This window comes from Python bivittatus, unplaced genomic scaffold (assembly GCF_059951505.1).
Source record: "Python bivittatus isolate LINGU-HERP-01145 unplaced genomic scaffold, Pbiv_v1 ctg000810_np1212, whole genome shotgun sequence".
Classification (NCBI taxonomy): domain Eukaryota; kingdom Metazoa; phylum Chordata; class Lepidosauria; order Squamata; family Pythonidae; genus Python; species Python bivittatus.
In genome coordinates this window covers 4,216,846-4,357,500 of record NW_028277111.1, presented here as the reverse complement: position 1 = coordinate 4,357,500, position 140,655 = coordinate 4,216,846, and the positions used below count along the sequence as shown (strand labels likewise).

The following is a 140,655-nucleotide window of genomic DNA, read 5'->3' as shown; positions in this document are numbered from 1 at the left end:
GTGCATCTCTTCCTCAAGAAGCCACTGCCAGACCCAGCAGTGCTGGATAATTTTTTTATAGGTCTCCAACCTTCCCTCCCCTTTCTGGGAAAGGCTGTAGAGAAGGTGGTCAGGCAGCAGGGCCCTGGAGGAAGCAAATTATCTGGATACCTTTCAATTGGGTTTCAGGCCTGGGGATAGTATACAGACAGGACTGATTGTGCTTGGAGATGACCTCTGGCAAGATCAAAACGAGGATGTTACAATTCTCTTGATTCAACTTTGTAGCAGCTTTTGATGCAAATCAATGGTGGTAGCCTTCAGGATTGATTGGAGGCAAAGAATGGAGGGCACTTCCTATTTCCTTGTAAGATGAGTATGTGTGGAGATTAATGCAATGGGTTCAGTAATTTGCATGTCTCCCTTCATTGCTAGAGATATATAAATGAATCCCAAGTTCTAGGTCACCCAAAATTATTCTGCATTTGTTGACATAACTATTAGCACTTTACCGTCTTCTTCTCCTGTAGCTTTATACAGTTGAATGAATGTTTCATCTATTTGACAGCTACTCTGTTGCTTCTCATTCCCCACTTTCTAGCGAATCAGTTCCTGAGTTTATTCTCTCTTCAAATCCTCTGTCAATCAATAATAATACTTATTTAGAGGTTTGTTATAGTCTTTCCACCTTTATCTCTATCTCCACGATTACTCTTGAATAGTCTTATCTTATGGTAGATATTCCTTTTTTCCCCCGCTGATCTTCTTAAATACCTCTTCTTTTCTTTTGCTTGTTATTTTCCACCATTAGTTGACATTCTTGATTCTCCTTGTCTTTCTTTGTCTGCATTCAATCCTTTTTGCCCAGGGGTTTTATCCTTCATCTTTCCTTGGCTGTCCTGATAGCTTGTTGTGAAAGCCACTTGGATCATCTCAGTGTTGGATTCTTTTTCCACTAATTTTCTTAGTTTACTTCTCTTCCCATAATTCCTTAGATTATACTTTAATATTGTTGCCTGAACATATACAACCATATGGTTCAGTGTTAAATTACCAATTGAATAAAGAGAAAACTCAACTGTTCACATGGGATTTGGCAGTTGATGAAAAGCAGTGTGTGCATCAAACCACAGGCTTTAATATTACTGCTAAGAAGATTACATATTTAGGAATTTACTTGACAATAAAAATGAGAAATAAGAATTAAAAAGCACTTAAAAGTATGGCAAATCTTGTGAAAACAACCATATTTAAATTGTACAAAATATATATAATTAAAAATCACAAATACACTTTCTCCTTTACAAGAAATCCCACTTATAGTTATAAATGTTTAACTTCCAGTTTTATGCTGTAAAATATAACTAAATGGCATATGATTGAATAGATTTGGAGTAAAATAGGGTTAGGGAAAGGATTAAAGAAAGATTGTTTTATAATCTGTTTTTGCCAGTCCAATATCTCATTCCATTTAAAAAAATTCATTAAATAATTTCCCCCAATTTTGAAAAATATCGAGAAGGAAATGGCTCTTCTTCCTAAGTCCTTAAGTCTCCTTTCTTGTGTTGGAGTGCCCTCCTGTGGTTCTGAATACGATAACTTGAGAAAAGAAGTCTGAATAAACCCAGAAAAAGAAGTCCTTCAACATAGATGATTGTACAGGTAGTCCTTGGTTAACTGCTGTAATTGGGAGAGGCAACTCCGTCGCTAAGCAACATGGCCGTAAAGTGGAAAATCACATGACCACACCAATTTACGACAGTTTCGGTTGCGGTCATTAAGTAAATGACAGGTGGGAGGTTTCCCCAGTGACTTTGCTTGTTAGAAGCTGGCTATGAAGGTCACATATGGCGATCACGTGACAGCAGGACACTAGAACCATTGTAAATGTGCACCAGTTGCCAAGCGCCCAAATCATGATCACGTGACTGAGGGGATGCTGCAATGGCCACAATTCTGAGGACCAGTCATAAGTCTCATTCAGCACCATCGTAACTTTGAACGGTCGTGGAACGAATGATAGTTAACTGAGGACTACCAGTAGTTCAAATCAGGTAATACTAAATTCAACAGAATAAGTTCAAAGAAAGCAGTAGTGAAAACATTTGCAAACTGGCAGAATCCCCCATTTTTTATAGTATATAAGAAGCAAAGGCTGTTTTTTTCTAATCTAAATGTTTCAGTTGGATTACCCAGAATTTAAAAATTAAAAAAATTCCCCCTACAACTAAACATAGTCTCAACTCAGAAAATATTTTGTATTAAGTAAATAAATTCATACCTGCACATCTCTGTTACATACAGGTCCATATGTAAGAGAGATATGCAGTTTGTTTTAAAGCTTGCATTAAGGATAGATTTCTTCCCTTTCCCTTTCCAAAAAAGATGACCACCTTTCCTCCCAGAAAGTATGAAAGACCTGCAGGGTTGCCACAATCTATTTTAATCTCACCCCACCCCTGTAAAGTAGGCTAGGCTGAGACAGACTAAAACTCCCAGGATGGATGCACTCTGTCCATCATGAGCCCACCAGAGGTCATCCAAAAGTATGACGAATGCTGTTTCAGTCCCCTGCCCCAGCCTGACTGGAAGGGGCCCAGATAATATATTCTCTCCTGAGTGAACATTAACTCAGCACCAGCCTTTCTTCCACCCAGCCCTATTGCACATGAAAAAGGGCTCGACAAACGTCTCTACCAGGTGAAAGAGGAAGGCCTGGTTTGAAGATGGGTCATACCTTTCCTTTCCTGAGGCTAGGAGGAAAGGAGGGACAGAGGATCCAAGCTGGATCAGCCCCTGAGCATCTCTCTCGAGCTTCTGTTTGACTTTCACCTGAATCACCAGCGAATGAATTAATGTTTAGCTTCAAGCTGCTCAGTTGGGTTTTTTATTTAAGGTGTGTGGGGGGGTTAATACTGTTCTTTTGTCTTCTCACCCTTGCTCTGGTTGTGGTGTTTCTGTGGAGCCAACAGGTCTTGCAAATTTTCTAGGAAATCTTTCTCATCGTATCTCACAGCAGAGGTCTCCATGTCCCAGTAATCGTTATCCCGCGATTGGTTAATCCACAGCGCTAAAGGCTGCATTCTTTTTGTTTTGCTGTCATAGCGTTGCATAGGCTGTCTGTCCAAGTAGCTCACCTCAGAGAATTGGGGCAGCCCCTCAACGACCACAACACTGCGGAAGTGCAGCAGGGAATGTGAAGGGGAGGCACTGCCTGCAAGGGAGGGAAGAAGGACAGGGTTAGAGGGTTGTCAGCCGAGAGACCCCAAAAGGCAGCTGTAAACATGTTTGACCACTTAAATATCCCTGGTGTCTTCCACCTTTCCTCCAAGTACTTAGGAGAATTCTTCCCATCCAGGTTTGCAATTTATTCTCCATACAATCTGGTCAAGGAAAGTCCACTCTTGGCCTAATGTTACCCAGGGGAGCTTCAGTGCTGGCCTCTGGGTCTCCCAGTTGAAATCTTTCTGTCTTATGTACTGACTATTCCAGCTAGTACATAAGACAGAAAGAAGGCCCTGGGTTCTTAGGGCAGCCAAAAATTTGGTGGGAGGGCAAGCCTGGCCTGCGGGAAACAAAAGACACACCACGGGGGGCCTGTCTAGTTCCTCAGCTGCAGTTCTATAGATGCCTGTGGGTAGAGGAGGAAAAAATAAAGTCAGAGGAAAGGCAAATGCAGACAGCAATATCCATTCAAGTGTTTCTTATAAGAAATAATTACAGCTCCTAGAATGTTAATCATGCCTAACCACATGAACCACATATCGGTAGAATAATGGCAGAGTATCATTCAAAGCGAGTATGTGTAGCTCAGGGTTGAACTGTGGAGTCCTTGGGGTTCTCTGAGCTTAGTTGTTTTCTTGCAAATGTTTCATTACCCGGCTAGCACTGAATGTATTACCTAGCTGGGTAATGAAACATTTGCAAGAAAACAACCAAGCTCAGAGAACCCCAAGGACTCCGGAGTATCATTCATAATGCCAAGATTACTATTGTTGTTTGTTGTTGTTGTTATTAATTAAATTTGTATACTGCCTGATCCCAACAACTCTGGCCAGTTATATATAGGGATAATGTGGACAACAGTAACTATTACAACTTTTATTATGTACAGTAATGAAGTTGTGTTAATGGTACTGCAGAGATCATGGGGCCCGAAAATGAAAGGGACTTGTGAGGCCACTGAGCCCAATTCCCTGCTTAGTGCAGGAATCCAATTTAAGCATCCCTGACAGAGTGCTGTCCAGAATTGGACACGGTATTTAAGATTTAGTTTCTCCCTCCCAATCACCTGCAGTGTTCCTCCTGAACCTGTCCCAACTTGTCTAACTCTTTCTTGAAGTACGCTGCCAGAAATGGACATGGTATGTGAAGTGGGATCGGGCTAATTCAGAACAGAGGGGAGCAATGCCTTCCTGTAATTTGGAAACTCTTAATACAGCCCAAAACAGAACTTGCTTTTTTTCACAGCTACATCACACAGCTGCCTCATATAACTACTATTCCAAGATCTTTTTCGCAAATACAATTACTAAGCTAGGTATCCTACATCTTACATCTATGCATTTGGTTTCTGTTTCCTAAATTCTGTTAAATTCCATCCTGTTACTTTCATCTTATTTTTCCAGCCCAGTGTTCCTCAATCTGAGCAACTTTCAAATGTGTGGATTTCAACTACCACAATTCTCAGCAATGGCCATGTGGTAGGGAATTCTGGGAGTTCAAATATATGTATCTAAACTTGCCAAGGCTGAGAAATTGCTCTACCCTGTCCAGATTGCTTTGAATTTTATTTCTGCTTCCAAGGTATTAGGCAACACACCCACTTTTGTGTCATTCTCAGCTCTTATCCGTCTTCCCTCCACTCTTCATCCATGTCGTTAATAAACATACCAAAGAGCCAAGCTAAGAGCAGAAGGCCAGGATCGAATCTTGTGGAATTCTATTCAAGTTCATTGTAGTCTTAGTGGCTGCAAAGAGCCATAGACGACTTCTGCTCTAAGCAGCACAGAGGCTACACTAAATATGATTGAGCAACAGGTACCCCAAATCTGTAAGAAAACCCCCCTCAATTTGCATGTGTCTGAAAAGTCTGCAACTTTTGGCTCGCTTTAGTTCCTTTCCAGGAACCAACATTTGGGCAGTTCCTTTCTGTGGAACTGAAAGTCAGGCCCCACCCTTTCCAAGTAAAACCCAATGATCCTTTAGTCAATCTCTTCTTGGCAACAGAATATGCTTATAAAAAGAATGAAACTACTTTCCTTTCATGCCGCAGAGCAAACAAAAGAAGAAACAGAATTTACAACTCCAGCAGAACTGGGAATCTGCTTTAGTAAAAAGCAGAAGAACCCTTGCTTTCACCTGAAGGTAATGCTAACTGAAGCCCTAGTGACAGTTTTCATGCCCTCAGTACCTGCAGGATGGACTACTGCAATACTGTCTCCATGGGACTGTCACTGAAGGGTACCCAGACGCTGCAATTGATACAAAACGCAGCAGCCTCTCTCATAACACCACAGTTATGTGATCGCTGTGTTGGCTTCTGACAGGCTTCCCAGTACCATTCAAAGTCCTGCTTATCCCTGTAAAGCCCAACATGGCTTCGCAGCTGGGTACCTCCAGGTCCACCTGCTTCAAGCAGAACTGATACATCCAGTGCCTGTGACCTGAATTGGGATGTTGAGGGTCTCCCCATATAAGGTTTGGGAAAGGAGAAAGGAGACGTTATCTCTTTGGAGTAACCTTTCCCCTCCCACCCCAAGACCAGAACAGTGCTCTCCCTGATGATTTTTCAGGAAAGCAGAAAAAATAAAACTCTTCCACAGAACTTTAAATTTATATCTGAATTATAATTTGTAATAAGGTTGAGTTCTGATACTTTGTACCTAAGGCAGGACTAGAACTCAGTCTCCTGGTTTCTAACCTGATGCCTTAATTATTACACCAGCCTTGTTGTCTCATAAACTCTGGGGGGTTCTAGCCTGGCATCCAATTTTCCCCAACACACCAGGATGGAGATAATAAAGTATTTATTCTGAGCAGAGTAAGGTGCCCGGGAATAATTTCCAGAGCAGGCACCCCTATTTGTCAAGCAACACAACTTTTATACATTCTTGAAACAAAGAACTACATGATCATTGGCAGACAGTAATTATTCACACCCTTGGGTGGGCAAAACACTCCCAAAAGGTGGGCACCACAGCCCGAAGATGGGCGCTTGTTGTTGCTAAGGGAAATATAAACTAGGCGGCTTCTTATTTCTCTGGGCACGGGTGAGCACAGCCGCTTCCTCCTGGGAGAAGGTTTCACTGTACTGGCTCTTCTCAGCTCTAAATGATAAGAAATGCTATATCCAAAGAGAAAGGAATTTGGACCGGTTTACACCTTAATTATCTGCTCTGTTCCCAGCAGCTAGCGAAGGCCCTGAAGGTCAGTTCTGGGCTGTACATAATGCTTCTGCTGCCTTCTTCAAATGAACCCTAAAATCACCATTCCATCAGACTGGCTCTCCGTTTCATCCTATAGTATGATTTTAATTGATTTTATGGCTATGTGGTAAAGCATTGGTCTACCCAGTTATACCATACAGTATTTACTTTTTTATGTTTATGGCCTGCCTTTTCCCATGGAGCACAAGGTGGCCAACATGGCATTCCTTCCTCCATTTTTTCCCCACAACAACAACTCTGTGAGGTAGTTGGGTTGAGACTGGTCCAAAGTCGCCTAGGGAGCTTCCAGAGCCAAGGAAGGACTTGCACCCGAGTCTCTCCAGTCGTAGTCCAAGACCTTAAGCACTACACAACACTGTTCTCCTACCCAGTTTATTTTATTATGACAAATATATCATATTTTTCCTTTATGAACTTGACCTCAGCTCATTAACTACTGATTGGGGATCAGATTCAGCCCGAACCCATGCAGTCTCCTTTGGGGTTAAATTAATTCTAGGAACAAGCAAAAAGCGCACCTCTGTAGCCATTCTGTCTCTGTGGTTATTTTGGTGGCCACATGGGGGGAGGAGTTAATAGAGGAAGCAGCAGATGGGGTGAGAAAGCCCCCATGTATTAGATAAGCTACCGTACATTGGGGGTGGTGGTTTAAAAAACAGGAACTGGGGGCACAATAATCTCCCAGCTTCCTTTATGGCCACTTGACCATGACCACTGTGCAAACTGGGCCACTGGGTAACTTTGGCCCGTCATTTTCTTCCAGCTCAAACAACCTCGCAGGACTATTTTAGTTTGGATAATGGTGGAGGAGGGCGGGCTCTGGAGCCTCCCTGACACTTAGAAGGAAAGGGGACAGATAGAAAATCCAATACTGTCCATAAGTAAAAAGGTCTTAGGGGTTTAAGTGCAGCTACATAGCGTTCTTATTTGTCTGTTCATCATCTTCCTTTCATTCTGCCTTTCCTCCAGAGCTGAAGGCAGATTCCCTGGTTCTAGTCCGGCGCCTGACTCCCTATCCCAGCCATTTTCTTCTCCATTGGCCGTATGTCTGTTCTTGGGAGTGCTGTAAAAAGGACACTTTTCATAGTAACATCTCCATCAACTAGCGTTCAGCCCCTAAAGGCTTTGCCCATGACATTTTCTTGGCAATAGCACAGAAGCTTCTCCAATGCTCTGAGGCTTTCCAGACTACGATGCAGCCCCACAATCCCAGGGTAATCAAGCAGTAGCCAGGTCTGATCCTGCGTAGCATCTGAGTTGAGACAGGGCCAGCCAAGCATTGCCATTTTTCAGAGCTGCCATTGGATTACCTAGGTGCTTTCCCAGATGCTAGCTTCCTACTTATTGATTCATTTCTTTTTTAATCTGTTCAATCGGGTCTGGTTCTCGGAGACTGCCTGGACAAGTCCCTGAAGTTTTCTTGGCAAGGTTTTTCAGAAGTGGTTTGCCACTGCCTCCTTCCTAGGGCTGAGAGAAAGTGACTGGCCCAAGGTCACCCAGCTGGCATTGTGCCTAGGTGGGACTGGAACATTATTCTTTTTTATTTTATTTTATTTATTTTATTTATTTAAATTTAATAAATTTATATTAATAAATAATAAATATAATAAATAACAATTAATAAATTTAATTTAAATTTTATTATTAATAAAATAATTATTATTCATTATTCATTAGCAGAAGACTAAAAAGAGTAGAATAAAATCAAACAGGGCAGGAACTTGGACAGATAGCAGGGAAATTTCTGCCAATGTATTAATACCTGAAGTGTCTGAGAAGGGAGCCAATGTCACACTCAACTTATTTCTTCAACTCCAGAAGGGCAGAATTGCCAAGTTTGCCCCTTGCCACAGTCCCCTGATAAAGAATCATCTCCTTAAACAGGAAACCCAACTGATCACTCTGTCAAAAACACAGAAGTGGGTCAAGGAGTCCCATTAATAATCTCTTGGCCAACCCCAATCTTACCCTCAAACTCATGGGGCTAGAAGGGCCTGAGGGGACCCCAAGCGTCCAACTGTTCACCTCCCAAATCCATAGTCAGATTTTTGTTTTCAATACAACGGCCAATGTTGGATTAATACCTCTCATTTTGTGCAACCAGAAAATTCCATTCTCTTTTCCAATGGTATAATCTTGGTTACAGTTTAATGTCAACAACTGCCAAATCAAAATGCAGTCAAATGGCTTTTTCCTTTTCTATTCCCTCTTCCTGCCTTATACCAAGTCCAGCTCAGCAGAGACTTTGCAGAGCTCTGATACGTGACTGGAGGTGGGGTGGGGGAACACGACAACTTTGGTTTGGGCACTGAAATATATTCTAGTTGAAAATTTCAATGGTGAGGAAATGATGTTCCCCTGGACTGGTGGGGTAGAGAGGGAGATGCCTCTCTCTCTCTCATATATGATCATTCTCCAGTGATTATGGACATCCTATAGTTGTAGATGGTAGCAGTGGGGGGGGGGCAGGGGGAGCAACATCCCTTTATTCCAGTTCATAGGAGCTTTTGGTAGAGTTATGAGATTTCTGATGCTTCCTCTACTCTTCCCCAACCCCCCAAGTCTCTGCCTGTGCCAGGATGGAAAACAACTTCTCTCTTGGGAGGACTAAGCATTGCTCAGCTTCTATTTCTTTCTCCCTCATCTAAGTAGGGTGGAAGGAGGGAGAACCTACAGGGCCTTGGAAATGAGCCCTGCCCCCATCTTGGCAGATTCATATCCAATGTCATCCTGTCCAGCCCTTTCTCCTCTGCTTCCCAACTCTGCATTAAATACAATGGAATTTTTGCTAATATAAATAAAAGGAAAAAAACACAGAATGCCAATTATCTCGAGTCTCCTACTTCTTGGCAAAAAATAACAACATGAATTTGAACAAGCTCCAATTCAGAGTTGCTGTAATGGAGCAGGAATTGCTTGAGCTTTGTACATCTCCTTCATGGAAAATGACTCACTGAAGAGAAGTGAGAAATCATGTACGCTGTGCTATGCCAAAAAAAAAAAAAGGAGCAGAATGTGAAAGAATATTAACTTCAGCAATTTGGGGGAAGATAAGCGTTTGCAAGGAGGCACCCTGTCAGTCCAGAGGACCAGAAATGTCCACTCTGAAGGGAAGGCATGGGGATGATCAATGGAGGAGGGTCAGAGGTGGGATCGAAATAGGGAACTTCCCAGAGTTCTCCCATTGCAGGAAAGGGCAACCGGTTGCCCCCAAGTCTCCTTTTTATGGCCTCCAGAGCTCCTTCTCATCAAAAGGCTGACAGTTTCCTTTACAGTGCTGTGAGATGAGCCAGGAACCAGAACTATATTGTAAACCCTAAATAGGCATACACATTAAAGGGAAGAAAGCAAATCAATGTTCCAAAACTTCCTAAACAACGCAGCTCCTCCAGCAGGTGTGACCCTGTCTCTCTCGCTGGGTAAACTTCATCCCCCTCCCTCACTCCCCTTAAGGGTGGCCATGACGTCCCAAAAGTTGCCCACCCTTGTTCTTCTGCTGGGAAAAAAACCCCACCGCTACTGTGTAGGTTCTGCGTCCTCTGAGTAGGAGAAGGAGAAAGAGAAAGAGGAAAAGAGTCTCCGAGGGGGCACCATTGCCGGGAGCCTTCCTGACATTTGGAGAAGAAGCCCGCGCGATTGCGCCACAGGAGCCCGGCGGGCGCTGCGAAGCTTGCAGGAGAGAAGGGGGGAAGAGGGCCCCGCCCGCGAGCGCTCCCCAAACTGGCCAGGCCGGGGGTCCCGCGCTCCGCTCGCCAGCGCGTACTCACCAGAAGCGCCCCCCAGCAGGACAGCAGCTGCCGCCCCCACCAGCCAGAGGCGCCACCGAAGCCGCCCCATCGCGCTCGGCTGCCCGAGGCGGCTTTCCTCACGCTCCGCGCTTCCGGGCTGACGAGCCGTGGAGAAGCGCGGGGCTCCCTCCGCCGCAAGTGGGACGGCCGGGCGAGGAAGAAGGAATCGCTGGGCCAATAGAGAAGAAGCTTCTCGGAGTCATCGGTCGCTGGGCGTATTTCTCCTGGACGGCCGGGCGATGAACTCGGAAGGCGGGGAGAAAGTTTCCTTAGTCGGCGACAAAGCGGTTCTGGAGATGCCTCAGAGAAAGCGGGGTCGAAGTCCAGTAGGCGGGAGCCCGGCAGGGCGACCTTAGGTAAAGATGGCGCGTCGTAGCCATCTTCATCTCCTGTCGAGAAAGCCCCGCGAAGGGCGTGAGGGGTTTCTTTCCACGTTTACGGAGAGGGGATTCCCCTCCGCGGGGGCTGAAAGATCCTGGTTCGAATCTCTGCCACAAACCTCTGCAGTGGTTTCCCCGCCCCCGCCCGAGATGCGATCGGCTCCCACCCTGCTGCTGTCCCGAAGGGCCTTCAAAGAGCTGGCCGTTCTCCCAGGCCTTTGGGGAGGAGGACTGTCGCCCCTTTCTCCTTTCCCGTTCCCCTTTGGATTTATTTTTCTTTGCCATCACTGTCTTGTGCTGTTTTTGTCTTTTTTCCCCCCTATTGCTCTTTTTTTAAAATGTTTTAACAATTGTAAACCACCCAGAGCCACTGGGAGTCAGGTGGCATATAAATTTAATTTTTATTATTATTATTATTATTATTATTATTATTATTATTATTATTATTATTATTAAAATCCAACAGGTCCCCTCAGGAGAGCCGCTCCCTCCCAGCCTCAGGGCATCTGTCTAAAAGAGGCACTGGGATAATCATGCCAGCCTGCCTCTCAGGACTGTTGCACCTGAGCTCTGGAGAAGGCTTTCTTCCAGCACAATTCTGACACTTTGTCAGAGGGTAGAAAATGAAAGGCAGAAAAGCCCCCCCCAAGCAGTAGGGAAGGACTTTAGCTATACATGGGAAAAGAAAAGAAAGGAAGGCTCGTGTTCATTTTTAGAAGAGCCATAAGGAGCGCAGTGGGCATCTGAAGACCTGCGCAGAACAAAAGAAAGCCAGGAGACTTGGAGAATCTCAAAGATGAACACATTATGGTTTTTGTAGGTGGCCATTGTTGAGCAGAGTGCAGCAATACTCCTGTTGTGCAGAGTGCAGCCATACTTCCAGGAAAGTTGCCCACGAAAAATACACATCAGCATAAGAGATTTACAAAATGCAATGTCCATATCTTGTTCCCCAAAGAAATCCAGCCAGAAAATATATACTAACTGGTGTTTATTGATAAAAATGCAAAACTCCATAAAATACAAGTTTCATACAAAATATAGGAAAAAACACGTCTTCTCATGTATTTTAGCATCCAAGACTTACCTGCTACACAAGCTTAACAAAGTCTCTAGCCAAAAACTCTCAGAGAAGAGGTACAGTACTTGGTTATTAGTTACAACTACATAACCCATAAAAACTGACTACATGGTGGCTAAAACTCTACTGAGAGGCTGGGCATATAATCCTCCCATTATATTGCCAATATCTACCCCCCCACTGAGTATCTAGCATACACACGCCAATAGGTGGCAGTAAATAGCAGTATACGTGCAAACTAAAAAACTAAGTCACACGATTTACTTAGCCATAACAATATTGTTTTGCAGATAACGAGATGAATCCTTCCCATGAGAAAATCCTAACAGCCATCAGTGACCTTCTTTCCCCAAGCCACATCCAAATTGTCCTTATTTAAGAAATAGTGTTGTTAAAGAACGTGGTGCCCCTCGCCCAAGCCTGCTTTGCTGCTCCTCTCTCCCCGGCCCTGCTTCCTCCTCTGCCTTGACATGTAGACTGTACGCCTGCAGGAAGGGGCCATCGGGCTCCCTTTCCACCCATGCCAGCTTTCTGGCTGAACAGTGATGCCAGTGAAACTCCTCTCCCCCCCCCCCAGGGCTGTTGAAAGGCCCACAAGGCTCTTGGGGTGCAGCAACTTAATGGGGGGATCACTCAGTCAGGGTGTCCCTCCCTGTCCCCGTGGAGCAAGAATCAAGGCCTCAGATATTTCCACATTACAAGGAAGTGGCCCTTCCCACAACGACTAAATCTCTGAGCTGCTTCCTGCGAAACCGCAGCTTTCGCAGCTTGAAACAGAGGACAGTTTGTGCCTTAACCATGATTGTACCAGAGAGCTAAACAGCACAAAGAGAAAAATATGTACACAGCACAATTTTGTTGTGTTGTTGGGTTGCACCATTAGCATTCTAGCCATACCTCTGAGGAGCTGACTGCGATACCCATGGCTCTTCCCAGCTCCCATTTTATCCTCACAACAATCCTGTGTGGTAGGAGCAGGATTATCCAGTGAGGTTTGTGGATGGGAAATTGAACCTCCAGTCCCCACAAGCTCTCTGGTCTAAGCCTCCAGGTTCTACCTACGCCCTCCTGCTTGGTGCTACCTTTTTGCCAGGACAAGGAATGGCATTCCCCACCTTCATTTCAGAAAGAGAGGGGAGGAGGATCCTCAGGCATCTGGAACTAAACCACAAAGACAAAGCCCAAGAAACCCCGGATGGCAATTTCAGCTTCCAAGCTCATCCCTGCTTCCTCAGCCCCGGGACAGTTGCCTGTGAAGGAAACAGGTCTCTCTGCTTTGCCACTGAGCTGTGACTTGGGCACCTGAAGAGGACATTGCCTAGAGCCATGGTTTCATTTTGTCTTGTGTGAAACCACCCAGCTGTGGTTTACTCGGAAAACCATGCTTGCTTTGTCCTGCTCCTATCCTTCTGTTTTACTGATTTTTCTGATTCTTTTGTGAAGAATCAATTAAATGGAAAGTGATCATGCTGCAAGCATCAGCCTTAAAACGCATTGTCTTTATTTTTGAGATTTGTTTTTTCTGAGTCCCGCATGTCCTCAGAGGCATCCTCAGGGCTGACCCACCTGACCAGGTTGCCCCAGCCTGAGCACAGACCATCATCCATTTCTCAAGGGGAGGGACGCGCAGCATCACGCTCTGTCCACCCCCAGCCCCCCAGGAAGGCAATTCTCCCCATCTTTTTCTGCTATGTTATCTAACGCAATTCATTGTGGGAACTTGATCAGTTTCACAGTCCCCATCAAAAGTGATTTTATAATAGAAAGGAAGATTATTTGCTGCTTAAGGAAATATATGATAAATAGGCTTAAATTATGGAAAGCTTTGTGTGAATATGGAACTGAAAATTAGTTGCTGAAAGGGAATGGTCATACCATGCACAGGGAAGCGGACAAGATACACTGGACACCTTTCAAGGGAGGAGAGGTGGTCGCAGTGGGGCTCCTTTTGACTCACGACTGCTGACTGCAAATTGAGCAGAACCATCCCACCAAATGGACTTTTGGGTCCTGTGCACTGATGTGGCTGAATGACGAGTCACTCTGATGATGGTTCAAAGGACTATGCCCTCCATCCCTTCCCTTGATCTGCCACTCCTGTCGTACTTCCAAATGGGCTAGGACGACCTGACTCCAGTCTTGTGTCCTCCAGGGAAGAGCAGTGGGGAGCAGAGTGGGAGTGCGGGACCCACAATTGTGCGGGCGCTTTCACCTGTAAACCCTTCGCCCATTGGAGAAAGCTGCAATCAGCTCTGATGGAGCAGATCAAGTTCTCAAGAGGGAGTGTATGGGAATGGCGGGGGGGGGGGGAGTCTCAGGCTACCTGTTTTGTAAGTAAATCAACTAGACTGCAGACAATGGAATCCCAAGAAGGACGTGAAAAGGTAGTACAACTGAAAACTGAAGACACCATCACAGGAGCAGTTGGACTGCCCCTGTTGCCTTTAAAACTCAGGCACCCCGAGTGGTGTGGAGCTGAAGACCTATTCCCTGAATTTGGGAGAGAAAACCATCTTACCTGTGCAAAGGTAGCTTCTTAGCCTGCCCAAAAATATGAACCACCCAGTCATTCAGGCAAAGCGAAAGGCGTTTATGAAGGGGGGTTGAGTCTTTTTATAGGGTACAGAAACAAATGATACATACATTCGGTATATGTGATATATCAGAAAGCAAGTAATCAAACAATAAAAGACACTGATTACACGTGAGAATTGAACAATAGAAAACACTGATTCCAGATAACATTCTGCAAGTGGCAAATGTATGGGTTATGTCATTCCCTTTCCCAGCCAGGTTTGTATCTTGAAAACTTGCAAGTGTATTCAAGGACTTTCAGAATACACTCTCTATTGTCTGGAGGTTGAGTCATGGCAACATCGCATAAGACAACATCCAAGTGCAACCAGGAGCACTAAGGCATTGATAAAGCCAAGTAATAAATGTTTCTTGGAAATGTTCCCTGTCCCTAGCTAGGGAGGCAACAATTCTAGCTAACTGTTGTGTTATGTAGTTAAGCCTTCATGAAACATGCAGGCAGCTTCGATTAATGTACATACAGTATAGACCCCCTATGCTCTACTAATAGCTGGTTTAAGGCCAGCCTATATTGCAATACTATGTCTTTCAGAGAAAGGGTCTCATTCTGAAGCATCTTATAAAGGCTTCAAAAGTTAGAGACAGATTTACAACAAATGCAGTCAGATTAGGAATGTCTTTATAGTTTATAGTTTTTACTCTGTGTAGAGCAATCGCCCCCTGTGTTCTGTAGTTACGTCTAAACGGCTATTTAATTTCTGGGGGTGAGACTGGATGAATCCCCCCTGGCCATAGCCAAGAAATAGTACAAATTCCTTGCCAAGACTTCGGTAGAGTTTTAAAACCACGAACGCCGTAAACCCTTCACAATCCATCAGGTAATCCGGTGCCTTCAGGGATATATGTCAAGGCCCAGGCGACATTCTTTAAAGGGTAAATGCCTTTATGTTTGGCTATTTGCCCTTTGCAGGTTTGCATTTTAATATCCCAAGCTGCTTCATAATTAGCTGGATTAAGTATGGCAGAAACATCACTTGCATATTTGGACAATTCATGTCCTTTGAAAATAGATTGGGGCTTTGGAGGGTTCCTGCATTATAGTGAAATCGAATGCAATCTGATTTACCCACCAATCAGTACTTAGAGCACAGGAAAAAGAGGATATCCCTTACCTCCATGAAGTCTATGAGGAGGAAATCCAACAGGTTTGTTTTACAGGCTAGCATTTTTGATCGCATGAAGCTTAAACTGAACAAGAATACAGCTCTCCCAGCCTGTCTCACCCCCCCACCCCCCATTTGTTGCAGTATATACATACAAAAGAAGCAAAGGTCCAACAGAAGTCATGGCTGCTTAAAAGTAATAAGTCCACAAAGATTTTTAAAAAGTTCATCAAGCAAGTTCCAATCTCTGCCTGTGAGGAATCCAGGAACCTTCCTTTTCCACAAGGACAGTACCTTTGGGTAGTCAACAAAATCTGGAATGGATCCTCCCAGGTTGGATCAAGAGTCTTGCGATGGAACTTTTAAGTAGCACAAATTCTCCTGCCTGAAATGGAGGGATCCATGCTGTTAGTGTAAGGATAGAAACTGTGGCAGTTAATTCTTCCCCCGCAACCATGGATGCACTGAGATGGCAGGGAAGACCCCTTTGGGAGTGTTTGGCCTAGAAGAAGCTCCTGGAAGTTCCCACATAGGCTCCAGGAGCAAGCCAGCCTACAATAGCCTGGGTACCACAACGTCCTTTCACACGTAGCTACTGAGCCAGAAGATGAAGAAGAACGCGTGGGGGAATCGGAACCATCCAGAGGGAACCATTCCAAGGAACATCATAGAGACGTTGCAAGTAGCAGTCCCAGCATCTGAAAGAAACTTCTCATAAGCAATAGCAGAGGGAACTTGAAACATAGGTGCAAAGACAGAAGGTTGTTGAGCAGCCTATTTAGCAAACAGATCAGCAAAGTGATTGTCTTGAGTAATAAAAGAAGTGCATCCAAAGGTGAAAAAAGCAGGCCTGGGTGTGCGATCTGGCAGACTGAGGTGACGAATCCTCTCAGCTTCCAAAGGGCACCTGTAGCATCACAAGCACCAAAAGCAGACTTAGAGTCAGTGAAGATGTTAACCATCTTCTGTCAGTTCTGTCTCTGGCAATATAACAAGCTTGAATTAAGGCAGTAAGTTCAGCTGCTTGGGCCCCCAAGGAAGGTGGCAAGGGTTGCACCCAGCAGATTAAAAAAAAAAAATTGCAGCCCCTGTTAAATGGACTCCGTCAACCCCAAAGGAAGACCCATCCGAAAAGAGTCCAAGGTCAGGATTTTGTAGGGGCACATCAGTAAAATCTGAACAAGGTTTCTCTACCAGGTTTGTGGTCTGCTGCAAGCAGTCATGTTGGTAACTTCCTTCACCTGTGATCTCAGGAAGCAGAGTTGCAAGATTCAAAGTTGTACACCGCTTCAAAGTCATATTTGGAGTACCTAGAAGCTCTGCTTCAGAAGTGGCTAAACGCAGATGTGTAAAGGCTTGAGTTCAGCAACCTCATGAGGAACAAAAGACAGTTAATAGAAAACCCATAACCAGGTCTTTTGCTAGTTGAACAGGAAGGAGGATGGCAGCCGAAGCTCTCGGGCATCCTTCTGCACCACGAGCAACAGGGCCCAGCTGTGCAGAACAGTCGTCGGAGCCACAAAAAGTTTAGTCAGCTTGCCAAACGCGGGTATTCAAGACTTACAGAAACCGAGAGTTCCAAGTAAGCTCTCACCTGGCGCTGGACAGAAGGCAGTGGCAATCGAGGAACAGCATCCACTCAGGCTGGGAAAAGTTCTCGGGTGCCCAGATATATTATGTGAGGTTTTCTAGCCCAGAATCTGTAAGTTCAAATGAGACTCTAGACCGAGGTTTTTCCAAAGAAGGTTCAGCTTTTATTGTTGGCCAAGAGAAAAGCAGGGTGGACCACTCTCTGTCCAACTGGCAGCAAGGAGACGTAGAACAGCCACACCTTAAAGTAGTTTACAACAGCTTTTATAGTATTTTAAAATAACAGAACTTAATGCCATTGCAATTACAATAAGTTTTTATAGCCAATCAAAGAAACTTAAACAGAATACATTATTCTCTGCCCTTGTTTGTTTATATTAATTCCAGAATATATTATTCCCCTCCCCTGTTTGCTTATATTAATTCAAATGAGTTCCCTCCCATGAAAGCCCCTAACTCTTATTCCTTATAAGTCCCTGTAGACCCCTGTTCTGGGTCCTTCTTCCCTTTTTCAGGCTAAGGTCTAGCCGTGGGAGGTACTTCCTTATTTTCGGAGCTAGCATGGTTCGCTCTATGAGCTGGGAGGAGGAAAGGGGAAAACTGCAGACGGTTCCCCTTTTCAGGACCTTTGATATGAGCAAGCAAGACATTTGGCTTTTAGCTTAACCACATTCCCCCCATTTCCTCTTATAGCCTATTACCTTCAGCCTAACCTTTACATGCTCGGCATCTTGTAACTTTCCTGAGTTCCCTATTTGCAAAAGAAGCCTTTCTTAATAGCATCTAGACTGACCCTTAGCCACACAGTCACTAGGTCAGCAAAAGCTTGAGGTACAGAAGCAAAAAAGCAACAGGTTGTTTACGTTCCCTACATAATGCAGCCCAGGTAAGGGACTTTAGGCCAACAAAACTGTAGCCTGGCTGGTGAAGCTTTGTGACCCTGTTCTGCAAAACTAAAGAGCCAAGTCTCTGGGTCTGTGTCGTAAGCTTCAGCAGGTTTTAAAAAGGTCAGATCAGAAGAGGACCAACCCCAGAGTGATTCAGGAACATCTGCAGGCTGAGGAGTTCATCAGAAAGGCTCTACAGGCAATGTAAACAGAGAGGCTAACAGGTAAGGAAAAGCTTAGGTCACCTAGAGTACAGTGGACGGTGGCTCTCCCTTGATAAACTTGTCAGGTAAAAGAAAAGCATGCTTTAAGAAACAACGTACCAATGGTCAATGCACAGATTCCCTCAACATCAAATCCTTTCCCCTCCTTCCAAATATCCTTCCCAATCCCTGCAGTTCAAAAGCAGCTTTCCTGGGTGCACAGCCAGCAAGAAACAAGCAGCTCTGCGTTCAGCAAACATTTGTAATCTTTTCCTTCAATTTGTAATGTAACATAAGGCTCACCACTATCCGAAGGTTCAATAGGCAAAGTTGCAGCTTCATTAGCTGTTTCCTTCCCTTCCCATATACTCATGTGGTACCGTACAGTGCTAACAAGAGGCTGTTGCATTGGAGGAGCTGGTGGTGGAGAAGTGAAATTCCAGTTGGCAGCTGCTGCGTTGGGCCGTAATTAGAGGGAAATGTCCCTGGGGATAAGTTCCGGTAGTCTTTTTTTTTTTTTAATGTGGCCTGCAAAGAACTATAGCCACGGGAAACAAAATCATAGTTTCTAAACGAGGATAATTTGACAGAAATCCATTTTTCAGTCTCAAAAATGCAAGGATAAGGCAATCTCAGTCTGACATGGTTTGCACTCTGCACATGTAGAGACACTCAGTGAAATCTTAGTGCAAACTCAAAGGATTGTATTTGATGCGCATGAAAGTATTGCAAAAATCCTGGGGGAAAAAGGGGGGGTAGCTCCCAGCGGTTTTCTGTGGAAGTGTTGCACTGTCCTCCTCCTCCTCCTCCTCCTGACCTTCAATCAACGTAAGAAGCCAGGCGAGAGGCAGGCTGAAGGAGGGGGGCTGGAGCCGTTTGAAGCTAGGGCAAAATGGGAGGAATTCACACACACTCCAAACAATGGAGAATAAAGGGCAACAGAAACCTCTTACTTCTAATGTGCTCTCCAATAGACACGCATCACCAAATAGACACAAAACTGACAGCCACCAGAATGAATGATGGACGGAGGCTGGCCAGAGTCTGCATTCACCACAAAGAGACCCAGTTTTTAAAAGTTTGCCTTCACAACTCAGAACAGATTTTCCACCTTACACACACACACAGATCCACGCAGACAAATGCCCACAGACAGAAAACGCTGACACCTTAACATTGGCAATGCAACAACAGAGCAAAACCTCCCTAGTCCATCACAGCCCCAGGAATTCTTCCTCCTGACTTCTCAGCTGGACGAAAGAGAGACCATCCTGGTGTCCAGGTAGGAAGGTTCAAGTGGAATTCAAGCAAACCATTCAACAGGGAGACAAGTACACAAAAACAAACATATTGTTCTATTACTTACATATTCTTAAATAAAACAAAGGCTGATTATTCTGATTGTAATGGTGTGGTTGTAGTATCTGCTGGGCACCAAATCTTCTATTCGCTTTGATGGTTTCAAATTACAGCCTTGCAATAATCGCCCTAATCTTTCCAATTGGCTTATTACTCTACCTTGACCAATATTTATAAGAAGAAAAAATGCAAACATTAGGGGTAAATTAATGCACAAAAGTCACTGAATGTATGTATCATTTGTTTCTGTACCTTATCAAAGACTTGACACACACACACACCCCTTTAATAAATGCTTTTTGCTTTCCCTGAATTACTGGGTGGTTCGTATTTTTGGGTAGGCGAAGAAGCCACCTTTGCAAAGGTAAGATGGTTTTCTCTCCCAAATTCAGGGAATAGGTCTTCAGCTCCAGGCAGTGACAACATAACCTCCCATTCCTTTGAGTTGCCTTTGACGCTTATAGGAAACAAAAGTTGACATTGGCATAAGATCACTTTTCAGAATGAACTTTTCCTCCCTTTTTCTTTAATTTCATCAATCTGAGATGGTGCTAATCTGTTGCTCTCTGCTGTCAGAGAATAGGTGGAAGTTGTTCTCTTAGACCTTGCTGTTGTTAGAAAGTAGTTATTAAAAAAAGCAAAACTAATGCCCTTTTAGAAAGAAAGTTGGCGCTTTGCCATTACACAGAAGCAAGAAAGTCACTAACATAGATAAGAAAGGATCACAAGGACAGTATTATGCTTATAGTGCTACCTGGAATTTTAGACTTCATTATTAGCATTTTAAAGGTGATATTAGCATTTTTAGCATGGCAGTCTATGCCTTTTTTTCTAACTTTAGGAAATCAGGGGGTTTTTTTCCTTTCAGCCAAAGGCCATTTCCTTTGAAGTGAAAAAACCCCCAAAACCCTAGCCTTTTCAGAAATGAAACAATAGGAGTGTATTCTGAAGTCCTTGAATACACTTGCAAGTGTTAAGAAAGAAACAAATCTGAGTGAGAAAGGAAGGGCTGTAACCCATAAATTTGCCACTTGTGGAATGTTATCTAGGATCAATGTCTTCTATTGTTTGATGATTGGCTTCATGACACATCTATCACAAATATCAAATGTATGTAATTCTATATGCAAGGGAGTAGCTGCCTGAGTGGCTCCTTTGCCCAAATATCCTGTCACTTGTTTGAAGATGATAAACCCTTTCAGCCTGGATTTTTGCCTTGTAAAATGGCCAAATCCTGCAGCAATTCAAATGCCAATGCCTCCAATATTTTAAACTTGAGACCAGTCTCTTCCCTTCCTTGCTCTTTTTCCTCTTTCCCCAGATATTTATTTATTTATTTATTTATTTATTTATTTATTTATTTATTTATTTATTTATTGAATTTGTATGCCGCCCATCTCCCCCAATGCGTGACTCTGGGCAGCTCACACTTAAAACCAAAGACCCAAGAACCACTAAAAATGATACCATATAAATAGTTAAAATTAATGACTCAATTAAAATCAGACTATAAAAATTTTATTTTATAAAAATTCCTGACGTTCCCAGAGAGGACCCTTTTGACTGATCCCAGCCCCCACCCCTCAGGTTTTTCTGGCACTGTTGAAAATTAATGGCACATTTTCCAGCCAGTTTAAAACAAGGAGCCCCTAGAAAGGTAGTGCAATCAGTGGTGTACCTAGCATATTTGATGCCAGGAACAAATCATTTTTTTAACATCCCCCTTCTTCGTTGCTGAGAGCCAGTTTGGTGTGGTGGTTCAGGCTTGAAGCTGGAAACCATATCGGGAGTCCTAGTCCTGCCTTAGCCACAAAGCCAGCTGGGTGATCTTGGGCCAGTCATTTCTCTCTCAGCCCAGGGAAGAAGGATCTGCCAAGCCACTTCTAAAAAAATGCTGCCAGGAAAACGGCAGGGGGCAGTCGCCGAGAGCCAAAAAAAGCACACCTTTTTTTCCTCGGGCGCTGCTGTGCCACCCTGACCACCGAACAGCTGATCAGCAGGCAGGCAGCTGGGACCCAACTCCACATCCACCGCTAGCCTCCTATTAGTCTTCTAGTCTTCTCATGGGACTCAGTACAAGCCCTGAAATAGTGATACTGTAATACAGTTTGAATGGTCAAAAGAATTGCTATATACTTTTGGAAGGATAAATTTACACCTGATTTGCCACATAGAATGATTACATGTCCTTTGTCAACTTCTCTCTCTCTCTCTTTTTCAACAAAGGGTAAGGAAGAGCCTTTTTAACAGTTAGCTCAGAATTTTTTAGTTTTTACATTTATAGTGGCCAGCTAGGCAGCAGCACCTAGCTCATCTTCGCTGATCTTGAAAAGCTAGGCAGGGTGTAACCTGGTGAGTGCTTGGATAGGAGACCACCAGGAAATCCCAGGCTCATCCTGGAAAGTAAAATCCCAGAAGGCAGCAGTGGCAAATCATTTTGATATGGTTCCAAGAAAATTATCTGGACATGTCCACAACATTACTAGAGTTGAGCATAATTTGAGATTTAATTGTATTCTTTGGACTTTTTTGGTTTCTTCTCCCTTTAATTTTATTTCACGTTGTTAACACAACTTTGGGTAGGAGGTTTGTCCCACCCATTTTCCATCATTAAGTCTGCCTACAGTACTTGTAGTCGTTGGTTCCCCCCAGATGTTAAGTGTGGCCCTCAGCTGCCCAAAGACTGCCCATCCCTGGGGGCACTTGCAGCAGTTAGTTCTCCAAGACGCCAGAAAACACACAGAGCTGCTTCTGTTTCCATCTTGCTCTCTCTGGTTGCTCTCTCTTTACAAACTAATCATTCTCCCCAGATCCAGCAGTTCCTCCACCCGCTGGACTAGGCCCTTGCCCTTTGGGAGCTATTGTGCCCGTGACCCATGTTGCACTGCATTTTGAGACAGCTTGGTCTATCCATGGGCTGATGTATTTTCTAAAACATCCCAAAGGGTAGCCACGTTTTGCACAATTGCTAGTGCCATTAGGAGGAGAACTGTTTAGACTTTTGATTAGAATCTCAACATTATCTTGCACAGTTAGTCCTCACTTAAAAGCCACAACTTAACGCACAAACCTTCAGGGATACCGGGGCCGCCCTCCTTCCCTCCCCCCGGCCTCTGAAGGAGCGCGAGAAGGCGATCCCCCAACTCCCTCACCCAAATATCAGTCACATCTCGCTTTGTGCCTCTGACCTAATTCTTCCCTTCCCGGGACACGGGTGTGGTGCGAAGGCACAGTTCAAACGACCCGCTGGGTGGCCTGGCCAGTTACTCAGACCTCCCGTCTGCATTCGTCCAACCTGCTCAGTTTGAGATTCTTGACCCCGGCTTGGGGGCTTTTCCTTTCTAGGGCTTAGAGTGCCGTGAGAATCACCCCACTTGGATGGTTGATGGCTCGATGTATTGCGCCAAGGCAGGACATGGGCTGGTTCGGTACCCAGCTGAAGCGTGCGGTGGAAATAAGGAAAGAGTCACTGCCTTCATTTTTTTTTCTTTATTCGGTTTGTAAAAAAATTAAAACCTATTAAAAAAATACAGATATGTAGTTCAACATTCTTCAAATATTGCCAAGTGGTGTGACTTAAATTTACAGAGTAAGAACTATGCAGTATGCATAACAAATATGAAATGAAAAAGAACTCTTTATCATTTCTTTAAAAAAATATTTTAAAAAATAAATTTATTTATATATTTAATCGGCAACTCAAATAGTCTGCCCAAATATTCAAAATCATTACCCCAGTGAAGAAATGACGTACAAGATAGATACATAAAAATATCTTATCCCGTTGCCCAGCCAGAGAGAACACCCCCCATCCAGACATTATCCTGCAAAGAGAATAAAGCTACTATGTCAAGTCCTCAAGGCAGATTGTAAAGGTGAGGCTCTGTGGCTTTTCAAAAAAATTAAGACTATGTGGCCCAATCTCATCCCTGGGGCGATGCCATTCCAGAGGTGGAGGCCAGCAACTGAGAAGGTCCGACTTGCTGGGCCTTGCAGATGCTAGTCAGTCGGGGAAGGGCCTCGGGAAAACCTTCTCTCCTGATCTGAGTGGAGGGACAATCATCCCTGAAAACAGGCAGCCCCAAAGATACCCAAAAGGCCACTGAACTGCACCTGGAAAGAAACCGGCAGCCATTCCCATTCTCACAGCGGCGATGCTTCGCGGCTGACCCACACACAGCCCAAGCACCGCGTTCTGACTCGCCGAAGCTTCCACGTCGTTTTCAAGGGCAGCTCCACGTGCATCCCACGAGGATGGCCAAGGCACGAGCGATGGTGAGCAGGGCCTCCCCCTCGGGGGAAGGTCTTCTTCTCTGTAGTATCCAATAGATGCTGAGTAATGCTTTATGTTGCATTAACCAGATTTTAAACTAAAAACAAACCACGTCCACAGCTTGTAAAAAAAAAAGGAGCACCAATTTACAAGAATATGCTTGTTATTTCAAAGGTTAGTTAAGTAAAATGGATTTCCTCTACTTCTTCCAATAAAGTTAATGGCAATAACTTCAGGACCAAAGACTCCAGGCAGCCAAGGCCTGAGCTGAATACACTTTCACACGTTTGGGCAGTCTGTCAATTTTAAGCTCAAACTGCTTGAGCTAACTTCATATGGCCAATATGTTGCTCTCCTCAGTACCTTTCTGCTCAACCTTCCATTCCTATCATGGACATCCTGGAGGAAGAAGAAGTGAGGTTCTTCAGAGAGGGTTGGGGAGTTTGGTTCTCTCTTCTGAAGCTGGATCCCCTTCTAGGTCAAGGCCTTCTGGAACATCATTGGAGTGGGTACCGTATGGACCTTGGTAAACTGCAGCCGTAACAGGCCTTGCAGACAGAAGAAACCTGGGTAAAAAGCAAGGTTTCAGAGTGCTTTAGTTTACAAAGCTCCTCCAATAAGCATCTCAGGAAAGTGAGGAAAAGCAGCTTTCCCCCAGAAATCTTTAACCAGCAATCTCAAGCTTCCATCTCACAAGTACAGATTCAACAACATTAACTTTCTAAGGTCCAGAAAACCAAATTCACTTGTTTCATAAAAACACCCAATAATTCAGCCCTTCAAATCTTTGCTCAATATATAAATCCCAAAGTCCAAATCAGTTCTTTTTTTAAGTAAGCGTTGAAAATATGAAAGGCACCAAGAAGATACACTTATCTGTTGCCAAAAAAAGCCTCTCTTCATCCAAAAGAGTAATAGACCATTTTAGATGTGTTTTGGAAATGGGGAGGTCAGCTTCAGGGTCCTACATTTCCGCTACGGCACAGCCTCAAACAGGATGGAAAAGCCCCGTCTCCCAGCCGCTCACCACAAGTCAGTCACAAAGACTTCTGCTTCAGGTTCTCCGCACAAGAAACGGCTGTCCAGAGAGCATCTGGGTTGATTTCAGGGATTCTCCTTCACATCCGGAGAATTCTTCAGACTACAGGGATCCTGCTCTACCCCTGCAACCATGGCGTCAGTTCCCAGGCAAAGGAATCGGTTAAGCAGCCATTAGTCCCCCACCGGCAGTACTGGGGGAGTTTGGTTTTCTGGCCTGAAGCTGGATCCTCTTCTAGGTCTTCTGATCAGAAGTTCTAGATGGCCCACTGGTTGTCCATATCAAATGGCAACCAGGGCTGTCTCCTCGCACTGAATGAGCGGGGCTGGGGAATCCAACCAGAAAGCGCTTCCCATCTCTTCTGGACCATAAGAGGTTGTAAGGGAGAGAATGTAAACGGGATTAATTTAAGAGCTCCACTAACATCTGAGGCTGTCCCGCTGGTTTTCTTCACCAGCATTGTTTTCAGAGGTGAGACTCCTCTTGCAGGAGAGAGTCCTTGGTGTTATTCTGGCCTGAATCGGTGGACTCTGGGTTACTCTTATGCAAACTCTCTGAAGGGGAGAAAGGACAGGTGATCAGTGATGAGAAGAGAAAGAGGTCTGATATTTGGATAGTTTTCTTGCTGACAGTACAGAGGTGGTTTGCTGTTGCCACCTTCCAGGATGTTTTTTCAACTTCCCAGTCTAGCCTACAACTGGTGATTTCCTGATGGTCCAGATACTAACCACAACTGACCCTGTTTGGCTTTTCTGGAGACCAGCCAAAATCAGCTAGGTGTTGACACCTAGTTAGGAATACCTCACTGAACGGCAGTGGAAGAAAGAGATAAAAGGTGAAAATAAAGATCAGTGGGGACATTTAAAAACACAGAACTAAATTATCAACCTGCCAATGTGAAAAGGGGCTCTTATTTCAACTTTCCAGGATCCGTAAGACCATAAGAACATCCAACTGCTCAAGGAAGCCCACTAGCCTCCCAGCATCTGGCTATAAAGTGTCTCTTTAGGGGGGACATTTCAGGCAGTAACTATCAGAGAAGACCCCATCCTTGTCACTACTTGGCTATCCTTGGAGCTAAATATATTGGAGGAGACAACAGATGTTAAAACCAGAGAGAACATAAAGCATCCATTCATTGTGCTTGACTTTGGGGCTTTCATAGACTCATCCAGATTCTTTCCTTGGGAAGACAACATGGGTGGCTTTTCATCACCTTCTCCCAGAATGGAGGGGGATTAGCATCTCACTGTTGACTACACCCCTGGATTTCCTGGTAGTCTCCCATCCCAGGATGAAGCAATTCTGCTCAGCTTCTAAGCCAGACTCAGTCACCAACCTACCCTCTCTGCCTAGGTGATGCCCAGAGGCCACTGCAGCTGGTGCCACGAGACGGTCAGAGAAGAAAGAGCCTCGAGGGGAAAGGTCCAGTCGGACTCTTTCTTAAAGAATGGATTCCTCCAGCCCTCCTTCCTTGGGAGGCAAATGGATAAACTCTCCTTTGGTCATTGGGACTTTCTGAGGAATGTGTTTTTTTCACACCTACCACACTCTTAGTCAGCATCTTAACTGATTTTCCATCATGACTCCAAGAACCCTTTTCTGGTTGATTACAGACAACTCGGGGTAAAGTGGGGGTGTGGTGCCCCAAAATGGCATCCCTTTACAATTACTTCAGTGGAACTGCATTTACCAAGTGTTTACACTTCACCCAATGTTAAGGGGTCCTCCTGAGGCTCTTAACAGTCACAAAAGTTTTTACCACCCAGCACAGTTTAGTGTGGAGCTTTTTAAACAAAGTTCTGTGGAATCCTGAAGCTCCGTGAGAGACTAATGGCAAAAAAAAAAAAAAAAAAATCACTCAAACTCAGCCAAATTTCCATCATTAAAGCTTTCCTTTTTATTCGGGTTCTGCTTAAGATGCAGAACAGGACTCCTGAAAGCAGGAGGCATTTGCCAAGAAGGGCAACGTCCATGTTACTGTCCCAGCCGGATGACAGCGCTTAGTTGATCTTGGCTGATCCCAAAAAGCCAGGCAAGATCAGGCTGGCTAATTCAGGGATGGGACACCAACAAACAGGCTCTAGGTTAAACCAGGAAGTTAGAAATAGATTGCCATATGAAATAATGAAAAATCACTTCCATATTTTTGCTTCCACCAATGGCCTTTCAGGAGCCAGAAGCAGCCTGCATATGGCGCCCCTCCCCTCATACCTCCCTAAGTGCCCTGCACTAAGGGGCTCCATTCTGGCCACAGAATCCACCGGCTTTTCCTCAGGAGCCCGCAAGGTCCATGTGACCTCAGGGTGGGCACCAGAGCCAAATGCCCCCTCATTCTTCCCCCTGTTTCTGCGATTGGTCAAAAGGAGCCTGCTCCCACCTGCGTCCCTGCAGAGGAATCTCTGTGCCAGCCGCCAGGAGCTGGGCTAAACTCTGGGGAATGGTACTGAAGAAGAAGGGGATAGAGAAGGCCAGCCCACAGACCCCACATCAGGCACTCTCGGAACCCCCTTTTCCAGGGAGAAATTTGTCAGAAACGATACAGATTACAGTCCCCAAAACTCATACCAGAAATGCCCACTGTTTACTTAATGCTCCTCATAATGAGTGCAGTATGGCAATCACCCTCAGAAGGCCAAAGGTCAACACAACTCTGTTGGGATGCCAGGCCAGATTTGGGTGGTACTGAACCCCTCCCCCAGGAAGAAACTCATGAGAAAAACACACACTCCCCAATCTACATTCCATAAAATGAACACAGACTTTACTCACTGATCCACCTGAACCACTGAATGAATCTGGCAATCACCAACACCAGGCCAATGGCCAAAAGAAGCCAGAATACCATGAACTCCCATCTGGGCTCTAAAGCTGGAAAAAAGAAAAAAAAAACCTCTGAAGAGAAACTCAAAATGCTCTTTCTTTTTATGGGAGGGGTGTGCAGTGACTAAAGATTGTAGGAACATGGATTGCTCTTATTCCCAAGGCAGAGCAGGCCGGTCAAGTTTGAAGTGGAAAATCGTTAGAAGAAAATACCCAAAGAAAGAAATTCGTCTAGAAAGACCGTCCCTCCCACCAGTGACTCCCAGTAGATGCCACCACTGTTTACTCGCGGAGGTAGTACAGGAGAGCCGCAAGGAAAACATTCAGTAGCAGAAGGCAGAAAGTGATGGCTATGGATGCTAAAATAAAGCAGAGGAAAAGGGGGAAATTACTGAAGAGAAAATCCAAATCTTCTTTTTTTCTGACTGGGGTGATCTAAGTTGATGAAAATTATTCCAGAAAAGGTCCACATTTTTGGGACATCACAGAAGCAGCTCCCCTTCCCACTATCCCCTCTTTGAACAAATCCCTGTGTTAGAAATGGGCTCCTCACCTTTGTCTGAGAGGTTTTGCACTATGTATTAACCTACTGGTGAGTATTTCAGACAGGCAGGAAAATTTAATTGCATTAGGGCCAGGGCGGGTCACAAGGACAACTGAGGCAACCTGCTTTACCTGAGTTGCAGAAGGTGACTCTGGAAAGCAGAAGGCATTTGCCAAGAAGGGCAACGTCCGTGTTACTGTCCCAGCCGGATGACAGCACTTAGTTGATCTTGGCTGATCCCAAAAAGCCAGGCAAGATCAGGCTGGCAAATTCTGGGATGGGACACCAACAAACAGGCTCGAGGTTAAGCCAGAAAGTTGGAAGCAGATTGCCAAATAAAATAATGAAAAACCACTTCCATGTTTTTGCTTCAGGCCTGCTTCCACCAGTGACCTTTCAGGAGCCAGAAGCAGCCTGCATATGGCACCCCTCCCCTGGTACCTCCCTAGGCGCCCTGCACTAAGGGGCTCCATTCTGGCCACGGAGTCCACCGGCTCTTCCTCGGGAGCCCACCAGGTCCGTGTGGCCTCAGGGTGGGCACCAGAAGCAAATGCCCCCTCATTCTTCCCCCTGTTTCTGCAACTGGTCAAAAGGAGCCAATGAAGCGAAAGCCGCTGATTGCTCTGTGGGGGGGGCCACGTAACAAAGCCCACGAGCAATCCAGGCAGCAGCACGAATGTTGCCACTGCAGGAAGCGCCGTGGCAGGAAGAGGAAGGACCCGCTTAAGAGGAGAACCCCAGTACAGATGTCGGCATTCAGCACTTAATAACAGGAATGTTTATAAACAACACATTTAATTAAAAGAAGTACTTTAATGTCTCCCCTCCCTGGAGAAAACAGCTTGAGGGAAAAGCATGACATAAATTGTGAGTTTTCAAAAATGACTGCATTTAAAACAGCTGTACATCGCTTTACGATTTCCCCATTTTCCAGCCTGACCAGCACAGGCAAGGTGGCTGTGATTTGTCTGTGGGCTGGAGTTTGAAATGCCACCCTCCCCAACTCAGCTGAGCGCTTGCCCATCTGCCCAGACAGAGGTGCTGATCTGCTTCTGTCCCCATTAACTTTGGTGCAGAAAAGTCACAAAGGAGAAGAGGTCACTCACCGCATCGTCTCTTGGATATTCTTTTAGCTGCAGGAAGAGAATCAGAGAGTTAGGACTGAAAGCAATACGCACAAGGAGATCCTTTTCCAGCTTTCTCCTAAGAGCCCTGAGAGAAGGGCTGGTGAGATCTCCTGGACGCTGCACTGAGCAACGGCAGAAATGCTTTCAGATGCCTACAAGCATCAGCTGCTGCAACGGGGGCACCAGCTGCAGCTGGATCAAGCTCCCTTCTGCCAGGCAGAGCCACCCCCTGCTGGGATGCCCGGAGGACCAAGCCATGGGCGTGTGGCTTCCGATGGAGCCGGACCCATCTATGGCAACTACCAAGACAGAAAATTCCAGATAGCCAAGGTATTTTTTACTATTATTTATTATTAAATATTACTATTCTTAATGTACGAATGTGGTTTTTATTGTATTTTTATTGTGTTTTTATTATATTTTAATTAATTTTTTTTTTTTCTTTTTCAGTAAACTGCCCAGAGTGACTTCCTAGTGAGATGGGCGGTGACCAAATTTGAAATATAAATAAATAAATAAATTTACTGATAACTGTCACCTCCATCGTGCAAGGGTTTAATCTGTCTTTGCTTCTCTCCATCCAGTCTCTTAACAGTCTCCAGAACCTCCGGTTCAAGACTTCCACGCCACCCTGGGCCAAGCCTTGCCCCAAACCAGCAGACAACCTCCTCCAGCAGCTTCATACAGATATTAAATAAGAAGGACTGAGCCCCAAGGCCTTCCATACTGGAGTGGCCCTGGCCTCCCCTGCTTCTCCTGAGTTGCCAACTGGAATTGTCTGCTCAGGTAGGAGTGCAAACCCTGCAAAACGATGCCTCCGGGGCCCACTACTTACTTATTGTAATCTGATGTAAAGCGGAATAAATGATTCTATAATTGATCTCTCAGCTCTGTGTGTGTCTGAATCAGTTCCTAACCTTACCCACCCTCTGATGAACTGCCTGCCAGGTTTGGGGAAACTCCCCAAGTGCCCTCTGGAAATGCTCAACCACCATCATGCACTGGACAGACAATTTGAATGGGTCCGTTGCCCAAGAAAACTCCAGGGTGCCAACCATTTGTACCTGGCCAGAAGATAGCAAAGACAGATGTTAACACCCTTCCTCCTCAGATGACATCTCCTCTCTTTCAGAGTCAAAACCAGATGAAACGCATCCCACCTACCTGGAGATGCTTTGGAGGTTTGCACTTGTATTTAAAACTTTTTCCTCTAAGGATTGAAGGGAACCCTCCCTGCAAATGCTAGAAACTTGTCATTCCAAAGGTTCTTAATAGTTGAAAAGCAATTAAGAAGCAATTCCAAAAGTGATTAAGAAATGAGGCTTGGCAAACATCATGTCCATAAAGACTACATTTTATTTGTTTGTTTGTTTGTTTGTTTATTAAATTTCTCCCCCACCCATCTCCCCCCAATGGGGGAACTCTGGGCGACTCACACATTGCTGGGTGACTCACACTGCTGTTGTGAGCTTGATGGAATCCCTTGACTCCTTTACTCATGAGGAGCAGCTGTCTGGAGTACAATCTCATGATCTCTCCGTTCTCCGGAGAGACTTTGCCAGCCAAAACTCACTGTCTGGCCACCGATCTCCACCACAATGCTGTTCCCACTCCTTCAGGGACATCTAGTGTGCCATGAATCCTCACCAGAAGTTTTAAATACAAATTTAAGCATACACACACACACACACACACACACACACACTGTATGTGTGTGTGTGTGTGTGTGTGTGTATTGAATAAACATCAAAGGGTGATTACAACGTTCTTTTTAGAAAGTTTTAAACATGTTAAGTGTTTTTGAAATTAATTATAAGAATCCTTCCCATGGGAAAATGCTGATGTTTTGAATTAAAGAAAAAAAACATGATAGGATGAGACTCTGAAGGTTGGATAGCAGAGGGAATTAGAAGGAACTAAAAATTAAACTAAAGGAGAAGAACACTTACATTTGAGTTACTGATACAGAAAGGAGCAAAATAGTTGGACATTGGACATACTGAAGGGTAATTTTGAACGGTGGCCCCAGAAGTTAATTTTAAGAGCGTCTGCCATCATAAATAGACTGTGTTTAAAAGATGATATGGAAGAGGAACAGGTTTTACTGGAAAAGACTGAGACTAAGGCTGATTTGAAAGTGGATTTTAAAAGGACAGGCTATAAGAATGATATGGAAAAAGATGCTATACTGGATATGCAAATGTAGCCGGCTGATGACTTAATAATTGAAAAGGATATGCAAATAACAAACCAGAAAAGTGACTTGGATAACTTCCTTTTGTTGCAGGTACAAAAGAGAACTGTTAAAGTTTATAAGGATCTTGTGAGAAGAGGTAAAGAGAAAATGAAATCAAGTTCTGGGATATTATTTGAAGGGATTAAAGATTAAGATGGTTAAAAGTAAAGGGAAGGAATGAAAAGTTGGTCAAGGTTCAAATTGATACGTTGTTATCTATGGTAACCCTTCCTGGACTTTTGCTGGCCAAGACCAAATGACAAGGCTTTACAGATTTGTTTATAGATCAGAGAGTAGATGTGGGAAGAAGAGATATTTTGTTGTATTTTCAGAGAAGTTGATAAGTTACTAAAATTGTTTATACTTGTTATGATGAAGGGGGAAGTAATTTCTTCTCATTTTTTTTTATTTTTCTGTCTTTTCTATTTTTCTTTCTATTATTTCTGCACTTTCTATCTTTCCTTTTTACTCTTTTATATTTTTCTTAGTTTGTATTAGTTTTTTCTCTTTCTAATTGTAATCTTTAATAAAATTACTATATAAAAGAAGGAAGTTTGTACTTGTATGTGTACCACTGCAGGAAGAAGTCAGAGAGTTGGAGCTGAAATTGTGCCCAGTTGCAAAAGTCATCCAGTCTGGCTAGGAAGAGCTCCTGGACAGAAGCTTCTCAGGGATTTTCCTAACCGCCCCAGGAAGGCAAGGGGCCACTGGCCATTCTGGCAACTGTCATTAGCAGAGGGGGAGGACTTTCCAAAAATCAAGAAAAGGTCCCATTCCTTCAGTGGAACCCCACTCCTCTGATCTTCCAGCAAGAACCACTGTGAGACAATGAAGGTGTCCATCATAAGGAATGGGGTTTGAGTGTTTGGGGTGGAATAATGGTTTGTTTCTACTTAACACATCCATGCAACATCCCTCAAAGGGAAAGTATGCACTGCGAACTTCTGTGAACCCCCCAGAAAGGAATTCCCTCCAACCACAACATGCATTCCCCATTTACTTACCACAGTACAACTTCAAGTATACAGTAACTACCAATATAAATGGAACTGTGAGGACTGCCAGAACAATGATTGTGATGTCCCCTGGGTGCAGTGCTAAAGAAGAGGAAAAAGAGGGGGAAAACTGAAGATAAATAGGAAATATTTGTGTTATTCCATTAAGGAGAACTCACAGTGCACAAAGAAGTTCAGAAGTGTTCATGAAATTGGAATATCCCAGGAGAAGAACCCTCACCCATCATCCCCCACTCCAAGGATCCCATAGCTTGAAGGTGGGATTATCTGCATCTAGGGAAAAGTCATTGCATCACAGCCACTGAAAATAAGAAGCAGAAAGACAGCCACCTGCTTCGGTCCTTGACCCCGACATTAGGTCCAGGGTCTAGAAGGGAGGAGGCATATTCCAAGGAGGAGCACAGCAATGTCTAAAGCAAGGTCAAAGAGTAGCCATGGACCAAGACCCCCTCCTTCTTGGTGAAAATGCCTCTGCCCCTCCATCCTTTCACCCTTCCCAAACACTCACCAGGCATCTGCAAGACCACATTCAGAGGCTTCTGCAAGCCATCATGCTCCACGTGGCACTGGAAGTGATTCCTGTCATTCCTATTGATCCTGATGCTGAGCCAGAAATGGTAGGTCCCATCTGAGTTGGGGGCAACAAACCCATGGGAGGTGTCCTGCAGCCAGACCTCTCCATCCTTTCTCCATGTCACTTTGATCTCCTTGGGGAAGAAACCATCGACTCGGCAGATGTGAATTTCCATGCCAGGGAACTCTGCCTTAACCATCGTCTTTACTGCTGGAGGCTCTGCAGAAATGACAGGATCAGAATGAACACGGAGCTTCTCAATGAATAAAATGTGAATTTCACCAGCAAGAGAAGTCTTCCCAACCAGCCTCAACTTTCTTCTCCCTTTAAGCTCTGAGGAGGAGACCCTCCAGCCTCTTGATCCTTTGATGTCCTTTATTGCACCACTTCCAGGGCTACAGCACCCTTTCTGATGGAGCAGAGAGGTGACATACAGGCCCTGGGGCACAGTTAAGTTACACCGTTACACTTCGCAACAAGCAGGGTGGACTAGGGTAGCATTGCTTATGAGATATAAATTCACAGAAATATAGACTACTCAGCCCTAGGAAGGTCAGCAAAAAGTGGGACAGTGTAAAGGCATCACAGAAGCCCTCAGCAAAGCCTCCTGAGCAAATTCAGCAATTCTAGGATCAGAAGTGAAATTCTCTGACAGACTGAAAACCGGTCAAAGAACAGGAAGCTGTGGACAATTCTCATGTTGGGGAAACGCATGCAGGGGGTTCCAAATGACCCGGAACCCAGTTGCAAAGATCACCAGAGTAGTCCAATTCTAATACTTGAAAAGGGGTAGCCAATAACTTTGAAATAATCTTTCCAAGATGGGTGACTGGGCTGTGAAGCAGCAATTCCCCCTCAGCAGAAGGAAATGAAAAAGGATGCTGTTGTGTCTGTCGCAAGGTCTAACACAAAACACACTTTTGATAGAAACGAACAAGTCGGGTGCTGACAGCCCTGCCTCTCTCACACAACAGGGCCAAGGGAAGATCCCAGACGAGCTGCTCCGGGAAGATGGATGGTGGCAGGAGGACCAGCCAAAGAAGTGGGTCTGGCACGGGGGAAGACCACCCAGAGAAAGGGCCTCCTGAGAGGAGGTGCCTGGTCTCTGGCCTTCCACCTCCTGGAACTGCCATTTTGCTACAGATGCCCGTGGGCACAGAGAAACATCCCAACTGCCTGGCCTGGCTTGACCGTGATGGATCAGGAAAGGAATCCTGAAACCCAATGCAACTTTCAATGGAAAGGCCAGGCACCCCGAGCAACCCTTCCCAGGGTCGCAAGAGCCTTTCAGGAGCAAAGCATTTATTCTTCCCTTTCCCTAAAAGATAAGGAGGAGTGGGATTGCGAGGTGGAACCATCTTGAGGCAGAGAGACCAGCAGCCCTCATTTCCTGCAGAACTGGGGCAGGGGCAGGGGCAGGGGCAGGGGCAGGGGCAGGGGCAGGGGCAGGGGCAGGGGCAGGGGCAGGGGCAGGGGCAGGGGCAGGGGCAGGGGCAGGGGCAGGGGCAGGGGCAGGGGCAGGGGCAGGGGCAGGGAGGTTCAGAAGGTTAAGCAAAGCATTTGCCCATTTCCCCCCTTCCTCAGTGATCTGAAATGCTCCACCTTCCCCTCCCAAGAAGCTTCAGGGATGATTCCTCCAATTCTGCTGGCTTTGCTCCTTCCATCCATGAGGGACTGGGGGGGGGGGGGGGGAACAGAAGGACTGGACAATGCAGGGAGGAGGGGTGCTTTTTCCCAAATGCTGCTCCACCAAAAAGTGAACTCAAAAATCTCTTCCTTTCAAGCAAAAATGGAGCACCTCCAAGCCTAATCCTGTCTTTTTGCTGGAATATTACTTTTCTGCTTCAAGAGATTACTCAACGCATAGAAGAGTTAAAGGAGAGATTCCCCACTCATCTGCATCTGCAAGATGCAAAGGCATGATTGTGGGTCATGCAAACAAGGACTGATGTGTGTGTAGGAGAAGAAGCGTATAAAGAACTGCCACTTTCCCAGGAAGCTCCTCTCCCCAAAGTATCTCATCCAAACCTGTCCTCAACAAAGCTTCCTTCCCATACGTCAGGCGCTTCGACAGCATCTTAATGCAAGTTTCCTTCAAGTAGTATTCTATGTGCTTGGCAACTGACGGGTCCCCCTCCAACTTCCTCTTGGATAGTTGAGCTGCTGCATCATATGTTGTCCAGCTGAGAGTCTGCTTGTCAAAGCTGATATAAGTCCTCCCATCGTAACCATCCTGGTCGGAACCTCTTAATTCTGAATAGTCGTTCCGCTCACAGCCATACCTCCACTGCAAGGTGTGAAATCCTGAAGAGACACGCAAGGAAGCAGAGAGATCAGAAGGGATTTGATTCCTGTGGTGATGGACACACCATTGGGAGACCTGAAGGGCCAGGTTGGGGATAGATCATCCTGAAGAAGATCTATGTGGTCACTAGGAATCAACCCTGACAGATTCATCTGAAAAATGTCCTCCAGGATGGATTCTCTAAAGGAAACTGATAAGAGTGAACTGTTCTCCCCTATGAGAATATGGAGAAAGGCCTTTTCTTCAGAGGGGGCTCTTTTTCCATCCAACCCCACAGTCTAGACCCTCTTCCTCCCCTCCTTATAGCAAAGGGGAGGCAGGATGGGAATTTCTAAATGGGGAAGGAGCATCTCTGCCTTTCTCCTCCTTCCTGCAGCCGCAGCTCCCCTCCCTCCCTCCTCTTCTGCTGCAGGTAAGACAGAACACAGTAGGGATAGACACACACACACACACACACACAACTCACCCTCACTGCGGTTGTAGTACTTCTGCAGGGTCACCAGGTTTCTCCCAAAGTCCTGCTCTGCCTTCCTTGCTATTCCAGCGTACTCCTCCCAAAGGGGCTCCTGCTTCTTCACCTCCTCCATCCAAGGTGCTAGTGAGCGATACTCCTGCGTGTTGCTGTCATAGCGAGCGATGGGCTGGTCATCCAGGGACTCCAGGATGCTGAACCGGGGCAGCCCCTGGCTGGGCTCTGAGACGAAGGTGTAGGAATAGTAGAGGGAGTGCCAGGAGGAGGAGGAGGCTGGGGGGAGGAAAGAGGGCAGAGTTATGGGGGTCTGCAGCTGAACCCCACCCCCGTGCTGTTCTCCAGGTCTGTGTGCAAGAGCCTCTTCCGAGCTGGTTGCCTCCCTGGGCTGGGCAGCAGGGTTGTTGTTCTCCAACACTTCTGGATGTCAGAGATTGGGGGGGAGAGGGGGGAGGCAGAGATCTCCATCTCACCTTGGCAGAAAAACTAGTTTTGACCTGTACGCAGGAACCAACAGTTTTGCAGGATGATAATAACCTCAAATTGTGTCAAACGATTGTCAGAAAACGACAGACACGGGTTCGGTTGTCCAGTAGACAGAAGTTTTTATTGGGCACGTTTGCAAAGGTGGGTCCCTCCCGCAGCAATGGAGGAACCCCGAAGCAAGGTCTGACAGGTTTTTATACCCCCTATCTGTCCTCCCCCTCCTACGAGGGCTTGGCTCACAATCTCACCTTTTTTTACTGCCCTGGAGCGCCGCTAATTAACCGCAAAACCGCAGACATTCCACTTTCCGAATCCAATCAGCGCAATACACATTCCAATCCCCACTTGACCCGACAGCCGCCCCCTGCCGTTTCTCTTCACTCTGGAGCGAACGTGCCTCTTGCCTGCAGTCTTTCCTCCCTCCTGCCGCCCCTCTCCACTCTGGTGCGAGTGTGCCTTCTGCCCATCCTCCCTCCTGCCACCCCCCCAAGGCTGCCCCATGGTGCACAGCGCTCTCCCTTAGCAAACATGGTTCGTTTGAGGCCCTCACTTCTCCCTGCCTTCTCACAATCCCCCCTTTTTCTTTTCACGCCTCTGTTGGGCCTCAAACCTGGCTAACAGGATTGCTCCCTCGTCCCGGACCCGGGGCTTCACACACTGGGACAGCTAATTCCCACAAGCAGGGAGGCATTGCATTAAGCAACATACTAGGACCAGTAAGGCAATGAAGCCAATAGTTAGTACAGAAAGTTGTTTTAACCAAGCAAAGTTAGGTAACCAACTAGTGAGCCACGACCAATTCCATCCCTCTGGATCCTCGGATATGCGAGAGGCTAAGGTCTTCAACTTGGCTAGTTTTGCTTCAATATAATTCTCATTGTTGGTTAGGTTAAAGCAACAAAGACCTTGAAAAGATTCACAGCCTTGTCCTGCCCTTAATAGGAGATAGTCTATAGCTATCCGATTTTGAATGACCGCCCTCCTGATCTCAGTGACTTCTTCAGTGAGGGCTGCAATGAGAGAGGATGTAAGGTTGACACTTTTAGCCAGGAGGCAGGCCACCTTCCTTAGGTCCAGATAAGTTCTTCCACTTAGTGCAGGAACCCCTACTAAGGAGAGGGCCAGAGCCATGGCTTCTGTTTCGGACAAGAGTGTCACATCACTCTCACAATCAGATGGCAGCTCCCTTTTTCTTTTTTCTTTTGATGGGTGCGCTTGCATTGGAGGCAGGGCATATAGAGAGGTCAGGCGCCCTATGGCACAAGGGCCCCCTGAACTATAGGCTGGAACATAGGTGTAAGCTTCATGTCCACATAACAAAAAGAAACCTTTAGGTAGGTATAGAGGGGTTGAGGCGTAAGGGATATTATAGACCCCTCCACAAGTGAAAGCAGGACCTTTTGAGGGCAATGGGGGTCCGGTTCTGGGTATTGTTGAAATATACACATTGAGTTGCATTGGTTATCCCCAAGAGATTTAGAGCCATTTGCCTTTGATTAGTCCAGGGTCTTGGTGTGGGAGAAGACCCAAAATGATAGAACATCCCCCCCACGGGGGATCATCCCCAGTGATATCAATATTCGCTATCTGAATAACATTCTTCAATGCTTCCAAGCTGATGGGCATTCCAAAGAAACAGGTGGAGGTGACACCATTCACAGTCAAGAGTTGCCCCACACAAAAAGTTGTGCTGTTCAAAGCTGTCTGTGCCAATTCTACGCCTTTATGTTGGTCATCTCCTCCCCTGCCTTAGTTCAGTTCCTTTTAAGTTTTACTTTGAGTCCGTCTCCCGGTTGGGCAGTCCATGGTCGGGGGTCGGGAGCTCGCTTAACCCGATGGTAGTGGGTCCAACCCCCCTGTCGGGTCCGAACCGCTGATTCAGTTGTCAGGAGAACTTGGTATGGTCCCTCCCAAGACGGCTTCAGCTTCTCATCCTTCCACGTCTTTATCAGGACCCAATCCTCTGGCTTGTGGGGGTGTTGGTCTTTCAGCAAGGGGGGCCGTTGAGCGAGGAGTCCCTGTTTTCTTAGAGACAAGAGAGATTGTGACAGTACCAAGAGATACTTTCTTAGGAAGGCATCCTTTAGCTCGGGGATAGGCTCTCCCATTGGAGCCAGGAAAGGTCTTCCCATCATCAACTCGAACGGGGAGACCCCCACATCCTTGCGAGGGGCTGTCCGCATTCGAAGCAGGGCAACCGGAAGTGTCTTTGTCCAAGGTAGCCCTGTTTCCAATCCCAGTTTGGTGAGATGTTGCTTCAACACCCCGTTGGCCCTTTCCACTTTCCCACTGGAGTCAGGATGCCAAGGGGTGTGGAGTTCCCATCGAACCCCCAGGCTCCAGTACCACAGCTTTACAGTGTCTACCAAAGCCTGCACCCCCCGTGAGACCCTTCGTGCAGTTTCTCCACCATCCCCCTCATGTCAGCACGGCTCACTACTGGGGTCCCCTCAATTGTAACCCAATGACCTGCTTCCTCCCTGCAACCTTCCCTTTCCAGCAGCTGTGAGTAAACCCCGTTCCAGCCAAATTTTCCTGAAAGTGTGCACTACTCCCCAGGCGTATCGCGAGTCTGTGTAGACGGTGAGGGACACTCCCTTTCCCAACTCTAGTGCCCGTTTCAAAGCGTGCACTTCACACAGCTGAGCCGACCAGTCCGCTGGTAGTGCCCCCTTCTCTATTGTCTCTCCCTCCGCAGTCACTATCGCGTACCCTGACTTCCTTTGTCCCTGCTCTACTCGGCTAGACCCATCCACAAACCAGACCTCACCCTCCTCCAGCGGGACCTCCTGCAGGTCCTCCCGGGTCTTTGTTTGCAGCTGCAACAGGGTGGAGCACTTGTGCTCCGCCGGCTCCCATTCTTTCCGCTCCCCCGCAAGAAACTCCGCTGGGTTCAAATTCCTGTCTGTTCCTACCACCACATCAGGACTTATCCGGAGAACTGTCTCATATTTCAACATCCTTCCTTCTGTCATCCAAGCAGCCGCCTGCTGACTAAGCACACTTAAGATCTGATGGGGTTCCCTTCTGTCACTAACACAGCAGCGGCAGCCACTGCCTGCACACAAGTCGGCCATCCCCTCACCACCGGTTCTAGGGCTTTGCTCAGGAAGGCCACTGGTTGATATTTCCCAGCCCGTCTCTGAGTCAGTACTCCAATGGCGGTTCCCCCATGGGCTGTAACGTATAGGTGAAAGGGGAGGGCCAGGTTCGGTAGAGCCAGAGCCGGGGCCGTCACCAGGCTCCTTCGTAATTCTCCCCACTTCTCTGTGTCCCTCTCTGTCCATTCTACCCTGTCAGATGATCCTTTCAACTTCTCATACAGAAACTGAGCCTTGCTCATGTACTCATCTATCCATAGCCGGCAATATCCTACTAGACCCAGAAACCGCCGCACCTCCGTTTTAGTATGAGGGGGCTTCAACTGCATTATCCCCTGTATCCGAGAAGGATCAATCAACTTCTCGCCCTTCCGGGGTACATGTCCTAAATACTTGACCTCCCTTTCCACAAATTGGACCTTCCCTTTTGACACCTTCAATCCTTCCTCAGCCAACCAGTTCAATAAAGCCACTGAGTCTTCTCTCACCTTTACTTCCTTCTCTCCAGACACCAACAAATCATCCACATACTGCAGCACCCGAGAACCCCCAGGGGCCCGGAACCCCTGGAGTTTCTCTTCCAATGCCTGTCCAAACAAGAGAGGGTTCTCGGTGTACCCCTGGGGCAGCACCGTCCATCTCAGTTGTTGCTTCAGCCCACGCCTCCCATCCCGGGACAGCGGGTATTGGGCTTGCCGCAAACCCGTCACCCCTGGTTTCAAGGGGATGCTAATTAGGGCGATGCGAAACCGACCCGCCCCCCCTCCCCTGCCCATACCTCAGGGTTCACAACCTCCACGTCCGCCTCTCGCAACAAACACATCCTTTCTGCCTGTTCCACATTCCACAACTCCACTACTAGACTACCCATTAGATCCCTTCCCAGCAAGTTCACTCTTGCCTGTGGGATCAGTAACACATCTGCAGTTACCTCCTTCCCATTCCACTCCAGTCTCACTCCCTCCAGTACGTCTGCCTTGACCGGAGAGCCTCCCACCCCCATCACCGATACCGACGTGCCCCGGGATTTCGCAATCCCTGGGATCGGTTGGCACAGCGATGTTCGAGAGGCTCCGGTGTCCACGAGGAACTGCTGTTCCTCGCCAGTGGGACCCACCGTGATGTTTACCAAGGGTTCCCCGTGGGTCCCGGTTGGGGAACCATGACCCCCCTAGTCGTACAGGGGGAAACTCCTCTCATGTTCTCCCGATGTTCAGCATTATTGGGATCCCAATTTGGGTCTGCCAGAGGGAATTTAGTATCTGCGGCCGGGGCATTTGGGACATTTGCATTCCTTTGCTCCCAAGTCCCGAGCGCAGCTCGCCAAATCTGGCCCCTCTCTTCTGGCGTATAGAGGTGGGCTAAAATGTAATTCAGTTCCCCCAGGAGTATTCCACCGGGCCGAGAAAAAGTTCCAATTGTTCGGCGGCGGTATGGGCGTTCTCTTGCATACGAGGGAGGGTCTCTTTTTTTTTTTTTCCACAACTCACTGGGTTTGATGGGAACCGTTAAGTAACTGGTGACAGCCACCTCCTGTGCGTTCGTTCCGTTCGGGACCTCCAGGACGGGGAAGGCACTGGCCGACCTTAGAATAAAGGACAAGTTCTGAATGTCTTGGTTCAGCTGGTCCAGCTCTTTCCGCAGCCCGGGATAGGGTGGGGGCGCCGGAGGGGGAGCGGTAGGAAGAGGAGGAGGAGGAGGAGGTGGCGGCCCCCATTGAGGTCCAGTCAGCCAGAGGTCCTCCTCATCCTCCTGTTCTTTTTGGACAAAAAGTTTGGCTAACTTGGGTCGAGGCCCCTCCCAATGAACATGGAACCAGACTTCCACATAGGGTTCCTGTGTTAACATTTTATGCTCCACAATGTAGTTTTTTAGTTGGGTCACCCAGTAATTACTGGGGATTCCAAGAGTATCCCAATGGTAGGGGAATTCGGGGTCCACTAGTGGATATTTTGGCCATTCTTTAGTGCACAAAGTTATCATGGTCGGTTTTTCCAGACCCCTGGTGAATGGACACAACCAGGGTGTCTCCCATTGTTGCAACAATTGTCCTAATGGAGAATCCGTGGGGATTCCCCCTACTGTGTTTTTCCCACTGGCCCCTGGCCTTACACTCTTACTCTGCGCCTTACCCATCCTTCCTGACTACGTTTCCCACCTTACAGAAGGTCCCGGACTCTTCTGTCCCCTTGCGGCGTCCAACGCCTCGTAACCACGCTAATCTCCCCGAGATTATGGGTAGGTTGTACTCACCAGACCTCCCGGAGGTCTTCCTCGTCGGCCGACTTCCTCTTTACTTCTGTCTGACTGGCGATTGGAGTCCCATCCCGGACCCGACTCCGGGGAAAACGGGAGACACCTCAACGGGGTGTTACGGCCGATTACTCACCGGTTCCCCACAGTCCGGTCCACGTCGAGGACTCCTGCCTGGCTCGCCAATTTTGTCAGAAAACGACAGACACGGGTTCGGTTGTCCAGTAGACAGAAGTTTTTATTGGGCACGTTTGCAAAGGTGGGTCCCTCCCGCAGCAATGGAGGAACCCCGAAGCAAGGTCTGACAGGTTTTTATACCCCCTATCTGTCCTCCCCCTCCTACGAGGGCTTGGCTCACAATCTCACCTTTTTTACCGCCCCGGAGCGCCGCTAATTAACCGCAAAACCGCAGACATTCCACTTTCCGAATCCAATCAGCGCAATACACATTCCAATCCCCACTTGACCCGACAGCCGCCCCCTGCCGTTTCTCTTCACTCTGGAGCGAACGTGCCTCTTGCCTGCAGTCTTTCCTCCCTCCTGCCGCCCCTCTCCACTCTGGTGCGAGTGTGCCTTCTGCCCATCCTCCCTCCTGCCACCCCCCCAAGGCTGCCCCATGGTGCACAGCGCTCTCCCTTAGCAAACATGGTTCGTTTGAGGCCCTCACTTCTCCCTGCCTTCTCACAATCCCCCTTTTTCTTTTCACGCCTCTGTTGGGCCTCAAACCTGGCTAACAGGATTGCTCCCTCGTCCCGGACCCGGGGCTTCACACACTGGGACAGCTAATTCCCACAAGCAGGGAGGCATTGCATTAAGCAACATACTAGGACCAGTAAGGCAATGAAGCCAATAGTTAGTACAGAAAGTTGTTTTAACCAAGCAAAGTTAGGTAACCAACTAGTGAGCCACGACCAATTCCATCCCTCTGGATCCTCGGATATGCGAGAGGCTAAGGTCTTCAACTTGGCTAGTTTTGCTTCAATATAATTCTCATTGTTGGTTAGGTTAAAGCAACAAAGACCTTGAAAAGATTCACAGCCTTGTCCTGCCCTTAATAGGAGATAGTCTATAGCTATCCGATTTTGAATGACCGCCCTCCTGATCTCAGTGACTTCTTCAGTGAGGGCTGCAATGAGAGAGGATGTAAGGTTGACACTTTTAGCCAGGAGGCAGGCCACCTTCCTTAGGTCCAGATAAGTTCTTCCACTTAGTGCAGGAACCCCTACTAAGGAGAGGGCCAGAGCCATGGCTTCTGTTTCGGACAAGAGTGTCACATCACTCTCACAATCAGATGGCAGCTCCCTTTTTCTTTTTCTTTTGATGGGTGCGCGTGCATTGGAGGCAGGGCATATAGAGAGGTCAGGCGCCCTATGGCACAAGGGTCCCCTGAACTATAGGCTGGAACATAGGTGTAAGCTTCATGTCCACATAACAAAAAGAAACCTTTAGGTAGGTATAGAGGGGTTGAGGCGTAAGGGATATTATAGACCCCTCCACAAGTGAAAGCAGGACCTTTTGAGGGCAATGGGGGTCCGGTTCTGGGTATTGTTGAAATATACACATTGAGTTGCATTGGTTATCCCCAAGAGATTTAGAGCCATTTGCCTTTGATTAGTCCAGGGTCTTGGTGTGGGAGAAGACCCAAAATGATAGAACATCCCCCCCCACGGGGGATCATCCCCAGTGATATCAATATTCGCTATCTGAATAACATTCTTCAATGCTTCCAAGCTGATGGGCATTCCAAAGAAACAGGTGGAGGTGACACCATTCACAGTCAAGAGTTGCCCCACACAAAAAGTTGTGCTGTTCAAAGCTGTCTGTGCCAATTCTACGCCTTTATGTTGGTCATCTCCTCCCCTGCCTTAGTTCAGTTCCTTTTAAGTTTTACTTTGAGTCCGTCTCCCGGTTGGGCAGTCCATGGTCGGGGGTCGGGAGCTCGCTTAACCCGATGGTAGTGGGTCCAACCCCCCTGTCGGGTCCGAACCGCTGATTCAGTTGTCAGGAGAACTTGGTATGGTCCCTCCCAAGACGGCTTCAGCTTCTCATCCTTCCACGTCTTTATCAGGACCCAATCCTCTGGCTTGTGGGGGTGTTGGTCTTTCAGCAAGGGGGGCCGTTGAGCGAGGAGTCCCTGTTTTCTTAGAGACAAGAGAGATTGTGACAGTACCAAGAGATACTTTCTTAGGAAGGCATCCTTTAGCTCGGGGATAGGCTCTCCCATTGGAGCCAGGAAAGGTCTTCCCATCATCAACTCGAACGGGGAGACCCCCACATCCTTGCGAGGGGCTGTCCGCATTCGAAGCAGGGCAACCGGAAGTGTCTTTGTCCAAGGTAGCCCTGTTTCCAATCCCAGTTTGGTGAGATGTTGCTTCAACACCCCGTTGGCCCTTTCCACTTTCCCACTGGAGTCAGGATGCCAAGGGGTGTGGAGTTCCCATCGAACCCCCAGGCTCCAGTACCACAGCTTTACAGTGTCTACCAAAGCCTGCACCCCCCGTGAGACCCTTCGTGCAGTTTCTCCACCATCCCCCTCATGTCAGCACGGCTCACTACTGGGGTCCCCTCAATTGTAACCCAATGACCTGCTTCCTCCCTGCAACCTTCCCTTTCCAGCAGCTGTGAGTAAACCCCGTTCCAGCCAAATTTTCCTGAAAGTGTGCACTACTCCCCAGGCGTATCGCGAGTCTGTGTAGACGGTGAGGGACACTCCCTTTCCCAACTCTAGTGCCCGTTTCAAAGCGTGCACTTCACACAGCTGAGCCGACCAGTCCGCTGGTAGTGCCCCCTTCTCTATTGTCTCTCCCTCCGCAGTCACTATCGCGTACCCTGACTTCCTTTGTCCCTGCTCTACTCGGCTAGACCCATCCACAAACCAGACCTCACCCTCCTCCAGCGGGACCTCCTGCAGGTCCTCCCGGGTCTTTGTTTGCAGCTGCAACAGGGTGGAGCACTTGTGCTCCGCCGGCTCCCATTCTTTCCGCTCCCCCGCAAGAAACTCCGCTGGGTTCAAATTCCTGTCTGTTCCTACCACCACATCAGGACTTATCCGGAGAACTGTCTCATATTTCAACATCCTTCCTTCTGTCATCCAAGCAGCCGCCTGCTGACTAAGCACACTTAAGATCTGATGGGGTTCCCTTCTGTCACTAACACAGCAGCGGCAGCCACTGCCTGCACACAAGTCGGCCATCCCCTCACCACCGGTTCTAGGGCTTTGCTCAGGAAGGCCACTGGTTGATATTTCCCAGCCCGTCTCTGAGTCAGTACTCCAATGGCGGTTCCCCCATGGGCTGTAACGTATAGGTGAAAGGGGAGGGCCAGGTTCGGTAGAGCCAGAGCCGGGGCCGTCACCAGGCTCCTTCGTAATTCTCCCCACTTCTCTGTGTCCCTCTCTGTCCATTCTACCCTGTCAGATGATCCTTTCAACTTCTCATACAGAAACTGAGCCTTGCTCATGTACTCATCTATCCATAGCCGGCAATATCCTACTAGACCCAGAAACCGCCGCACCTCCGTTTTAGTATGAGGGGGCTTCAACTGCATTATCCCCTGTATCCGAGAAGGATCAATCAACTTCTCGCCCTTCCGGGGTACATGTCCTAAATACTTGACCTCCCTTTCCACAAATTGGACCTTCCCTTTTGACACCTTCAATCCTTCCTCAGCCAACCAGTTCAATAAAGCCACTGAGTCTTCTCTCACCTTTACTTCCTTCTCTCCAGACACCAACAAATCATCCACATACTGCAGCACCCGAGAACCCCCAGGGGCCCGGAACCCCTGGAGTTTCTCTTCCAATGCCTGTCCAAACAAGAGGGGGTTCTCGGTGTACCCCTGGGGCAGCACCGTCCATCTCAGTTGTTGCTTCAGCCCACGCCTCCCATCCCGGGACAGCGGGTATTGGGCTTGCCGCAAACCCGTCACCCCTGGTTTCAAGGGGATGCTAATTAGGGCGATGCGAAACCGACCCGCCCCCCCTCCCCTGCCCATACCTCAGGGTTCACAACCTCCACGTCCGCCTCTCGCAACAAACACATCCTTTCTGCCTGTTCCACATTCCACAACTCCACTACTAGACTACCCATTAGATCCCTTCCCAGCAAGTTCACTCTTGCCTGTGGGATCAGTAACACATCTGCAGTTACCTCCTTCCCATTCCACTCCAGTCTCACTCCCTCCAGTACGTCTGCCTTGACCGGAGAGCCTCCCACCCCCATCACCGATACCGACGTGCCCCGGGATTTCGCAATCCCTGGGATCGGTTGGCACAGCGATGTTCGAGAGGCTCCGGTGTCCACGAGGAACTGCTGTTCCTCGCCAGTGGGACCCACCGTGATGTTTACCAAGGGTTCCCCGTGGGTCCCGGTTGGGGAACCATGAACGCCCTAGTCGTACAGGGGGAAACTCCTCTCATGTTCTCCCGATGTTCAGCATTATTGGGATCCCAATTTGGGTCTGCCAGAGGGAATTTAGTATCTGCGGCCGGGGCATTTGGGACATTTGCATTCCTTTGCTCCCAAGTCCCGAGCGCAGCTCGCCAAATCTGGCCCCTCTCTTCTGGCGTATAGAGGTGGGCTAAAATGTAATTCAGTTCCCCCAGGAGTATTCCACCGGGCCGAGAAAAAGTTCCAATTGTTCGGCGGCGGTATGGGCGTTCTCTTGCATACGAGGGAGGGTCTCTTTTTTTTTTTTTTTCCACAACTCACTGGGTTTGATGGGAACCGTTAAGTAACTGGTGACAGCCACCTCCTGTGCGTTCGTTCCGTTCGGGACCTCCAGGACGGGGAAGGCACTGGCCGACCTTAGAATAAAGGACAAGTTCTGAATGTCTTGGTTCAGCTGGTCCAGCTCTTTCCGCAGCCCGGGATAGGGTGGGGGCGCCGGAGGGGGAGCGGTAGGAAGAGGAGGAGGAGGAGGAGGTGGCGGCCCCCATTGAGGTCCAGTCAGCCAGAGGTCCTCCTCATCCTCCTGTTCTTTTTGGACAAAAAGTTTGGCTAACTTGGGTCGAGGCCCCTCCCAATGAACATGGAACCAGACTTCCACATAGGGTTCCTGTGTTAACATTTTATGCTCCACAATGTAGTTTTTTAGTTGGGTCACCCAGTAATTACTGGGGATTCCAAGAGTATCCCAATGGTAGGGGAATTCGGGGTCCACTAGTGGATATTTTGGCCATTCTTTAGTGCACAAAGTTATCATGGTCGGTTTTTCCAGACCCCTGGTGAATGGACACAACCAGGGTGTCTCCCATTGTTGCAACAATTGTCCTAATGGAGAATCCGTGGGGATTCCCCCTACTGTGTTTTTCCCACTGGCCCCTGGCCTTACACTCTTACTCTGCGCCTTACCCATCCTTCCTGACTACGTTTCCCACCTTACAGAAGGTCCCGGACTCTTCTGTCCCCTTGCGGCGTCCAACGCCTCGTAACCACGCTAATCTCCCCGAGATTATGGGTAGGTTGTACTCACCAGACCTCCCGGAGGTCTTCCTCGTCGGCCGACTTCCTCTTTACTTCTGTCTGACTGGCGATTGGAGTCCCATCCCGGACCCGACTCCGGGGAAAACGGGAGACACCTCAACGGGGTGTTACGGCCGATTACTCACCGGTTCCCCACAGTCCGGTCCACGTCGAGGACTCCTGCCTGGCTCGCCAATTTTGTCAGAAAACGACAGACACGGGTTCGGTTGTCCAGTAGACAGAAGTTTTTATTGGGCACGTTTGCAAAGGTGGGTCCCTCCCGCAGCAATGGAGGAACCCCGAAGCAAGGTCTGACAGGTTTTTATACCCCCTATCTGTCCTCCCCTCCTACGAGGGCTTGGCTCACAATCTCACCTTTTTTACCGCCCCGGAGCGCCGCTAATTAACCGCAAAACCGCAGACATTCCACTTTCCGAATCCAATCAGCGCAATACACATTCCAATCCCCACTTGACCCGACAGCCGCCCCCTGCCGTTTCTCTTCACTCTGGAGCGAACGTGCCTCTTGCCTGCAGTCTTTCCTCCCTCCTGCCGCCCCTCTCCACTCTGGTGCGAGTGTGCCTTCTGCCCATCCTCCCTCCTGCCACCCCCCCCAGGCTGCCCCAGGGTGCACAGCGCTCTCCCTTAGCAAACATGGTTCGTTTGAGGCCCTCACTTCTCCCTGCCTTCTCACAATCCCCCCTTTTTCTTTTCACGCCTCTGTTGGGCCTCAAACCTGGCTAACAGGATTGCTCCCTCGTCCCGGACCCGGGGCTTCACACACTGGGACAGCTAATTCCCACAAGCAGGGAGGCATTGCATTAAGCAACATACTAGGACCAGTAAGGCAATGAAGCCAATAGTTAGTACAGAAAGTTGTTTTAACCAAGCAAAGTTAGGTAACCAACTAGTGAGCCACGACCAATTCCATCCCTCTGGATCCTCGGATATGCGAGAGGCTAAGGTCTTCAACTTGGCTAGTTTTGCTTCAATATAATTCTCATTGTTGGTTAGGTTAAAGCAACAAAGACCTTGAAAAGATTCACAGCCTTGTCCTGCCCTTAATAGGAGATAGTCTATAGCTATCCGATTTTGAATGACCGCCCTCCTGATCTCAGTGACTTCTTCAGTGAGGGCTGCAATGAGAGAGGATGTAAGGTTGACACTTTTAGCCAGGAGGCAGGCCACCTTCCTTAGGTCCAGATAAGTTCTTCCACTTAGTGCAGGAACCCCTACTAAGGAGAGGGCCAGAGCCATGGCTTCTGTTTCGGACAAGAGTGTCACATCACTCTCACAATCAGATGGCAGCTCCCTTTTTCTTTTTCTTTTGATGGGTGCGCTTGCATTGGAGGCAGGGCATATAGAGAGGTCAGGCGCCCTATGGCACAAGGGCCCCCTGAACTATAGGCTGGAACATAGGTGTAAGCTTCATGTCCACATAACAAAAAGAAACCTTTAGGTAGGTATAGAGGGGTTGAGGCGTAAGGGATATTATAGACCCCTCCACAAGTGAAAGCAGGACCTTTTGAGGGCAATGGGGGGTCCGGTTCTGGGTATTGTTGAAATATACACATTGAGTTGCATTGGTTATCCCCAAGAGATTTAGAGCCATTTGCCTTTGATTAGTCCAGGGTCTTGGTGTGGGAGAAGACCCAAAATGATAGAACATCCCCCCCCACGGGGGATCATCCCCAGTGATATCAATATTCGCTATCTGAATAACATTCTTCAATGCTTCCAAGCTGATGGGCATTCCAAAGAAACAGGTGGAGGTGACACCATTCACAGTCAAGAGTTGCCCCACACAAAAAGTTGTGCTGTTCAAAGCTGTCTGTGCCAATTCTACGCCTTTATGTTGGTCATCTCCTCCCCTGCCTTAGTTCAGTTCCTTTTAAGTTTTACTTTGAGTCCGTCTCCCGGTTGGGCAGTCCATGGTCGGGGGTCGGGAGCTCGCTTAACCCGATGGTAGTGGGTCCAACCCCCCTGTCGGGTCCGAACCGCTGATTCAGTTGTCAGGAGAACTTGGTATGGTCCCTCCCAAGACGGCTTCAGCTTCTCATCCTTCCACGTCTTTATCAGGACCCAATCCTCTGGCTTGTGGGGGTGTTGGTCTTTCAGCAAGGGGGCCGTTGAGCGAGGAGTCCCTGTTTTCTTAGAGACAAGAGAGATTGTGACAGTACCAAGAGATACTTTCTTAGGAAGGCATCCTTTAGCTCGGGGATAGGCTCTCCCATTGGAGCCAGGAAAGGTCTTCCCATCATCAACTCGAACGGGGAGACCCCCACATCCTTGCGAGGGGCTGTCCGCATTCGAAGCAGGGCAACCGGAAGTGTCTTTGTCCAAGGTAGCCCTGTTTCCAATCCCAGTTTGGTGAGATGTTGCTTCAACACCCCGTTGGCCCTTTCCACTTTCCCACTGGAGTCAGGATGCCAAGGGGTGTGGAGTTCCCATCGAACCCCCAGGCTCCAGTACCACAGCTTTACAGTGTCTACCAAAGCCTGCACCCCCCGTGAGACCCTTCGTGCAGTTTCTCCACCATCCCCCTCATGTCAGCACGGCTCACTACTGGGGTCCCCTCAATTGTAACCCAATGACCTGCTTCCTCCCTGCAACCTTCCCTTTCCAGCAGCTGTGAGTAAACCCCGTTCCAGCCAAATTTTCCTGAAAGTGTGCACTACTCCCCAGGCGTATCGCGAGTCTGTGTAGACGGTGAGGGACACTCCCTTTCCCAACTCTAGTGCCCGTTTCAAAGCGTGCACTTCACACAGCTGAGCCGACCAGTCCGCTGGTAGTGCCCCCTTCTCTATTGTCTCTCCCTCCGCAGTCACTATCGCGTACCCTGACTTCCTTTGTCCCTGCTCTACTCGGCTAGACCCATCCACAAACCAGACCTCACCCTCCTCCAGCGGGACCTCCTGCAGGTCCTCCCGGGTCTTTGTTTGCAGCTGCAACAGGGTGGAGCACTTGTGCTCCGCCGGCTCCCATTCTTTCCGCTCCCCCGCAAGAAACTCCGCTGGGTTCAAATTCCTGTCTGTTCCTACCACCACATCAGGACTTATCCGGAGAACTGTCTCATATTTCAACATCCTTCCTTCTGTCATCCAAGCAGCCGCCTGCTGACTAAGCACACTTAAGATCTGATGGGGTTCCCTTCTGTCACTAACACAGCAGCGGCAGCCACTGCCTGCACACAAGTCGGCCATCCCCTCACCACCGGTTCTAGGGCTTTGCTCAGGAAGGCCACTGGTTGATATTTCCCAGCCCGTCTCTGAGTCAGTACTCCAATGGCGGTTCCCCCATGGGCTGTAACGTATAGGTGAAAGGGGAGGGCCAGGTTCGGTAGAGCCAGAGCCGGGGCCGTCACCAGGCTCCTTCGTAATTCTCCCCACTTCTCTGTGTCCCTCTCTGTCCATTCTACCCTGTCAGATGATCCTTTCAACTTCTCATACAGAAACTGAGCCTTGCTCATGTACTCATCTATCCATAGCCGGCAATATCCTACTAGACCCAGAAACCGCCGCACCTCCGTTTTAGTATGAGGGGGCTTCAACTGCATTATCCCCTGTATCCGAGAAGGATCAATCAACTTCTCGCCCTTCCGGGGTACATGTCCTAAATACTTGACCTCCCTTTCCACAAATTGGACCTTCCCTTTTGACACCTTCAATCCTTCCTCAGCCAACCAGTTCAATAAAGCCACTGAGTCTTCTCTCACCTTTACTTCCTTCTCTCCAGACACCAACAAATCATCCACATACTGCAGCACCCGAGAACCCCCAGGGGCCCGGAACCCCTGGAGTTTCTCTTCCAATGCCTGTCCAAACAAGAGGTTGTTCTCGGTGTACCCCTGGGGCAGCACCGTCCATCTCAGTTGTTGCTTCAGCCCACGCCTCCCATCCCGGGACAGCGGGTATTGGGCTTGCCGCAAACCCGTCACCCCTGGTTTCAAGGGGATGCTAATTAGGGCGATGCGAAACCGACCCGCCCCCCCTCCCCTGCCCATACCTCAGGGTTCACAACCTCCACGTCCGCCTCTCGCAACAAACACATCCTTTCTGCCTGTTCCACATTCCACAACTCCACTACTAGACTACCCATTAGATCCCTTCCCAGCAAGTTCACTCTTGCCTGTGGGATCAGTAACACATCTGCAGTTACCTCCTTCCCATTCCACTCCAGTCTCACTCCCTCCAGTACGTCTGCCTTGACCGGAGAGCCTCCCACCCCCATCACCGATACCGACGTGCCCCGGGATTTCGCAATCCCTGGGATCGGTTGGCACAGCGATGTTCGAGAGGCTCCGGTGTCCACGAGGAACTGCTGTTCCTCGCCAGTGGGACCCACCGTGATGTTTACCAAGGGTTCCCCGTGGGTCCCGGTTGGGGAACCATGACCCCCCTAGTCGTACAGGGGGAAACTCCTCTCATGTTCTCCCGATGTTCAGCATTATTGGGATCCCAATTTGGGTCTGCCAGAGGGAATTTAGTATCTGCGGCCGGGGCATTTGGGACATTTGCATTCCTTTGCTCCCAAGTCCCGAGCGCAGCTCGCCAAATCTGGCCCCTCTCTTCTGGCGTATAGAGGTGGGCTAAAATGTAATTCAGTTCCCCCAGGAGTATTCCACCGGGCCGAGAAAAAGTTCCAATTGTTCGGCGGCGGTATGGGCGTTCTCTTGCATACGAGGGAGGGTCTCTTTTTTTTCCACAACTCACTGGGTTTGATGGGAACCGTTAAGTAACTGGTGACAGCCACCTCCTGTGCGTTCGTTCCGTTCGGGACCTCCAGGACGGGGAAGGCACTGGCCGACCTTAGAATAAAGGACAAGTTCTGAATGTCTTGGTTCAGCTGGTCCAGCTCTTTCCGCAGCCCGGGATAGGGTGGGGGCGCCGGAGGGGGAGCGGTAGGAAGAGGAGGAGGAGGAGGAGGTGGCGGCCCCCATTGAGGTCCAGTCAGCCAGAGGTCCTCCTCATCCTCCTGTTCTTTTTGGACAAAAAGTTTGGCTAACTTGGGTCGAGGCCCCTCCCAATGAACATGGAACCAGACTTCCACATAGGGTTCCTGTGTTAACATTTTATGCTCCACAATGTAGTTTTTTAGTTGGGTCACCCAGTAATTACTGGGGATTCCAAGAGTATCCCAATGGTAGGGGAATTCGGGGTCCACTAGTGGATATTTTGGCCATTCTTTAGTGCACAAAGTTATCATGGTCGGTTTTTCCAGACCCCTGGTGAATGGACACAACCAGGGTGTCTCCCATTGTTGCAACAATTGTCCTAATGGAGAATCCGTGGGGATTCCCCTACTGTGTTTTTCCCACTGGCCCCTGGCCTTACACTCTTACTCTGCGCCTTACCCATCCTTCCTGACTACGTTTCCCACCTTACAGAAGGTCCCGGACTCTTCTGTCCCCTTGCGGCGTCCAACGCCTCGTAACCACGCTAATCTCCCCGAGATTATGGGTAGGTTGTACTCACCAGACCTCCCGGAGGTCTTCCTCGTCGGCCGACTTCCTCTTTACTTCTGTCTGACTGGCGATTGGAGTCCCATCCCGGACCCGACTCCGGGGAAAACGGGAGACACCTCAACGGGGTGTTACGGCCGATTACTCACCGGTTCCCCACAGTCCGGTCCACGTCGAGGACTCCTGCCTGGCTCGCCAATTTTGTCAGAAAACGACAGACACGGGTTCGGTTGTCCAGTAGACAGAAGTTTTTATTGGGCACGTTTGCAAAGGTGGGTCCCTCCCGCAGCAATGGAGGAACCCCGAAGCAAGGTCTGACAGGTTTTTATACCCCCTATCTGTCCTCCCCCTCCTACGAGGGCTTGGCTCACAATCTCACCTTTTTTTACTGCCCTGGAGCGCCGCTAATTAACCGCAAAACCGCAGACATTCCGCTTTCCGAATCCAATCAGCGCAATACACATTCCAATCCCCACTTGACCCGACAGCCGCCCCCTGCCGTTTCTCTTCACTCTGGTGCAAACGTGCCTCTTGCCTGCAGTCTTTCCTCCCTCCTGCCGTCCCTCTCCACTCTGGTGCGAGTGTGCCTTCTGCCCATCCTCCCTCCTGCCACCCCCCCAAGGCTGCCCCATGGTGCACAGCGCTCTCCCCTAGCAAACATGGTTCGTTTGAGGCCCTCACTTCTCCCTGCCTTCTCACACGATGAAATAATTTTCAAAATGTTGTGAGTCACATTCATTTCCTGAGCTCAATAGTTGAGCAGGGATTTAAATGCAGGTGGGTAAGATAAATCTTCTTAAAAAGATGACCTTGAATTTTGGCTAATTCTCCCAAAGGAAGAGTAGACCATTTCTTCTGAGCATAGCTACACAACACACACATAGACACAAATGCTGCAAAGCCCAACTTCTCCACTTTCTCACACCAGAGTTGCTGACTCTGCCGAAACATCCGTTGTTCCCTCTGGCTTAGTGCCATGGGTGAACCCTCCCCACTCCCTCCCAACACTCCAAGAATTGCTCTGGGGGTCAGCCATTCTAATAAGGGGAGAGAGACACAAGCCTGGGAGAGAGATGCAAGTGGGGCAGCACCGAGGGCCCCTTTGTTCTTCCCCCAATTTCTGGAGGTGCACAGCAAGGGAGGGGGAGACCAGGGAGGCCTCTGCAGAGATGGAGGAGAAATTGAAGGCCAGGGTCTCTTCACCAGGCTGAGAAGAAGTCTTGCACCCTCTGCTTTAAACACGGACCCCTGTGTCTGCTTGGGGCCTGGGGACAACAGATTTTCAGATCCCCTGCCGATTCCTCCCTCCATCTTTCACAGACCCCTCCCAACAATTGCTTTTCACCCAGAGAACCCCCAGGCCTGAGATGGGGGCAAATCCTGCCCTCCCTCCCTCCCTCTTCCAGGACACTCACCAGAGCAGTCCTCCAGCAGGAGAGCCGAGAATACCAGGAGCAGCAGGAGCCGTAAAAGTGATCCAGCCTGGAGGGATCCTGAACTTCTTGTTGGGCTCGGGCAGCTTCTGATCCCTTCGTGGCTGAGGGGTGGAAGTGGCCCAGGAGCAGCCCCGGAAAAAGGGCCTTCTGCAGTCAGAAATGAGCTGCTGCTGGTGGAGATGTGGGAAGCTGAAAAGGAGATGCCTGGCATGAAAATGACAGCTCCTTTTCCCTGCGCGCGCACACATACACACACAAACACAAACACACAGAGTTTGTTCCATTCCAAGGATTCAGCCCCCCTTGCTGTCAGGATCTGCGCAAGCTAGAAATTAAAGCTTAATTAAATGTAGACTAGCGATGCATAGTTGACAGGGTTAAATGTTAGAACTGTTAATTGGAAGCCCGCTTGCTTGTTCCTGACATCAAGGTTAGGAGAGAAGGGGGAGGAAGCTGCCAAGCCAGGTGCTGCTGTTATCTCTGCAGAGGCGCCAACAAGGTCAAGCAACCGTGAGACCAAGAGAAAGGCGCGAGGCATTTCAAGTGGGAAAAGAAAGTAGGGGGGGGAAGGGTTAAAAGGAAGAGTTTTGCTTAGACTCAACAATCTATAGATGCTGTACATTTCTCTCAATAAAGAAATCTTTAATGGAACTAATTAGAGTCCAGAGGATTTACTGAACTTGGGAAATGAGTGTGCAGACTCTGACATTTGCTTTCCCAGGCTGGCTGTTACTTGGAGCCTGCAATCCATCTGGCAGGACACAGATGCCCTCACAGCCACTGGGATCCTCGACTCCTCTGGCACTTAGCCCAGCCTGGATCCATCTGAGCTGATCCCAGGAGATCCCAAAGCTCAGTGCAAGAAGAGCCATTCAGGGACACTGCATTAATGAGATGTGACCCCCAGGATCAACAGCTGCCTCCTGCCTGAGGCCCCAAATTCATTTCGCGTTATCATGCCACATACTTTCTTCCCATCCACCATCGCATCATGATCTTCCCACATTTCTGCTGCTGCAAGGAAGAAGTCCCTCCCCTGCATTCCCCATCTATCCGTAAGCTGCATACCTCGTGGCCGGACTTGTCATAAACAATAACCTTATTTTAGACTATACAAAAACCCTGACATGATGAGAAGTAATGCTGACTAGAGAGATTCTACATTTTGGATCTATTTTCTAGCGAGTCGCTCGATTCACACCACATGCCAAAGCAGATCAGCTAAGGGGGCGGCTCCCTGTCCAGTCCTTGGATCTTTTCAGTTAAGGCTGTTGCACATGAATATGAAAAGAGACTGCCAAAAATGAAGACAGAGAAGAAAGCAAACTGGATGTCAGAACAAACCATGCAAATTGCCAAGAAGAGAAGAGAAGCCCAAGCCAGGGAAGACAAAAGACAAAAATTGCAGAATGGAACGGAACAAAGAGTTTCAGACAGCTGTGAGAAGAGACAAGAATTACGACAACATCTGTAAAGACACTGAAGATGGAAACAAACATGGAGAAACAAGGAACATTTTTCAAAAGATCTCTGAACTCAGGAAGAAGTCCCAACCTTGAATTGGTACACCAAAGGATGCCAATGGACAGATGGCAATCGATTCAAAGGAGATCAAAGAAAGAGAGGAGTCCTCTGAAACACTCTACAGTAGAGATGTTAACATCCAAGATAATTTAGAAGATATTCCTTGCTTACAAAAACCTCTTACAAGAACCTCTAGTACTAGAGATAAGGTTAGATCAGTACTTTGATCATTACCAACTCAGAAGGCCACAGGAACTGATGGAATGCACACAGAAATATGGCAAGCGACAGGAGAAGAAATCAGTCAAGGTTCTAACCAAGCTATGCCAGCAAATCTGTCCAGCAAATCTGAAGAACGATTGGAAGAGGTCAAGCTACATTCCAATAAGAAAGAAAGAAAGAAAGAAAGAAAGAAAGAAAGAAAGAAAGAAAGAAAGAAAGAAAGAAAGAAAGAAAGAAAGAGAGAGAGAGAGAGAGAGAGAGAGAGAGAGAGAAAGAAAGAAAGAAAGAAAGAAAGAAAGAAAGAAAGAAAGAAAGAAAGAAAGAAAGAAAGAAAGGAGACTTAACAGAGAGTACAAACTATCCTACAATATCCTTCATTTCAATGCTAGCAAATAAATACTACAGATCCAACACAGATTAGAGCCCTACATGGAAAAAGAGATGCCAGATGTTCAAGCTGGCTAATTATCGCTAATGCCCACTGTGAGAAAGCAAAGAATACCAAAAAGGAGTCAGTATGTACTTCATCGATTATAGAAAGGCCTTTGATTGCATTGATCACGTCAAGCTATGGAAAGGACTCAGAAAAATGGGAGTCCCAGAACATCTCGTTGTCCTCATGAGAAACTTGTATACAGGTCAGGAAGCCACAGTACGAACAGAACATAGCGAAACAAATTGGCTCCAAGCTGGCAAAGGTGTGTGACAAGGCTGCATGCTCTCCCCTGATTTATTCAACCTATATGCTGAATAAATATATTAAGGGAAGCTGGACTGGAAGAAGATGAGTGTGGACTCAAGGACGAAACATCCATAACCTGTGCTATGCTGGTGACACTACCCCGATAGCAGAAAATGCAAAGGATCTGCCAGCCCTAGTCCTAACTATCAAAGAGTGTGTTGTAGAATAAGACCTTCTGAGTGGCAGGTTGCCAGATGTTCAAGCTGGCTTTAGAAAAGGCTGAGGAACATGAGCATTCTATGTTCATGTCCTGTCTGAAGAGCAGAGCTCTGATTTCGGCCATTAAGAGAGATCAGCTCTTTCCCTGGGAATGGTGCCAGTGGGGAGACCCTTCCAGTCTTCCTCATCAAAATTGCCCCCCACCCTGATGCCCCATCCTCACCTGGCTCCTTCTCCTGAGCTCTTTTCCTGGTGCCTGAGAATTCCTCCACATGCTTCATACTCCATAAAAAATCGGCCATGCTGGGAAACGTCTGGGTGAAACTGCCAATCCTTCAGGTGCACTTGCACTGAGACCTCCTTGATGCCTCTTACGCTGGCAAGGCCTTCTGGGAATTTCTGATTGGTTACTCCAAGGTCCCCACCTCACTTTCTTGTGGTCTGAGAATCCCACCACAAGATTCTTCTCTGTGAAATGTTTCCTCTGCTGGAATAGGTCCAGTTCAGCACACCTGCATCTTCAGGATCACTTGGCTGGGACCTCCTTGGTACCCTCCATGTTGGAATCACACTGGTCAGCCCTTCTCTGGAATTGTCTCAGTTCCCTCTCAGTGCAGAGGCAAAGATAGCCTGTTTGGGAGTGAATTCAAGAACTCTGCAGTCTAAGCCTGCACTGCAGAGTCAGATGGTGTTGAGCAGAAAATCCTCTTCTCCAGCTCCACCCTGGAAATTCAACTCCTTAGTTCCTGAATCATTGGCCTCAATCACTGCCCTGCCCTAGCTCTCATAAAAAGTCATGGAACCTGATTACACTGAACTTTGCTTCCTGGCTGGTTATTTGCCCATGCAGGACAAGAACACTTTTCTCTGGTAAGACAAGAAACCCTCTGCACATGCAGCCCCCTCCTCTCTTTTACTGTGAAGTTGCAGCTTAGCAGCACCTGGATCTCCTGCCCTTTTGGGCACTACTTTCACCTAACACAGTTTAATGGGCTCCATGTCTGGATCTCTTTAGGACTAAATGTCCTCCTGAGGACCAAGTTGAAAAGGGCAGTAAACTCCTGTTCCAAGTTCCCATCCCATATTACCTCCTCCAGCCACTGACTCAGTTAAGAGTCTCAGTGAAATTCTTGGGAACACAATTAGTGGGTAGTATCTGCTTGTCACAAGAATGAATATTTGCCCAAAGAAGTAAAAATGTCTGGATCTAAAAAGGTGCTTCTATCCAATTGTTACATGGAAATGAGAGTGGGATGCCAGGAGAAACGTTAAAGTAAGGTGAATACTAATTTACTACTAATCTACTACTAATCGAAGTAGATATGAACAAGGAGAAACTGGGTTGCTGAATGGATGTGGAATGAATATGGACAGAATATAAGAGTGAGTGACAAGCTCAAGAAGTGCACTGGAGTCACATGGTCTCATGGAGAAAGAATGAAGATCAGATTGCAAAAGAAACGGATAAAGGAAGACAGAACAAACTTGGGGGAAGAGAAGAGAATCCGGTCGGATGATCCTGAAAAAGCGAGAGGGAAGAAGTGCAAAGAAAAGTCAAAGTATGAGAAAGTGTTTGATTGGTAGAAGAAAGGATTGTTTCCATGGAGAGAACGGGATGGAGATTTGAAATTTGAAATTACTTTATTGTCATTGCACCTCGTTCAACGAAATTAAATGCCATCCCCAGTGCACCTTATATATATGAAAACCATAAAATAAAAACACACATCCTTCACGTTCTATTCACCATTGCACAACCCCTGATGGTACAATTAATATTGCACTATACAGTAGAGTTCAATATAGTTGCAGCTCTGGGATAAAAGCTATTTTTCGGCCTATTTGTCCTTGTTTTTATTATCCTGTACTGTCTGCCAGATGGTAATAATTCAAAAAAAGAATGTCCAGGGTGAGATGGGTCTTTAAGAATGTTTTGAGCCTTCTTAAGGCAGCAGGAACTGTAAAGTTCTTCCAAAGAGGGGACAGGGCAACCAGTGATCCTCTGGGCAGTGGCAGTAACCCTCTGGAGCGCTTTCCTATCTGCCACTGTGCAATTAGCTGTTGGGTAATGAGATTAAGAGGAGACAAGGTATATAATATCAACCTTTATACCTACTTAAAATATACAAAAGGTAAACTTAAATATAAAATACATCCTCAACAATATAGAAGTAACAACAAAGAATATAAATAATACAATACAAAATATATACCAGACAGCAGGGTAAAAGCAGTGAGCATAAAAAGGTAAAAGCAGAAAAGCAGCAGAACAAATAAGAGGAAGGATACTTCTCTTCTACAGAGTTTGGCACCTGATTCAATGATGTTCACAGCCAAAAACAATCACTATGGTTAATACTGTTAAAGGTGTAGATCTTGCAGATGTCCAACACCCCTTCTCAAGATCTTATCACCATAATCATTACTAACCAGGATTAAACATATTCAACATTTCACGAAAATGTACAAACTTTTCTCTTGTTAATGGCTTAGTTAAAATGTCAGCGACCATTTCATCTGTAGGACAATATATAATATCTATTAATCCTTTCTGATATAAATCCTTTACAGATTGACACCTTAATCCAATTGCTCTACTTCTTGCCTTGATACTTTCTCCTTTACATATAGTAATACAGGCTTGGTTGTCTTCAAACATCACAACTGGTGTAGGTTCATTAATACCAAAGTCCTTTAATAAGTGAAGAATCCATTCCAAATCGTTGCATGCATTCGCTGCTGATATACATTCTGCATCCGCTGAGGATTGAGCCACGACAGTCTGTTTCCTACTAGTCCAATCAACAAGATTGTTTCCAAAATAAAACAGATATCCACTAGTTGACTTGTATTCCGTTGACTCTTCTCCCCAGCTAGCATCCATGTATGCAACTAATCTAGGATTTTCACAAGATGGTATCTTTAATGTTAAGTCCTCTGTTCCTTTCAAGTATCTCGCCACTCTCTTTACAGCATTCCAATCATGATGGTTTGGTGAACTCACTTTTCTACTTAAAATATTAACAGCTGCTGTAATATCAGGTCTCGTGGTTTTACTCAAATGAAGGAGTTTACCTATAGCTTCATGGTACTTACCATGATTTGTAAATAACTGTCCATCCTTCAACTTTAAATAGGTTGATTCTAATGGAGTACTTACAGGTTTACAGTTTTTCATGCCAACAGGCGCTATGAAGTCCATGATCTTCTGCTTTTGACTTAAGAGAAAACTTCCATCATTAAGTTTTTCAATTTCCATTCCTAGATAATATTTTACTTCCCCAAGTTGTTTAATTTCTATTTCAGTCTTTAATTCATTAGCTATTTCGTTAACATCCTCCTTGTGTTGACAACATATTAATAAATCATCTACATAGGTCAGGATATACTGATAATGTCCATTCTTGAGTCTCATATATAAGCAGGCATCAGCCTTTCCTTGCTTAAATCCTTGATGATATAAAAGGTCTGTTAACTTATCATACCAGCTTTTGGCTGATTGTTTAAGCCCATGAATACTCTTATTAAGTTTACAAACAAGAGTTTCTTGTCCAATTTTTTGAAATCCTTCAGGCTGCACCATATAAATTTCTTCTGAAAGATCTCCATTAAGAAAAGCTGTTTTAACAGCTAGATGTTCTACAAACATATTTCTTGAACAAGCAACATTAATAAATGTCCTAAATGTTGTGTAATTAACCACTGGTGCAAATGTATCAAAATAGTCAACTCCATATCTTTCTGGAGATTTACCTTTATTACTTCTATCTGATTGTCCTATGTTAGTTGTTTGTTCTATTTCTGTTTCACATGGTTTAATTCTTACTTCCCCTTCTGTTATGACAGCATCTCCCAAAGATGGACCTACTAATTGATCAATGATCTCTATAGGTACCCCAGTGACCAATTCTTGTGGAACAGTATCTATGCTCTGTAAATCAGTTAATATCGCCTCAATTGTCTTTTGCATTATATTTCTCTCATCCACATATACAACATCGCAACATTTCACTTCAAGAGTTTTAGGATCAAAGACTCTATACCCTTTCCTCCCAGGAGGATATCCAACAATGATTCCAATTTCAGCTTGTGGATCAAGCTTCCCCCTTTTTTCTTTTGGAACATAAGAGTATGCTTTAGCATCAAAGGTTTTTATATGCTTTAAACTTGGTTTCTTTCCAAACCATAGTTCAAAAGGTGTTTTACCTGTCACTTTACTAGGAATTCTGTTATGCAAAGAAGCTGCTGTAACTACCGCTTCAGCCCATAAAGAGTCAGGTAGTCCAGCTTGCATCAACATAGATCTAGACGTCTCCTGTAACATTCGATGCAACTTCTCAGAACATCCATTCTGTTGTGGAGAGTAAGATATGGTTACTTTACGTTCTATGCCCTCCTGTTCCATAAAGCTCTTAAGATCTGCATGACAATATTCTCCACCTCCATCAGTACGTAGTGTTAAAGGTGCCTTACCAAATCGGTTCTTAATTGCGGCTACATAGCATTTAAACCTTTCAAGGGTCTCATCCTTGTTTTTAAATATATATACATAACTATATTTGCTCTTAAATTCAGTGAAGGTAAGAAAATATCTGTTCTTGCCTGCAGATAATGGCATAGGACCCACTAGGTCTGAATAAACCTGGCAGAAAGTGAAACACACCGGCAGGAAGTTGGCAACTTCTAGAAAAGCTGCCAGAGCAAACAAGAAGCAAAACAACCGCAATAAAGGGAAAGGGCAAAAATCCAGGGTTGGTTGCAGCTGGGTGACATTTGAGCCCAAAGGGCAGGTGGGTGAAAACGGGTTTCCCCTTCGCTGCTGCCTGGCTGATCAGCCGAGGCCGTCCTGCCCTGCCGCCAATCCCTCCCATGGTTCCCTGGGCCTCCGTTCCTCGGGGCTTCAGGACCAGCCTCCACAACCAGCACTCCTTAGAATGAGGAGCCGGTTGGACTAGATGACCTCCCAGGTCTGTCCCAACTCTACCAGAAGCAGTTCTTTGCTGCTAACGTGTGTGTGTATAAAACCGGTTTCATTGTATTTTACCAATAAGGTTTTTTCTCAAGATAAAAAGATCTCAACATTCTTTCACTGATTGTTTGAAAATGAATGTAAGGTTAAATTGCCAAAAACAGGCAAAGGTGCTAGACTTATCTAACTTTAGTTTTAATATTAGTAGTACATAATCTGATGTGTGTGTATGTATGTATGTATATGTATATGTATATGTATATGTATATGTATATGTATGTATATATATATATATATATATATATATATATGCACACACATACATACATACACACACACAATTGTTATTTGCTTAAGTTTACATGCCATTTCCCACATACCTTTTTCTTTGCATAATTTTCAACAAGTGTTTATATAATTAACATTTTCATCTAACTTCCAAAATATCTACTTCCCCTCGCTTACTACCTGTCTTTGAATTTAGGTCCCCTCCCGATATCAGATTTTCCATACCCAATTTTAACTGTCCCATTCTGAAGAATAGCATCTTGTCGTGATTCAGAGAATAAACTGAAGCAAATATAACTAGCTTGTTGTCCAATTTCCCTTTAACAAAGACGAACTGCATATGCCGAGCTTTCATTACAGTTTTTCAGCTTTAAAATCTAAGTTAGCTTTAAGTAGAATTGCAACAAATTTTGCCTTGTTCCTGCTGCAAGATGCGGGGTGTTAAAATATTTATTTTAACCTTTGCTTTGTATGTTTCCTGTAGCATATTTACTGCTAAGCAAATGACCTCAAAATCTCATCATCGTATCACCAAAGTTCCTGACATTCGGGGAAACTAGCTAATAGCTGTCACTCATCAGGAATTTCCTGCCAAAGTTATCCTCTTACTCCTCTTATATGACACAAAATCTTTTCAACCTGAGGCACTGTGCTGAGTGCAGTAACAACAAATTTATATTCCTCAATGAAAGAAAAAGATTGCAATATTTTTATTACCCCTTTCTGAAACCTTACCCCTCCCCTTTTCTCTACACCCTATTTATCCTGGTTTTCCCATCAATAATCCCACTCACCTCCCAACTTAGATCCTGGGTGAACTTCAGTAATGCACAGGACATCCCCCACTGGACTCCTTACGTGGTCTAAGTCCTTTCAACCCAGCTCAACCTGTTCCTTTCTTAATATAACCAGTTAATGCTTTAACTATCTACCATTCCATGGCATCAGCATAGTGGAAACATAAAGCTGATAAAACTTGGCAGTAACTGTTAAAATAAGCGAGGAACAAAGTAAATACAAATAAAGTTCAATTATTGGTATTTATGCTCCTCATATTTGTTCATTCTCATTGTTAAAGCTATGATGAAGCTCTGACAGCCCAAAATAACATTGCTTTCTCAATGAGGTTCAAAGGTGGTTTTCTTGAGGTCCTCCATTCCCTCGTTCATTTCTTGAGTTGAAAAATTATCTCCGTACTTTGTGGCTTAAAAATGATTTCCTTGAACGGAAATCCCCACTTTTTATCTTCCTGATTTAATTGTCTGTGTGGAATTTAAATGCATTCCTTCTTTGTAAAGTAGCTTGGATGACAGCTTGAAAAAACAAGAACTTTATCTTCATCATAATTTATCTCCTTTCTGGAAAATCTTGTCTCTCACAATATTGAGTGATTTTATTATACAATAAAAAAGTTTCAGGGTCTACTTCTGGAAGGTTTTTGAATTTATGGAATGATCACAAAAAAGAAAGTTCAGGCTGCAGAGTGGACAGGCCAAAGCCAGCCAGGACCAGGAAGGGTCAGAAGGGATGGCAAACCATCAATGAGTGAAACTCTGAAGATGCAGGGAGTTCAACAGGCTAAACATTCCAAAGAAGGGTTGAGCCACAGTCTTCCCTCCTTCAACAAATGGGACATCTGCAAGGAATGTTTCATCTGAGCCAAGAGGTTTTACATTTGAACAAACGTGGAAGAGCCTAAAGCTGAGCCAAGCCATGGTTACATAATGGCTAAGATGCAGATTTGTCCTCGTGTGACCATGGAGCTCCCTGGGTAACTTTGGGCCAGTCATTCTCCAACCTTCTTCATAGGGTAGTTTTGGGGATCAAATGAGGAGGGATTCCCGAGGTTCACCATCTCAAACTTCCTGCACTTTCAGGTAACTTCTGGTACTTGACCCATGAAGTCAACTGTAGCTCTGGAAAGCTGCAGTGAAGCTCCGTTCAAAACTACTGAGAGGCCAAACCAGACAGTTGAATTGTGGGAAGAGACTTCGACACACAATCCTGCTTTCATCTCCCCTACCTCAGATGTCTGATTCTCTCTCGCCAGTTCAGGCTTGGCTAAGTATTGAAAGGAGACAGAGAAATCATGAACCTCTTTTAGGAACCCCAGCTGTAGAAGGTTTGGCAAAAACTGCAGGGCTTACAAAGGCAGAGGGATTCGCAGGAGCAGATCTGGGATTGAGAGCCTTCAGGAAAAGGAGGAAGCTGCCTCGCTTTTAGAACTATACAGCGCCTGGCACACAGGGACTGAATTAGGTACCCCAAACAGACTTTCTTCTGGTGAAAGCACCCAAAGATTCTGGTGACCTCTTACAGATTAATACTATATTTCCTATAGGGAAAAGTCAGGGGGCTACAGAGTCTGCTGATTCCCCCTCTCATAATATTCCACATTATCACAAAGGGGTTAATCTTAGGATCCCTTGATTGGTTTTGCTGCAACAAACACAGATGGGTGCTCCTTTTCTGGTTTCAAACACACACCCAGTTGCTAGGTGATGGTGGCAATTTACTCCAGGCTGAGTAGATAAATGGCAGACAAACAAAAGAGTCTCTTGAAGATAAAGCTTGCCTGAGTACTTTCACTTTCCACAGGACACACAGAACAGAGGTCAAGATTCAGTCCGAAGTTCAGGGAGCCAAGTCAGATTTGTCAGCCAGTCCAAAGCCCCAGGTTTCAAGATTTCTTGTACAAGCAGAGCAGGAAACCAGACGGATGTTTCCAACAGAGAAAGGGGTCAGGGCTGCTCTTAGATCAGCTCCAGCCAGCTGTCTTTAATCAAGGGTTTCTCCCTTGCTTGGTAAGGAATCTCACTGAGCGTCTTTGCTCTGCTCTCGAGGGCTTGGAGGCCGTGCCTCATCATGACTGCTCCAGTTGCTCTGATGGGCCTGTGTTTGACCAGCCTCAGGTGATTCCTGGCTTGGCGTCTCCTGAGGCTGACATTCCACTGGTTCAGCTGGAGCAACTCCTCCAGACTCAGAGTGGTCCGAGTCCTGGGCCATGACACTCCTTCTTCTGGCATTCTTCTAATGAATAGCTGGAGTAGAATAATCAAGCTCTTTCCATTTTTATTTTATTTATTCAGTTTGCAAAGCCATCCATCTCACTTTGGTGACTCTGGGTGGCACACATAATTAAACTACCAGCAAGCAATAAACACAATACAGAGGTCAATTTTAAAAAATAAGCAAATTAAAAATCCAATTAAAACCAACATTTAAAACCAGGAAATAGAAGAAGCAGGAAAGTGCAAATCATGCGTCAATCAATACAGTCATCTAGCAGGCTCCAAACCATGGCCAGATCCCCGGGCACGTTGACAGAGCCACGTCTTCAGGCTCTTCCAGAAAGTCAACAAGTGTGGAGCCAGTCTAAACTCTGGAGGATGTTCCAAAGGGTGGGCACTGCAGCAAAAAAGGGTTTCCTCCTGTCTCCCATCAGATGGCACTACTTAACAGATGGGAGCTGTAACATGACTCTTCTGCCAGACCTGTTGGGACAGGTAGACCTCCTCTGAGGTCCTTCAGTAACTGCAACTAGAAAAGTAGGTCTCCTGCTGCCCCCCACCCCACTATTAACCACCAGCCTTGTGGGGAACCAGGAGAGGATTGAAGGGGACATCCTCACCCCACCCTGGCTCTGGTCAAACACTGAAGGTTAAACCAAACAAAAACTGTGGGAGTCAGTAGCTCAGCCAAGCTGAGCCGGGTGCTAGAAGACCACCAGTCAGGATTGAAACAAAAAATAAATTTTTGTTGGGTGTGGATTTATCCTCCATAGCTCCTGAGGACAGGACATGAACCAACAGGAGGAAGCTTCTCAAAGAGAGATCCAAGCTTGAAATAAGGAGGAATTTCTGACTCTGGGAGCTACGAAGCAGTGGGACACCCTGCCTCCTAAAGTCACGGGAGCTCTTTCAGTGGAAGTTTATTTATTTATTAAATGTATATAATATACATATTATATTTATGCGTTTATAAGATTTGTATGGCAGCCCATCTTATGTGTCTCACCTCTGGAAAAGAGTGGACAACCATTTGTCCAGGATGGTCTGAGGATTCCTGCCCTGGGCAGGGGGTTGGAGTAGAAGACCTCCAAGGGCCTTTCCAACCCCAGGACTCTATGAAACAGTCCCTGGAGACAGCTGACCTTCTGGCCCACTTTTAATTCATGAGAGAAAAAAACATTTCAGTCTGGAGTCTCATGAGTCTCAACTTCCTTCGTCTTTCTTCCACTGAGCATCTTCTCATGAGTCTCAACTTCCTTCTTCCACTGAGCATTGCAGACCTCGTTGTCCTGTTGCAAGAGACAGAAAAAGGAGAACCCAGCTGGCGGTGAAATCTAAATAAGAAAACCTCTCCAAGCCCAATTTAGACCCCAGTGTGTCTCACCCAGGTGGACGAGCAGAGCAACAGCCCAAAGAAAGGAGCTGTTGGGTGAGACCTTCTCAGACACCTAAATCCGCATGGCATTTGCCACTGAGATGGGATTTGGGAAATATGCATTCGGATTATTCCCAGCTTTGCTGCCTTGTCCCCAGAATTGAGGGTGGCTCCTTATAGGCTGTAGAGGACAGGAAAACCCCATAACCCAGCCCTTCCTCACAAGCAGATGCAAAGGGAGGAGAAAGGAGGCCTTTCACTCAGGGGACTCCAAACCTGAGGGCTCAGCACCTTTTTTGCTACTTCTAACCATCACAGTGAGCTGACTTGGAGTGGTTCGATGGGCACCTTTTATGGCATCTCTTGGCAGAAGGTATTGAAGGGGCGCTGTGTTATGCCTTGCACCATTTTACCCACAATTCCTCCCTCAAATAGGAAAAATTGGCCTGCTTAGGGGTGGGAATATTAATGAATTAACTAGGCTTAGATGCTGCTTCAATGGTTGACTAACTCCGAACAGTTTCCCAACCTTGCATAAATTGGTTTTAAAAAATGAAGAAAGAGGCCCAGCTAAATAACAAATTTAACAGAAGAACAGCAAAATATTTCCAAGCTGAGAAACTGTAAAGCCCCAGTGGTTGTATATTCGCACCAAGGAGGGAGAAAATGGGTGCTTTTAACCTTGCTCCCCAATCACCCAGCGGAGGAAAGAGTTTGGGGAAATGGTTTTTCTAAGGGAGGGCCGCGCATGCCTTAAGCCTTCACTACTGTCGAGAGGTGGTTGTTGTCATTTTGCCCTTTAAATTGCACCAAACCCCAAAGACCAGGCTGAAAACTTTGGCTGCCTGACTGTGATGGAATGGACTTATGAAGGCCAGGCTCAGGGAGATAAGCGTGTTCTTAGTCCACAGCAGGAGCGTGGAGGTTCAAGAAGATGAGGCTGGCACCTCCCTAAGGAATTCACGGTGTTGTGGCTGGCTGGCTTGGGAACTAGAGTTCAGTCTGGGGAGATTCCTGTCTAGAGGTTGAAGCTAATAAATGTAACAGAACTGTGTCTGCATTGTCTCTTGGAGTTCTTTGGGCTGAACCTGACACTGCCACACCAAGGCTGCTCTGGGGCTGCAAAGGGCTGCTGAGCCCTACCTGTCCCAGCCCTGCCAGCATCATGCTGGGAATATCTTTCCCTGGGGTGGAAGGAGAGGAAGCCGCTTTCATTGACCGGAGACCTGCTTTCCAGGGGCGATGGCTGACTTTCCCCCCGTGGTTTGTGCTCAGCTGCAACTCTTAAGCCTCCAGCATTTCCAACCTCTTCTCCATAAATCATTTCCGTTATTGGAAGCAACGGCATAAAGATCAGGAAGGGGGAGCTGAGATCCACTGTGGGGCTGCTCCGCCCTCCCCACGGAGGATCCCCCTCCCCTCCTCTGCACTCACCTGCTCTGGGGCTGCTTGATGGGGGTCTCTTTTCCTGTGTTGGAGAGAAGCAGCCCTGAGTTAGATCCACTTTCTGACCAGCAGCACCACTGGGACTAAAAAGCAGCCCTGCACCATGGCCAACCACACACTGGCCCTATTGGCTGGACTTCACAGGAGCCAGAAGCAGCCCCAGAGGGCTCCCAAAGGGGGTCGTATGTATGGGGGGTGCTGCCCAGGGCCAGGGCTATTCCTTTTCCAAAGCCCTCTACTCACTCAGCTGTTTCTTTCATGCCAAAGTCCCTCAGCTGGGCTGGGATCCTCTTTCTCCGCTGGCTTACACCTTAAAAAAATCAAAGGAAGAATGAGAGGAAAATCCCCCCACCACACTTGCCCTCACCAGAGATGGCCATCAAGTGGAAAGTTATCTACTGAAAGGATTCTATCATCATCAAGAAGCTGTAACGGGGGCAGAAATGGCAAAGGGGCCCTCCTGCAGAGCTGACAGGAAAGGGCCCCAATGAGCACGTGCCAAATGGGAGTGCTCTCTCTACATCAGATGGTCGATCCCAACAAAAACTAAGCCGGGTCAGGCTTTCTTAATACCTGGATGGGAGACCACTAGGAAATCCCACCAGCGAAAGAAAAAAAGTCCCAGAAGGCAAGGACAAACCACGTTAATATTGCTGCCAAGAAAAAGGTGTGAAGGTACCTGGATTCCAGACTGACTTTCACGTTTGTCCTGAAACATGGGAGGAGTTTAGCAAATTAATGGAGTCACCGCCAAAGATGCAAAGGTTCGAAGTGAGCCCAGAGCCATAGAAAAGCAGAGGAGGAGGGGGCAAGGTTGAAAGCAGAGCCGGAGAGGACAAAGGGGGTGGCAATGTCTGCCTGAACTTCTCCTTTATCTCTGAGCTAAGCAGCTGGATCTGAAGATCCCCAGCTGATCGAGAACCCCTCCCTCCCCTCTCTTCCTCCTCCCACTCCCACCTGCTGCTGCTTAGATCTCTCCCTGTTCTGTACCATCTTCAGCATATTTCTGGCATCCAAACCTGTCAAATAACCCCCCAGACAACCCTGAAGCCTGCCCTTTACTTTGATGCTCCTCTCCAGTGTAATTTCCACGCGTGGGTGTGCTTGCGTGCTTTGTCCCCACGGCTCTTCAGCCTTTGCTGCTTAATGCAGGGTAGGACCAGCCCTATCGCCCCGCACCCCAGCCCAACCCATTCCCAGCTTACTTTTCCTGAATGCGCAGATAAGGATCAGCAAAATCAGCAAAATCAGCACCCAGAAGGACATATGAAGCAGCCTCTTCTTGTAAGCTAGAACCAAATTGAAAAGAGAGCAGAATGACTGAAGAACGGCCTTTCTTTGATACAGGGGAATTTCATAATCCCTGAGGAACTGCAGAGCTCATGGATTCAGAGGAATTTAACAGAGATAAGCAGCTTCCTCTTCCATTCTATAGTTTTCTGGGGTATTTTAAAGCAGGGATTTGTGGGGGGGAGAGCCTCTGTCTTTTCCTCCAGAAGGAGACTATACTGTCCCTGCTGTCCTTAAAGCCACCCAAGACCTGGTTGGGTCATCACCACCATCTTTGGGCACCAGAGACATTCTTTGATGGCTCCCCTATGATTGATATTCCGCTCTCTCCGTGGGGTTTGTGTATTTTAAAATGTTCGATAATATTTTCATTTTAATAATCTCTTTTTATCTTTTTGCAATGATTGTTTTTATCTATTTATTAGTTTATTTAATGGTTGTTCGCCGCCCAGAGTCCCTTTGTGTGAGGTGGGCAGCTCTATAAATGTGACATAAATCAATACATTTAGAAAAATAAGAAAAAAGGATTTACTCTCCCATTTGGCTGTCCCATTTACAGTGAATGATTCAAAGTACTTGAGAACATTTCAGTGTCCCTCTTATCTACAGACACTATCAGGAGAGGCTCATCAAAAAGCTAGGCAGCCCTGGGATGGGAGACCACCAAGAAATCGCAGGAAGCTAAAAATATAATGGAAGAAAACAATGGAAACACATCCATAAAATCACCAAGAGCTGATCTCAATTCAAGGGACTCTTTTTAAATGTTCAGAACTAGAACACGGAATCATCTGCTTTTTCCCAAAAAGGATGCAAAAAGATAATGGGCACAGCCTGGGATGCATCACGAAGAGCCTCCTGGCTTCTGTTCTCCTCGAGGTGAAAATTCACCTCCCAGAATTTACCACCCACGAAGAATCATCCTGAGCTTTCCTCCGCTATTTCTCACCAGGCTTATTCAAGGCCACGTCCACAGGCTCCTGCAGGCTGTCGTGCTCCACATGGCATTGGTAGCGCTCCCACTCCTGGGGATCGATCTCGACGCTGAGCCAGAGGTGGAAGGTCCCATCTGCATTGGGGGCCACAGACCCATGGAGGGTGTCCTGCAGCCAGACCTCCCCGTCCCTCCTCCAGGAGGCATCGATCTCCTTGGGGTAGAAGCCGTGGACTCGGCAGACAAGACTTTCCATGCCATTGGCCTCTGTCTTGCTGGTCACTGTCACCACTGGGGTCTCTGCAGAAATGGAAAGGCTAACTGAATAGCAAGAAGGAATCCTAGGGGGTCATCCAGCATCCCATCTCTGGTTGGGATACTCATGCACACCTTTCCTCAGGAGAGACTCCTTCCCATACTTAAGGCGTTTTCTCAATATTCTCAAACAGGTTTCTTCCAGGTAGTATTTTAAATGGTGGGCAAAGGATGGCTCCCCCTCCAGTTTCCTCTTGGAGACTTGAGCTGCTACATCAGCTGCTGTCCAGGTGAGGGTCTCCTTGTCAAAGCTGAGGAAGGTCCTCCCATCATAACCATCCTGGTCCGAGCCTCCTTTGTGCCCATCACCACCAATTTCACAGCCGTACCTCCATTGCAAGATGTGAAGCCCTGAAGAAACATAAAAGGGAGGTAGAAAGAGCAGGTCTAACTGGATCACTGGATTTAGTCCATTTTAGGTCACACTTGTGATGGAATGGATCTACAAGGAGGAGAGTGATGTGGGAGATCAAAGCTATCAGGAGGGAGGGGCGGCATTCCTGGTGGGGAAAGGAGACAAGAGGCAGCACAGTCCGCAGGGGGAGCGTGAAAAGCGAAAGAGGTTCAGGGTTGCCACTCCCTAGACCCCCCCCAGAGTATATCCACTAGTTGCTATAATATAGATTTAGTTTGGCAAGATTCTGTCTATGAGGTGTAAGCAAAAACAGGAACTGTACTAGACTCGACTGTTTCATCGTTGTTCTTGGGCTGGGCCTGACACTAGAGCCATGAGAGTCTGGATTCATTAACAAATGCCTGAATCAGAAGGAAGTTCCCCTAATTATTGTAGTAGTCAGATGTTCATCATCATGCAGGCAAAAGCAGCGGATGAGGTCACTATAGGAAACTGGCTGAATAACTGCTACTCAACAGGAATCACAAGGAAAGCTTTGTATAACTTGCTGGGCTCAACAGGAAGCTTGTTCTGCAATCCTGGGTTCCAAAGAACCGCCAACCTTGCTAGAAAACAAAAAACTTCCAACAGAAATTTAGTTAACTGAACCCTGGCAAGATTGAGTGGCTTTGGACCTTTTAGGACCTTCTGGATCTGGGACTTTACCACTTTTAGTACTGAATGGGGTGGCACTATCCCAAGCAGATGCTGTGCGCAACTTGGGAATCCCTCAAGGAGCAGGTGGCAGTCGTGGCTTTCACATAACTTCAAGTTGTGCACCAGTTGCGCCCATTCCTGGATCAGGAAGCTCTGCTCAGAGTTACTCACGCCCTGATCACCTCCCAAATGGACTACTGTAATACACTGTTCATGGGGCTGTCCTTGAAGAGTATTCAGAAGCTTCAACTGGTGCAAAATGCAGTGGCGCAGGCAGCTATGGGTTTCCCTAGAGTGGCACACGCTACACCTCTACTCTGCAAGCTGCATTGGTTGCCAGTTTGCTTCCGGGTCCAATTCAAGGGGCTGGTTTTGGCCTTTAAAGCCCTCCCTGGCATGGGACCAGGTTATCTGAGGGACCGCCTCTCCCCGATTACATCTGCCCACCCCATCAGGTCTGGGAGGAAGGGCATGTTACAGGTCCCGTCTGCTAAGGAGTTCCATCTGATGGGACCAAAGAGGTGAGCCTTTTCTGCTGTAGCACCCATTCTTTGGAACATCACCCCACTGAGATGAGATTAGCCCTGATCCTATTGACCTTCCGGAGATGTCTCAAGACGTGGTTTTTCCAACAGGCCCGGGGATCCTCTGGAATCAGGAAGCCCACAGGGTAGCTCTATTATGTCTGAGTTTTTAAACACTCTCCTGGGTTACATGCATGTTTCTTGTTTTTATGGTTATTTTATGATGTGTTTTTATTGTACGCTGCTCAGAGTCACCTTCATGAGCTGGGCAGCTATATATATTTGATAAAATAAAATAAGATAAATAACATAAAAGCTCAAGGACCTGCCCATGATGGAAAACATGGGCTGAGAGCCAGAAACACTTTTATCTTCTTGGATAGAGCTCACCAATTCTATATTTCCTCCCCTGTCTTCCTCACACCAGGCAAAGATGTTTTTATTCTCCTCTCCTTTTAATATATTTAATATTCTGCTAGGTTGCCATTTTCAGATTGGATGCTGTGATGAATTTTCAAAGCTACTGTATGTATAGGAGCTAGGCTTTTGGTCACTGTTTGAACTGTAAAGACGTCTTAAATGTAATTTTAGTGTGCTTCAAACTGCTGTCCGTTATCTGTTTTGAAGAACAGCATACAAATGATTAAAAAAAATAGTAAATAATTATGATGACCCGCTCGGGTAGCCTGAGACTAAACCAAAATGCTGGGAAGAGCAAAAAGCAGGATTAGCGGGGATGTTCTTTTCTTGTCTCAAAAGGAAATTTGAAGTGGTCGAATCTCTATCCCTGGAGCAGTGAGATTTCTCTTAGGCAGGAAGGATGTGAGCCGGGGAGGGGGAGGAATAGCTCAGTCCTTTGCACATGAGCAGCCCATTCCCAAACTGCCCTAGCAGCACCTAAAAAAAGCAGAGACAGATCTAGTTAGGTCTTAGATGGGACACCAGCAGGAAGTCCCAGAGCTGGAAGCTAAAACGAATAGCCTGGAAAAAAGGCACTGATCAACGTCTCCTGTAGCGTTGCCCAGAAAACTAGAGACAGAACTGAAAATGCCCTTAGAGAACCACTGCCCGCTGCAATCAAGTGACTGATCTGCTTCCTCGGAGCAGCCTAAAAATGCACCCTGAAAACACCTTTTCCTGATCCAGCCCTTCCTTGACCTGCCCAGTTCTCTCCTGTCCCTGGGATGTAGCACAAATCATGGGGAGGCAGGGGGGGAGGAAGCAGGAAATGTGAATTTCTGCAGTGGGCAGAAATCCACTTCTGCTAGTTGGAGAGGAAAGCCACAAGGGCAGGGAATCCCTGCCACCCACCTTCCACTCACCCTGGCTGTGGTTGTAGTACTTCTGCAAGGTTCGCAGGTTCAGTCGAAACTGTTTCTCCGCCTGCTTTGCTGCCTGGGTGAAGTCGTCCCAGACTTTCTGCTCCTCCTTCTGAAGTTTCTCCATCCAGGGAATCAGAGGGCGGAAGCTCTGTGTGTTGCTGTCATAGAGATTCACGGGATAGTGGTCCAGGGACTCCAGGATGCTGAACCGGGGCAGCCCTCGGCTGGGCTCTGAGACGAAGGTGTAGGAATAGGAGAGGGAGTGCCAGGAGGCTGGAGGGGGGAAAGAGGGCAGAGCTAAGGGGATCTGTGGCTGAAAACTCCTCCAACCCCCCTGCCTGGTACTGCTCTTTGTGTCTCTGTACGACAACATCCCCCAGCCTGCAATGTATTTGAAAAATGAAATAATTATAAGAACTTAATTAACTGCATCCACTCCTGCAACACCCCATGGGGCTTCTCTGGAAGAGGGTTGTCCTCATCTGGGAGAAAGACAAACTCTCCTGGTCCCGCTCTTGTCTCTACCCAAACTCTTTTGGAACATCTCTTGCCCAATATTACATAGTATGTGCTGAAAACCCACAGTGCAGGTCCTCAGTCTTCAGCTGATCTGCGTGCAAATGCTGCCCTTCCTCTCCTTTCTTGAAAGAAACTCACCCAAACAGCCCTCCAGCAGGCAGGAGGAGATCAGGAACAAGAGTCTCATCTGGAAGAAGACTTAACCTCCTGCTCAGCTCTGGATCTGGCCCATCCACTTACTATTAAAGGATGGCATAGAAGGAATATACATAGAATCTAAAAGAGACTTACAAAAAGCAGCATAGGAAAATTAACATCTTCTGTAAACTGAAGAATAAATGTGTTTTTATTCCAGGCAAAAAGGCAGATTGCAAAGTCCAATGATCAGGCCAAGCGACAATTCCTGGGCTGCAAATTCTTGGCCTTCAGGAGCACAAGTTCATTTGCAAGCACTGCATCTGTTCAGCTGAAGGGATTTTCCAGTCACGGAATGTGCATGAATTTTGGAACAGGCCCTTTCTGAATGTTTGGAGAAAAGAGCCTTCTCCTGCTCTCCAGCTTGCTTGCACATCTAGGGCCAGACTCCAGGCTCTGGCCTCCTGAACCAGGTTACCCATGTGCCTAAAATGAGTCAGGTCACCACAGTGTGCTCTGTACAGTCTACCTATCCAGACTTTGGGAACCTCAACGTCATCAATAAATGAGTGCAAAGCTGTTAACTGGGCCAGGAATTAGCAGACATGTCACATCAGGATGCAACCTCCTCCATGAGGGACATCTAGCAAGTCTGGCTTCAGGACTTTGGGCAGGAAGATCCAAAGAGAAGTCCTTGGTAGAAGGGCTAGGAACTCCCCAGCTGGACAGAATGGAGGGGGTGTTCCTCTGCCCCCATTTATCATCCTGAACTGATTCCTGCTTTGTTTTGTTTGAATCAGTGGGCAGATGCAGTAAAGCTGAGATCTTGGTTGGTCTAAAAGGGAACAATTCATGGAAGATCCTGTCCCTCCCTTAATGGGCTCCCCGCTCTCTCAACAAGGGAAGAACATACAACTAACCCCCTGCAGAAAACTCAGGAAGGCTGCCGGGAGAAAGAATATGTGGATGCATTTTTGAAGATCAGAATGTAAGAACAGCCCTGCTGGATCAGGGCAAGCCCACCTTGCTCCCACATTGTCTTTCTCACGAGGACCACCCAGATGCATCTGAGGCAGGAGGTGGAGACCCCCACACCTCTCCCATCGTGATTCCTCTCAACTGGAATTAGGAGGCAGGTCACCCCCAGTCCAAGAGAACACATGCCTGAACGTCCCTTTTGGACACCGTTACCTCCTGCTTACCCCACTGGGAAACAAGAGTGATTGACAGCAAAGACCTTAGAGCAGTGTTGTCCAAACTTGGCCACTTTAAGATGAGTGGACTTCAACTCCCAGAATTCCCCAGCCAGCATGGCTGGCTGGGGAATTCTGGGAGTTGAAGTCCACTCATCTTAAAGTGGCCAAGTTTGGACAACACTGCCTTAGAGAGTTGGGGCTGGAATTGAGAAGTGTCTTAAAGGGAGAATTCGGTTGGCTCTCTGCAGCAAGAAACCAAGTGAAACTGTGGTTGCAGAACATGCTGTGGGTGGTGTGCCCACTTTAGAGATCCTAAAATAGTTTAAGACTTCCTAGTCCAAAGCTCACCTAAAATCAGTAAGCACAGGTCACCTTTCTCGTTTTTAATTTTGCTTAGCTAACAAACATAGATTTCTGTATAGCTCACCGAACAGACTTTTTATTTGGTTTCCAAACGAACGTTAGCAGCAAAGGAAAACAATGGTCAAAGGTCTTTCCACTCCTTATCCAAACAAAGGCCAGTCACTGAATACATAAAAATAAGCCACAGAAAGAATATGTTTAGAGCCAGGTATGCAAAAAAATAAAACAAATAAATGTTCAGTTATTGCACAACTTTTATGCTGCTTGAGTTCTTTGTCCCTTTGCCAGGCTATGCAAATAGGATTTTGAACAAGAGCGAGCTAAAGAAGGTGGGTTTTCTTTTTTTTAATCCAGAACATAGGTTGCAAACAGAAATAGAAACTGTCTGCAGTTCAAACCCCAAATGTTTCAAGCCATGGCCATCTCTGCTCCAGATGCGGGGCATTGGGTTTTAAAACAGAACCAGATGAGGAAGGATAAAGGACAAAGGGGTGACTCACAGCAACCTCCCATATTTGAGGAGAAAAGGGCCTTCTCTCCTGCCCTCCTTGGGGGTTCCGTTGGGTAAAAGAAGAGAGGAGGCCTTCTCCATCGTGGCCGGACTTGGGGAATACTTGGCCACCGGGTTCCTCAGCTCTTAGCATCGCCAACTTTTAAGAAAGCTCGAAAGCTCCATTTCTTTTCTCCACTTTTCCACTGGATGAATCTGATTCCACTGAGACCTCGCCATATTTATTTATTTATCACATTTATATACCCGTCTATCTCACACAAGCGACCCTGGGCGGTGACACAAGTAACAAGATCAGTTTGAGAGTTTTAACCTTTGTGGTGGTTGACGATGGGTTTTATTGATATTTAACACTTTATTCTTTTGCTTGAAGCTGTTTTAGGAGAATTTGCCCTAGAGGGTGGCCCAGAAACAAAGAGGAAAACAAACAAACAAAAGAACTGATTTGCTATAACAATTCAAAAGTCCAATTCATATTTTATACAGAGGAAGGTTAAACAAGGTCCCTTCTTACCCGGATTCTTCTCCTGACCCCTTTCTTGTGATCCTCCACAAGTTTCTTCTGCAGAAAATGCTTCTTTTGTAGGACAGGTCAGTTTTCATCAATTCAGTTTTCTTCAGCCTCACTTGGTTGGGACCTTCTTGGCTGGTCAGACCTTCTCTGGAGTTGTCCCATTTCTGCCTCAGTGCAGAGGCAGTGATATCCTGCCATGTGGGAACCTGGAGAAAAAAACGGTGGCATTGCAGCCGAGAAGACATACTGTCCTCCATGCTCTTCCCCAAAGAGCATGAGAAAACAGACACGGGCGTGTGCTGAATCAAATCAGGGTCTGTAGTACAGAGACAGATGGTGCTGAAGTACCAAGCATTCCTCTTCCTCCAGCCCTGCCCTGTAAATTCAACTCCTTATTTCTTGATTCATTGGCCTGGAACACTGAGCTGACCTAGAACTTAGTTCTCCTAAGAAGTTCTCCACTTCTGCTTTGCTTTTCAACTAGCTACTTGTCCAGGCAGGACAAGACCATTTTTATTTGGTAAGATAAGATAGATAAGGCATGGTATGTGAGTTAATGGTAAGGTAAGATAAGATAGAGGCCCAGTATGGTCTCGGGGTGAAGGCAGCAGGCCAGAAAGCAGGAAACTGTGAGTTCTATTCCCACCTGAGGCATGAAAGCCGGCTGGGTGACTTTGGGCCAGTCCCTCTCTCTCACCCCAACTCGCCTCACAGGGTTTGTTGTGGGGAAAATAGGAGGAAGTAGGATTACTGCCTTGAGTTGTTTATAAAAATAATAAAGGCAGGATGAAAAAAGGAAGGAAGGGAGGGAGGGAGGGAGGGAAGCAGGCAGGCAGGCAGGCAGGCAGGCAGGCAGGCAGGCAGGCAGGCAGGCAGGCAAGCTTTTGCACTCCCTTATTTTAATGTGAAATTGCAGTCCAGGAGCAGGTGGATCTCCTGCCCATTCTGTGGCTGCTTTTACATAACACAGTTAACCGTCTGCATGTCTGGATCTAACCTTGGGATTAGTTGACAAGGTTGGTGAACCCACTGAGGCTCCCATTCCATGCTAGCCTCTCCTGCCACTGACCCAGTTAAGTACTTGGGAAGAGGGCTCTAAAATCATAGGGCAGAAGGAGCCTTTGAGGCATCAACTCCATGCCCCTATTCAGTAGAAAAGTCCAAATTAAATCATTCCTGGCAGAGAGCCTGCAGGCTCTGCTTGAACACACCCAAATAAAGAACTGCATGGAGGAACCATCTGCAAGTCTCTCTACTTGTAGGCCTGGCCAATCAGAAGCTTCCATCCCAAGGAAAGCCAACTGGTGAAAGTAGATTGTGAGAACAGAGCAGGTACATCTTCATTTCAGTAAAGCATTCGACATAGTACCCCGTGACCTACTAGTTAGTAAGACAGGTAAAAATGTGCTGGGTGCCTCACAATTAAATAGACGGCTTCACAAACTGCATTTGCAGAAGGTTTATTACTAGTTCCTTACTAAACTAGAGGGAGGTGTCAAAGGAGAGCTCCTGGTCCCACTGCTTTTCAGTATTTTTATTGATCACTTGGATGAAGAAATGAAGGGAACCCTGACTAAATCTGTAGATGATGTGTAGATGGATACAATGGCCAAAACCCTGCAAGACAGAAATAAAACACTCACAGGAGCAGTGAAACTCCCACACTGCTAGAGTTTTGTAGTTCTGTTTGATTGTTAAGTAACCTAAATGGAGTATCTGGGATCAGAGAGGAATGCCTGGAAGGTAAACAGATTACGAGCTGATGAATACAGACTCTTATCATAGTAAAATGTTTGTCTTCTATTCTGGGCTTTGAGGCTGCTCCAGGCAAAACAGGCTCAGAGTGAAGCCCATACCTGCTACAGGAATGAGATGGAAACAAAAATTCCCCAGGCATTGTTGAAATCCAATCCCCTCGAATACCGTGGCCCGAAAGCAGGATCAAAGACAGTATCTTAGACCCAAAGCCAACTGGAAAAGCTTTGATAAATAGGAATTAGAATCTGGAGGCAGTTCAGATGAACCTGGACTAGGATCCCTCCCTGCTGATCCTGTAGTGAGGTTCACAAGACCGAATAAGCCTGCCCTAATGATACACCGTACATGTTGACACGCCTCCTAGAAGTGCTAAATTTCAAACTTGCAACTGGGCTACACTAGAAAATGCTATACATATATTTGGTAGAGATTTTAATGCAAGAATAGGGGGTGAGGTGTAAAATAGCCAAACGTTTGAAACTTGACCTTCGCTTCCCTTGTAACCTGAAGGATTCCAAAAGAGGAACCCAGCCAAGAGCTGCTACAAGGCTGCCTAACAGACTGAAGGGCGGACAGCAGATTTCAACCCTGGGTCCTCCTGCGTGACCGTTTAAAGGCCAATTAAAGCTGAATCCCTTGTCCAGATCTTCAGCAATGTATACTATATGGTCTGACTGGCCTGGAAGGCTTTAGCCTTAGCCAGCCAGAAATAATCTAACAGCCAACTTGGACTCCATCTGATCTGAATAAGGCTGTGTGGTTACAGGAAGATTTCATTTTTTTCCCCCAATAAAACTATGCAAAACATTGCTGCATCAAGATTCATTGCAAGGGGAGCTCTTTCCAGTCGCTGAGCAGCCTCCCTTGTAAGTCAACGAGGAGGAGCCCTTTGCCATCACAACCCACCACCTCCTTCCGAGAGCCACCCACACTTTGGCAGCAAGACAGCAGGTGCCAGAAAAACAGCAAAACCAAGCTGGAAAAAGCAGCTGCGTCTGAGGGGGAGTGAAATGCCAAATTGTTTGTAGAGTAGCTAGCTGACGGTTGACTCCAAAGGGCGGGAAGAGAAGGGAAGGCGCTCGGAGAGTCCAAAGATTGGGTGTACAGTTCCCAATCCGCTGAGCAGAAGTGAGAGGGACAGAGGTAAGGACCACAGTTACAAGCAGCCACGCAACCAAGCTGGGGGGTTTCTTGCATCTGGTAGGCAGGAAGGGGGATCCTCTCAAGCACTGCCTGAATAATGAACCGAGGCTGTCTTGTTCTTGCCAGCTCTTCCACCTGGCGGCTTCCTGAGCCTTCTTTCCTTGAGCCTTGACAACCAGCATTCATAACCTCCATACCCAGTCCTCTTTAGGATCAGGAGGGGGTTAGACTAGATGTCCTCTAAGCTCCTTTCCAACTCAAGCTTCTGCCTCTCTCTGCTCTGGGAGAAGAGTTTATTTATTTATTTATTATTAAATTTATATGCCGCCCATCTCCCCCAAGAGAGCGACTCTGGGCGGCTTACAATTGCCTCTGGCTTCCTCCACGCAGGGGGCTGAGACAGCTGAGTTTCTCCCAGAGCCCCTCCAGGGTTCCACGCAGGAAGGAACACAAGAAAGGAACAGGAATAGACCACCCTTCCTGAACATCCTCAGCGGCAAAGAAAACAATGGAAACTGCAAACCAAAATGCACCACCCAGCAACACACACTAATCAAGTACTCAACTAACACAGCAACAACCCAACGCCACGCAAAAGAAACTGGGTAAGAACCTTGAACCCTGTTCAGATGAGCAAAAACGTGCTGCAGAAACCCAGAACTCCACGGAGCAGAAACAGACCACCCATTCAACATTTGGCAATGCAAAGGATACCCACCCAACTTGATTAAAGATGACCTATCCATGCAACCAGTCATAACACACCCGTCACAGCCATAAAGCAAAGAACACTTCTGTACACCGAAAACAAGTCAGAAACCACCAACCGGTTACTACAACCTCTTGGCAGCGCGGGTTCCCAAGACCCTCCAAAGCTTCCCCACCAGCAAATCCAAAGCCTCAGTAACTGAAGACAAGAGTCATTTACAAGCTAGAATGTAAAGACTGTGAGAGCCATTATGAGGGACAAGCTGAGTAAAGGAGAGTGACCAAAATGGGTAAGATTTTTTTCAAGGGCAGCTCTTCCATTTTTTAAAAAAGAGCCACTTTTTAAAGCATGTAAGCAAGGCACTTTCTTTTCTTTTCTTTTTCTTTTTCAATGAGGTCCAAGCATACAAAAAGAATAATCAATTGCTCTATCTTTCTCCCCAACTTAAAATATTTAATTCCAGAGATTTGCACACGGGGGGGGGGGGGAGGAAGATCTGCAATGTGGATGAAAGAGCTTCTGGGAGGTAACCCCCCATCTGTCAAAAGATCCAGGCACTGGAGTTGGGGGTTTAGGACCCAGAGGGAGGACAGAGGCAAAACCCTGGGGGAATCCAAGGTGGGAAAATTAGGAGTCAGTTGATTTCTCTTCCTCTGGATTTATTCCTTTTTAAGACTACTCGGTGCAAATTTCTGTGTGACAGATAGAGGCCCCCTCCTGCTGCCTACGGGGACTTTTACCCGTGTTCACACCACAACCTTCACCTGGGTACCGAACCAGCCCATGTCCTGCACTGGCACAACGCACCGAGCCATGAACCGTCCAAACAGGGTGATTCTCACGGCAATCTAAGCCCTAAAAAGGAAAACACCCCCCAGCCGCGGTCAATAATCGCAGACTCAGCAGGTTGGACAAATGCAGACGGGAGGTCTGGGTAACTGGCCAGGCCGCCCAGCGGGTCGTCTGCACTTCGCCTTCGCACCAGACCCGTGTCCCGGGAAGGGAAGAACTGAGTCAGAGGCGCAAAGCGAGACTGGCCCGATACTGGGTGAGGGCGGCGGGGGATCCCCTTCTCCCGTTCCCTCAGAGCCCGAGGGGAGGAAGGAGAGCGGCCGCGGTGTTCCCGAAGGTACTCACCGCCGCAGCTGCCAGGAGTCACACGACCCAGCGCTGAACCCTTCGCAGACCCAACTTGTAGCTCCGCTCCCGTCTCCTCCCGGACGGAGCTCCGCGATTGGCTGAGCAGGAATCTCGACCAATAGAAAAACGGCATCGCGACGCCAAGCCCAACGGCTTGTACAAGAAAACAACGTTTCCCCCCCTCTGGAAAAGCAGCTTTTCCAAAGGCTCGGTCTGCGGCCACAGCGATGAGATTTACCTAGCAAGACGACAAATCTCTGTGATTCCGGCGTAAGGCCTCTCGTGCGGACTCAGAACGACCCGCAGGAAGTCCTTTGGGCTATTTTGCTAAGAATTCCAGGAAAACGGCGGGGCGGTCATTAAAAGGTAGGAGTCGTTGGTGTCAAACTCCGTGACCGTGGTTTACTTCTGAGGATCCTAGAAGGGAAGGCGCTGTCTTGACGTGACTTCTCTAAATGCACCTCAAGATGTCTGGATTCCCCCCTTCTGTCCGAGCTGAAATTCCTGTACCGGTTTATCCCCCTCCTTTAAGTCTTCCTCCTCCTCCTGTTTCTATTCACCCATCCAAAGAATTACTCAAAGCCGCTTCTGACTATTACAGTGGTTCTCCACCTTGGGAACTGTAAGATGGGTGGACTTCAGCTCCCAGAATTCCCCAGCCAGCCATTTAATACATTTAATAAATTTAATTTAATAATGTAAATTTAATAAATAATATAAAATAAGCACCCCGGTTTTGGGGCTTGGGATTCATCTCCAGCTGCTTGGAGCTCTCCCTGGTGTTGACCCTCCATGTGAATTCTTCATGCACTTCCCTAGATCAGTGTTTCTCAACCTTGGGAACTTCAAGATGGGTGGACTTCAATTCCCAGAATTCTGGGAATTGAAGTCCACTCATCTTAAAGTTCCCAAGGTTGAGAAACACTGGACTAATAATACTCACCTAATGATTTTGAGAAGTTAGACACTTCTCTTACTGAGCACTGCCATTCAGTGGAACTTATTTTACTGTAGTTGACTGTTGTGTTGCGTACTTTCCTCTTCCTGTCCACTCTCTCAATGTTTGTTTGCCTTTACTTGGGAAGGAATCGACACACTTGGACCCATTTGCCATCGGGTTCTGTTGAGGACCCTCCCGTATTTTCTCAAATTGTCCATCAGGATCTTCAAGGTTTGACTTTTTCTGAGCATTCTGTTCTCTTCTAGGAGGTTGACGATTTATTGCTCAGTGCTCCCTTCTAAGAGGGCTTGTGAAATCGATTCTGTTCATCTCTTTTGTTACCTGGCAGGCCATGGACATAAAGCCTCACTTAGTAAATTACAACTTTGCTTACCTGAAATGCAGCATGTGGGCCGTCCACTTTCCTTTCAGACTCGGTCTCTCTCAGAAGAAAAGATGGATGTTTAGATAGAGCAATGTTTCCTTAAAAGTGAGTTCAAAGGGGAATACTTGGATCACTAATTTGTGACTGTACATCTATGTATGTCAATTTATTGACAGGGACATAAACTGTAGGTAGAAATCGTGCAGATAATAGATCGGTAATTGGCTTTGTATACAACTAAATGATTGTAACTACAAATTCCCAATTAATTAATTCACTCACTCATTCATTCATTCATATTCACCTCAGTAGAGTTCATGCTGTCTCTTGGCTGTTGCACAGTCTTCTCTTCCCTTGTTCTATATGAGTCCCTTGCTTACCACTTTCTAAAAATTTCTCAAAGGATTTTGTAAGGTAATTATGATGATTGTTTACACAGGGCCTTTCTTTTGATCTCTTGCTTGTCCACGTTCTTGGACAAGAATGTTTTGTGGGCTTCACAAAGCCTCTCTGCCCTTTTGGATCTTGCTGTCCTGCTTATTCCAATGTAGGAAATGGTGTTGGATATTCAACACATGTAACACCATTGCTATGCGAGCTGCATTGGTTGCCACTGTGTTTCCGGTGCTGGCTGTCACCTTTAAAGCCCTTCATGGCTTGGGACTGGATTACCTAAGGGACCATCTTCTCCCAGTTGTTTCTACCCATCTAATTTGGTCTGGCAGGTTGGACATGTTACAGGTCCTGTCAGCCAAGGTCCGTTGGCTGGCAGGGACTAAAAGACGTGCATTCTCTGCCATAGCCCCTGTCCTCTGGAACATTCTCCCTTCAGAGATTGGAATGACCTTGACCCTGTGGGCCTTTTGTAAGTCCGTGAAGACCTGGTTATGTGCTCGGGCCTGGGGCCCTGAGTGTGTTAAGGGACCCATTTCTTGGCTATATTAACAAATATGGCAATAGTTTTACTCAGAAACCATATAGATTTATTTGTATTGCTTTAATTGTTTTAAACGTTACATGTTTTTATGATTGTATGCCACCCAGAGTCACTTGAGATGGGTGGCTATAGAAATCAAATAAATAAACAAACAGATCTTAGAGGCAGCAAGACAATATTCTTTCTGAAACTCTTCCCACATTCTTGGGGTTTTTATAATTTCTCTCTTCTGCGCATCACTTGATGTGCCACAGTTGAAATTTCCCCCCAGAAACCTGGCAATTCTTTGGCTTCTTCTCTATGTGGATTTATTTATTTATTATTAAATTTGTATGCCACCGATCTCCCCCAATGGGAGATTTTGCGGGATCCATCTCCCCGGTGGATCCATCTGCAGGAAGAGCACTATGATCAATAAAGTTCTCTCCATGCTCTACTGTGAATATGGTCTCTCTCCTGTGTGAGAGTTTCACAAGATTATTGCTTTTATGGAACTTTTGTCTACAGTCCACACAACTTCTTTTCTGTGTGGATCCTGTGGGAAGCCACACAGAAGCAGCTCTTTCCATGTTCCGTGCTTTTGTACGGTTTCTCCCATGGAGATCCTTTGATGGGAAACAAAGTGACTGTTCATTCTAAAGTTCTTTCTGTGTGCACATTTAGGGTTTCCCTCCTGTGTGAATTCTTTTATGGTTCATAAAAGTAGTGCTCTCACAGAATTTCTCTCCACGCTCCATGTGCTTATAAGGTTATAAGATCCTTGTGTGGATCCTTCGATGGGAAATAAGGCTACAGTTCACACGAAAGTTCCTTCCACACTCAAAGCATTGGTACGGTTTCTCCCCTGTGTGGATTCTTTTATGTTTTGCCAGGGTACTGCTGTCATTAAACTTCTTTCCACACTCCACACATTTATATGGTTTCTCCCCTGTATGGATCCTTTGATGAGAAGTAAGGTGATTATTCATGCTGAAGCTCTTTCCGCACTCCAGGCATTTATATGGTTTCTCCCCTGTGTGGATCCTTTGATGGGAAGTAAGGCTACTGTTCACACGAAAGCTCTTTCCACATTCTGTGCACTGAAATGGTTTCTCTCCCGTATGGATTCTTTTATGTTTCACAAGGGTACTGCTGTCACTGAATTTCTTACCACATTCCAGGCATTTATATGGTTTCTCCCCTGTGTGGATCCTTTGATGGGAAATAAGATTGCCTTTCCTGCTGAAACTATTTCCACACTCCATACACTGATATGGTTTCTCTCCTGTGTGGATCCTCTTATGTTTCACAAGGGTACTGCTGCTACTGAACTCCTTTCCACATTCAAAACATTTATATGGCTTCTCCCTTGTGTGGATCCTTTGATGGGAAGTAAGATGACTGCTCATGCTAAAGCTCTTTCCACACTCCACACAGTGATATGGTTTTTCTCCAGTATGAACCCTTCGATGGGAAGTAAGATGACTGCTCCTACTGAAGCTTTTTCCACACTCAAAACATTTATATGGTTTCCCTCTTGTGTGGGTCCTTTTATGAGAAGTCAGGGTACTGTTCTGATTAAAGCTCTTTCCACACACTAGGCACCAATATGGTTTTCCTCCTGTGTGAAACCCCCCATAAGAACTAAGGTTGCTGCTCAAACTGAAATTCTTCCCAGATTCTATGTATGGCTTTTGTTGCATATGGAGTCTTTGATGTAAAGGAAGAGGGAAGGAGCGACTGATACTCTCCTCATTCTGTCTGTATTCCTGCTGTTTCTGTTTAGTCCGGGTTCTGCCGTATTTATTTGAATCAGGTTTATTTTTGCCTGTTTTGCCACACTCTGAATATTTTCCCTTTCTTTTTCCTTTGTGATCTTGCTGGGTCATGAAGCCATGGATTTCTACACAGAGAAAAGGAGAGAACTTCTCCCCTCTATCCTTTGCATGAGTTCTTTCTTGCCTTTTTGGTTCCTCCTGCATTTCAAACATCCCTTCTTCTACTTTATGTTTGGCTATTTCTACTGGCAGCACTCTTGGTTCTTTGTATTTCTTGTTCTTCTCCCCATCACCTGCTTGAGGAAATGTTAAAAATTAGAAATCTTATGTAGAAACTGAGACTGTCATTAGGTACCATCAGCTAGCCAATCACAATTAACTGCATCCACTATTTCACTATTTCAAAAACATTCCAATACCCTGTTTATATACTTTATGAACCTAAGCAAACGATTTGTTTATAGTTTTTGAAAAATGTCCCACTTAATTTTTATGAGAGATGGGTAGTTTGACTGGCCATCAGCTCTACTGACTGCAGTACCTGGGGTCCACTGCTCTATAGACTCTGTAACTTAATTTTATCCTTCTGGGGTAGGAATAATTATGTTAGAGATTTAGTATTATAAATGTGAATTTCCTGACATGTATGACCTGTAAATGCAAGCAATTGCTCTCAGGAGCTGTGTTTCGTTTCATTATCAAGTTACACAAAAATAGAACACACAGATTCTGGGATGAAATGAGCCGCACCTGAGGAAGTGAAAACAGTCCTCATAAAAGTGAATGAACTGGAGATACACATTCTGGTTGTTTGGATTTGAAGATAATATAATGATCCAAGCACAGAAAGTCTTTTCAACTTATCCCTTCAATGGCAAATAACATTCATCCAACTATCATGGGAGTGACTGAGGAAGCATTAAGGAATGAAAAGTGAGAGGCAAAGCTAAATTATCCTGCTGTAGTTACTGCTCTTAGTTGATGTCGTGTGCTCCACTGTCCTCTGCTAACATGTACTAACCCAAGCACAGAGCATTGTCAGAAAAGACCCATTCTTAGTAGCTCAATTAGGGAACAGAAAAAGAAAGGCCTGCAAAGAGTGGCAATTCCCCATCCCCTTGCCACGGAGAAACTGCAAACACAATTTAGCACACAACAGCAATGGTGCTGGAAAGTTTACATTTTGTAACCCGTGGAAACCCAATTCAGTGAGCGGTTAGCAGCCCTCACCCCGCAATGCCAATCTGAATGAAAGGATAATGAAAAGGAAAGCTGGATTTGGGGGAAAGCAGGCAGGAACAGAGAGACGGGAGAAGAAAAGTCCTTCTGAGGCTCCTTGCTTCATAAGTGTCTCTTTTAAGAAGAAGTAAGGCGTCAAGGATCATTGGAAGGATCGATAATGAAGCTCAAGCTCAGATACTTTGGTCACCTAATGCGAAGAGAGGACTCTTTGGAAAAGACCCTGATGCTGGGAAAGATTGAAGGCAAAAGGAGAAGAGGACGGCAGAGGATGAGATGGTTAGATAGCATCACTGAAGCAATGAGCATGAAACTGAGCAAACTCAGGGAGGCAGTGAAGGACCGGAAGGCCTGGCGCAGTATGGTTCATGGGGTCACGGAGAGTCGGATACGACTTAACGACTAAACAACAACAACAACAACAAGGCGTCAAGCTTTGGGGGCATCTAGCTGAGGGTTTATTATATCCTACAAGAGGCAAAGAGGCAGCACTTGCTAGTCAGATTCGGGGAAGCCCAGCTATTTGTTTCCTGGCCCTTGCTCTATGCTCATTTATTCATCACATCCCATTTTCTAGTTCTCCCTCTCTCTTTTCCTCCCTCTCTCCCCCAAATAGGAAAACAGTGACTGCTTGTCACTGATGCCTTTTGCAAATATGGGTCTCTCGTCTTCAGTGGTTTTGGGGGAAGGGTTGCTGAATGGGAGGATGCTTTCAACTGGCTGGAAATGGCCCCTTTCAATCGGAGGGTCTTCCCTCCTGTCTGCCTTTGGGACCCCAGGCTCCCATCCCGATTCCCCTCTTTCTATGACTGTCAGTTAGAAGATATGGTTAAGGGAAAGATCCCTAATAACTTCAGATTAGAGAGGAACTGGAAGACTCGCTCAGGTGCATCCTCACATTCTAGATGGGAAAGGATCCCATCCCCACACCTAAGCAGGTATTTCCCAATCGCTCCTCCCCTCTTTGGACAAACAGAACATCTGCTCCTTCAAGCCAGGAGATGCTCCCTGGTTACTTCCAACTACAAAAGACCTTCCTCTAATTAATTAATGACTTCCAGGGGAGGTATGGCAAACTGAAGACGGCTCTGTGAAAGCAGAGACAACAATCACAGCAAAGACCCAGGAACCAATAAGTAGACTGGTTCCTTGGAACCTCTCAGGATAAGGAGAGGTCCAGAGATCACCCACATGTGCTCCACATAGCTGCTCCTCACAAGGAGACCACAGAACAGCAGTTTTCCATGGCTCTGAGCACTGGGAGACAACAGGATCAGCCATCTTGCTCACAACGGTGGACCCTTTTAAAGGACACTAAGTTTGCAAACCTCACTTCCTAATCACTTTTGGAAATTGCCTATTAACCATCTTAAAGCTATTAGAGACGTTCGGAACAACAAGTCTGAAAAGTCTTTATCAGGCGAGTTTATCTGCAACTCTGAACAAAAGAAAAATTAATTATAAGCTTAAGAATTTAAAGAATTTGAAATAAATAGCAAAAAGTTAAATAAGATTTTGATCTACGAAAGTTATAAATGGATTAAGGGTCCAGATAAATTTAGAATATTGACCTTATAGTAAAAATAGTATAGTAAAATCTTATAGTAATTTTGGAATAAACAGCTCCTCATGGGAAACAGACTTATTTTGACTATCTTGGCTTTTGCAAGTCATAACAAAAGATGAGTGATGATTTTAGAAACTGGGCACTAGAGGGGTCTAAAGATTTTAAGTGGAAGAAAAAAAATACATACGTTTGTGATGTCAGGTAACACTGGGATTACAAAATGACACAAATTGTTATAACATCAGAAATATTAAAAGATATCTTTGAAGAATGGAGCCAGAAATTAGTAACTATAATATAAACACTGTCAGTAATGAAGTCTGCTTCTATGGATAGACTATGTCTAAAAGATGTAAATGAAGGAATGACAGATGTGGAACAAATTTTATCTGACAAGACAAGGAAAGTACAGAATGTGGAACTACAAATGACAGGCCAAGAGAATGATTGGAAAGGATGCTTTATTGGACATACAAAAGAAACTGGCTGAAGATTTTAAAATTAAAAGGGAAATACAAATGATAAACCAAGAGAATGACTTGGGAAATGTTTTCTTATTGGATCTACAAAAGAGGCTTAGTAAGCCTTGAAGAAATCTCTGCGATGGGATAAAGAAGAATTGAAGAGAAATCAAATCCTACGGCAATATTTGATTGAATTAAAGATTAAAACTGTTAGAAGTAAAAGGAAGGACTATAAAATTGGTTTATTTGATCAAGGTTAAAATAAGACATTTTTACAAATGTTCTGGCAACCCTTTATGGACTTTTTGCTGACACCAGAATTGAAAAGTTGATGTTTTATGAATTTGCTTATGGATAAGGGATGGGATATGGGATGAAGAGATATCTGTTTGTAACCTTACAGGAGGTGAAGAGTTACTAAATTTGTTTACACTGGTTGTAATGGAAGGTTGGAAGTCACTTCTTTATATATTTCTCTTTTTCTAATATTCTTTTTTTCTTTTTTTTCTTTTCCCCACAATTTTTATTCTTTCTTTCCATTTTCTTCTTTCTCTAGTTTGTATTAGTTTTTTATTTTTTATTTTTTTTAAGAATTTTAATTACAATAGTAAAATTATATTAAAGAAAAGACCTTCTCCGAATTAATTAATAAAGAGGATCCTTACCCAGAGCAGTCACATTCCTAGAAATCTCCAGCATGACTTCCCTGTACAAGGCTCTTTGGCCACAATCCAGCAGTGCCCACTCCTCCTCCGTAAAATACATGGCCACCTCCTCAAAGGAAACGGAGCCCTAAAAGAGAAAGAAAATGTTCAAGACAGGCCCCAGAAAGGTTTTGTAACTTCTATCTCTTCTTTAACAAAAGCAAAAGCAGAACTTTGCAACGGAGCAAATGGACATCTTCTTGCAGGATACATCTGCTCATTTTGGGTCTGGATGTCCAAATAATTATTTCAGCTGGAAGGTCTATCCAACATTGATGCTTAGTTGCAGCTTAATTGTATCCAAGTAAAAGAGATCGATTTGGAGAGTTCCTATTAGTCCAGAATGAATCAGCAAAGCTGCTTAAAGGAGCAGGATCTTGACAAAATATTTCAAAGAGAAAAGGCAAGAAACAATAATATATCAACATTCATAAAGATGACAAAAATGGAAACAGATAAGGAAAAATAAGGAAAGTTTTCTAAAAGATCTCCAAACTCTTTAAGGAGACTCTGATCTCAAACTGGTATGCTAAAGGATACCAATAGACAGATATTTCTGTATAGAAATTCTGAATAGTAGAAATGTCAATATCCAAGATTATTTCCTACTTACAAGAACCTCTAGTACTGGAAGACAAAGTTAAATCAGCACTCTGGTCATTACCAAGTTGGAAGAAATTGATGAGTATCTACAGAAATACGGCAAGCAACAGAAGAAGAATCAGTCAAGGTTCTATCCAAACTGTTCTAGTAAATATGGAGAAAGGCACAGTGGCCAAAAAATTGGAGGTCAGCCTACATATCAATTCCAAAGAAAGGAGACTTAACAGTGCAAGCTCTTGTACAATATCCTTAATTTCACATTCTAGGATCCAACACAGATTAGAGCCCAACATGGAAAGAGAGATGCCAGGTGTTCAAGCTGGGTTTAGAAAAGGCCGAGAAACAAGAGACATTACTGTTGATGCAAGCTGGATAATTGAGAAAGACAAACAATACCAAAAAGAAGTCAGTATGTGCTTCATTGATAAGAGAAAGGCCTTAGAATGTATTGACCATATCAAGCTGTGGAATGTGCTTAGAAAAATGGGAATCCCAGAACATCTCATTGTCCTCATGTGAAACCGATATGCAAGCCAGGAAGCCACACTCCAGACAGGACATGGAGAAACAGACTGGCTCCAGGTTGGCAAAAAAGTGAGACAAGCCTGTATTCTTTTCCTCTTGTTTATTCAACTTATATAATGAATATATATTGAGGGAAGCCAGATTGGAAGATGAGGGTAGTTTTGAAATTGGAGAAAGAAATGTCAATAGCCTGCTCATCAGATGTTCACATGCCATGATGTGTCTATACCCACTAAGGTCAGAATCATACAGGCAACGGTTTTCCCTCTGACACTATGGAAGCGAAAGGTGGACTTTGAAGAAGCAGGATAGACAGTGTATTGACATCAGTGTTGGAGAAAACTCCTTGATAGTCAAGAAAACCAACAAATGCATTACAGAACAAATAAAGCCAGAGTTCTCACTGGAGGCACGAATTATATTTTGGACACATTATGTGAAGACCTAGCTCTCTGGAGAAGTATGTATTGCTGGGAAAGGTGGAAGGGAAGAGAAGAAGAAGGCATCCTATAGCCGCCACAGGTGGGCTGTTGGAAGACCTAAAAGACCAGGCTGGGGACAGATTTTCCTGGAAAAAAAAAAAGTCAACCCTAACTTGATGGTACATAATCAAAAACAAGATGCACATATTAGGAATTGTTTCCTGGCATCATTCAAAATACTTATGTCCTAGAAGTCCTAAGTGACTTGACTGACATCTTTCTATTTCACAAGTTTCATATCATTACTATTTATGAAAACATTTAAAAAGAAAAAAACTGAGTAAATAACTACAAAAGGGTATAAAGGCAATATTTTTATTATACCAATTATTTAGTCTTTGACTTTAGATTTTTACGTATGAAATCCATATTTTGCATTAGTAATTTTGAATCTGATGTGTTTCTATATTTCTGTAGTAGGTTCTATGCTGTCCTTAGTGTTTAAATTCTCTGATTGTATTTAATTTGCTTTGAGCACTTCAATACAATGCAAAAGAACTTGGTATTTTTCCATCCATATGAGGTACTTAAAACTTTATTTTAGTTACAGTAACCTACCACAGCATAAGAAAGTACTCAGTTCTTCCCTTAAATAAATTTTATTTCCTGAAATTTCCAGTCTCTCAGGGGAGTCTACAGGTTATTTCTTTTTATCTCCACAACAATCTTGAAAGGCAGGCCAAGCTGAATGATTGGCAGATAGCTGAATCTTACTCTGAACACTCCTTGCTAAGGAGCAGGTTGTGTAGTGAGCCACGTAACAAAACTCGTCTCCCTCCCCTCAAATAAGCCCCTTACCTGAGCTTGAGGCACACCTGCTGTTTCTGCTTCATCACAAATAAATGCTTCACACATTTCCATCAACGCTCTTCTGTTCCCTGAGAGTGAGACAAAGGAGGGCAAAACAAGAGTATTTTAAGAAATTCTAAATATGATCCTGGGGATGCTATACACAAATGCCATTCTAGCACACAGCTCCAGGATAAAGAAACTTGTGAATAGAAGCAATTCAAGCCCCACTGCTTTCAGAAGAAACCTTCACTTACATGATGAGGTGACCTGAACTGGATCTTCTTGGGAGATCCTCCTCAAGGGTGGATCCTGAAAGGGATTGGACAGATCTCCCCTTCCCTCAGGACATGCTGGGACCACCTCCATCAAGAGCTGCTTCACCTGAAAGACCAGCCAGTGTGAGAAAACCCTGGCCTTAGGGGTCTGGTTTATGATCCATTTTCTGATGAACTTGCCTACACTTGTTTGCTTTCCATGACTCTACCCTCTCCTTCTAGTCCTCCCCAATCTCCCGATGACCCTCTTGCACGTTAGAGTAATACAACTCTGGGATTCTGCTTCATGTTGGCTATTATTTCCAGTTAAGTGAATTGCCATTTTGTTAGATGCCTCTGTCCCCCTTTTCTGTTTATCAGTTCTCTTCCTTTTCTTCTCGTCAGACTTGTTACATTTTCTTCTTTGTGGTTTTTCAAAGCTCCTCTTGAAGTGTTGTGATCTAGATTTATGGACTTGTTTTGTTTTTTGCCCATTATGATGGGCAGCCCATTGGCCTACTGATTAAGGTCCACAAGCCTTGTGGTCAATGTCCACATGCTTATGGTGAAGGGACATATCCTAAGCACATTATGGTTGTAGCTGAAGGGTAACTCACACACTTCATTTCTTCTAGTCTCTAATTACTTGTCAAGTTTGAACTTTTAAGTCTGTATGGATTTCATCTAATAATGCAGGCTAAGCTATATTTAAACCAACTAAAAGTAATTTTTTGCCTTATATTAAAGTTTGCTTTATTTTGTAACTAATTCTTTCTACTACTGGCAAATTTAGAATAATGTAACTTTGCTTCTTTTTTTCTTTCTTTCCTACAAAATGCTGGCAATTGGAAAAGCAGAATCCTCTTTGACCAAAAGGTTCTGATCATCACAAAAAAGAATCACTTTTATTTATTCAGCAATTTGGACATGACTATAACCAGTGAAGTAACTCTAGGTTGTTTGCGAGGTTAATCAAAACGATTGATATTTTTAAACAGATCACAGGTCATTCATGTTTGGCAGAAAGGAGGGGATTCCAGAGTCAGTGACGCCTATCAGAACAGGGTTCACCTCCCTGATGGAGACCCTAATCAGAGGAGTCATCCCAGCACATGTTGTCTCTATATATTTTGTCTGTGACTATAAAGAGAATGTAGGTGTCAGCATGTATAGAACATAAAACATTTATTTGCTATATAGTGAATAAGAATAGTTTAAACAAAGTGACCCATATTGTTTATCTGTTTGTATCTTGTTCAAAATATCAACATTCAGCAAACATTTAGAGCACTTGTACTTATTTCCTAACCTGAGGGACAGTTAGTAGGAAAACTCTTCATTTTATTCCTACATCAGAAGCAAAGGAGGAAGGGGTTAGGTCAAGAACACAGTGAGTGGGGAGGGGAGAAGGAGAGTTCTTGTCTCTCCCTCCAACTCTAGAGCCTCTCAGATCCATTTTGAGGTGGAAATAGGCTTGGATTTTCCCTTCCTCCTGTAGAACTATTTCCAAGAGGAAATGAAATCTCCTCCTAGTATCTTAAGTTCCAGAAAAGCCTGTCAAGGGATTTAAGAAATCATGGGCCAGGCTAGAAATATGATCACCCCATGTAGCTACCAGAGAGCCAGTTCAGTGTAGTGGTTAAAACACCAGGCTAGATACCGGGAGACCATGAGTTCTAGTCCTGCCTTAGGCACAAAGTTAGCTGGGTGACCTTGGGCCAGTCTCAGCCCTAGGAAGCAGGCAAAGGCAAACCACTTCCGAAAAACCTTGTCAAGAAAACTGCAGAGACTTGTCCGGGCACTCATCAGGAGTCAATGCTGACTCAAACGAACCAAAAAAAAGGTAGCTTATTTATTTATTTATATTTCAAATTTGTCACCGCCCATCTCACCTCAGAGCAACTCCGGGCAGTTAGCTACCAGATGAAATTCTCTCACCTGCTTCTTTTCCAGCTCCTTGTCCTCTGCTTGGCTCAGGAGGAAGCCTTCGGCCAAGTCTACTGCCTGGGAGCAGGTCTCTGCTCTGCATTCCCTCACCCAGCTCTCCATCTCTGGGGACAGGATGACCAGAAACTGCCCCAGGACCACCAGATCCAACATCTGAGCTTTTGTATTCCTTTCTGGCTTCAGCCATTGGTGACAAAGCTGGTAAAGTCGGCTGCAAACCTCCCTGGGTCCCTTGGACTCCTGGTAGCAGAAATTCCTGAAGCACCAGTGCTGAACATCTGAGCTGATGGTGTCCTCATGGAGGACCTTCCAGCTGTCTCTTTCCCAGAAGACTGCACTGTTCTTCAGTTGAATGGCAGGAGAGCCTTTTGTTGCTCCAACGCCTGATCTTTGAACCTCCATTTTATCTTTCTTCTCCGGTGCAGTTTTCAAACCAAAGAATGTATTTACAATGTTGCTTCCATTCATGGAGTCTGAATTACATGTACAGGCTCTGGACAAATCTCACAAGGCTACTGTTCCATCTTTGGTGAAGAATTATTTTCAGCTATGGACAAGAAGACACTCCTCAAGCATGTTTCAGCTTCTGGTCTGAGCTGAAAAAGGAAGAAAAAAACAATAACAGAGAACTATAATGTAAGGCAGAATCACAGTGCTCTTATTCATAGACCTTCTTCTTGAAGGGTCAGAAAAAGGGGGTTAATCTCCACGCAGGTTCATATGTAGAACTGAGGCCATACCAACGCCATTTTGAAGAGGAGATATGAGCCCGATCACCCCCCCATTGGGACAGCTGGTAAGGATGGGGGGGGTAACATGCTGAAACGCTTGCAAGAGGGCCCACAACCTGGAAAACAGAATGTGTGAAATTTAGCTATAGGCTTAAAGCAGCTTGCACCTATATAAAAAGGGGAAGAATGTAGATAGTTGCGACAGGATACAGCCAGTTTAACTGCCGACTGTAGCTATTTAAGAAACTACAGGAACACAGTAGCTTTCAAGATGACACGTAAGTAGAAGTCCCAAATACGGATAATTGTAAATAGGGGCAAGGGGGCTTTGGAGTAGAGTAGTGGGAGATGTAAACTAAGGCGGGACATCCGTGAATTGTATTTGGCGTATCTGATAGGTTGTAAACTCCATAGTACCTGACCAATGAGGAACTGGGGAGGGAATTGGGGAAGTATAAAAATTGTAAGCAAACTGTGCTCAGGGCTCCTGCCGTCTTACAGGCTGGAGTCCTTTTGTTCTGGTACCTTAATAAAAGCAACCCTTTATTCTGCACCTCGTGTTTGGATGTCTTTTGGGTTTGGCACCAAGCTCAGACCTGTTTTGTGGTGCAACAGTCTCATTGGATTGTTCAATAAGAATCCCTCCAGAGTGAAAGCCAGCAACCGGCAGCGTCCCCCTCCTCTCTCTCCTTCTGTTTGTCTTATTCAGAGGGAAGCCACTGACCTGCAGACTCTTTTCTCCGGAAGGTTTGGGCAAAGGCTCATCTTCCCCAGCTCAGAGAGCCAAAGTCCTCTTAGCTGCAAATGCACGGTCTGTGCCCAGCCTGCACTCCTTGCCTGGGGTCTGAGCTACACCCAGGCCTTGTTCCCAGCTGACAAGGACGCTTCAAACATCCCCGGGACCGGCCCCTTTGAGGAAAGAAGGCAGGGAGGCACCCAACCACCGGCCAGGGAGCCGCAGGTGACACAGCTGAGCGGGTCGGGGGCGCCTCCACTCACCCATCCAGGGCTTCCCCCTGAGGGCAAAAGGGTCCCCCAATTACCACCCCATTCCCAAATTTTCTAATAAATCCATTTGAGAGGATTTGGGGTTTCGCTTGTCTCGTGAAAAAAGCAACTGCCCCGCCCCGCCGGAACCTCCCGCGTCTCCCCGCCCTCCCCCCGGAAGCTCGGAATGAGGAGGAAAGTGAGAGGGCGCTTTTTCCTAGAGCGGCAAGTCCATCTTCATTTCCGCCCTTCCTCTTTTTTTGAAAAAGACAACTCCTCCAACCGTCCCCCCCCCCCGGCACTGCTCTTTGGGTCTCTGTATAACATCTCCCAGCCTGCAATGTATTTAAAAAATGAAATAATTATAATAAGAACTTAATTAACTGCATCCACAGCTGCAACACCTTGTGGGTCCTTCTCTGGAAGAGGGTTGTCCTCACCTGGCAGAAAGACAGACTCTCCTGGTCCCGCTCTTGTCTCTACCCAAACCCTTTTGGAACATCTCTTGTCCGATATTGCATTGTAGGTGCTGAAAAACCATGGTGCAGGCTTTCATCCCTCAGCTGATCTGCGTGCAAATTTATTTATTCATCAAATTTATATGGCTGCCCATCTCACAAGAAGTGACTCTGGGTGGCTTACAGCAAAAAAATATAGAAACAATAAACATGTCAAAAGCAGTCAAATTAAAAAAAAATTAAAAGCATAAAACAGACAGATTAGATCAGCAAGGGAGCCACCTCAAGATTTCGCCAGTCCCCTAAGACCCCCAGGCCAGATGACACAGCCAGGTCTTGAAGGACTTCCGGAAAATAAGTAGGGATGGAGAAGACCTCATGGAGGGGCGGAGGGAGAATGTTCCATTAGTTGGGTGCCACAGGAGAGAAGGCCCGCCTCCTTGGGCCCTTCAAGTGTAGTTCCCTGACTGACAAGACTAAGATCTGTAGCATGTCTCTCTTGCCAGATCTGATGGGATGGACAGAAGTAATGCTGCCCTTCCTCTCCTTTTTTGCAAGAAACTCACTGAAGCAGCCCTCCAGCAGGCAGGCTGAGGAGATCAGGAACAAGAGTCCCATCTGGAAGAAGCCTGAATCTCCTGCTCAGCTTTGGATCTGGCCCATCCACTTACTATTAAAGGATGGCATAGAAGGCATATACATAGAATCTAAAAGAGACCTACAAAAAGCAGCATAGGAAAATTAACATCTTCTGTAAACTGATCGTCTGATCAGCAGTCAAGAATAAATGTGTTTTTATTCCAGACAAAAAGGCAGATTGCAAAGTACAATTATCAGGCCAAGTGGCAATTCTTGGGTTGCAAATGCTTGGCTTTCAGGAGCACAAGTTCATTTACAAGCACTGCATCTGTTCAATTGTTTTTGGAGTGTTTGGAAATAGATGCTACAAAGTATCTTTTATAGGCATGCACAGTTACACTGGGCTCCCAGCCAAAAGAATGCAAAGGAGCCCCAAATAAGCCAAGATTATGGGTTATATACCCCAAGAAGTGTTACACTGGAATGATAAAAAGAGCCAGTTTGGTGTAGTGGTGAAAGTGCTGGCTTAGAAACCAGGACACTGTGAGTTCTAGGCCTCCTTAGGCATGAAAGGAACTGGGTTACTTTGGGTCAGTCAAAGGAACTGGGAAAGGAACTGGGTTTGGGTCTCTCTCAGCCCAACCCACCTCACAAGGTGGTTGTTGTGGGGAAAATAGGAGGCAGGAGTATTAAGTATGTTCACTGCCTTGAATTTTATTTATATATATATATATATATATATATATATATATATATATATATATAAATAAGGTGGGATAAAATATAATAATAACTCTTGTTGAAAAGAAGAAAGTATGGATAATTGATGTGGCAATACCAGGGGATAGTAGAATAAATGACAAAGAATTGGAAAAGATTACAAAGTGTCAAGATCTGAAAATCAAAGTTGAAAAATTATGGCATAAACCGGCTGTGGTGGTCCCAGTGGTTATTGTCACACTGGGTGCCATACCAAAAAACCTTGAACAGCACTTAGAAAATCTGCACATTGACAAAATTTCCATCTGTCAGTTACAAAAGATTGGATCTTTTACAACATCCTAGATACTTGGGAAGAACTGGATGCAAATGAAGGCCAATGGCAGCTAAAGAACTAGCAACTGTGATTTCATGTTGTGTAAATAATAATAATAATTATAATAGCAGATAGAAGTAGAATGACCATGGCAAAAGAAAGCAAAGATAGTACCAATAGTTATAGGTCCCTTGGGTGCAATCCCAAAACATCTGGAGCACCACTTGAACACCATCGGCATTGACAAAATCACCATTGCAAAAGGCAGCTTTACTTGGAACAGCTTATATCCTGTGACGATACCTTTAACAGCATAAAATAACAACATCTGCCTATCCCAGGTCCTTGGGAAGGACTCAATAGGTGGATAAAAAGCCAGATCCAGTGAAAACATCAGGCTCACTGTGCGACTAACCATAATAATAATAGTAGCAATGCAAATCATATTATGAACTTTATAGCCGGATTGTGATATCTGATAATACGATGCAGTGACCTTATTATAGTCTGAGCCAGTGCTCTCAATTCTATATTCCTACAAGGGCTCCAAGCCCAACCCCTTCAACTGATACTAGCACCTTCTAACATAAACAGTGTACTTTATTGTACCCACACAGAGTCTCCTTTCACATCTGGGAAAGGGCAACAAGCTGGTTTGTTATCTGTCTCCTTCCCCTCCAAGGTCATCAAGCAGTTTCAGTACATCTGCTCTAATATACGTTTCAAAACCACAAAGAAAGGGTAAAATATAATTTTTCCCCACAGCACCAAAGGGAATCAGCAGTCAAAGGTCTTCCCAATCTGTTCAAATCAGCAGCTATCACTGAATTCACAGGAATAAGCCACAAAGAGAGAACAGGTTTAGAGCTAGCTATTCAAACAAGGGAAAGCAAATTATTGCATAGGATTTGCACTGTGTGACTTCTTTTCCCTTTCTTCCTTATCCAAACAGAGGCCACAGAAAGAATAGGTTTAGAGCCAGGTATGCAAACAAAATAAAACAAATAAATGTTCAGTTATTGCACAACTTTTATGCTGCTTGAGTTCTTGTCCCTTTCCCAGGCTATGCAAATAGGATTTTGAACAAGTAACAGCTAAAGAAGGTGGTTTTGGTTTTTTTTAAATCCAGAACATAGGTTGCAAACAGAAATAGAAACTGTCTGCAGTTCAAACCCCAAATGTTTCAAGCCATGGCCATCTCTGCTCCAGATGCGGGGCGTTGGGTTTTAAAACAGAACCAGGTGAGGAAGAAGGATAAAGGACAAAGGGGTGACTCACAGCAACCTCCCATATTTGAGGAGAAAAGGGCCTTCTCTCCTGCCCTCCTTGGGGGTTCCGTTGGGTAAAAGAAGAGAGGAGGCCTTCTCCATCGTGGTGGGACTTGGGGAATACTTGACCACCAGGTTCCTCAGCTCTTAGCATCGCCAGCTTTTAAGAAAGCTCGAAAGCTCCATTTCTTTTCTCCACTTTTCCACTGCACGAATCTGATCCCACCGGTTTTCAGATCGACCTCAGTATACTGGGGATAAAAGGAGAGACTACAGCTCTCAAGAGAAAAGTCAGGATATTAACACGTGATGAATAAAGTACAACACAGCAAAAGTTCTTTTTCGCTTTCACTTTCGAAATAACGGGAGGGCTGATCACAAGCCCGTGCGACGTACCATTTCGCAATCGGAATACTTTTTTTCTATTGGCCGAGTCTCCTCGCCTAGCCAATCGCGGGGCTCGCTCTGGCTTCCGCGTGATTCTGACCCCCCCCCCGCCGCGCCTCATTCTGAGCCCAGGAATTTGAGAGCGCGGAGGGGAGCTCTGCGATCGCAGGTGCGATGGTGCCTCGCCAGGCGCCTCTGTGGGTCCTGGGGGTGGCGGCGGCCGTCCTGTGGGGGAGCTGCTGCGGTGAGTACCTTCGGGGTTCCCAGGGTTTGAAGTGCCTTTTCTGCGGGTGAGAATTCATCTCGGATAGTCTTTCTGAAAGTTGGCAAGTTTAAGGTGTGTGGACTTCAGTTCCCAGCATTCCCCAGCCAGCGCGGGCATCTTAAAGTTGCCAAGTTGGAGAAACAGTAATCTAGGGCAGGGTTCCTCAACCTTGGCAACTTTAAGACGTGTGGACTTCAACTCCCAGAATTCCCCACCCAGCATATGCTGGCTGGGGAATTCTGGGAGTTGAAGTCCACACGTCTTAAAGTTGCCAAGGTTGAGGAACCCTGATCTAGGAGGTCTCTCTCCCCCCTCCTGTCGTGGCGCTGGCTCTTTGGAACCTTGTCCCCTGGAGATTACATCTGGCTTTTTGTAATCCCTTCAAGATGTGGTTCTGCCACCGAGCTTGGGGATCCAGATGTGCAGAGCCTGCACAGTGGCGAGGCTGAGTGTTGTTGGTGGTTTCTTATACCTCGGTGGCTGATTGTGTTGTATGGTTTTGATATTGCTTTTTATGCTTTTATATAGTTTTTTCACTGTTGTGTGCTGCCCAGAATAATGTCTTTGAGATGGGCGGCCATGTATATTGAAATAATAAAGAAATCCCCGGGGGATGGAATCTGGATTTACCCCCCTTTCTAGTCTGCTTCCTGAATCTGAATTTTTGCTGATGTCAGTGTTGACCAGTTTGGTTGAGTTTGCCCTTTTAAAACTTCAGACTGGCATGTTCAAATAAGGTTTAGCCAGCAAGAGCCATAGTTCCTGGTTTGCACCAAACCATGGGTTAACCAAATGTAGAACCACAAACTCTCTCTTTTTTCTTTTTTTTAACATTTCAATTAACATTTGAAAATGAAAAGAAAAAGTGTGTTGTTCATCTAGAATTGCCTTGCTTTGTTCACCCATTTTTTCAAAGAGCATTGCCATGATGCTTCCAAATAAATGTTGTACGTCACCCAGAGTCGCTTTGTGTGAGATGGGCGGCTATATAAATATAATAGATAGACAGACAGACAGACAGACAGACAGAATAGCTTGCCTGTGCTGTCTCGATTTTTCTGTCTTTTAAGATCCCCCCCCAAAAAAATCTGTGTGTGTGCAAAGAACGGGACGGTTGCGCTAACTGCTGGAAGTGTATCTCTAGGAGATGTTCTTACTGTTTGAAAATGTATGTATTTATTTATCAAATTTATATGGCCACCCATCTCACAAGAAGTGACTCTGGGTGGTGTACATAAAAAATATATATAAAAACAATAAACATGTCAAACACAGTCATATTAAAAAAAAAAAAAAGCACACACAAGAGATTTGATCAGCAACAGAGCCACCTCAAGATCTCACCAGTCTTCTGAGACCGCCAGGCCTGATGACCCAGCCATGTCTTGATAAATAAAGATAGAGTTCTTTGATATAGTTTTTAACTTAGTAAATCAGAGGAAGGCTATAAACGTAGGGTACTGGATCTCAGCGAAGCCTTTGACAGGGTGGAAGGAAGTGTCTGGGATGGGCACATCTCTGTTTCGGCCCTGTGCTATTCAACATTTTAATCATGACATAGATGAGACAATTGAAGGGACATGTATAACATTTGCAAATGATACAAAGCTGGGGATAGTAGCTTATACTTTAGATGGAAAAGAGAAAATTCCAAAGATCTCAACAGGTTTAATTAAAAATGAATAGGATGAAATTTAACTTTAGAAATGTAAAGTTCTGCATTTGGGCAGGAACAAGGGAAGGTGCTGACTGCTCATCGGAAGGATTGATAATGAAGCTCAAGCTCAGATACTTTGGCCACCTAATGCAAAGAGAGGACTCTTTGGAGAAGACCCTGATGCTGGGAAAGATGGAAGGCAAAAGGAGAAGGGGACGGCAGAGGATGAGATGGTTGATAGCATCACTGAAGCAATGAGCATGAAACTGAGCAAACTCAGGGAGGCAGTGAAGGACAGGAAGGCCTGGCGCGATGTGTTCATGGGGTCACAAAGAGTCAGACACGACTTAACAACTGAATGACAACAACAGAGGGAAGGTGCAAGACTAGGGTGGGGGAGATCTGGCTTGAAGATAACACAGATGAAAGGGATCTAGTTATCCTTGTCAGTTACACATAAGCCAGCTGTGTGATACAGGTGCTAAAACAGCAAAACTCTTGATAAGTTTCTATAAGGCCCTGAAGACGTGGTTTTACCAGCAGACCTGGGGACCTCAGGTTGATACGGAGCTGATCAAGTGGTTGATTTCATTGTGTTTGTAGCCGCTGCAGGGGGGGGTTGGTTGATGGGCTTTTTGTTTTGTGGATTTTAATTCTGTAAGCCACCCGGAGTCACCGTGTGTGAGTTGGGCAGCTATATAAATTTGTTTAGAATGAATGAATGCATGCATGCATGCTATCTTGGAGTAGATTAACAGGAGCATAGATCACAGGGAAGAAGGTTTCGGCTAAGCATCAGGAGGGATTTTTTGACTGTGAGCTGACAGCCAGGGGAACAGTCTGCTACACGTAGTGGTGAATTCTCCTTCAACAGAGATGGAGAGATATCTGTCAAAGATGCTATAGTGAATCCTGTGCTGAGAAGGCAGCTGGACTGGAGGATTTCTGTGGATCCTTCCATTTCTCAGATTCATTTTCTGTGTCAGTGCCCTAAACTGTATTGTTGAAATTAAGGAACCTTGGAATAAGCAAATCACTGCTGATTTTGTTCCCTTCCCCTGTTTATTAAAAAATATCTAGATGTCTAGATCTAGACAGATCTGGTAATAATAATTATTTATTTATTACATTTATATACTGCCCGACTCCCAGCAACTCTGGGCGGTTTACAATTGTTAAACTTATTTAAAAACAAAGACCAATACAAAAACACAAAAACAGCACAAGACAAAAGAACAAATACGGCAAAGAACTGCCCCAAACCCAGAGGGGAACAAGGAAAAAATAAAAAAGGGCAACAGTCGTCCCCAAAGGCTTGGGCAGAGCTACATTGTCAGGGCTCTTCAAAACACCAGCAGGCCTTTCAAATTTCTGGAGGAATCTCATTCCAGAGAGTTTGACTCTCAAATCCACCCAGGTTTTGGGGGTCCCTCAGACCCATTCAGATCGTGTTTGCACAAATGTGAAGATCTGTGGGATCAGGTCAGCTTCTCATGGTGCTTTTATGTTCTCAGGTCTGCAGGCTCCCTGGCCCGAGGCCTGGCAGTACGTAAGATGATTTGAGGGAAGCCTTGCTCAAAGGGGGAGAGGAAATAATTCCAGTGGGGGGCAGATAAGGTTGAGGGGTCCCAGCCAGCTCCTACCCTCACTTTGCCCACTGTTTTCCTTTCCAGCCTCCTCTAAACTTTCCCTGCCTATGAAATGGGACAGAGCCCAGCCAGGGCCACCTCCATTCCATTTGTCTCTTCAATCCCCAATGGCTTCTCTGCTCTCCATTCCTTTGGGCCCCCTGGGAGCTGCTTCTTTGCCTCTCAGTCACTCCCTCTTTCCACCCTCTGCTCCTTTTCCTCTTCCATCATTTCTCCCCTTTCTCCCTGATCTTCCTTTCCCCCTCCTTGAGCCCCCCATGAAGGGTCTCATCTTGGTTACTTTCTCCCCTCCCTCCTCCTACCTCTTGGACTTCCTATTTGGGGGTTGCTGGGTCCCAACGGGATACAGGTCCTTTCACCTTAAGCCTTTCCTTGTCCCTTCCAGGCTCCTCCTCACACTCTCTGAAGTATTTCTACACTGTCGTGTCAGACCCCAATCAGGGGCTAACCCAGTTTTTCCGAGTGAACTACGTGGATGAGCAGCCCGTCACGCACTATGACAGCAACACCAGGAAATTACAGCCTCGAATCCCCTGGATCAAGGAGGTGCAGAAGGAGGACCCCCAGTACTTGGCCTGGACAACCAGGAGGGTCCGCGGCCATGAGGTGGCATTCAAAGCAGACTTGGAGACCACAAGGAATCGCTACAATCACAGCAAGGGTGAGTGATGGGTAGTGGAGTGGAATTCCCTGCTCCATGTTAGCAGAGGCCCACAGATGATCCCACCCCCACCCCTGGGATTTGAGTTAGTCAAGCAAGGAAATGGAGGAACCTAAGCTGCCAACCTGGGCTTTTTCTTTTAATGCTAATGGTGAAGTGGGGTGCCTGTTTCTTCCTCTTGAAAGATTTAGGGGGCAGTGTTCAGAAATGGAGGCCTCACTGCATGAGCTCCACTAGCCACCAGTTGCTTTCCGGATGCAATTCAAGGTGCTAGTTATCACTTTTAAAGCCCTACATGGCACACGGCCAGATTATTTGCAAGACCACCTCTCCCTGAGGGTATCTGCTAGGGTTCGGTAGGGTGGGCATGCTCCAGGTCCCCTCCCTTAAATGTTGCCATCTAATGGGACCTCAGAGGGACACCTTCTCAGTAACCACCTCAGCCCTTTGGAATAGCCTTTCACCTGAGATCCAAGGGATCCCTACCCTTTTAGCCTTCCAGAAGGCTGTGAAGACCTGGTTCTTTCCCCAAGAGTTGGGCTAGGATGGGGATTTTGCTGGGAGGTTGTTTGGTCTGGCACTTGGTGGGGAAAGGCGATTTTGTTTTTAATCTCTGTTTTTGTTGATTGTTGTGAGCTGCCTAGGATCGTTATACGATATAGGCCGCCATATAAATTCTATAAATAAATAAAGAGCAGCCATATAAATTCTGTCAACAAACAAACAAGCAAATAAGGCGGCCTGGTTCCTGAGAGAGCCCAGGTGTCAGGTTCGGTCAGCACGAGGCTTCAGGGAAGCACGGGGCTGCAGGGAAGCTCGCAGCCAGACCACGCGGAATCCACCGGCGGTAGCTAGCGGGGGAAAAGAGGAACTGAAAGCGCCGCTAATTAACGGGCCACCTGCGCCCAGCCAAACAGGAAAACCGCAGCGGAAGCTTTTAACTATAAACTGATAACGGCGCGAGCCAGCAAGGAACGGGGCCGCAGGCAGCGAAACAAGATCGCAACGCAGCACAGAACCCGCGGGCTTGCACGTAGCGGGGAGGAACCAACCCAGCCGGAGGGGGACTGGCAATCAAGGACAATGGACTCTGACCGATCCTGCCATCATGAACAATCAAGGGGGATTATTGGGGGGGCCAATAATCCGCAGCTGCAACGTGATCGCAGGGCGGGAAAAAAGCGCGGGAAGGGGGGAATATAACAAGTGATGCAATTGTACCAAGCCAGTCCTGGCTTTGCTTGTGACTACCACGTTACGCATGAGTAAACCTTCTTTGTGAACCACACGTGTCACGAGAGTTTCTCTGTCGAACGGGGCAAACCTTACACCAGGGACCATTTATAATAAGGCCTCCCTCATTAGTGATTTGATTATTGATGAGAGGGCCGACCTGGCATGTGTCACTTCCCTTCTTATATTCTGGAAGTCTTCCTATTCTATCCGCCTTGTAGCTCCATTGGATAGTTTGTGGGGTCCATTTTTATATTGGATGGCAAAATACATTGTATGTCCTTTATATATTTTTGTTTGCTTCTTACATTGTTCACTTTTTTCTCACTCTCTCAGTCCTGGGGTAAAAATCCTATGTTGGGGAGTCTGCTTTTCTTCAAATGACTCCCCCAATCCATCTGCCTGTCCCTCTTTCAGGGCTTCACATCTTGCAGGTGATGATTGGCTGTGAGCTCCGGGCAGATGGGAGCAAAGAAGGGTTTTGGCAGGATGCTTACGACGGGAGGACCTTCTTCACCTTCGACAAGGAGACCCTCACCTGGCTGGCAGCTGAGCCCCAGGCCCAGGCCCTCAAGAGGAGGTGGGATGCCGAGGCTGCCTATAACCGGTACCGGAGGTCCCACTTGGAGGAGACCTGCATCAAGTGGCTGCAAATGCACCTGTCCCACGGAAACAAGACACTGCTGAGGACAGGTCAGCCAGGGACAGGGGAGACTTTCCTCCATTATCTCCACATATATTTTTGAGTAGCACCCTTTCCCCCCAAACCCAGGGTGCAGGTCCATTGTTCCCTGGTTGTTCTGCCATTGGGCTGACCTGGGGAACCTCCATGAGACTCTTCCCCACCACCACCAGTTCCAGTCTGGGGCAGCATGGCTGCCTGCACCCAGGCAGGAAAGGCTGAGATAGGGGGAATTTGCTGTTCTGTCCCCCCCCTCAAAAAAAATCAAGGGATCAAAGAAAAGAAGAGCCAGTGAGAGTGTCACATTTAAGCCAGGTTGAACTCCCTGGTCTCAAGATCAAGAATTCTCATGGTGCAGCGTTTCAGACTTTCCCAACATTTCCTAAAGTCTTAGAGATTTTGCCCAGGTGGAGTTTTAAGTCTCTGAGATAGAGCTGAGTAGCCAAGAGGGATATTTTCTTGCCCCTGAAGTATCTCATCCACCTTCCAGTATTTGGGGTGCCTCGATATTAATCCTGATGCTGTTGTTTCTCCAGAGACCCCAGTGGTGACAATGAGCAGCAGGCCAGAGGCCAATGGCATGGAAGTTCACATCTGCCGAGTCCACGGCTTCTACCCCAAGGAGATCGATGTCTCCTGGAGGAGGGATGGAGAGGTTTGGTTGCAGGACACCTCCCAAGGGGTTGTTGCCCCCAATTCGGATGGAACTTACCACCTCTGGCTCAGTGTCCAGATTGACCCCAAGGAGAGGGACCACTACCGGTGCTATGTGGAGCATGACAGCTTGCAGGAGCCTCTGAATGTGGCTGTGAAGGGTGAGAGACAGCAGGGGATGGGGAGGCCCATCATCTTTCTCAGGCTGGGGAATTGTTGGAGATAAATTTCATCCAAGCTGTGCCCAAATGCAAGCCTACTTTGGCCATTAGCTTTTTCCTTTTTTGTGGTCTGTGGACCTGCAATGAACAACATGCCTGCAGTTGTTTATAAAAAGTTGGAAGATTCCATTGCAGCAACATGTTGATTGTGATAGGATGCAGTTAGATTTTTATATGTTATGTTAGCTGTCCTCCCCTGTTCCCTGCCCCTAACACAGTAATAGTGATAGCGAGTACACACAAAGATTTTTCTTTGTTTTGTTTTATAGTGGAATTCCTGAAAATACCAGCGTAATACTAATTTGAAGTACACATTACTATATAGTTAATGATATAGTGGTATTTTATACTTCTAGAATTCCTAAAGCCAGTGTAAACCCACACAAAAATAGCATTGTCTTAAAAAATAAATGTATATATGCTCATAGCTACTACTGACTTTTTTTACACTGGACTTCCAAAATTACAGAACCCCACTCTTGCTGATAACATCACAATTATGCATAGGGTTTCAACTTTTCTTTTTTTACGCTGGAATTGCATAAAAAATAAAATGCTACTAATAAAATGACTGCTACTTAGTCTCAAGGTGATCTCTGTGCAGTAGGAATTTCAATACCTGGATTTATAGTATAATTTCCAAATCAGGGGTTGCAATCATTTCAGATCCCCTCAAGTTCTGGACAACACCCAGAGAAGTTGGGCATATTTCAAGAAGAGCAATCCATTTAAGTAACAGGAAGGTAGATTCTGATAGGTTAGAAAATCATCCTACCTCTGCAAGTAATTCAGCAATGGAGCCAATTACCTCAAGAAGTGGTGAACTTCCCTTTGTTGTGTTCAAGCAGAGGTCAGTCTGAGACGCTTTGATTTGGATTCCTGTACTTAGCAGGGGTTGGGTTCAGTGGCCTGAATGGTCCCTTCCAACTGTAGGATTCTCTGATCACAAGTTACTCCAGGGCCAGCCCACATGTGCTTTTGTGGATTCCTCATTTTTTGGGATCTCTTCCCTAACAAGTAAAGACGTTGGTGTTTTCCTTTGCGTGATTTGCTCTTTTTCCTACCTCAGCTGCAGAATCCAACTTGGAGCTGGTCATCAGCTGTGTTTTGGCTGCCCTTGTCCTGGTGTCTGTGATTGCTGTGATCTTGGGGTATCTCAGTAAGTATCCTGTAAATTTTGTTTGTTAGTTTGTGGAGGAAGATGAGAAGGTCACTTTCTTCCCGGGTGTCTCCCTTTTGAGGGGCTCTCCTCAGCTTTCTTCTTCCATTCCCCAACCCTCTTCCCCGGGCACCAGTCTACAATAGACTGAGTCTGAGGTTAGAGCAGTTCTGTGTCTCTCCCTGTAATTGATGAGAGGCACTGTTGGACTCTCCTTTCAAACATTTTTGGTTAAAAAGCACCACAGAACTATTATAACAAAAATATGGCCTCTCCCAGCTGCTGCTGTCTTCCATGTATCCTAGAGGCAGCAGATCTACCTGGGGACAAATAAGGTGGTGTACTGGTATTTTGAACATCTTTCTGACTCTCCTATTGGCAATTTCTAGGAGAGGTTTTGACAAAGCGGGTGGGAAAATGTTTCCTGGGGGTTCTTCCTCCAGTAAAGAGTGAGATGGGATGATCTCTGGTCAACCCCTGTCAGCACTGAGACTCTGATATTTGTCCTTGCAGAGAAACGTAAAGGTGGCTACAGAGCAGCCTCAGGTGAGTGATTTGTTTTCTTGAATGTTTTCTGCAGTTCAGGGCAAGAAGAGATGGAAGATCAGTCCGGGGATATGTCTGTGTCGAAAGACAAAGGCAGCTCATGAAGTTGAAGCATTTTGCTTCTTTTTTTTCCTCCTGCCAACTAAGCTGGAGAAGGTGTGTCCTTTTTCTTACAGCAAGGCAGACATCTGGCCCAAGGAATACTCAAGAAGACAGTGCAGGGGGGAAGAGACATCACCCCTCTTGCATGAGAAGCTGTTCTGCCTTCCAGCTGTTTGGAAAGGAACATCTTTACAATGATGTGGTCTGGGTGCTCCATAAAAAGTAATGAATGAAAGAAAGCAATTTGAGAGGGAAACAGCTTTGTGGATGTCACCTAAGTCAGTTGTTGGTCTGCAACCATGAAGCTGCTCTAAGTGTAAATTGATTAGAGAAAAAACCTTTGGAATCATCTGAATCCTCACATCAGCTGAGCTGTATGGCTACAGAGCCACTGAAATATTGCAATGTTCATAGACACAAATGTTAAGAATGTTTTCCTATGAATATTTTCTGTTGTGCTTCAGACCGAAGCAGTTAGGTTGAAAGCTCTGTTTGTGTGTCAGAGAGCTGGTGCCAGAAAGAGTTATGTGCTGATCATCTCCCATTCAGCAAAGGCACTGACTTCCTGGTCTTCTTTTCCTCTTTCCCAGCAGATGGTGAAGGATCCAAAGGCTGAGTCCAGGTGAGTGTGAAGGAGCTCTACCTCAGGGGCCAGAAGAAAGTCTGCCTTTTAGCAAAGAAAAAAAAAGTTTTTAGCAAGACTGCTGGGGGGCATGAAAGGGGATCTCTAAAGCACATCCTATTTGAATCACAGCCCATTATTTGTATCTGGTTATGGTGAAACCAGGATTTATTGGGGCAAAAGTGGCATAAATTTTTGATTTATAAGGACACTGTATAGAAACATCTACTGTAAAGGGTTGGCATAAACTCTTATCTCATGCCTTTAATTTCTTTGGTTTACCATCTCTTACTACTTTTCTGGTCCTTATCCCAAAAGGGAATAGTGTCATGGGTATGTATGTATGATTCATAGCTCCAGATGAGAAAGGGAACCTTCTCCCTGTTGGATTTCCACCCCAATTCTTTCAGGGCAAGGAAGGTAACCACAGAGCCTGCATGGCAGAGCTTGGTCCCCTTTGGAGTAAAGAGCCCCTGAGCTCTGGCATGGGAAATATGGAAACCACCGGAAATGTCATGATCTCCAGTGGTTAGAGACTCTTCTGGTGGGGTAACCTGGCTTCCTCTGAGAGGTTCATGAAACTGTAGAAGCTTAATCTCTGAAGAGGGAGATGTCTCCTCATCAGAGGACCAGGACAGGGAGAGATTCACTGTTTGATTTTTTCTCCAGTGCAGGGAGCACCAAGGCCATTTAGCAGCCCCCTCACAGGTGAGTGGCCCTGGTGGGGGCTGTTTTGGGGAGGGAGAGAGGGGGATCATGGCCGTGAGCTCAAAGGACCGATTGATGGTGAAGATTCTTTGGGGAAACCCTCTTCTCTTTCCAACTCATCTCAAGCACTGAAGGGTGAGGAGTTTGGGGGAGAGACAGTGGGGCTCTGGGAGGGGTCTGCCTTTCCCCCTCCTCCCTGGGCTGCTTCTCCTTTCCCTCCCTATATTTGGAGGAAATGGCAGGTAACAGAAATAGAAGATGCCCTGGCTACTCTGTGCATCCTGTTGTCTTTCTTGTCTCCTTCCCAAGAACAGGAGGTGGTGCTGGGCATCTTTAAAGGGCCAGAGTGTGGCACCTTCCACTGTCTGATTGGTTGGGATACAATAGGAATGGTTGCTTAATTTCTTCTCTTCTCTCATTTTTAAGCAATAAGTGAAGAGTTCAGCTTAATGAAGATTTCTATACTGGTGTGTGTCCTGGCTACAAAGGATATGGCACAGAGTTAGAAGATTCTTCTTTGTGGACTTATTTTGAGAACCCAAATTTGGAATAAGTTGCTGCTTATAATAGATTCATTTAGACTCCAGATTCTTTGGTGCTTCATGGCAATGTTGGACATAATTGGAAATGTTCAGAACAAAGCTTTAAATTGTATTTAACAGCAGCAGGGCAGAATTGTGATTTTGCGGGAGGAGATGCTTGCTGTTTATAACGTGCTGCTGTTTTCAAATGTGGAAGGTCCTAGAAACATTGAAGAAGTTCTCAGCAATTTAGAAAGTATTGCTTCCTACATAAAGTTCTGTGTTTGAATGTTAATTTGGACTTAAACTGTGTTTTCTATCAATGAAAAATTTGAACTTAAGCCTAAATTTGAGACTCTACTGAAGGAAATGATTAGAGACAATTTTGTCTTTAGCATTAAAGAACGTATTTAAAAAGCAACTGTTAAAGATCCAGACCTTTCACTTGAAAAAGCTTTGGAGATCTATCATGGTTCAATGAAACCGCTCAGCTTCTAACTGTGATCGCTTTTTGCCTTTCTGATAAAGAGATATGAACCATTTGCATGAAGGAGAAAGTGTGTGAAGGGCTATCTCACAAGGAAGCAGAAGACTGGATGATGAAACTGAGCTCAACACAGCGACCATGTTTGTGCCTCAAAAACATCTTGTATGCGGATGATACAACTGTCATTGGTCTAATTCGAAATGGAAATGAGTCAGCATATAGACGGGAGGTTCAACAACCGGTTTTGTGGTGTGGTTGTAATAACTTGGAATTGAATACACTTAAAACTGTGGAGATGATTGTGGACTTTAGGAAGTATCCTTCTAATACTCCTCCCCTTACCATACTCAACAGCCCAGTATCAGTGGGAGAGTCCTTCAAGTTCCTGGGTTCTATACTTTCCCAAGATCTGAAATGGTCGCTTAACATTACAGTCATCATTAAAAAGGCACAGCAAAGGATGTTCTTCCTGCGACAATTTAGGAAGTTTAAATTATCCCAGGAGCTCTTGGTACAGTTTTATAGGGGAATCATTGAGTCTGTTATCTGTTCCTCTATAACTGTCTGGTTTGATTCCGCAACCAAACAGGACAGACTCAGACTCCAACGGATAGTTAAGGATCTGCAGAAAGGATCATTGCAACCCGCCTGCCTTCTATAGAAGAACTGTATACTGTGAGGGTCAAAAGGAGGGCAGAGAGGATCTCTGCAGACTCTTCCCATCCTGGATATAATCTGTTCCAACTTCTTCCTTCAGGACAGCGCTACAGAGCACCATATGTTAAAAGATCTAGACATCAGAATAGTTTTTTCCCTTGTCCCATTGCTCTGTTAAATACTATATGACTTGATATGTACTGGACAGTGGCTTCTCCCTTTGAAAAAGTTATTTTACTGGGCAGTATTATTGTTACTGTTTATTATTTTTCTGTTGCTATCCAAACGCACCGTTGATCTTGCTGTTCGTCACTGAAGACAGATTCCTTGTATATATTTTATACTTGGTCATTAAAGTATTTTGTATTTGTATTGTACTGTATCTGGAAAACTGTGTTATAAATTTGGCAGTAGGACTCACTTTGCTAGAGTGTGGAAGATCAGTTATTAGTAGATAGTAAAGAGCAGGAAGAACATCAGGCCTATGAGATTAGGGTTTGTTTATAGGGGAATTGCTTGATATTACACAAAGGGCAGCCTCCAAATCAATGCTACACAGATTGCAGGGAGGGATGATTAGTAAACCTTAAATACAGAGGCAGAAGGAAATGTGTTGTGGTTGAAAGTATTCCAGCAGGTAGGTGGGAATAAGCTAATGAGAATTCAAACATGCTTGCAGCTTAAGGTGATACTCAAATCCAACCCCTTGAAACACAACAATGTTCCACAGCAAGGGAACAAACGTGTATTGTTTTATGTAACTGATCCACCTTCCCTCCCAGAGTTGGAGAAGGTAGCTGATGAGACTCTGAGTTACGTTCAATTGATAGCGTTGGATCAACTAAGCTTTTAAGACATGGTTTGTTATTCATATTATATTCAAAGGTTTTCAAAGATGTAGGTGATTTTAAGAGAGAATATTTTATTTATATAAGCCACTGGTTCTTTGTGGGAATAGTACAAATCAGACGATAGGTGCAGTTTTATCTCCCTTAAATGCATAGGATTATTTATTACACAAAAATAAGCATTTGTTTTTCTAATTTTTTCATTTTTCTGCTTATTACTTTGAGGTATTCCGTATCTCTGGAAAAAAGTAGGTATTGATATTTTTTGATACCAAGCATTTAATTTTTGTGATTACTTTTCTAAATATCCAGAGATGGTTAGTCGTACAAATAAAACAGTGAGAGCAGTAATTGAGAATGTTAAAGCCATGTTTTTCTTGCCATGGATTCCCAAAGATTGTGATGAGTGACAGTATCTTTTTGCAAGTCAAAAGTTAAACTATGTGTGCATAATTTGGGTTTTGAACATTCTTTTAGCAATCTAGGATATCCTCAGTCTTAGGAAATGGCAAAAAGGGTAATTCACTCTGTGCATCAGCTTTTTAGAAAGAGAAAAGAATCTGATGGACACCAATATTTGGCATTAAATGAATATCAAAACATACTAATGAATATTAAATTTGTCTGCACAAATCTTTATAGGAAGGATGCTGAGAGATAACCTTTCAGTGACCCTGAAGGAATTTCAACACACACCCTAGTATGAAATCTTCAGCACGTTCAAAATAGACAAAACTGATTGTATGGCTATATGTCAAAGCCAACAAGAGAACTGCAAGAGGAAAACAATGTGTAAATGCAGAGTAAGGGAGACCTGCTATGATGAAATAAAAATGTGATCAAATAAGTTTGCATAAGGTGATAACATCAGACAAAGGGGTATACTGCTGTGACTGAAGCTACCTTCCTTTCCAGAATCAACATCTTTGTTTCTATAATTTTGTAGCATTGGAGCCTGATATTAATATGGTAGAACAAGGTGGATCAAATGCCACAAATTTACAAGATCCCATTGATAACAGTGGTTGGGAATATTGTACATTCTCAATTTTTTTTTTTTTTTTTTTTTTTAGTGGAAGCTGATCAGGTATGCTTCCTTGTGGCTTCAGGGACATGGGTTCTGTCTCGTCTGAAACTAGTCAAGTTATCAATCGTATTACAAACTGTTGGAAAAACGGTTACAGTTCTATGTTTAGTTGTACTGTATGTAAGACTAAGTGATTAGTTTTTATGTTTATTGTGACTGTTCTTGCTTTTATTGAAGGGAGATGTGATGTATAGGTCTTTTGAGAGCCTTTAATAATTTGTATATGGGCATTTGTTTGTAATATATTACTCATCTGTTGTAACAGTGTCTTATTGGTAATTAAATCCTAGGTATTTTGCCTTCTTGCAGAGTTGCTTGTACTTCTTCTGGTTTTCTTTTTCTTTTTTCTTTTCTTCTCTTGGAATAAAAAGGAAGACCTCTGTGCCTGTATCCAAGTCCATGTCCATGTATTTGGGCTGTAAAATAGTGGCAGTTCCAAAAGGAGGAAGTTACAAAATATATTCCTATTTTTAGTTGGCTGAGATAGTTATTGACATTATGACATGCCTGATGGGGAAGTTGTAATTTATATTGAATTTAAGGAATGAAACATATGAAACGGTTAGGCTAGATCCCAGTTATTTCAGGCAGATATGTAAATAATTTCATCCAAAACTTGGAAGACCATTTCTAGAAATTAGTTTTCAGGTTCTAGATTGATTGAGACAATGGTTAAAGAAGCACACTAGAGTGGATTCATTAGGCTAGATCTGTTGAGCAGCAGATTTGTCTATCATCAACAGACATAGCAGGCTGCCCAACTCCTCCCTGAGATACTGTAGGAGAATATATGTCACTGTTAGAACAAGTTAAATAAAGCAAAACATTCCTTCCTACCTTCTAAGGGACTTGGGAAACAATAAACCCTGACAAGTCAGTCATAAAAACATTTAGAATGCCAAGAAATGTTGATAAAACCAGGGGATGTGGTGGCGTAAGGGCTTAATGACACTGGAGTTTGCCAGCCAGAAATGGTTGGCACTCCAGTGGTTTGGGCCCAGCTCCACATGACAGGGTGACTGCCCATCATTCATCCCTAGCTCCTGCCCACCTAGCAATTTGAAAGCATACCATCTGCGAGTAGATAAATAGGCACTCCCATTTCGATGGGAGGAACCGGTGGTGCTTTGTGTGGGGACTGGTGCTGGACCCGATCGGCAGAAAAAACAACGGATGTGTGACGCAGCTGATGGTGGATGGAAAAGATCATCGGTGGAAGAAAGTCCAGATGAGATTACTCCCTTGCAACCGCTGCTGGCCACAGTAGAGTACGGCTGCACTAATTTAATTAGAATAGGCTTGTAATTTTTAAAAAGTTGTATATATGCTGTATATGTGAGCTGCCCAGAGTCCCTCATTAGGGGGAGATGGGTGGAGATTAATGTAATGTAATGTAATGTAATAATATACTAGAAAGCAAGCATAGGCTGTGGGAACCAAGGACTTTCTAGAAACGACAGTATATTCATGAAATATTGCCTCTTCTCTCAAAATTACCTTTGTAGTCTTATTCTCATTACCTCAGTTCCTCCCAATGTACCTCAATAAACACCTAATGTGTTGCTATATCCAATCACACGTATAGTCTGATTTGCTTAGCTTTATATAGGGAGGTTGCACCTCCATCCTTTTTAGGTTAGCCCTGTTATCTCCAGTACCAAAATAAACATGCTGTGCTTCAATGAAATTGTGAGCTGGTGTCCAGTTTAAAACAAATGCTTAGGGAAATTTGTGAGAGGAATTTCTCCTACAATCCCTACTCTCACCCCCTCTGCTTAAGTTCCAGGTTGTCTGAATATGGCTATTTCCAGGCAGGTAGTTATGCTGCCGCTACCAATTCTTGAATGGGGAGATGCCCCCTCGCCCAGAATGTGGAAGGGAAAGCAAGGAAAATCCCCTTTCTCCAGGAATGAGCTTTTAAATAAATGGCTCAAGTTTTCTCCTTTTCACCAGGGTTGCAGGTCTCAAAAAATTAAGGAGTGTACGATACTAGTTTATAAACCCAACGCAGCAGTGATAAAGAATTTTTTATTTTAACGAAGTGAGGATTTGAGAGAACAGTTTACAGTCATGCTTAAAAGTTTGTGAACCTTTTTGAATTTTCAATATTTCTGCATAAATGTGACCTAAAAGGCAGTATGTTCTCCATATAAGTCCTAAAACTAAATGATAAAGAGAACCCAATTAAACAAATGAGTCACAAACATTATACTTGTTCATTGGCATTGAAGAAAATGATCCAAAGCTACATATTTGTGTGTGGCAAAAAAGTATGTGAACCTTTGCTTCAGTAACTGGTGTGCCCCTCTCGGGGCAGCAATAACTGCAACTAGATGTTTCTGATAACTGTTGATCAATTCTGTGCATGGAGGAAGGAGGAAGAATTTGTCCAGTGGAGGAGTTTTAGCCCATTCCTCCTTAAAGAACAGCTACAACTCAGGGGTATTGATGGGCTTCCTCACATGAACTGCCTACTTCAGGTCCTTCCACAACATTTCTATAGGCTCAAGGTCAGGACTTTTGACTTGGCCATTCCAAAACATTCTTCTGCTTTAACCATTCTTTGGTCATACGACATGTGTATTTTGGGTCATTGTCTTGCTGCATGACCCACTTTCTTTTGAGCTTCAGTTCACGACAGATGCCCTGACATTTTCCTGTAGAATTTGCAGATACAATTCAGAATTAATAGTTCCATCAGTGATGGCAAGCCATCTTGGTCCAGAACCAGCAAAGCAGTCCCAAACTGATACTGCTACCACGTTTCATAGATGGGATGAGGTTCTTACGCTGAAATATAGTGTTTGCCTTTTGCCAAGCATAACACTTTTCATTCAAGCCCAAAAGTTTTATTTTGGTCTCATCCATCTACAGAATATTCTTCCAATTGCCTTCTGGCTGATCTACAAGGTCTTTTGCAAACTATAGGTGGGCAGCAATGCTCTTTTTGGAGGCTAGTGGCTTTTTCCTTGCAACCCTGCAATGCACACCGTTGTTGTTCAGTGTTCTCATGAAGGAGGTCTCATGAACACTGACATTTGCCAATGCAAGAGAGGCCTTTGGTTTCTTAGATGTTACCCTGGGGTTCTCTAAGACCTCGTGAAGTATTACATGCTTCACTCTTGGTGTGATCTTGATCGGTCAACCACTTCTGGGGAGGCAAACAATGGTGTTGAATTGCCTCCATTTATATACAATCTGCCAGACAGTGGACTAGTGGAGTTCAAAACTCTTTAGAAATAGTTTTGTAACCCTTTTCCAGCCTGGTGAGCATTAGCAACTGTTTTTCGGAGGTCCTCCAAAATCTCCTTTGTATGAGTCATAACACAGTTCCACATACTGTTCCTGTGTTGCAAAGATCAGACTTTGATAGTGAATACCCAGAATTCTGTCCTTTAAATATGGCAGGACCTCCCATACTCACACCTGATTATCATCCCATTGATTGAAGCACCTGACTCTAATATCCCCTTCAAATGAACTGATAATCCTACAGGTTCTCTATCAATAAAGTTCAGGGCTTCAAAGCAATTCCTGATGTTCTCCTTGAAAATGGGTATATGTTCAAGATCATACCATGGAAACTGACTGGCTTACTTCTTCTTTAGCTTAACTTGGGAGCTTGCACATGAGCGGTTTGTGATGTGTTCCACAGTCAGCACCTGGCCATACCTTTGATGCTATAATTGAGCTCTTCTACTACCTTTTAGCAATAATATATTCAATTTGATTTCTATATACTCCATCTAGTGATGGCCATGAATAGAGGCATCATTTTATTTGTTTGGAGACAGTGTTAACTATGAAGAAATCACTGGAGTGGCAGAAAGTGATAAGTCAGTCTACTGCTTCATTTCAGTTTCCTAAGCCATACAATCCAACTACATTTTCTTCTTTCGTGTTTCCAAATTTGGTTTTCAGTCGCCAATCACAAGCAGCACATCTTGCTTGTGTGTTCTGTCAATTTCAAATTGGACTTGATCATAAAACGTATCAACCTCCTCTTCTTCTGCATCAGTGGTTGGACATAAATTTGAATAATTGTCACATTAAAGGATTGTCCACAAGTCTAATCAATATTATTCGGTCATTGATTGCATTGTAGCCAAGTACTGTTCTTGCTATACCATTAATTATAAAAGCAACACCGTTTCTTGTTTTTCATATCCTGAGTAATAAACTGTGTTCACAAACTTTTAAGCACCACTATCTGCAACAAGTTACATAAAGCTGAGATCTATATTCCAAAGCATATATTGTATTCAGTAGTCTGTAAGCTGTCTGTGCAAAGAGAAACACAGACATTCAGAACTGATATAACACTACCAAAAATGACAGCAGCAATGCTTTAAAGCACTTATGTCCAAAAGCAAGAAGTTTGACTGGCCTCTCTGAAGTCCAAGAAACTAAACCAGTTCTTACTAAACCAGTTTACTTGTCTCTTTTGCAGCCACATCTTATATTCTGACATACTTTGTTTGTAATACACTAAAGTCCCAAGATCTTTTTCATCAGTATTTATTACCAAGCCAGATAGCTTTTTCTTCTAGAACATTAGCTGTGAGGGGTCAGACAGTGGTGATAAGGCTGGCAGCTACTTCCAAAATAATCTCCAGGTACAGGGTGGCCAAACTTCTCAAAAGAGAGAAGCATCTTCCCTCTCCATCAAAAGGGAGTAAGACAAAGAGTAAAAAAATTCCCACCCTAACTCCTTATATATAAGCTTCTTATCTGCAAGTGGAATAATCACAGGAATTATTGTGCTCTATGCATTTATTATTATTACAAATGCTGATATGCCATTTCAATTATATTGCTGTAAATGGCTTACAATATAACCTACAATACATATCACACATTGCAGTAAGCTTAAAATGATTAAATCTATCAATATTTTATGTTTATTTATTTATCTAATTTATATGCCGCCCATCTCCCCCCAAGGGTGACTCTGGGTGGCTCACAACAATACGACCAACAATAATTACATCATAAAAATCATACCATAACTTCAAGCAGCCAGATTCATCTAATCTCAGATATATCCTTGCTTCAGTCTCCGAATGCACATTTAAAAGCCACATTTTAAATGCTTCCTGAATACTAGGAGGGCAGTTCCTGTAACAAATGCCTGCCTCTGAGTCCCCTTATTGTATCTCAGGGAAGATAGGGACCCTCAACAAGCACACTCCACAGCCATGCCTTGGGTAGGCAGATTCTATTTTGAAGTAGGTGATCTTGAAGATAGCTAAGCCTCCAGCCATGAAGAACTTTAAACATGTTCACCAGCACTTTGAAACAAATGGGCAACCAATGAAGAATGAAATATTGGTGTTATACTACTGGCTTGTCCTAGTTAATATATCAACCACTGCATTTTGTACAAGTTGTTTCCAGATGGCCTTCAAGGGCAGTCCCTTGTAGAGCACACACTACAGTAAACCACTCACAAAGACATGAGTGATTGAAACCAGCTCTAGGAATGGTCATAAATGAATAAATCTTATTAATTTGTGATCTGAGATAACTGTACTTGGGATTAATCACTATCAGTTTGACAGCTATTGGAAAATCACTGTGACATTAATACTCCGCATCATTTGGGTTGTCTGCAAATCCCTCCAAGTCTTCACTCAAGTCAGTGATGAAAATATCAAAGATTATCATGGCCAGGTCCAAACATTGTGGCAATCCACTTCATCCCTCATTCATTCGCTGATAATCTGTTACATGCAGAGCAGTCTAAGATTTCTTTGGATCAAACTGTTCCAGTACTTGGCTAAATAGTAGATTTAGAACTGAAGTAGCTGGAAAATGGATTGGTCACAATCACACTATACATGGGACAATCTATGGTAGATAGAATAAATAGTTTGAGTGATATGCAGGCTACAAGAGACATGGTGACAGAACAGACCTTTTTAAGAGAAATATCAACACTACTTTTTCTTGAGTTATTTTCATATACTGTGATTTCATATACTGTGGTTTCTCACAACTGTGCATCATCTTCTGTGTAAAAAAACTGAAACTTTCCCACAAGCCTGGCATTTCTGTGGTTTCTTTCCTATATAGAATCTTTTATGCGAAGTAATAGCATCATTATCAATAAGCTCTTTCTACACTCCATGTATTAACATGATTTCTCTCCTGTATGAGTCCTTTGATGAAAATTAAGGCTACTATTCACACAATTTTTTTCCCCACATTTTGCATGTTTAAAACGGCTTTTGTCTTGTGTGGGTCTTTTGATGGGAATTAAGGCTACTGTTTACACGAAAGTTCTTTCCACACTCTGCACATTTATATGGTTTCTCCCCTGTGTGGATCCTTTGATGGGAATTAAGGCTACTGTTCACACGAAAGCTCTTTCCACATTCTGTACATTTATATGGTTTCTCCCCTGTGTGGATTCTTTGATGGGAAATAAGGTTACTGTTCTGACTAAAGCTCTTTTCACACTCCATACATTTATAAGGTTTCTCCCCTGTGTGGATCCTTTGATGGGAAGTAAGGTGACTGTTCATGCTAAAGCTCTTTCCACAAACCAAACATTTATAAGGTTTCTCTCCTGTGTGGGTCCTTTGATGGAAAGTAAGGCTACTGTTGATACTAAAGCTCTTTCCACATTCCAAGCATTGGAAAGGTTTCTCCCCTGTATGGATCCTTTGGTGGGAACTAAGGCTTCTGCTATTACGGAATCGCTTTCCACACTCCATACATGCATATGGTTTTTCTCCTGTGTGGATCCTTTGATGGGAAGTAAGCTCTCTGTTTTCATTGAAACTCTTTCCACATTCCACACATTTATACGGTTTTTCTCCTGTGTGGATCCTTTGATGGCAAATAAGATTAGCAGTTCTTCTGAAGCTCTTTCCACATACCATGCATTTATATGGTTTCTCTCCTGTATGGATTCTTTGATGGGAAATAAGGCTACTATTCACACTAAAACTCCTTCCACATTCCATGCATCTATATGGTCTCTCCCCTGTGTGGGTCCTTTTATGATAAGTCAGGCTACTGTTCACACTAAAGCTCTTTCCACATTCCTTACATTTATAAGGTTTCTCTCCTGTGTGGATCCTCTGATGGGAAATTAGGTGACTGTTCACACTAAAGCTCTTGCCACATTCCATGCATTTATATGGTTTCTCTCCCGTGTGGATTCTTTTATGTCTCATAAAGTTTGTGTTTTCACGGAATTTCTTTCCACATACCACACATGTATATGGTTTCTCTCCTGTGTGGATCCGTTGGTGACATGTAAGAATACTGCTCCTGTTGAAGCTCTTTCCACACACAAAGCATTTATTTGGTTTCTCCCCTGTGTGAGTCCTTTTATGGCAAGTATAATGACTGCTGCTACTGAAACATTTCCCACACATCGTGCATTTATACACTTTCTTCTCTACATTAAACCCTTTGAAGGAAATAAGGTGATTGCTCAAAGTGAAATTCTTCCCATATTTTATGTATGGTTTCTGCTGAATATGTAGTTTTGGATGTAAAGTAATTGGGAAAAAATGACTGGGACTTTCCCCATGCTGTCCACAGTCATATTGTTTTACTTTAGTCTGGATTCTGCAATATTTACTTAAATCAGATTTATTTTTAGCTGCTGTGGCATACTGTGGATAATTCTTCTTTCTTTTTCCTTTATCATCTTGTGGGATTAGGAAATCATGGAGTTCCACATACAGAGAAATAGATGATTTCTCCCCTTCATCCAGTGAGTGGCTTCTCCCATGGATTTTTGGTTCCCCTTGATTTTCAAACATTACTTCTCCCATCTGAAGTCTGACTCCTTCTAATGGCACTAATCTTGGCTCCTTGTATTTCTCATTTTTCCACCCATCATCTACTTGAAGAAAAGAAAAATTAACATTAGAAATGTTAAATTAAAACTAAGGCTATAATTTGGCATAATCACCCATTACCTTCATCCCTCTTTGTGTATTTTATCAAACTAAGCAAACTTGTTAATGGCACTTTTGGAGTATTTCTCACTTGTCAGAGGGACAAGGCCAGTGACATTAATTGAGTTAACGTGCTCTTGATGAGATTAGAGAGAAACTGGAAAACTAACTCCAGGAAGAAAATGAAACCAGCACACATCTGAGCAACTATCTCCCAATCTTGCACCTTCCTAAAGGATTTTGCTAAATGAAGTATCTCCTCCTTCTAACCAAGAGATGTTTCCTGAGCACTTCTTCCCCAAGTGTTGATCCTAGAGCAAAGAGGATTCTTACCCAGGGTGGCTGCATTCCAAGAATTCTCCAGCATAACTTCCCTATACAAGGCTCTTTGGCCACAATCCAGCAACGCCCACTCCTCTTTTGTGAAATATATGGACACCTCCTCAAGGCACACAGAACCCTGATGGAAGAAGAAAATGTTCCTTAGCAGACAGTCCCAATGTCTGCAATGGAGTCAACTGATCTTTTTTTACAGGATACATTTTTTGACTTTTGTGTCTTGATGTCTAGTCACTAGAGCTGGGAGGCATCTCCACTGTTGATGCCAGTATTCTAATTGCACAAAACATAGCTTCGTTGCATCCAGATTAGAGAATGGCAAAGGAGCTGCCTTTGGAGAACCTCCCACTGGTCCAGAATGACTTAAAAAGGGTGACTCAGGGAGCAGTATCCTCCACCCTTACCTGTCCAAGTAAATTACATGGAACTTACACAAGAGGACATGTGGTAAGAACATTTTCTACATTACTGAAAATGCTGAAGATGACCTTTGAGGCTGGGGGAGGAAAGCATGGGTGTGTCTGAGTACAGAGAGGCTTGGGAAGGAGGGCACTGGTGGGTATGGGTGTGCCTGTGAACGCAGGGAGGCCAGAGAAGGAAAGAATGGGATGTGTCCAAGCGTAGGAAGCCCAGGAAGGAGGGTGCAGGGTGCGTGTGAGTGCAAAGAGGCTGAGGAAGACAGGCACTAGTAGGTGCATGTGTGTGTGCAAGTGCTAGTGGGTGCATGCATGTGTGCAAGTGCAGGGAAGGAGGGCATGGTGCATAGGAAGGCGGGGAGGGGGACTTACCAGAGTAACCTGCAACCTTCCCTGCTGGCTTCCCATTGACCTTATTTGTGGGAAGAGCTTTCCACTGATTTTGTTTGTGGGAAGCCAGCAAAGAAGGTTGCAAATGGAGATCACATGACCATGGCACGCTGCTGCAACCATAGTTAAGTGTGAGCTGGTTGCCATGCGCCAAAATCGCAATCACATGACTGCAGGGATGCTGCAGCAACCAGAACTTCAAAGACTGGTCGTAAGTACCACTCGTTCAGCACCGTCACAACTTTGAATGGTTGCTGAACGAGTGGTTGGTAAGCAAGGACTACCTGTAATCATTTAGCTTTGTTTCTAAGAATTTTTTACAAAGCAATTCTGTATTTCACATTAGTATTTTTTAATGTGATGTGGCTACATACTTCTGTAGTAGGTTTTATGCTGTCCTTGGTATTTAAATTCTCTGATTGTATTTAACTTGTTTTTAGCAATCCAATCCAATACAGAAGAATTTGCTATTCTTCCTGTCTGTCTGAAGGATTCTAGTTACAGTAACATACCACAGCACAAAAATAAACAAACAAAACAAAACTGCAATTTCCCCATAAATAAATTTTATTTCCTGATACCAGCCTTTCTTGTTTCTTTGGATTTTCACAAGAAGGCAAACCAAGTTGAATGAGTGTGTCTTGGCAGATACTTGAATGTTAATCTTAGTACTCCATTGTGATGAACTACAGTAACGTAGCAGGATCTCAGGAAGGAGGGAGCACATTCCAGGAAGGGGGGTGAGACAAGAGACAACACAGTCTGGAGCAGGATTGCGGGAAGAGGAAGAGTTTTAGGATAGCCACTCCCTAGAATCTCCCAGGGTATATCCACTAGATTAGAGTAATATAGATTTAGTCTGGCAAGATTTTGTGTATATGGTGTAAGCAATAAAAGAATTGAACTTAGTGGACTGTTTCCCTGTTGTTCTTGGGCTGGGCCTGACATCCATCTTGTGAAGGAACAGGCCACCCACTGAACCCCATAACAACCCGTAACAACACTTGGCCCCCCCAAATAGTCCCATCCTCTTATGAAGCACCTCCTACCTGAGATTGAGGCATAGCTATGATTTCTGGGCCATCACAAAGAGAAGATAATTCAGGGATTTCCACTGATAACATTCCATTCCCTGTGAGCAACAGAAAGGTGGGGAAAACAGACTATTTTGGATAATTAAGAAAGCTAAAGAATACCAGAAAGAAGTCAATATACTGTATGCTTTATTGAATACAGAAAGATTCAATATTGACCATGTCAGGATATGGAATGTCCTTAGGAAACTGAGAATCCCAGAGTATCTTATTGTCCTTATGCAAAATCTAGGAAACCACTGTACAGACAGAACATGGCTCTAGGTCAGCAAAGAAGTAAGACAAGACTGCAAACTCTCTCCTTATTTATTCAAAAAGTTGACCATATATTGGGGGATTAAATCTAAAGATAACCAAACTAATAAGAACAGGCACAGCACCCAACCTTAGAACTGAAAATGAAGACAGTGACATTGTGAATACTTGCCTTTTAGGATTCACTACCAACAGTAAAGGAACCAACAATAAAGGAACCAGCTGTTAAAAAATACACTAGGGACAAGCACTTGATAGGGCAACAATGAAGGTCTTGGAAAAGGTATTCAGGTGCTGTGATGTGTCTATACCTACCAAGATCAGAATAATGCAGGCAATATTTTCCCTGTAACACTCTCTGGATATGAAAGTTGGACTTTGAAGAAGCAGGATTGAATGAGACTCTTGAGAATACCATAAGTAACCAGAAAAACACACAAATGGATCACAAAATTAATCAGAGCTGAATCTCATATGAGGAAAAAATTACTAGACTCTATCTTATTTTGGACACATGAGAAGTCCATAAAGCTGAAAAATGGAAGAAAAAGAAAAAGAAAAAGAAGGGTAACAAGCAGCAAAGCAGACAGACTTGATTACAACAGCAATGAACACACTACTGAGAGATCTACAAGGCCAGGTTGATAACAGATCATCCTGGAGAAGGTCTATCTATGTAGTTGGTAAGAGTCCACACTTACAATTGATAGCAATCAATCAATCAATCAATCAATCAGTCAATCAGGTTCTACTGCTTTCAGAAGAAACTTTCACTTACATGATGAGGTGACCTGAATGGGATCCTCCTGGAAGATCCTTTTCAGGAACGGCTCCTGAAAGGATGTGTATAGATCTCTTCTTCCCTTAGAACATGCTGGGTCCACCTCCATCAAAGCCTCCTGCACCTAAAAGACCAGTCAACATGAGAAAACCCTGGACAGAGGTACTTGGCTTATGATCCACTTTTGGGGAATTTGACTATGTTTGCTTGCTTTGCTCTCCAATTTCCTGGTGACCCTCCTGCAGGTTAAATTGATATTGCTCTGGGAGGGCTGCTTTGTATTTGGCTCTTATTTCCAGTTAAAATGCCCTGACATTCTGCCAGATGCTTTTGTTCTTCTTTTCTTTTCAATTATCCATTCTCTACCTTTTCTTCCTTTCAAGCTTGTGGCCTTTTCTTATTTCTGATTGCATCTACAGGTAGTCCTTAGTTCATGACCATTTGTTTAGTGACCATTCAAAGTTGCAATGGTGCTGAACAAAGGGACTTACAACTGGTCCTCACACTTACAATCATCGCAGCACCCCCATGGTCACGATTGCAATCTGGGTGCTTGGCAACCAGCTCACACTTACAACGGTTGCAGCATCCTGGAGTCATGTGATCGCCATTTGTGACCTTCCCAGCCAGTTTCTGGCAAGCAAAATCAATGGGGAACTGTGTGATTCGCTTAACAGTGTGATTTGCTTAATGGCTGTGGTGATTCACTTAATGACCACTGCAAAAAACGTCATAACATTGGGTGCGACTCGCTTAACCACCCCACTTAACAATGAATTTTCCAGTCTCTATTATGGTCATTAAGTGAGGACTACTGGTATGTTTATTTTTTCTGTTCCTCTTGAGGTATTATGATTAGAGTTAATGTTCTGCTTTGTTTTTCTTTGCTTGTTGTAATAGGAAGTCCCTTGGGTCCATAAGCCTAGTAATCAATGCCCAAATGTGTACTGTGAAGGCACATAGGCTGAGCATATCATAAATGTGCTTGAAGGGCACTTGTGATTCCTTCCAGTCTCTAATGTTGGTCAGGTTTAAATTTTTAGTTTCTGTATGGATTTTACCAAATATACGGCCTAAGCTATATTTTACCCAATTAAAAATATTTTTTATCTTACAGTCAATGTTTTATTCTTTAACAATTCTTTCTACTAACTAGCACTTTTAGAAGAATATATTTGTGCTTCTTTTTAAACTACTTATTGTAAAATACTGGCAGTCATCTACAGTAGATGGAAAAACAGAACCTTCCTGTACTGGGCTTTGGTCAACAGATTCTGTTTTTAAGTAAGAGGAATCACATTTCTAATGGATACTCAAGCCATTGACAACCTCTTATATTTTTAAATAGTTCATAAGCATTGCCAAGCATGATCTGAAGAGAGGGGACTCAAAGTCAGATAATGCTTTAAAGAGACAAACTATATGGGGGATGTGTTTCAGATGGACAATGGTTGGGTATATAAGCACCCTTTTGATTCTAGGTTGAGGTTTATCTGAAATTTGGAGGAGTCATCCTGAGTCGTGTTATCTCTGTATCTTTTGTCTATGAATATTTTCTATTTTTTCTATTTTATCTTTAAAATATTTTTAATATTTTGTATGTGAATATTGTCTATGAATGTTTTGTCTCTATCTTTTGTCTATATTTTTGTCGGTAAAGAGAATATAAATATTATCATGGATAAAACATCAAACCTTAACATTTGTTTTGCCATATTACTAACAGTAGACTAATTAAAGTAATCTGTATTGTTTTTCTGAGTTTGTATGTGTCTTGCTCAGCATTTCAGCATTCAATCTTCAGTAAATATACATGGGACTATAGCACTTATTTCCAAAACTGTGTTTTCTTGCCAAGACTAGAACTGAGCAGCAGTTAGTAGGAAAAAGTGCTTGCTCCAGGAGCAAGGAAGAAGGGGAGAAGACACATGGGAAAGAGATGTCTTGTCCTCTTCTTCCAATTCTTGTATCTATGGGATGGAAAAAGTCTTAGGTTTCCATGCTCTCCTCTGGAATTATCTGGAAGAGGAAACAGAACTATTTGCCTAAAAAGGAAATAAAATCTGCTATAAATTCCAGGAAAGACTGACTAGGCATTAAGAAATCATGGACACTGCTAGATACATTACTACCCATGCAGCTACCAGGATGAAATTGTCTCACCTGTTTCTTTCCCAGCTCCTCATGCTCTGCTTGGCTCAGGAGGAAGCCTTCAGCCAAGGCCACTGCTTGGGAACAAGTTTCTGCTTCACATTCCCTGACCCAACTCTCCATATCTGGGGGCAGGACAGCCAAGAACTGCTCCAGGATCACCAAGTCCAACATCTGAGCTTTTGTGCTCCTTTCTGGCTTCAGCCATTGATGGCAAAGCTGGTGCAGTTGGCTACAAATCTCTCTGGGCCCCTTGGCCTCCTCATAGCAGAAACTTCTGAAGTGCCAACGCTGAACTTCTGAGCTGGTAGTTTCTTCAAGGAGGATCTTCTGCCTGGTTGTTTCCCAGAATTCTCCACTGCTCCCGGTTTCAATGACAGGACGGCACTTTGTTACTCCCAGTCTTGCTGATCTTTGCACATTCATTTTCTCTTTGTGTTCCAGTGTAGCTCCAAACATAGCAAAAGATTTCTTGGCTTTACAAAGTGACTTTCATTCATAAAGTTTTAATTCTATGAAGAGGCTCTGTACAAATCTCACAAGGCTAGTGTTCCATCTTTGGTCAATTATTATTCTCAAATATAGACATAAAGATACTTCACAAGCAAATTAACATGGTTCCAGGTTCCAATCTGAGGTGAAAAAGAAAAACATCAGAGTAGCAGAGAAATGAAATAAAAGACAGAATTACAAAGCTTTTGTTTAGAGACCTTAGTTCCATTGGATCATTTAATTAAATTCCCTCTGAGTGAAAGCTTAGGAAAACAGTCTGCAACCAGATGTTCTTTCAAACGGGACACAGCTCTTCCCTTTTTTCTCTCCTGGCATTTGAACTGTCTTATTTACAGGAATATTACTGACTGCAACTTTTCTTTTTCTCCAGGAGGTTTGAGTGAAAGGGGATATTTCTGAGTACAGAGAATCACGGTCCTCTTAGCTGAAAACACATGCAGAGCAGTTTCTCCAGAGTTATGGGGCAAGCTGTGGTAACTCTCCACACAGAGACAATCACCAGACCCAGTCCTGGCCTTACCTCCAGCGCCCCTGGCAGAGAAGGGCCCTTCAAACACCTTTAAAAAGCAGAAGGCTAGACACCGACACCGACACCCACCCCACCTGCACAACACACAAGGTGTTTTCCAAGCTCCTTTCACCGCTAGAGGCGCCGAGAGCCAGCCCGGGATCTGCAGGCAAAGCCAAAGCGCTCAGTCGACGCCTTCCTCTGTCTGTCCGGAGCTTCTCCTTCCGATTTTCTTGCTAGGGGAAAAAAAGAGTCTCCCCTCCCCCAACTCATTACCCCTTCCCAGATTTCCAAGGAAATATGCTTGGAAGAATTTTGGGTTTCCCTTCTTCAGTGCTTTTGTTTGTGAGAAGGGCAGCTGCAACTCACATCCAGGTCTCTGGTCCCGCCAGAACTTCCCACGCCCTCTTGGGCTCCAGGAGGTTCGGAATAAAGGTAAAAGAGAGAGAGCGCGTCTTCCTAGAGAGACAAGATGATCTTTATTTCCTGTCCTTCCGTAAAAAAAAGATATGCGGCGCATGCTCTGTGTCATTCGGATCGAAACACTGAAGTTGACCGGACTCAACCGTTTTCTGAGAGCCGTTGTGCGGCCTCTGCTGTGCGTCCTGTGCGGGACGGGATCGGGGAGTGTTGAAGAAGGGCTGCGGTCGTTGAGCAGGGGAATCTTGAAGCAGAAACAAGATATAAATCTAACCACCTGCCTAAACAATCTGCAACAAAAATCAGTTGGGCTGGGTGTATGTCTGTATGTGAATTGCTTAATATTTGTTTCTCCCTTCCTTCTGAAAATTTGGATTTCATCCAAAAGTTTCAATATTGAGCAAGGAATAAGGCAAAGATGTGTGATGTCTCTTTGGTTATTGAATATTGTTGTGATAAATGGATGAGTTTTTGTGGTACCTTAAAGGTACAGTATGCTGGCTGGGGATGTAAATGTCTTTGTACTTCTGTATGCAGAAAGAAACATATTTTGGGCTGAGAATTTGAAGGATTTGAACTAAATGTTAGATTGAATAATGTAACAAGGGGTATAGATCTGAAAATAAACATAGTTATGTTTTACAAGGGAAATGGAATGAACATTTGCAAGTTATATATAAATGGCAAAAAAATGGAGCAAGTAGTTGAATTTGTGCTATTTGGTAAAATATTTATTAAAGATGGGGAAATGGAGAATGTTAAGATGAGTAAATGCTGCTCTGAAGATAGTGGGTAGTATGTAGTTCTTTTGCAATAAATGGATGTTTGTTGAAAGAAATGAAAATGGTTGTACATAAGAGCATACTTCTTCCCATTTTGTGTTATGGAAGTGAGAGTTGAGTATATCAGGACAAACATAATAGTACCTTAAAGGTAGGGGTAAGGATTTTAAAAAGTTCCACGAAGAGAGATATGACAAGTTTAAATAAGAAAAAACAGGGTATGGATTGCTACACAGACATGGTGGAAGGACATATGATTGGCAAGATAAAAAACTATGGAGAGGTTTAGAGAATGGTGTTGCTCTAAACTAGATTTATCTTTACTTCCTTTTTCTTATCTCCTGCCTTTAGTTTATTTGCCTTACTACATTTTACTTTTTCTATTCTTTCCATAACATTGCTTACCCCAAAAGGGAATAACATGATCAGTATGAGAGTTATGATGGTGCTGAATGAGGAGACTTACCACAGGTCCTCATAGTTGCAGCTGTCGCAGCATCCCCACAGTCATGTGATCATGATTCAGGCATTTGGCAATGGGCATGCAATTATGACAGTCACCCGGCTCGCCCAGGCTGTGTACCAGACCAGCAACAAGGAGACCTGTGGGCACCCCACCATCACCAGGAAAAGCGGCACCATCACCAGGAAAAGCGGCAGCATCACGCAGTGCAACAGCCCCATAGCTTCTGGACTCACAAAAAGGGTCAGCAAGTGTAAAAGGCAGCTGCTTGCACCAGCAATGACCTGCTTGCCTGGGACATGATTTCAGTGGCATAAGCAAGCACTTCTAGAATCCCTCCTCTTCCCAAGAGGTGGCCCATCTCGCAGGCAGACAGGTGCCTGAGCCTGCGAGAATGAGGTAGCAGCTGAACTTGCCCATGTTGTTCCCTTCCTTCTCCTCCTGCTCCTCCTGAGCGCCAGAAGATTTCTGAGTGTTCAGGCCACCCCTTTTCAGAGATGCTTCAGCTGTCACCTTTACACACAAGCATTTCTGGCAACACTTCCAAAGAGTATTAGAAGACTCTGAATTCCTCGAATGCAGCAAAGCAGAGTTGTGCGGCACAGCACTCCAAGAGTGAACATACAAGTATAATATGGCTCACTCGCAACTCAAGAGGCTTCCTTTCGGTTTCTGCTTCCCATCTCGGTGTGTAGTTCAGCTGCTCTTCTCTGCACGACAAGGCCAGTAGCAGAGGGGCCTCTTCCAGGATAAACAGTGGAGGACAAAGCTTGGGAAATATGCTTTTTCCCTGATTTAATCGGACTCCAAGGGGTTACATTTTGATGCAAGAAAGGGACCTGAATAAAGTGAGCTGCCTAAGGAAAGGCTTGTGATGACTGCGACTGGCAACTTTCTGCCAGCTTCCCCACTGACTGTGCTTATCAGAAGCCAGTCACCGTGTGTGATTCACTTAATGACCACAACTGGAACTGCCATTGTAAGCTGGTGCGGTCACATGATTTTTTGCTTTACAACTGCGTTGCTTAGCAACAGATTTGCTGGCCCCAATTGTGGTCATTAACTAGGACTACCTGTAGTTTTACTTATGCAGTGCTTGTTTCTAGCAAATAGGTCCGTTCAGGGCCATTGTCTGTGCATAGAATCACTTTGCAATAGGCTTCCAAATCAAGTCTTAATATAATGAGAAAAGGAGCGGGGGAGGGACCTCTTTCCCTGACAGAAGCTAAGGAGAGACTAAGATGACCAGTGGAGGAGTATTGAAAATGGAAGCACCTTGGAGGAGGCTCAGGGCTGGAATTTTTTGTTATTTGTTTTGTTACTAGAAAGAAGCCTCTGCCCGTTTGCTTGTCAAGAGGATTTTGATGTCTGTTTCTTTCTTCTACTTTTAGACACACACCAAAGTGGGTGCTGCTTTCCTAATAAGCAGTGGAGGAAGCAGAGTCAAAATCATCTGCCTTTTTATTTCCCCTCCTCACATTATTTCTTGCTTTCTATTCCCTCCTGCTCATCATGATTTTTTGTTTAAAAGCCAACATGAGGTTGACCATGTCCACAACATCTTGCCCTCCTCCTCTGGGTGTGGCAGAGTTTGAGTCAAATTGTACCTCAGGGTGTTGTGGGAGATCAGGAATAGGCTAAGCCAGAGAATAATAAAGACAAGTTAAATTTCTCTTTTAAAAAAAGGAGAAACAAAGGATGTAACAGTTTTCCTTCTTCCCAGGAACAATATCCCTTCTGGAACACTTGCACCTTCAGTATTGTCCCCTGGACATCTCAGTCTCTCCTCTGCCTTCTGTCATAGAAAGTCCCCCTCTTTTTTTCCTCAGCATTAGGGTTTGGACTTCGATGCATAACATGGAGAGATTCAGGAGGAGAAAAGGAATGACTTTTGTAACCACCACATAGGTAGGAAACCACCCTGAGTGAAAGCATTTGGTAGAGAAAGTGCTATGCAGGGCTAAGAAAGATAGAGGTCATTACCCCTGTCTGCTTACACAATGCATAATACAACAAACTGGGATTTCTCAGCAGCTCACGGCTCTGCCTAAAAGGTGAGCCTCCTTAATTTGTCCCAGAATATAGGCCTCTTTTTCTCCTCTTTGCAGGCTCTGGCTCTCATTCCCTCTACCTGCCTTCCCTCTGACAGACAACCAAGTGGGTAGTGGAAAAAGTGATGGATGGACATCAAGGAAAGCCAAAAAAGCAAGAAAGAAGACATTTAAAGAATGGGAGGAAGAATCTTTCGCTTCTCTATGTTTTGAAATCCATGACCACCTGACCTTTCTAGATCGGAAAGAAAAAAAGAAATATCCACAATGTGGCAAAACAGGCAAAAATATTGTAAATCTAATTTACCTAAACATTGGAGAACCCAGACTAAAGAGAAATAATATGAACACAATGAAGAGATCCATAGAGAAGTAAGATGATGTAAATGCATTAAGTGTGGAAAAAGCTTCACTAGGAACAATCATTTTACTTTCCATTGTTAGAAGAATTTCTTCCCTTAATTCGTTCCTTGCTCAGGTCAAAGCACCAGACACCATAACTCAAGAGCTCAAAAGTTTCACCATCAAAGGAGCCACACAGGAGAAAAAACATATAAATGCCTGGAGAATGGAACTGTCCCCTTCAGAGACTCATATAATCCCCCTTTTCTCTCCTTGGAGGCTCTGGCTCTACCTCCCTCAGACCCTTCATCCTCTTCCCTCCTTCCTGCTCTCCCTGACAGACTTTTCCTCCCTGACAGTTTAACTGCTTTCCCGCCAAAATTCCAAGCAGGGTTTTCTCCCTTCCCTCCTATTCCTACAGGGGCGGTGACCTCATATCTCATGTTCCTCTGAATTACATTTGACTGATAGGAAACAAAAATCTACATAAGCGTTATTTCACTCTTCAGAATGAAGCTGGAGTAAGATTTGGACAGAACAGTTGCCGGTGAAGCCTCCTTGATTTATTCCCTGCAGAGACCGATGTGGCTCCTTCCTTCATCTCCTCATAGTACTACAATAGCAGTGCCCTAAACATGCCCCTTCCTCAATCCTGTCCCCTTCAGAGACCCAACAACTAACTCCCCTTTTCCCCCCCCCGACAGGCTCTGCCTCACCTTCCCTCCTCCCGACAGACTCTCTCTCCCCCTGACGGTTTAACGGCTCTCCAGCTGAAATTCCACGCGGGGTTTCCTCCCCGCTCCTATTTCGACAGGGACGATGACGTCACGCCCCCGTTCCTGTCACGCGAAGCCCTGCGTTCCGCGCCTTTTCCCTAGACTTCGGTCCAGCAGCCGAAGCCGGAGATTTCTGTCCTTCAGCCCCGACTGGAAACGCCGGGTTCGCCACTTTTTGGAAAGCGGGGGGAGGGGTGATCTTGGTGCCCTCTCCCCAGCTGCTGTGGGGCGTGGCCGTTCCCGAGCACCCCTTGGCTGCCCCATCTGCGCCGCTTCGTTTGCCTCCGCGTGTCTTTGGGGGACCCTTGCACGCCCCCCGCCCCGCCGTGCATTTCCACTGGGGAGCGGCGGCTACGGAGGCATCTCGGAAGCCCCACCGGGGGAAGCTGCAGCGCCCTCGCTTTCCATCGAAGGGTCTCTCCCAAGGGCGGGGGGGGGCGGGATGGAGCCTGTGGGTAGGGCGATGTCGGCAGAGAGCCAAGGTGCGTGGAATCGCTCCACGATATCTTTTTCCGGCTCCGAGTAGGAAGTCGGCAGAGGCTATTTTGCAAAGGTCGCTGAATAACCTTCCCCCACCTCGCAGGGTTGTTATGTGGATGGCATGGACAAAAGGTAAAAGATGGCTTCTGCCCGCAGGCTTACAATCGAACTGTCGTGACACCCGAGGAAGAAGACATCCAGTGGGAAGAGGAGTAAAAGACTCTCAGGCACCAAACACCAGTCCTTATAGGTAAATAAGCAGACGTCGGATACAGCTGAGGGAAGGGAGGAGGCCGACGGTCTTCCGAAACAGCTAAACAAACCAAAGAATGCCTTAGTGTTAGTCTTTCAAATGCCCCTCTCTTGGCCTTTTTTTTCTTTTTTTGCCCTTTCTCCTTTTTTTGCAGTTATTCGAATGGCCACTTACTGCTTCTCTAGAAATCCATATATAACAAGAGTCCTTCCTCACTACCTGCGCGGGGTGTGTGTGTGTGTGTGTGTGTGTGTGTGTTTCTCTCCGTTTCATACCTCTGCCTCCATAAATGTGCCAAAGTTGTCTTGCAGAAGCCCTCTCAAACGCCCTGCAACAAACCTACCAGGTGGGCTGGCTTTATTTATGTTATTTATGTACTTATTTAATTTACAAGGCCGCCCCCCTCACCGTGACGACTCTGGGCATCAGAACGACATAAAATGGGTGGCTAAATCTTTCACGTGGGGAGGCGGTGAGAGGGAGCGGCGCGCCGAAAGGGACCTGGTGGAGATCCGGACGGGGATCTTCCAGCTCTCCCAAATGGGGAATCCCCTCTCCGCTCGCTCTCTGCACGCCTAAACTGACCGGGTGGGCTCTCGACTGCTGCCCACCCAGGGCAAAGCGGAGGTTGGCCCCGTAACCTTCAGCCTCGCTTTGGATCGGGAGAACTTAGGGTGGAAATCCACACGCCCGTCCCAGGAGGACTCTGCCCGGCAACGAAAGACGACACCGAACGCAGTTGTCCCATTGGCCCAATAGCCCCGACGGCCGCATCGTGGCGGATTGAGCTTCCGCGCGTCTCCACCGCTCGTCAGTTCGGAGTGTGGGAGCGCGAGGAACGTAGACTCGGGCAGAGGCGCGCGATGGGTGGGCTTCGGTGGCGCCTGCTGCTGGTGGGGGCAGCTGCCTTCCTCCTCCCGGGCGGGATCTCTGGTGAGTACCTGCCGAGGCTAAAGCCACCCCAAAACTTGCTGGGCCAGGAATCAGTGGCGCGTTATGCCGTAGGCAAATCGGGCATTTGCCTAGGGCCCCCCAAAAAGAGGGGCCCCAAAATCACGTTTACGGAAAGGGGGTTTCGCCGTTCCCCCGTCGCCTTTCCCTGGGACGCCCCTTCGGGAATCGCCGGAGAGTCTCCGTCGCTGGCTGGGGGAGCGAGAGGGAAGGAAGGGGGTCAGTCCACGCCTCGGGATCCCCGCCAATCCACACCCGCCCCGCGCCTGCCTCCCCGGGCTCCGGCCGCAATCCGACCCTCTCGGAGGCCGAGCGGGAAGAGGCAGCTCAGCCCCGGCGCCGGCGCTTTCGCCCCGTCCCCCAAGCAGCTCGGCGGAGGGCAAGGGCAACCCCGCGGCCTCTTGGGCTGCGCGCCGGGGCCCGGGAAGCCCCGCTGGGCCTCCGCCAAAGGCTCCTGTCTGGCAAACCCCCTGAGGAAACGTCCCAGCTCGATTGTCCCCCCGAGGGAGGCGGCTGCCGAGCAAACTGCCCGGACCCAGCGGGCCTGAGGAGACGGACCGACCCCGCTTTCCGATCTGCGACCCCCCGCCCCCCCACCCCGCAAGGGCTTCCGAGCCGCCCCAGAGCCGCGCTCGACCGACGAGGTTCCGAGAGACGCCGGAGACGCCCCTCGGCTAAGCGGGTCGCCCGAGTTCCCGGGAGAAACGGCGCCCCTCTTGCCGGAGCAAGCCTCTCCCGCCCCCCTCCGCGCCGTGCGCCAAGGGAAGCCCGGAGGGCCCGCGGAATCCAGGCTGCGCTTCGGAGGGCAGAGCCGCTTGGTGACAGCCGGAGAGGGGGAGGCCCAAGGGCAAGTGGGGAGGCTGCCCGCCGGCTCTCCGCGAGCTTGGTGGCGCAGATGGCCGGCGAGTGCCCGGGCGGCTCTTCACAGGGGACTTGCGAACCCATCGGTTCCGTTCTAAGGCGCTGTCCCGCAGCGGCGAGCTCAATTCCAGGCGGCCCCCGGGGCTGGCCGCACGCGACGGAACATGGGCAGCCGGGCGGAGTGCGGGGTGCCGGCGGGCTTGGCTTGGCCTCCCTCTCCACCACTGCGGCCGCCTCCTCTTCTTCCTCCCGCTACCGCCGCTTCGTTTGGGTCGCCAGCAGGTTGGCTGGCTGTGAACACGAGGACGCCTGAGCAGAAGCGGCCTGGATGCCTTCGGAGGCTTAAACATGCAACTTAATCCTGTTTCCTTCAGAGACGCATATTTTGCCCTTTTTTGCCTTTCAGGCTCCAGCTCAGCTTCCCTCAGACCCTCCACCTCCCCTCCTTCCTGCTCTCCCTCTGACAAACTTTCTGGCTTCCTGACAGTTTAACTACTTTCCCACCAACATTCCATGTGGGGTTACCTTCCTTCCCTCCTATTCCAGCAGGGGCAATGGTGTCATACCCTCCCATTCCTCTGAATCACATTTGTTTCATAGAAGTCTTCCTAAGCATTATATCACTGCTCAGAGTAAAGCATCTGTTTGCTTTGCTTTTTAAAATATTTAATCCATCTGGAATAAGATTTAGATGGAGCAGTTCACAGCTGTGCCTAAAGGTGAAGCCTCCTTAATGGTGTCCCCTTCATAGACTAATGCAATCCTTTTTTCTTCTCATAGCAGTGCCTTAAATATGTCCTTTCCTGAAACCCCCTTTTTCTCCTCCTGGCAGGCTCTCCTTCCTTCTGACAGTCTCTCTCCCTGACATTTAATGGCTTTTCTGTCAAAATTCCACATGGGTTTCCCTCCCTTACCCTCTATTGCAGCATTCTTATGAGTTACCTTTCACTGTTACACAAAACAATTCATTACAATCAGAAAGAAGTTAAGCCAAGCCAAAGATGTTTACCCTGTAACTCTGATTTGATATGTTAACATGTTTATTTCGCTGCCCTGAAACATGGTATCAAATACTCTACAGATAGTCCTCAACTTACGACCACAATTGGGACTGGAACTTCTGTCCCTAAGCAATGTGGTCGTTAAATAAGTTGCGCCCAATTTTACGATCTTTTTTGCCATGGTCGTTAAGCGAATCCAGCTTCCCCCATTGACTTTTCTTATCAGAAGCCCCCTGGGACGGTTGCAAGTGGTAATCATGCGACCCCAGGATGCTGCAACCATTGTTAATACATGTAGATGGCCAAGCGCCCGAATTTTGATCATGTGACTGCAGGGATGCTGCAATGGTCATGTGAAGACTGGTTGTAAGTCACTTTTTTCAGCACCGGTCATAACTTTGAACGGTTGTTAAATTAATGGTTGTAAGTCAAGGACTACATGTAGTGAAACTGGCTATTTGAAATAGGCGCAAAACCAGCCCCACAAACTTAAGGGGCTGAGGGGGAGATTTGTATTCTGGGAGTTGTGTTAGTGGCGCTCTCCCCAAATGGCTGCCCCAGTGGCCATGGCCAGTCATCAGTTGGAGGCTGGCCCTCCTCAGCCCCCTCGCTCTCCATTTAAGGGGCTTTCTCCCCACAAAATCTAAAAAGCAGGAAAACAGGATCCGGAGTGGGTAGATGGAGCCTGGAGGGCACCTAGCAACGAGCTTGTGGATGTAGGCAGAAAGCCATAGTTTGCTTAAGCGTGGTTGGTTGAACAAACCACAGCAACTCTGTGCAGTGTGGAAAGACAGTTCTGGAGCTGTGCTGCGGGCAGAGAACCTGGGAGCCAACACTTCCAGCAAGGTTCTTGGCTTGGGTTTCACTCCAGATGCCCTGGTGAGCCTCCTTCTCTCTTTTTCCAAACCGGAGGGTGAATCCGTCTCTCGGCCAAGCAAAACAGCAGCACCGCAGCACTGGAGGCTCAACCGGGGAGCTTCAGAGGTTGCAGGCTCAAATCCCCACCACCACAAAGCCCAGTTCTATCCTCCTTCCCCACAGGGTTGGTGTAAAGATGAAATGGATCCAGCCTCAGTTTGGCTTCTAAGACACCTTCTCCCCATCTGCAAAAAATCAACTGGAGTCCAGCAGCACCTTTTCTGCCTTCACCCAGCAACCAATGACTGCGTCAAGCCACTTTTTCCCCATTGGCTAAATCATTCCTTCCCCACCTGCTTCTGTCATTCCCTGCGGATGAAGCCTCTGCACATTCCTCCAGTCCACAGTCGGGGAGTGAGGAAGACGCTGGGAAGGATGCAGCGCAGTTTTAGGGGGGGGGATTTTGGTGAGTAACTCCCAGAGTTTAAGCAACTTCACCTGCTGGGCAAGGAAGGCACAGAATCCTACCTTCAAGGGTGCTGCAAAGGATCCCTGTAGAGCAGCAAGGGACCATTCAGCCGGGCTGCTTTGGAAGTGTTCTGGGGCAGAGCCGTCTTCCTCCCCCCCTCTTCTCTGCCCTGTGCAGTGCTTGCCTCCCTAACGAGCCAAGCCAACCTGTTTCATAAGAGAGCACATGCACTTTCCAACATGCTGCTGCTTTTTTAATACTTCCAGATGAGATGAGCTTCATTGAGTTCCTGCCACTACAGGAAGAAGGTGTGCGGAGGAATGAATACAAATACAGATAAAAATATTTACCCCCAAAGGTGGCGGCTTTGAATTTCAGATACTGTAATTAGTATACTAGGATATTGACTTTGCTGGCCATTACTTAGCCTTTTTTTATTTTCTTATTCTTGCCATTGCCTTTCAATTTTTCCACCTCCAGCAGCTTCTTTGGTTCCCTCCCACCAATTAATTTTGGTCCCCTCCAGGAATTTTGGGCATATAGCTTTCCTTAACCCCTCCAGTTTTAATTTCTGGAGTTACCTGCTTTTTGGTTTTAATCCAAGAAGGCAGTAGCAGGTATTCGGTAGTAGGTTAGCATTGGCAGTGGGGAGGGGGGAATGATTCTCTGGGAGCAAATTTAGGAATAAATTAATGTGGGGAGCATCTAAAAAGGTAAGGACTCCTGGTGACTCCAGAGACATGCCAATATGGTTTTCTTGACAGTACAAAGGAAGTGGTTTGCTATTGCTTTCTTTCAGATATTTTTTCAACTTCTCAGCCAGAAATATAGCACTGGTTCATACAGTCCAAGTACCAACCAGGTCCAAGCCTACTTACCTTCTAAGATTTGTTTTGTAGTGTTTTGTGGGCAGGCCAGCATGCAGGCATGTATTTTCCTAAGGTCTGTTGTTGTTGTTTAGTCGTTAAGTCGTGTCCGACTCTTCGTGACCCCATGAACCATATTGCGCCAGGCCTTCCTGTCCTTCACTGCCTCCCTGAGTTTGCTCAGTTTCATGCTCATTGCTTCAGTGATGCTATCTAACCATCTCATCCTCTGCCGTCCTCTTCTCCTTTTGCCTTCAATCTTTCCCAGCATCAGGGTCTTCTCCAAAGAGATCTCTCTTCGCATTAGGTGACCAAAATATCTGAGCTTGAGCTTCATTATCGATCCTTCCAATGAGCAATCAGGGTTGATTTCCTTTAAGATTGACTGGTTTGACCTCCTAGCAGTCCAGGGGACTCTCAAGAGTCTTCTCCAGCACCACAGTTCAAAGGCATCAATTCTTCGGCGCTCGGTCTTTTTATGGTCCAGCTCTCACAGCCATACATTACTACTGGAAAAACCATAGCTTTGACTATGCGGATCTTTGTCGGCAAGGTGACGTCTCTGCTTTTTAATATGCTATCTAGGCTTGCCATAGCTTTCCTCCCAAGGAGCAAGCGTCTTTTAATTTCATGGCTGCAGTCTCCGTCTGCGGTGATCTTGGAGCCCAAATAAATGAAGTCTGTTACTGCTTCCATTTCTACCCCTTCTATTTGCCAGGAATTGATGGGTCCAGATGCCATGATCTTAGTTTTTTTAATGTTGAGTTTCAAGCCAGCTTTTGCACTCTCCTCTTTCACCCTCATCAAGAGGCTCTTTAGTTCTTCTTCACTTTCTGCCATTAGGGTGATATCGTCCGCATATCTGAGGTTGTTGATGATTCTCCCTGCAATCTTAATTCCGGCTTGTGATTCTTCCAGCCTGGCATTTCTCATGATGTACTCTGCATATAGGTTAAATAAGCAGGGTGACAGTATACAGCCTTGTCGTACACCTTTCCCTATTTTGAACCAATCGGTTGTTCCATGACCGGTTCTGACTGTTGCTTCTTGGCCCGCATACAGATTTCTCAGGAGACAGGTAAGGTGGTCTGGTACTCCCATCTCTTTAAGAATTTGCCACAGTTTGTTGTGATCCACACAATCAAAGGCTTTTGCATAGTCAATGAAGCAGAAGTAGATATTTTTCTGGAACTCTCGTGCTTTCTCCATGATCCAGCGAATGTTGGCGATTTGATCTCTAGTTCCTCTGCCTCTTCGAAACCCAGCTTGTACATCCGGTAGTTCTCGGTTCATGTATTGCTGAAGCCTAGCTTGTAGGATTTTGAGCATAACCTTGCTAGCATGTGAAATGAGTGCAATTGTGCGATAATTTGAGCATTCTTTGGCATTGCCCTTCTTTGGAATTGGAACATAAACTGACCTTTTCCAATCCCGTGGCCACTGTTGCGTTTTCCAAACTTGCTGGCATATTGAGTGCAGCACTTTAACACCATCATCTTTTAGTATTTTAAATAACTCAGCTGGAATACTGTCATCTCCACTAGCTTTGTTGTTAGCAATGCTTCCTAAGGCCCACTTGACTTCACTCTCTAGGATGTCTGGCTCAAGGTCAGTGATCACACCAGCGTGGACATCAGGGACATTAAGATCTTTCTTGTATAGTTCTTCTGTGTATTCTTGCCACCTCTTCTTAATCTCTTCTGCTTCTGTTAGGTCCCTGCCTTTTTTGTCCTTTATCATGCCCATCTTTGCACTAAACATTCCTTTCATATCTCCAATTTTCTTGTAGAGATCTCTAGTCTTCCCCATTCTATTGTTTTCCTCGATTTCTTTGCATTGTTCATTTAAGAAGGCCTTCTTATCTCTCCTTGCTATTCTCTGGAAATCTGCATTCAATTGCTTATATCTTTCCCTTTCACCCTTGCTTTTCGCATTCCTTCTTTCCACAGCTATTTGTAAAGCCTCATCAGACAGCCATTTTGCTTTCTTGCATTTCTTTTTCTTTGGGATGGTTTTAGTTGCTGCCTCCTGTACAATGTTACGGACCTCCGTCCATAGTTCTTCAGGCACTCTGTCTACCAAATCTAATCCTCTAAATCTATTCATCACCTTCACTGTGTACTCACAAGGAATATGATCTAAGTCATACCTGAGTGGTCTAGTGGTTTTCCCTACATTCTTCAATTTAAGCCTAAATTTTGCAGTAAGAAGCTCATGATCTGAGCCACAGTCAGCTCCTGGTCTTGTTTTTGCTGTCTGTATAGAGCTTCTCCATCTTTGACTGCAAAGTATGTAATCAATCTGGTTTCGGTATTGACCATCTGGTGATGTCCATGTGTAGAGTCGTCTCTTGTGTTGTTGGAAAAGAGTGTTTGCTATGACTAGCTTGTTCTCTTGACAGAACTCTATTAGCCTTTGCCCTGCTTCATTTTGTACTCCAAGGCCAAACTTGCCTGTTATTCCGATTACTCCTTGACTTCCTACTTTAGCATTCCAGTCCCCTATGATGAAAAGGACATCCTTTTTGGTGCTAATTCTAGAAGGTGTTGTAGGTCTTCATAGAAGCGGTCAACTTCAGCTTCTTCAGCATCAGTGGTTGGGGCATAGACTTGGATGACTGTGATATTGAATGGTTTGCCTTGGATACGCACTGAGATCATTCTGTCGTTTTTGAGGTTGTACCCCATTACTGCCTTTCCCACTCTCTTATTGACTATGAGTGCAACTCCATTTCTT

General features: G+C 45.6%; 6 protein-coding genes across 26 annotated transcripts in view; 1 reads left to right on the top strand and 5 right to left on the bottom strand.

The window, feature by feature from the left end:
* Positions 1–10,726, bottom strand: part of LOC103058405 (major histocompatibility complex class I-related protein 1-like) — a 28,286-nt gene extending 17,560 nt beyond the window's left edge. Inside the window, exons 1-2 of one of the 3 annotated variants that reach the window (XM_088129651.1) lie at positions 10,196–10,726; positions 2,915–3,193 (exon numbers count right to left, since the gene is read on the bottom strand). In XM_088129651.1, the coding sequence (XP_087985777.1) occupies positions 2,915–3,193; positions 10,196–10,265 (349 nt within the window). In that variant the 5' untranslated portion in view covers positions 10,266–10,726. The remainder of the gene's footprint in view (positions 1–2,914; positions 3,194–10,195) is intronic. The other 2 variants (XM_088129650.1, XM_025173264.2) reach the window with 2 other exon arrangements.
* A 13,031-nt stretch (positions 10,727–23,757) lies between these two features.
* On the bottom strand, positions 23,758–66,075 carry LOC103065697 (major histocompatibility complex class I-related protein 1-like). Of its 4 annotated transcripts, XR_015793634.1 has the most exons (11): positions 65,941–66,070; positions 60,873–61,017; positions 53,999–54,208; positions 35,818–36,096; positions 35,075–35,350; positions 32,981–33,265; positions 32,461–32,553; positions 29,200–29,226; positions 27,499–27,597; positions 24,715–25,280; positions 23,758–24,253 (listed from the first exon to the last, which is right to left on the bottom strand). XR_015793634.1 is itself a non-coding variant. In XM_088129635.1 (10 exons), the coding sequence occupies exons 2-10, from the start codon at positions 56,966–56,968 to the stop codon at positions 24,162–24,164; spliced, it is 1,440 nt and encodes a 479-aa protein (XP_087985761.1). In that variant the 5' UTR covers positions 56,969–58,724; positions 65,941–66,075; the 3' UTR covers positions 23,758–24,161. The 4 variants fall into 4 exon arrangements, 3 of the variants coding, with proteins under 3 accessions (XP_087985761.1, XP_087985759.1, XP_087985758.1); XM_088129635.1 differs by lacking the exons at positions 24,715–25,280; positions 60,873–61,017 and adding an exon at positions 56,890–58,724 and having other exon boundaries at positions 65,941–66,075; XM_088129633.1 differs by having other exon boundaries at positions 23,758–25,280.
* LOC103066805 (major histocompatibility complex class I-related protein 1-like) lies at positions 64,987–81,270 on the bottom strand. 12 transcript variants are annotated; one of them, XM_025176560.2, is made up of 11 exons: positions 81,177–81,270; positions 76,430–76,635; positions 75,469–75,566; positions 73,849–73,996; positions 73,192–73,464; positions 70,370–70,645; positions 69,995–70,279; positions 68,961–69,044; positions 67,999–68,065; positions 67,744–67,777; positions 64,987–66,223 (listed from the first exon to the last, which is right to left on the bottom strand). In XM_025176560.2, exons 4-11 carry the CDS (start codon positions 73,895–73,897, stop codon positions 66,116–66,118), a joined length of 1,176 nt encoding a protein of 391 aa, XP_025032328.1. In that variant the 5' UTR covers positions 73,898–73,996; positions 75,469–75,566; positions 76,430–76,635; positions 81,177–81,270; the 3' UTR covers positions 64,987–66,115. The 12 variants fall into 12 exon arrangements, 10 of the variants coding, with proteins under 10 accessions (XP_025032328.1, XP_087985783.1, XP_087985781.1 ...); XM_088129657.1 differs by having other exon boundaries at positions 73,849–73,986; XM_088129655.1 differs by having other exon boundaries at positions 73,849–73,949.
* A 2,204-nt stretch (positions 81,271–83,474) lies between these two features.
* LOC103066571 (uncharacterized) lies at positions 83,475–94,243 on the bottom strand. Its single transcript, XM_015891015.3, has 5 exons — positions 93,767–94,243; positions 91,829–91,955; positions 91,581–91,660; positions 89,134–89,260; positions 83,475–85,494 (listed from the first exon to the last, which is right to left on the bottom strand). The coding sequence occupies exons 1-5, from the start codon at positions 94,241–94,243 to the stop codon at positions 84,191–84,193; spliced, it is 2,115 nt and encodes a 704-aa protein (XP_015746501.2). The 3' UTR covers positions 83,475–84,190.
* A 5,067-nt stretch (positions 94,244–99,310) lies between these two features.
* On the top strand, positions 99,311–113,365 carry LOC103064741 (major histocompatibility complex class I-related protein 1-like). 5 transcript variants are annotated; one of them, XM_025176466.2, is made up of 9 exons: positions 99,311–99,465; positions 103,178–103,453; positions 105,104–105,379; positions 105,905–106,183; positions 107,313–107,402; positions 107,916–107,948; positions 108,641–108,672; positions 109,342–109,380; positions 109,807–113,365. In XM_025176466.2, the coding sequence occupies exons 1-7, from the start codon at positions 99,396–99,398 to the stop codon at positions 108,664–108,666; spliced, it is 1,050 nt and encodes a 349-aa protein (XP_025032234.2). In that variant the 5' UTR covers positions 99,311–99,395; the 3' UTR covers positions 108,667–108,672; positions 109,342–109,380; positions 109,807–113,365. The 5 variants fall into 5 exon arrangements, with proteins under 5 accessions (XP_025032234.2, XP_025032236.2, XP_025032235.2 ...); XM_025176468.2 differs by having other exon boundaries at positions 108,644–108,672; positions 109,807–113,364; XM_025176467.2 differs by lacking the exon at positions 109,342–109,380.
* Positions 113,366–115,097: 1,732 nt separating this feature from the next.
* On the bottom strand, positions 115,098–127,824 carry LOC103064977 (uncharacterized). The gene is made up of 6 exons (XM_088129447.1): positions 127,716–127,824; positions 126,338–126,957; positions 124,172–124,298; positions 123,094–123,176; positions 121,233–121,359; positions 115,098–120,844 (listed from the first exon to the last, which is right to left on the bottom strand). The coding sequence occupies exons 2-6, from the start codon at positions 126,782–126,784 to the stop codon at positions 119,199–119,201; spliced, it is 2,430 nt and encodes an 809-aa protein (XP_087985573.1). The 5' UTR covers positions 126,785–126,957; positions 127,716–127,824; the 3' UTR covers positions 115,098–119,198.
* Between the last annotated feature and the right edge of the window lie 12,831 nt (positions 127,825–140,655).

What these genes read in the sequence shown, in the direction of transcription:
- LOC103065697 (XM_088129632.1), bottom strand. Translation starts at nt 65,964, where the DNA reads ATGGTTGTCCACTCTTTTCCAGAG. An exon ending in AATTCCTAGTAAAGTGACAG is followed by an intron (nt 54,209 to 60,872) that starts GTAAAACACCTT and finishes TCTCCTTTTCAG; the next exon opens with CTTCCCACATCTCCACCAGC. An exon ending in TGTGGTCTTGCAGATGCCTG is followed by an intron (nt 32,554 to 32,980) that starts GTGAGTGTTTGG and finishes CCTCTTCTTTAG; the next exon opens with CACTGCACCCAGGGGACATC.
- LOC103066805 (XM_088129654.1), bottom strand. Translation starts at nt 73,564, where the DNA reads ATGTTGTCGTACAGAGACACAAAGAGCAGTACCAGGCAGGGGGGTTGG. An exon ending in GTACTACAACCACAGCCAGG is followed by an intron (nt 70,646 to 73,191) that starts GTGAGTGGAAGG and finishes ATGTTTCTTCAG; the next exon opens with GGCTTCACATCTTGCAATGG. An exon ending in GGAGTCTCTCCTGAGGAAAG is followed by an intron (nt 70,280 to 70,369) that starts GTGTGCATGAGT and finishes CCATTTCTGCAG; the next exon opens with AGACCCCAGTGGTGACAGTG.
- LOC103066571 (XM_015891015.3), bottom strand. Translation starts at nt 94,243, where the DNA reads ATGAATGGAAGCAACATTGTAAATACATTCTTTGGTTTGAAAACTGCA. An exon ending in AGGAGCTGGAAAAGAAGCAG is followed by an intron (nt 91,956 to 93,766) that starts GTGAGAGAATTT and finishes CTGGTCTTTCAG; the next exon opens with GTGAAGCAGCTCTTGATGGA. An exon ending in CAGGTGTGCCTCAAGCTCAG is followed by an intron (nt 89,261 to 91,580) that starts GTAAGGGGCTTA and finishes TTTCTCTTTTAG; the next exon opens with GGCTCCGTTTCCTTTGAGGA.
- LOC103064741 (XM_025176467.2), top strand. Translation starts at nt 99,396, where the DNA reads ATGGTGCCTCGCCAGGCGCCTCTGTGGGTCCTGGGGGTGGCGGCGGCC. An exon ending in TCGCTACAATCACAGCAAGG is followed by an intron (nt 103,454 to 105,103) that starts GTGAGTGATGGG and finishes TCCCTCTTTCAG; the next exon opens with GGCTTCACATCTTGCAGGTG. An exon ending in CAAGACACTGCTGAGGACAG is followed by an intron (nt 105,380 to 105,904) that starts GTCAGCCAGGGA and finishes TTGTTTCTCCAG; the next exon opens with AGACCCCAGTGGTGACAATG.
- LOC103064977 (XM_088129447.1), bottom strand. Translation starts at nt 126,784, where the DNA reads ATGTTTGGAGCTACACTGGAACACAAAGAGAAAATGAATGTGCAAAGA. An exon ending in AGGAGCTGGGAAAGAAACAG is followed by an intron (nt 124,299 to 126,337) that starts GTGAGACAATTT and finishes CTGGTCTTTTAG; the next exon opens with GTGCAGGAGGCTTTGATGGA. An exon ending in CATTCAGGTCACCTCATCAT is followed by an intron (nt 123,177 to 124,171) that starts GTAAGTGAAAGT and finishes TGTTGCTCACAG; the next exon opens with GGAATGGAATGTTATCAGTG.